Genomic DNA, 144179 nt, shown 5'->3' with positions numbered 1-144179 from the left:
CACTGTAACTTATTATCCAAGGTCACGCCCAGAAAAACTGTGGAAGTCTCTATTTTTAGTGATTCACCATTTATCATTATATTTTTCCCAATGTTCTTTACATTTGGTAAGATAAATTCGACACACTTTGTTTTTTTTGCAAGTTGTTAAGTAAGTTGTTAACTGTAAACCAGTGCGACACATGCGACATAACACGGTTTACTTCGTCAGAGTTATCTTTACTCCTATCAGGAGTAGCCCTAAGAATAAATAATAGATGAAAAAATGGATGAAAAGAAATTTCCAAACGCAACCTTTCCATCAGTGACGAAGAAGCAACATTTCAAGCAAACTGCCTAAAAAGTATAATTTTTCAAGTGGGTAACACCACGGAGCAAAACTAGTAGTCTGCATAAATGCAACATCAGCGTCATGAAGCCTGGCCTAATTCTTACAGATATTTTAGGTTTGATAAACGCAGTAACTCCGTAAAATTTGAGTGCGTCAGAGTTTGAAGACCTAAATGGAATTGTTTGTTCATTTGTTTATATTCTGTAGGTACTGGTTAATGTAAAAGTAGGCACAAAGACAAACTTGAACCATGAGAAATATGTTGCAGTTTAGCTAAACCAGAATCTTTTTTTGGGTCATGAAGTGTCATAATTAAGTAGCTGGTACTGATCAGAGGATAAGTGACTGTATGCACTTATAATTTCTGTGTTTTTCTAGAAAAATAACTTATTACATTATTTAAAATATTATGGACAGGTAGGTAGGACTTTTTGAGTTCTATGTATATCTTTTTTAGTTTATATGCGTCTTAAGCAATTCACATATCACTTGCTTAAATGGTGAAGAATAACATCGTGAGCAAGTGATATGTATGCATGCTTGAGAGTTCTTTATAGTGTTCGCAAAAGTGTGTTGAGTCCACCAATCCGTACTTGGCCAGCGTGGTGGACTACGGCCTTACCCCTTCTCATTATGGGGGTTAACCCGTGCCCTGTAGTGGGCTGGTAATGCGTTGACGATGATGATTATAATATCATTATAGGTATCCTGTGCTTAAAAGCATTGAATACAAGATACCGCTAGTAATTCTAATTAGTAGTTACTACTTTGGTTCATCAATCTTATAGTGACCTTAACTTATTTTGCGTAAGTAAAGTTGATAATTGGTATGCGTCCACTAATCTTCATTAGAATACTTGTAAAGACGATAAGTGTAAAGACGGTATTACCTATCTTGTTTTGCAATCGAGTTAAAAACGACGATATTATGTTATGAATAAAAATATGATGCAGTCATTTGTAAATAACAATTTAACAATGAGTCAATCGCTGCGGTAGGCAATGTTTAGTGACATAACAGTCCCTTTTATCCCCACTTCCTTCCCCATAACAGTCAGCTCCAGAACTGTTATAGTGTAAAAACCATTACAAGTGACGCAGTTGAATTTGTAAACAATACTAAAATAGTATAGTGACGTCAGTATTAATTGTATATTGTACTATAAAAGTGTGTGGAGCTAATGGTACTGCGGTGCTCTGTTTGGAAATAATAAGAACTATCACAACGTGATAATAAGCCAATGACGTCGGTTATCCCAATAAGCTCTGATAACGCAGGTACAATGAATTCAATCAAACACTTATTTAAATTATACATTTAATACATGCCCCTGCAAAAAATATCTCCACTATCATCGTCAAACAAAATAAATTTTCAAACAAAATCTTTAACTAATTAAAATAAATAAAACAAAAAAAAAGTTGCTCTTTTATAATTCTGTAAAAATAAGAAAGGTTTAATAATAAAGCAAATTAATTAATAGACAATTGGATCGTTTACATTTCTTGCACATATATTGCTAATATGATTATGTCTAAATACCTGTTTTATTTATTTATATAATGAATTAATTTGGAAAACGAAATCTACTTACTATAAGACTCATGACTCACGATAAGTTGATAACAACTTACAACTCAAACATTTATTCTCATAATTTGGTACCTATCAATAGTTTTGAAACATAGCTATTTTCTCACAATACAATATTGTAATGTGAAAAACTGATAAATTATAATTTGATGTACAGGAATTTAGTCAGGTCGTCTAAGAAGGATGGGATAGACGAAATTAAAATAACATTTACCCCCGCTTCTTGAAAATATTTTTATCTATTTTCGCAATCATCGTTTCTCTACTATTTGACGACAAATACCAAATAATTAGAATGGATGAAAAGCATGACCAACTGCGAATGACGAGGTCCTAAGTTTGATTCCCAGACTGGGCCTAAAATTATTTGGTAGGAAGGTACTGGGTTTTTTTTTTATGAAATGATGTTCTGTCTAATCTCGTGTTCCAAAAATTACATTATTGTTGAAGCCCGCCAATTCACACTGTCGTTTTGTGTCTGACCTATTAATCCCTTCCAATCCCAGAAGTGGGATATTAATAAGAATACGATGAATGACCATCGATATACGCTCTTATCACAAAACACTTCAGCCAATACCTTAGGCAATCCAAAGTCTTCTTTGCACAACTTTATTGTGGATGAGACAGTAGTAATAAATTATTTCCAATAATTATCTCCTACGTTATAACATATTATTATTAATTTATTATAAACAATACCTGTTTTACCTACACCTGTAATTTGTGTAGTCGGCATAACGTTCGAGTGTCATTAGGCCACTTTTAACATACCTACTTATGCTGGTTTAGCATAACAAATGATAGCATTACGTCTTAACTCATGGCAATGTGCATAGTGTGGGACTAGGAGACGGTTGCAGATTGTCATAGGTAAAACGAACAATACATTTTGTTTGCTGGTAAGTGGCACAGGTATGCAAGCTGACTCCAAGAGATTCGATCTTATATTCGAATACATTGTTTTTGACGGCACATTGGCGCAGTTAGCAGCGACCCTGCTTTCTGAGTCAAAGGCCGTGGGTTCGATTCCCACAACTGAAAAATGTTTGTGTGATGAGCATGAATGTTTTTCAGTGGGTGGGTGTTTGTATGTATATTCTAAGTATTTATGTATATTATTCATATAAATATTTTTCAGTCATCTTAGTACCAATAACTAAAGCTACGCTTACTTTGGGGGCGATATTATTACTTCAAATTTTAAGCTTCTTTTTCTTGTTGTAGTTTGTATATTGCATTCGTGCGGAAGAAAATAATTTAACATTTAAATGTTTTGTTATTATTTGAAAGCTTTTTTAAACTGTCAAGTTCGACCAATCGAATGAATCTTTGAAGTTTCTTGGAATCTAAATAAATTCTTGCACTCTTGGCCGAATTTTTATGGAAAATATGCATGAATGTATGATTTATTAGAAAGAAATGAAAACACATACAGTTTAATGAAAAACAAAATCTTCAGATTGTTTTACATAAATAAAAATATTTTTAATTCATAAATCCCCTGAAAAGAAAGCCCAATTGTGCGCCCAAAAAAATGCACACTAATTTTCCAATATTGTTATTGTTCTGTCCGTGAGCGAAATAATGCGGCCATATCATCAACTATATGGAATGTTTCTCTATTAGAGTGATATATTGGCGTGTAGGACTTCCTTCGTATTAAACGCAAGTGATTTATAAATTTCATAATTCATACAATGTTTACATGACAATTGTTTTTCTTTTATTACGAAAAATTTTCCATGACACAATTGGGGATGTCTATTTATGTATTTATTAATGGTTCTTTATTTTTATTCGGGGTTTACTAGCTATTTAATTTGGTTTCGGTGTGACTTGTCGGTGACTGTACGTGTATTAGCACGAATACAAGACTTAACTTTTTTACCATCAGCGACTTTTTTGTTACAGTTTTAATTATTCATTATGTTAATTTTTCCATATATTCGACAGATTAGATTAAAGGGGTATTCATTTTTGTATCAAATAGGAAAAAAGTAAATATTACCTCCTACCAGCTGGACATAGACTTAAAGTTCGGGTTCTTTATATTCGGCAGGGTTATGACGTATCTCGCGACCGGCTTGCGACAGGCGTAAATCTTACAATCACTGGTGCCAAACGTCACTTTTCCATACAATTAATAAACAAAAGTGTCGCGAGGTCCGTAGTCACCCTGCCGGTTGATTTTTCAGTGGTATTCATCTGCAATTACCTACACTCGCTGCCAAGCGTCACGCAAACTCCACCGAGCGACCTGTGCGAGTTTTGTGATGTCCCGTTCAATTGCAAACGGGTTGTAGCAATCGGTCGCAACGACCAATTATTCGTATGTAAACAACTCTTTTGAAGCGATGAAAAGCTGCGATTGGGGTGCAACCGATCGCTGCAACGGATCACCTAAGAATGGGGATATTTAATAATAAACAAAAAAATATACTACGACGATACATCTAGCCCCAAAGTTAGTAAGTTCAGATAAAGTTACGTGTACAAATTGATAAACATCAGTGAGTATGTTTAAAAAATATAATCACACAAATAAATAAATAAAATTAATAAAACAATAGGTTAGTATTATTTATTGCTACAAAGCAGTCAAGATCATAAATTTTTTATGACATTATGCCAACAAAAAATGTAGAACGAAACGTGCTATTATGTATGCAAGTAAAGGCTATGGTAATATTTTAATAACAGTTTACGTCTCGCCAACTATTACATACAACGGCTAAAATAAATCATGCCTCTACAAACATTTGCATAGAACGCAGTAACAAATTGATTCATACATCATACAACAGTTTAAGACTGTTCAAACATTTGTCATATTAAAAAAAAAATGTTTATGCTTGACTACAATATGTTTGATTTTGGGCTGTAAATAATCACAGCCAATTATTTTCAGCCCTTTCTGGCATTTATATGTTTACATTCAAACTAAGAACAAAGAATTAATTGTTCTTTGCTTTCAACCAAACCAAAAATTCACCTGCGATGTCATACATTTCACAATAATACCCTTGTGGTGGTTGATCGTGTCATGCGATATCCTCGTAAGAGTCGCCGTTGTATATTTTTTTTATTTTTTTTTACGTTGTGTTGTGAAAGACGAAAATTTCAATTGGTGTATTAAATTATTAGAAAAATTTAGAAAACCTGCCTGCGGCAGTTATTGTCCGACTATAAATTATTCCGTTATCAATTTAGTTTTATAAATAAGTTCGGATAAAACAAAAATTTGTGAAGTTAAATACTGAAATATCCATAAAGCAGGTTTAAGAGTGGATTATCTGCAAACTTTTATCAAAACTTAATAATTTATTTTCTTTCAAAATTCTTTTATTTCAAGTAAGCTTATACGAGTATATTACATGGGTTAACTATCTCTTTGAGTTCCAAAACTAATTATTAGGTGTGATTCCCAAGTCATTAGTTTTTGATATTAGAAAAACACTACAAGTGAATGTTGTAAACGTATCTCCGATTGGTAATTTGTTTACCAAACTTTGGTGAAAAATTAAAATAATTCTAAAATTGTAAATTGGGAGTTGGCGACCTCCGTAACTCAGCGAGCACGCTACGTCGCGTCGTCGGGTTTGTTTATGGAACGAACTACTATGAAACAGATAAGAACTACTAAGAAAAGATATGTTGTCGATCTACTATGAAACAGATAAGAACTGCTAAGAAGACTCAAACGAGTCAGAAAAAAACCTTTAAACTTAGGGATACAAGATTTTTTAAACTCCTATAGAAAACACTCATACCCTGCAGAAGACTGGTTGGTTTGTATTATTATGATGAACGATTAAAATTTGAATTACATAATATTAATGTAATAGCGATAATCTGAAATCAGAACCTTGCACTCCAAGGTCAAAACCTTACTGGAGATTCGCCAGACACATGAAATTGGAACAGTAATTGAAGTTCAGCTAGAGACAGATAAAATCGTTCAAATCTTTAAGTAATTACGTTTGTAGTTACACAGTTCTGCAGACACGAATACGTGCAATGTGGAAGTCTATTACCCTCCAAATATGATTGGAGCATATTTATATCAAGCTGCTCATATGGTGCATGATGGGCATTACTTTACGTACCAACTAATATATCTAGGATGCCTCTATTTGAAGTGTTACAGTAATTTAAAAAGTGGGTAAATAATTAAACTCTTGATAACTATAAATTCATATTGGCCAGATATTTCATTTAATTGATTAGGATTTTTACAAATACGCTTATAATTATTGTTTAATAAATAAATAGTTTCCAAGAAACAATTAAGATATTGAGTTGGTGGGTATTTTGATATAAATACGGGTGCATTTTCGATACACTTCAGTCCTACATGGACTCGAACGATGCAAAGATACCGGGGTGTCTTAGTCGTTATCAGAAGTCTATATTAAACGAGTGCGTGTAAAAAAGTCCTAGTCTCGTATAAAGGACTAGCCGTCCGCGTATAATTCACTTATACGCTGTGTCGAACTTTGTCATATATGATTTTAACGAAACTTTAACCGTTTACTCAGCGCACACAGCGGCAGTTTTCAAAAGGAGAAATCCCTGATTTTTGAAACATTCTTCCTTGGTGCTATACTCCTATTAGTCTTAACGCGATGGTATACGCCCCTAGCCTTCCTCTATAAATGGGCTATTCCACACTGAAAGAAATTTTGGATTTGATTTGATTTTTAGCTTTAAGTTAACGATTGTTATAGTGATAAAGACTGTGATCTATCATAACTTACTCCTCGAGGGGCTTGGATGTAAAGTAAAGGCCTTAATTCGAATGTGGATCCAACGAACCTCCCATACAGTGAGAGAAGAGACCTAAATCCAGCGTCATTGGCGACTGGTTAATTAGGATTATGATAGGCTTATTCGATTGGCTATAAGTATTTTTGCAGTATTAAAATAAACGTTTTCAATTATTTGAATCTTCAAACAATAATTGGTATGCTGTCAGTGTGTGCTATAAAAATAATATCTGGGAAGAATATTTTGCAAAAGTGGGTGAGACCTTTGATTTAGACCTATTTTACATTTATTTATTAGATTTGTTTTAGTTAGTTTGTTGTTGAGAATACGGAATCAAGTGTGTGTAAAACAATAATATTGGCGAAAATATACGTACCTGCATGTTACATTATATATTTTTGAACGTATAACACCTTTATTATACTTTGAGATTCTTACTCCAGATTTGTAGTGCAGATTGTTGATCAAAGATTTTAATGACAATTAATTTAAGAAGATATGGTCCCAGTTCTGATATACAGAACTCTTTAGTACTCCACAAAGACAATTGTGAAGAAAATTTCCTTATTTTTAGACCCGCCAATTTAGTTTAATTTAGAGATATGTATTAGAAACGGAACATACTCGTGTATAATTACGGTTGATTTGGATTCAAGTTATAAGTTTGTTGACAGTTAGATGCGTTTATAATCAACAAACGGTGCTAAGGATATCGATTTTCGTCACTTCGCGTATTCATATTTGCACTATATATCTCTGTGCGGAGAATAAAGGTAATTCATTTGATCAACAATTGGATAACTTTTTGATCAATCTTGAAAAATTAACTAATGAACATCCTAATGATATGTTCTTAATTTTAGGTGATTTTAACATGAGTTCCATTCGATGGAATGAAACTGAAGAGGGCCTTCAAGCTTATAATTTAAATGATAATAATTCAAGGAACTTTATTGATACATTAAGTTTATGTAACCTTAATCAATTTAACAATATTAAAAATAACTTCGGTCGCATATTGGACTTAGTCTTATCGAATGATTCAGTGACTGTTTTACATTGTGATGACCCTCTAGTACCTGAAGATCCATACCATAAGGCCCTTTGTATCAATTTACCGTTCTTTTCCATCCAGACACTTCCATTGTCATCTAGAACTATGTATGCATATAAAAGAGGTAACTTTTCTCAGATTAATGAAGCCTTATCGAATTATGACTGGGATACTCTATTGCATGTCGGGGATCTTGAATCTGTTGTCAAATCGTTCTATAAAATTTTGTATGAACTGCGAGATAGATTTGTTCCCTTAATCAAAAATAAAAGTAATAAATATCCATCCTGGTATAGTATTCCACTTATTAAAGCAATTAAAGAGAAATACAAACATTTAGTTAAATATCGTACGTTTAAAAACCTAGAAGACAGGCTTTCATTCAATATACTAAGAACCAGAGTCAAACTACTTGAAGATAACTGTTACTCATATTACATAAATTCACTTGAAGAGTCTCTCACGAAAGATTCTCAATTATTCTGGTCACATGTTAAGCGTAGTATTGCCAAACGTGCAACTAGCTTCTATCCTAAGTCTATGACTTATTCCCATTCTAAATCTGACACTGGAACAGGTATATGTGAACTCTTTTCATCATACTTTCATTCAACCTATCAACAAGTAACTTCTTCATCTTCGCATGTGCAGCCAGGAGATTCTATTACAACTGACATTTATACAATTGAATTCATTCCCCAAGTTATAGAAAAAGCCCTAAAATCTTTAAAACCTAATAAATCAGCTGGCCCAGATGAAATTCCTGCCATTTTTCTGATTAGTTGTGCGCATAGTTTATCAGTTCCCCTTTCTATTCTTTTTCAGAGGTCTATATCTGAAGGATATATGCCTTCTCTTTGGAAATCTGCTTATATTACCCCTATTCACAAGAATGGCCCAAGAAATATGGTAGAGAATTATCGCCCAATCTCTAAACTTTGCCTTGTGGCCAAAGTTTTAGAACGTATTGTATATAATCAATGCTATAATGTCCTAAAGTCACAATTTAGTCAGAACCAACATGGTTTCTTAAAGGGTAGATCTACGGTCACAAACTTGGCACTATTCTTAGATTTTCTTACTGATAAGTTAGATAGTCGTGACCAAGTTGATGCTGTATATACTGACTATAGCAAAGCTTTTGACAGGATTGACCACATCTTGCTTCTAAAAAAACTGGCCTCCCTTGGGATCAGAGGAGATTTGTTTCGCTGGTTTTCTTCTTATATTAATAACAGACTTCAAACAGTTGTGTTAAATGGTTTTAAATCAAATTGGATGGCAGTACCGTCGGGTGTGCCCCAAGGGTCCTTGTTGGGACCCTTTTTATTCACTATTTTTATTCATGATATCGATCTCTGCTTTATACATTCAAAATTTTTACTTTTTGCTGATGACTTGAAGGTATTTCGTACAGTCAATAATGTTAAAGATGCGGAACTATTACAAGCTGACTTGTTTAGATTAGATGATTACTGCATTGAAAATAAACTTGATCTTAATGTCTCTAAGTGTAACTCTATATCTTTTACTAGGAAAAGGGAACCTTTTCTCTATGACTACATTTTAAAACATCAAAACCTTAACAGAACTGATATTATAAGAGATCTCGGGGTACTCCTCGACACTAAACTAATTTTTGATTATCATATAGATGCTATTGTGACCAAAGCATTTAAAGCTTTAGGTTTTATTATACGTGTTAGTAAACCATTCAAAAAAATGAAAACCATCAAAATCCTCTACTGTTCACTGGTCCGTAGTCAACTAGAGTATGCTTGCCAAATATGGAATCCTGCGTATCACATTTATATCAATAAATTAGAAAGTATTCAAAAGAAATTTATTAGATTCCTTAAGCACAAATTTCACCTTCCTAAAACTTCCTACGAAATATCATGTTCGGATTTACACCTTGTACCCCTTCATACACGTAGAAACATTGCCGACGTTTGTCTCTTACTTAACATTGTTAGAGGGTCAATAGATAGTCCGGAATTACTTACTAAGTTAGATTTATTTGTACCCTCGCGATTACCTAGGCATAAAAAGATTCTGCACGTACCCTTAACTAAAACTAAGAATAGATTTAATTACTTTATAATCCGTGTCTCTCGCCTTCTTAATTCTGTTTACAATGACCCCGAAATTGACTTATTTTATGGTAATATGAATAGTGTACGTCGCAACTTAGTAGATAAACTGTTGCATGCTAGGTAAACTTAACACTTTGTTTTAGTTTGCTGCGTTTTTGCTGGGTTCTATCAGGTACCCTTGTTTATATAAGACTTATCTGTGGAAACCTGTTATTAGTTTTAAGTCAATCAATCTGTTAACTAGTTAGTATCTACAACTGTTGGTTTTCCAATTAAAGAAAAAATAAAAATAAAATAAAAATATATTTTAAAGAAAAATTGAGTGCTGATTTCGGAGAATTGGGAAGAAAATCTGAAAAGGCAGATTAGTGGCAGTAAATCGAGCGAGCTCTCTGATAACAGCGCTCTCCTGCCAAATTTCACTGCTTCGAATGACGTCTGATCGGTGTTTGTCTCCATCGTCGTAAACGCTCTTCAATACCGATAAATAATTGAATTCACATCGTCATTAACAGCCATCGCCATTACTGGGCAATATTTATGTTTTATATAAAATGTGCCGTGTGGCGGATCGGAACACAGTTGTTACCACCCCCTCTTCTCCGCGGGTATCGTACGAGACGACTAAGGGACGGACGAAACGCGCAGCAGCGCCCTCTGTGCTACTACTAACATCTATCTCGATCATCTGCGATCACCAATCCGTCTGCCCAGCTTCGTCTGGGTTATGACCTACCCTGAGAGTTGTGAAAGGCTCTTAGTCCAGCTTGGATATCTATAGGCTACTAGCAGTTGCCCGCGGCTTCGTTGATCTTTTTTTTAAATTGTCTTAAATCCATTTATAATTATTTGTTATAAGTAGATACTATTTTCCGGGATAAAAAGTAGCCAATGATACACGCCTTTGGAAAGGCACCAATTGGTTTAGTAGTTATTGCGTGAAAGAGTAATAAACATCCATGCATTCATCTCTACAAACTTTCGCTTTTATAATAATAGTCTGATGAGTTGGATTGTTTATGCATGAACTCGTAGTATGAAATCAAATCTTGCAATTTCATTTGAATCCATTGTTGTTTCAGCGTGATGCGCGGCCATGATACAGACGGACATAAACGAATAAGAAAAATTACAGTATTGGATTTAGAATGCCGTCAAAATTATTTTTTAAATATCTTCAATATACATAATTTGACCCGTTACCTACAGTTTTATGATAAGTATAGATTGATGAAGTTTATGTTACATTCAAATGTTTCAAAGAAAACCAACAAAACTTTTTTCTTCGGAACAACGACACGTCATTTTTGCCGGCACAAAATGTAGCAACGGAAACGGTGCAGTCAATCAGCATCAGAAGCTGTAAGCGCACTACATCAATAGAGCGTCCGCTATGACTCACCGTGTTTATATTCGATTATCGGCTATCATGTTTTAGTTCTACGCTGCATGTCTGATGGATCGCGTTGGCTTAGCCGTCGGAAACGGTAATATTGTGATGTGACTAATATAGAATAGACCGAAATAGTCGCTAAGTGCGTTATAGCCTGTACGTGATCCATCTATATTTCAATGCTTTCAATAAACTATCGATGACCAACGTAACTTGACCTCCCAATAGTAAGCAAGTCAATACCCCACTCGAGTTGTTAAAAGGAAGTTCACTCAATCATAAAGAATTTGAGTTTGATTCGGTTACTGGTGTTCGCTGTGAAAATAATCGCTACAGCCCGCCAACCCACATTGGAGATGCGTCGTGGGTCTATATTCTATAAACCATTCCATAAGTATATTAATCATAATCATTATCATACCCCGTATTACCGGTCCACTAAAGGGCACGGGCAGTGGCGTGCACTTCATACATGCACAAAAGCACTGCCTGCCCTAAAACTTATATATAATCGTATAAGAGGAGGATTTTTGCCGTCTTATGCTATTTTCCTGCTGTATGCTTACCCTGCTGAGAAACCCAGCACGCCACTGGGAACGGGTCTCCTCTATCTCTCAGACTGAAAGAGCTGCTTAGGCCGTAGGTACCTACGCGCACTAAATTTTCACTCCAATTCACTCTCCTTATCTTTTATCCCTTAAATGGAAATAACTGAATAAAACCAGGTAATAACTAAATTAATATAGAAAGGCAATTCAGTTATTTATATTTTCTAAATTTTCTCCAGTCTTGTCTGATGGAAGGCTTGGGCTTTGGCTATATAACACTCTACTGACAAAGAGGTGCCGTCATGCGATTGAAGAGATGATGTCGCGTGGGAACATTATTTTTTTTATGATTACAATCTTTAAATTTTTCTTTTTTATGAAAGATGAGATTGGAGTGACCTTCTTAAAAGCAACCTTGCAATACATCAATTGTGTAGTAACATAAAATTAGGGTTTGGACTTAATATAACAACCTGTCAGGGGGATCCCTGACCCACACTGAAAAACATTCATGTTCATCACACAAACATTTTCCACTTGTGGGAATCGAACCCAAAGCCTTGACACAGAAAACAGGGTCGCTGCCCACTGCAACAATCTGCCGTCTTGGTGGTTTACTTCAAAAATACAGACATACAGCACCTTCCTTTGTTTGAAGTGAGTAAAACGGGAATGATTAGAACACTATATATATCATATTACATTGATTTATTGCCGGCTTAATACATAATGTATCACATAGTTACAATCGTGCCAGTTATTATGGCAAGCAGGTGTATGATTTAATTGTGTTTTAGGTTTAAAACTACGCTTTCACAGCTAAAAATTATTTGAAGTGTTCTTCTGTCGAACTACTTCTAATTTTCTTTTTATTTAATTATATAAACCAATAAAGTTTCTATAGCTTTATAAACGATTGTATTACCTACAAAATGCTTAGGGATCAACTACCAAGCAAAAATGAAAAAAAAAAAAGAAAAAATAGCTTATCATAACAATTATTGTGCCCTCACCTTCTTTATTTATTACCTATTAATAAGAGTTACAAAAGCTCTGTACCCCTTTCTACGAAATAGTTTATAAATAGAAGGAGTGTAGAATGCTCTTTTTTTTTAATTATCTTCGTTAGTAAAAAACACACTACACACTAAAAGAGAACATATAAGCATAACATTTTAGGATTGTAATTTGCTTGGAAAAAACAGGCAAATTGACAGTGTAGCCTTGACGAAATCTGTGATTAAAAATGTATTGTAGTCCTTGACTGGAAGGTCGGGTTGTCATAAGGCTTGTGTGTGGATTTCATTCCATCGTCATTACTTCAACCGATTGTCGTCCAATGCTGCACATAGGTCTTCGGCAAGGCGTTCCAAAATCCACGAATCTGGGCCGCTTGTATCCAGCCCCCCCGACTCGTTTGATGTCTGTCCATCTGGTTGGGGGTCTGCGTTACCGGCGCGGAGTTGCCATTCCTACAACATGCGGCCTCAGTATCCATGGGATCTCCGAGCTATGTATCCCGTCCATTGCGACTTCAGCTATGTAGGTAACTCTAGTTTTTCTGATTTGATCACGAACGTGGATTGCATTATAAGCAGCGAACTATAAGGCGTATAAAACCGATCTCCAAGAGGCTTTTCTAGGTTTATCCTACGACACGAGGGCAGCGGGCGTGCACTACGGGTGGCTAATTGTCTTAGTGGGAGTAACAGCTCTATCCGGTTTGAGTGGCCGATACTAATTATGCAGTTCCGATTCTCTAAACTCACATTCAAATTGGGCAACGGCTTTACAATGTATCTTTGTCACTTAACGATATTAAAGTTCTGTATTTTCGTTAAGATCTCCGAATGGATTTAGTGTTTCCATCCTCTTTGGTCTTCGAAAAATCGTCAAAGAAATTGTAAATTACTCTTACATATATAATTACAAAAAATATAAGACGTCTAAAATATAACTGTTCACTTATTGCCCCTTTGAATAGATAGACTTACCCGTTGGGCTAAATTAGCGCCAGCTCTTGGGTCATACCTAATTAATTATTTTGGATATACAATTATTAGAAACCAGGGGCATTTTGAATTAAATAAAATTAATAACAGCAACAATTATTGTAACTACGATTCATTATTGACATTATAAGCATTTAACAATATACAACCACGTGTTATGAGAAAAAAATATAAGCAAAAGAGTAGGAGGACGTCTGTCGCCTCTGCACGCCGTCTGAGAAATCCCCCCCGAGACCGCTCTGACGCTAGTATTTATAACGCCACTGTATTGGCCCTATCGGTGAAGGTATTTTGTAACACAATAAATAACACATACCTGTTAATTACTTTACCACGAATATGTTTTTATTTCTTCAGAACCAAAGGCCAAAACGTTCATGGAAATTATGCAATAGTGCATTGATATATATTACTATCTGCAGTAGAGTATATATTCCAAATATTAGTAATGTACGAATATAACAATTATTGAAGTCGTAAGTTTTGAAACTCCAAAAGCGAAGGAAGTAATTAGTAGCTAACTTTAAAGCATAGCACCACAGAATGAAGAACACTCAGAAACCGTGTACACGACTAATTGTGTGAATTGAAGCATCAAAAACTAATCCACTTTAGTAGTGTTTCACGAACAAACGGTAAGTCACTTCATACAATTCAACACTTGACAGTAATAATTTTACCCCTAATGTTCTAAACGCTTACCAAGAAAATGGGAAAATGGGAAAAAGTTTTTGAGCTAGCATCATTACGCGGGTGTAAAGTGAGGTGTTTTCACTGTTCTTGGATACAGTGCACTGCACACAATAATGGCTGAATTATGTCAATGCATAGCAAATTAATAACACGTTTTGTCAGCATCGAATCTAATGTAACTGGATAGTTTTGGTCACACTTCGGGAATCAAGCACGAAGATGGTATCGTTATTAAACAATCGATCAGAAGTTTTTATAAGTGATAACAAAATAAAACATAGTTTTATCCTTATGATCCTTAATGCTGCGCAATCGGTCTGAAACACCCAGACACTCAAACCACGGCCTTGGACTCAGAAAGTAGGGTTGCTGCTCACGGACCCAATCGGCTGTCAAACCCTACCAAGTTAAGGTTTCTATGCCTTTATCACTTTTGATGTAAGTTTTATACTCCTTCGGTGGTAAAACTGCTAAAAAATTAATGAGTTTACCGTGAGGCGTGAAGGCGTGAAGACTTCGACATGATTATAAAACTTTTGGTTTAAGATGTGATAGAAAACCATTTTATTCTTGTCAGTCAACTGGTTGACATGATAACGAAGTCATTATTACAGTAACACGATGACAGCTCGTTAGCGGAAAATGAGGTAATTTTAATACATACAATAATAATGCTCTAGCTAAATTTAAAAGCAGCAAATAGCGTCGAGTACGTACTAATAGAACGTCTGTTCTACTATAGTTACAATAATGTAAATATATTTTCTCTGACTGTAGTCTAGGTAGTAGGTCTGGTGGGTTCTCAATAACCCCAACCTATGAGATCTGTGCCCAGCTGTGGGACTTCAATAGGCTGAGAGTGGATGATGAACTAAATAATCGTAGATTGTATCAAAATTTAGTATTTAAGCTCGGTAAAGAACGAAGTTCGGCCCATTGGCTTAAGGCCTTATGGCCTTATCCCGTACTCATACGGTAGGCGACCCGTCCCTGTAGTGGCGCCGGTAATATGATGATGATGACGATGATGATGATTTTTTTTGTTAGTAATTGACGGAAGAAGCAGATGAAAGACCCCTATAAGCAGAATAAAATACTCTCTGAGGCACTTGTCAGCAAAATATATATATTCTGCCCTATCCATTCTTAATATTAATAAATAGAAAAGTGCGTGTATCTGCCTTGGTAACATAAGTGCAGAATGGTAAGCACTGCGGAAAAATATCATCGTCCCAAAGAAAAGCAGAAATTCGCAACACCGAAGTCGCGAATGACTCGTTCAGAATATAACTTCTATGTGCTAGTAATACTTACTTTGATCCTACGACACGCCAATCAGTGTTGATGCTATTGAAAGTTGTACTTTAAGGCCAACGCACACCAGGCAGGGAATTTTGCAATAAGCAATGATGACGTCCTTTAAATAACATGGCATGCTGTCAAGTGCCGAGACATCCGGCGACATGCCGAGGGCTTAGTATAAACCCGCAGACGTCTTCATTATTTTGGTAGATAGAAAACGTTAGAAACTAGTGAACCCAGAAATAACTCTATCATTTTAAATTTTGTACCCTAAGTTACCAACCCAGATAAAGTCTTAGGAATTTTATCTCTGTTGACAATTAAGGAATGTAAAATAAGGGTTTCATCTTTATTTCGATGACAGCTTTTACGTTTTCAACTTAATTTCGTGTTACCGAGTAGGCTTTCAGGGACGGCAGCATGTACAACCCCGTTTTTACTGCACACTGCGCACCCCGCGCTCGTATAGGACTACAGCGCGCAAGGTTTCTCGCCCATTAGCATGCCGCCGCATGCATCCATTTGCTTCCCTTAGCATGCCATGTTTCATTGCGTCTTGTTGCATGTCATTTCATCCCGCTGCGGCATTCTCTAGCGCAACTTTAATTCGCCGAAGGTGCCTTAGATGCCTTAGGGTCGATCTCTTAACATTAGAGTCTGTATGATATTCCAGCGCAAAACCTTGGCAGGACATAGCATTTAATCGTGAATTTTTACGTTACAAGTGATACAATTTGATAACTTGTAACGTAAAAATTTAAGACAAAATTCTCTGTCCTGCCAACGTTTTGCGCTGGCCTTATTCGCCACTACAACCATACCTACTGTAGTTTTTTGCTCTATGAAGTCATACTTCGTAATAGTACAGTAAAAACCTTGATAAAAAATTCGTTTACAAATTGTATATTACTTTTTGAAATTATACTAATTAATATATCAAATATTAAAATTAATAACTCATCAGGTGCCGGACACCTTGGAGTTACAAGCGGTTTTTCCATGCGGAAAATGGCCCAGCATGAAAAAAATAACAATATGACCCTTCTTCAAAGGTATTTATTCACATCGCCAGATCGTAAAATGCTGTGACACATCCGTAACAAATTGTAATTAATTGTAACATTTTATAGCAATTTGCCATTAATTATTTATGACTTTACCAGTAATAGACATCCTATTTGTAGTTAATCTTTTATTAATTATTTATAACAGGTTATAATAAAACAATGATTGAAATTATTCACACCTATGATAAGTTAGGATACAACTAATATTGAAAGCTTTATAACTAATACAGGTATTGTGTCATCTTGCGGGTCCTCTGTTAATTTGTCTACTTTTTCTTTCTTTCGAAGCCGTGCTCCGCAAGTTGCTTGTTCGACCTGTCTTATGCAGCAGGGTGAGCTTTAAGTAGGTCCAGTGTTCGATTCCAGCCCGAATCAATTTATGATTTTATAATGCCCAAATGGACGTGGCTCTGGTGTGGTGAAAGGATGATTGTACCACTTCTACTGGCTAAGACATATTATTTTAACAATTATTTCAGCTCATTAGGCCACATATGAATACTCATATACTCCATTGATTTGTTATTTATTTATACTATTTATTTGTACTCCACAACATGTTAAGAAAATAAAAAAATACAAGAAGTAGGATACAAAGGGCGGCCTTATCGATAGGGAAACTAAAAATAAAACACACGAGTTGTAATGTTACCGTCGAAGTATTCAATAAACGACGTACCCACGCTATACCGTTCAGGTGCCTTCAAAGTAAATGTATTGCGAAATACTGGCCATGGAGACTGAAATTCCACTTTCTGTCAATAATAGTTATTATCAAGTTCAGAAGAATAAGACAGTACTATTGCCAGATGTCAATTGAGTGCTAGCAAATGTGCATAACACGAAGTTTAGCAAATCAATTTCCGGTAACAAATTGTATTTGACAAACAAGTTAAAACATAAATAGAGAAGGTAATTATGAAACCGAAAACAAAAATGGGCATGGTTCTAGAAGAACCAAATATGAGCGACACAACGATACTTGTCACCGTCGAGGATCTAATAAACAGGACTATGGGACCGCCAAATGTGAGTAAGCAATAAAAACTCGCTTTTTCTTGTAGTGCGTGCTACGAATATTGACAATGAGAACTGCCACCTTTAATTTTGGAGACAGCTCTAAATAATGTTTTGATGCTTCTTGGGTTGGTCTCCGCACCACATGATGAGAGCACATTTGTGATGAGATAAAAAAATCCTCTCCGTAAATAATTAAAGTATCGCTAAACGGAGCAACGATACTTTTCTGCGGTCGGCCTCCAAGGGTGCTTGCAACTTTTCGTACTCTGAAATTATGATATGTTTGCTTTATTTTAATTTCTCTCCAATTTCTTCTAATAAATTGTTGATAAAGTTTGATAGCTCATCAAACTTTATCAACAATTTCCATAAAAAATGTAACTCAAAGATTAATCAATTTGTAATATTCGTCAGGCAAACGTAGTCGATTTCAAGCTCGTGCAGATGATACTTGAGATTTTGGCAAAACAGCAGCGCATGTTGCAACAAAGAGTTGAAATAAGAGTTATCGAACTAGAAAAACAGCGTTCAAAAAAGAAAACTGCTCGAGATGTTTCCTCAGGAAGTTCATCTAAAATTCCACGTTTAAATCAATCTTTGAGGACAGTTGGACAAAAACACAAGAGTCAACAAAGACCTAAAAGTAAAGACGCAGAAAGAGATGTATTACGAGAGACATCCTTGGGTAAACAATTAAATGAACAAGAAGAAAATACATTAAAAAAAGAACAGAATAAAGAAATAAAACAGCAAAAGAAGACCCAAAAAGAAGAATATAGAATAGGAAAAGAAGTCATGAAAGCAAGAAAAGAGCTGGATAAGGTTGAGAAGCTTCAACAAAAAGGCCAAAAAGACAAAGAAAGATTAGAAAAAGCAGACAAGCCTAAGAATCTACAAAATATGGCGCATAAACAACATGTTACATTGGAAAAAGAAGAACTAGGAGATATATCCAAACATAATCAAGAAAGAAAACGTTATGAAAAAAGCCAAGTTAGTTGCACTTACGATATTCTATGTCGACATTTTTATCTAACCAAATCAAGACTTCGACTTCACTTTCTTGGGGTAGTCTTACATTTTTAAGTTATGTGCATTTTAAGCAATTCCAATATCACTTACTTCAACGGTGAAGGAATATATCGTGAGGAAACCTGCATGCCTAAGAGTTTTCCATAATGTTGTTAAAAAGTGTGTGGAGTCCACCAATACGCACTGGTTAAAAAGTGTGTGGAGTCCACCAATATGACAGACTAAGACCGTAGTCTTTCATGCTGGCTCAGTGCCCTTTTTCATTGTAGGAGGAGACCCGTGGCCGGTAGTGGCCGGTAGTGATACGATTATAATTATTTAAATTAATATAAAGAACTGTCATAAAAACATTTACTTCCTTACAGAAAGACAAAGCAGTCCTGAAGAAAATAGAGATAACGGGCATAGAGATAACGGGTTAATTTCTTTTTTTTATATTATTAACCAATGTGCTAATCGATATAATTTTTAAACGTTCATAGTTTTCTTTTCATAGATAACAGTTGTCATATGTCCAACGCTAACATGTAAGCAATATAAACGTATATATGCCTAATTCCAACAAAATAAGTTCAGGAATTTATCCTAACATATTTTAACACGTTTATTTTAATTATTTACATTAATTATAACAATGAAACAAAATAAACTCTTAATACTAAGAATAAGTGATCTAAAAGCTCAAAATCACTTTAACTGTTTAATATAAAAGTTTCGCTACCAATTTAGCAAAGCAATATGCACTGTGCGTGTATGTAATAGCTATCTAGGTATAAAATAGAGAACCTATAGGCATGACAATATTCTATACAAAATTATTACCATTGAGTACCTACTTAGATAATAAAATATACATACTTTGACCTATATACTTGATAGTAACTCTTAAGATATAGAGAAAATACAACTGCAAAAATAACAGTTTTTTTTTACTGCTATGACTACTAAATCGTATCTACCATATTCTAATACGCACTTGACGTTAATTTGTTTTCAGAAAAACGAATTGATAATGAAAAAATTCTTGTGGGTGAGTGCGTTACTTATTTTCAATTTTTTTTAAACTTCTTGCAGTATAATAATTGTCAAAGGAGGAAAAATACCGACATGTACCTTTTGACTGCGGTCATACTTAAATTTAAAACGTTCCAATAATAATATGATGTAACTGAATATAAATTTATTTATATAATATTTTTCAGTTGAGAAAGGACCGACTATCCGCCTTGGTAAGTAGCAGAATCAACCTACTAGCGTATGTATTACTCGTTCACCAAAACACACACGTTTTGAATTAATCTTATAATAAAAATGCTAACCCTTCCAAAGACGGATAGTATGGAAACTAAGCTTCACATTATTTTTTTCCTTTACCAATTAGCCCAGTCATATTGCGCCCAAACCCCTGATCGGTTTCCACTTCGCTTTAGCGTTCCATTACGACATCGTACTGGAACGCTAGATCGCTTTGCGGCACGTCTTTGTCGGTAGGGTGGTAACTAGCAACCAAACTAGACCAGAGAAAATTCAGAAATTATAAATTCTTCATTTGACCTTGGTGGGAATCGAACCCACTTAAACCACAGCACTTACCGCTGCACCAGAAAGGCCATCGAAAACAACGTCACCTCAACAACGCAACTTTTTAAAGTAAAATCACGTGTACAATCCAATTTTAAACTTAAGTTTTTCGATAAAATTTAGGCACATGCTTTAAGGTACGTAGAAGAAACGTGCAAATTTCTTTGAATATCTCTTTAAATGAACAGTTCTCGTTGCGATCGTAGTAATTGGGAAACGAAAGTTCATTGGGCACGTGTTTGTAAAAACAGTTTGTATTACCACTCCGTGATCGGTTGTAGGGTATTTTTAACACGTGTCTTGAGAAACAGTTTGCATTGCAAACAACGTGCCCCACGAAACCTTTTTACACAATCCAGGAATAACCTTTTTACAAACTCCAGGTTCCTTACAGTCGCACGAAATACTATAGTAACTCTTTTACGGTTAATTGTGTCAGAAAACTTTTTCTTATCTATGTAATATTATGGTACAATATGTGTGTAGTATTAAGATTTATGAGTAAGTAGTTTATTATAATTATTTTTTATATATATAGATATATAAATATTATATATATATTTTTAAACTTATATTGCTGCACCAACCCATTCCTTCGTCTTTCCTAACGTCAAAGGTTGTCTAGAAGAGAGGTGCCTTTTTACGCCCAATTTTCTATTCTAAATTTTTTCTGTATATATTGTTTACTTTGTTTTAAATGTGTGTGTGCAATAAAGTTTTCATCAAACAGACTTGCCTTAGGGTATTCTTAGTCACTTCTCGCTCTAACGTTTTGTTCACGTGAGCTATTCGCTTGTTGTTCGACAAACTACCCCGTTGTTACCGTTCGCTTCTCTATCTAACCAAGCTTATTCCACAACCATAAGCAGGCTTTAGGGTATTATTATTAAATCAAATAATAATAACACATATTTTTTAAAAACTCCAGTAAAAATTAGTCGTTGACTCCAAGATTTTTACAGGCTAACTATAAAGAGATGTCGTATTTTTTTTTCCAAATACCGGGTATGGTTGAAAATAACCTCAAAAAAGGGATCCATGGATGTTATCCCTTTTTCCGCCGCTGCCCTTTAAGTTCTTTAATTACTTTACTCAAGGGTTGTCTGGAAGAGATTAACTTTAGCAATAAGACCGACTTTGCATGCAAATGTGTGCAATAAAGTGTTTTATCTATCTATCTGTTACTTTAAAATGATTATTTTAACGCTTCAAAGTCGGATGCAGTGAGGATTGAGCTTTTTAGATTTGACTTTTCAAAACTCTGTTTTAGAGACACACCAATCGGCTGGTATTGACTTCGTAACGCGGTCGCAGTTTGATATCATGGAAGCAGCTGTAAAGCAACTGAGCAGTGTCGCCGTTTCGAAGCGAATCCTCCAGCCTGGAAATGAAAATCTTTTGAATGATATGATGAAAAACACAGCTTCCTTGCACAAAACTATGCAGACTCTTCAGGTGTAATCTGATATCACGCTATGGCGGTTCAAACTGCACACTATCGTTGCTATAAACAATTGGCACCACATTCACTTTTTACTGCACTTCATCCTTGCCGAAAACATGTAAATGTATTATTGTATAGAAGCTGTCCACGCGGACGCATCGCTCACTCAAGTAGGAGAGAGACCGATGTCGAACGCGGAGGCCGACTGTGCCTCTTTGTCGCTCGTTCCGCGCTATCGCTTGCACTTCAAGCCTTGAATGGAACGCCTCTGAGCGAGGTAACGCCGCATACTTCATGTTTTTTCATGCGTGCAGCCGGCTCCATCGAATTATAAGACGTCGTCACGTCAATAAATAACTCTTGAACCATCAAAGCAAGCATCGTGAAAAGACCTGCATGTCTGAGGGTAATCTATAATTGTCTCAAAGGCTAAACCCTTCTGATGGGGAGAACCATTCTAAAAGAAGACCCGTGCCCTGTAGTTGACTGGTAAAGAGTTGATAATGATGATGATGACAAATAGTTATTACAGATATCCGAAAGAATGAAATCAGCAGAAGACTATATTGCCAAGATCATAGAAATGCTGACGTTGCTTGCAGCGACCGGCGCTCTACCGGAACACATTGCTGGACAAGTGGAAACTTTATTACCACCTACGTATAAAGAGGTAAATTTCTTTAATGGTCGTAATTTTTTGCTTTGGGAGGATGCGGCTCCAAAACGCTTTCAAAGTCCCGATACCGGCGCATCCTCCGGAGGTGCTACAATGAAAATTGCAAAAGATTTGTGAAATAATTACGTTGATTTCCAGGCAAATAGATCTCAGCCATTGTTATATAGGAAACCAGTTGCCACTGACACTCAAGCACCCCGTGACCTAAAATTACAACCTTCTATGTCCCCTGAACAATTCCGGCCATTGGAAGAAGATAAATCAATTGCCACTGATGCTATAGCTTCACGGCCTCAAACAATGGAGCATCAGGCAACCCACGGCTTGAACTTGCAACCTTCTAAGTCTTCTGAACAGACCGTGATAGAACCTCAGCCATTGGTAGCAAAGAAATCAGAGGCTATCGATGCAAGGGCCTGTAAGCCTCAAGTAACGGAATCTCCAACTTCTCGCGACCTGAACTTGCAACCATCTTTATCTCCTGAAGAATCAATTGCACGACCAATAGTATTTTCTAAGATGTCCATGTTAACAAAAGACCCTTGCGTCACTGATAAGGAAATGAGGTTAGCATCCTATGATCAGGAGATAAATCTTTTATATAAATATATTTGGCGGTGATAATTTATCTTGGGCTATGTGAGGTGCTTTTATTTTTAACAGATAATCTCGTATTTGTACTAAGCAATAAAATGAGAACTGCTTTTTAAGTCTATCTAAGCTACGAATCACAAGGCCAAGGTTCGATTCCCAGTTTTGCGGTATTGGGCATTTCTGTTAAAAACTTTTAGTAGGAGTCAAGAAATTGGGCATCGAAGTGTTTAATCATCTGTTAAGATTATTACGACATATTTATATGTTATAACAATACTATGTATGGTTGTGGAATTCTGCTCTAAAATTACTTCTTCTATTAACGCTGATGATGATGATACAAACTTTATGTTGGATGAATAAATCAGACTGGTTTCCGCGCTCAAACGAACAAAACAAAAAACAAATCTTTAGCTTTTTTTAATATAGAATTCAAATGCTAAACACAAGTCAGTCTGATAGCTATTATATAGTTATATATAAATAGAGACAGAAAGTACAATCTTATTGCAAACTCGTTGTTAATGTTGTTTCAGAGATGCCTTGAAGGACCTAAAGGATGATATTATAAAAATACAAAACACTAATACAAATAAAATCTCATCCGTAATTGAGACAGTACAGAATATCGTCAAAGATGTAGGTAAGGTATTGAAAAGTTATGCATAAGTGCTACTAAAAAAGGTTGAAAGACTATTAATTATGTATGAAGTTTTTTACAAAAAAAAGAATATGTTATTCTTCATCATATTTCTTGGAAATTGACATTTGACATTCTTAAAATAAATATAACATCTTATACTTGCATTTATTTTTAAGGTAAAAGTTTGAATGTGGCACAGAATCTAGACAGTCGAATATCAGCTTTACATTCACTGGTAGAAGGTAACGCTGAGCAATTGAGTGGTTTAAGTTTTGAAATAGAGACTCGGGTAATATTACTTTTGGTCATTATAATCTTTAAACTTGCTTATTCTTATTCAGGCGCTTTAATTTCACTAGATACACATCTCAACTTCATATCAACACATTACCGGCCAACTACAGGATACAGGTTTCCTGCCACAATGAATAGAGTTTAAATAATGAGGAAAAACGTTTATTTTTTCATAATTTTATTAGTTGGAAATATACTTTAAGTAAAAATATAAAAATTGAGCATGTCCCACTTCTCAAAACTCAGGAATTATAAGCATAAAATATACAAAAAAAACATACGGATTTTTTACTAATAATATTATGGAGGAGGATAATATTATATTTCTCCTTCAATTCCCACTAGAAGCGGATACAAGATTTAAAATATAGAACCTTCTCCCGACTAATCCGAATTAATCCGACTCATCCTACACTAGTTTTTTTTTCTTTAGATTAAAAGCTTCGCAGATGTCATAGCAGAAATGAGCCAAACTATGGCAAGTGGACTTGTTAAATTAAAAAATGTGAACAACAGTGCTGAGACTGCAGGTACAGTAGCTCGGCCCAGGCCTTCACTCACGCGGTGTACTTAATATATCCCTTACCGATGGACTTAGGGATAAAAAGTACATGCAAACACTCAAATTTAAGTAAAAGCAAAAGCAAAAGTAAAAAGTAAATACTTTTGAATTGAAAAAATATGAAAAAAGATGTTGTTTCTTGTATATTTTTTGAGTAAAAAATATTTTTGGTATATGGATAGGTATATATAGGTACTTATAGGTATAGGTACTTTGACAATACACACATCGCCATCTAGCCCCAAAGTAAGCGTAGCTTGTGTTATGGGTACTAAGATAGCTGATGAATATTTTTATGAATGTAATACACATAAATACTTATATTATACATATAAACACCCAGACACTGAAAAACAATCATGTTCATCACACAAACATTTTCCAGTTGTGGGAATCGAACCCACGGCCTGGGACTCAGAAAGCAGGGTCGCTGCCCACTGCGCCAGTCGGCCGTCAAAGTTGTTTTTTCTTCCTTTCTTTTATCTTAGCAATAATAGCATGACCAAGCAGATGGCCATGGTTCGCATATAAAAGGAAATCATGGCCTATAAACGTGTAATATAGAAAAATAAAAAAATAGAAAATTGTTACTATTAAAACTCAGTACAATAATTCTTTGAAAGGAAAAGGGAACGGAACAATTGCCGTCCCAAAGCGGATCCTTAGGCTGTTACAATTATTATTATGACAAGTGTTACTGATAATAGGGCTTAACGTGCTTTCCGAGGCATGGAGCGAACATCGCCAAATTCCTATCTCCCGGCTTGTATTGTAAACTTCTAATCAGAACAGAAAACACCTTACTAAAATTATCCCACGTTTTTAAAAATACAGCCATATCAACACTAAAGGAGCAATGCGAAGAGATGGAGACCACGATAAGCACCGTACTCACTGGGTACAGAATTCTGACGGAAACGCTGACGCTTCTCAGGTCGGATATGCGAGTTAGTATTTCATTAAGATGCTAATTTTGATTCCGAAATGAAGTTTAAATAAAAATAACTTTACAGCAAAAGAAGATAGGTATGTTAGTTAAAAATTTATTAATATTTTCTCAACAGAAAAAAGAATGTTACCTCTGACAAAATTTTTCAGTGAGGCTTTTTTTATGGATAAAAGAAAAAATACAGTATAATATGTAGGGAGAATAATTGTATACTTCGGTTATATTCAATTATTTAATATGACCGGTGACTATATCTATAGGCCTCAAAAGAAGGCTCAGAGTCACTTAGCGGGCGATGGAGAGAGTTAGACTCGGAGTATCTCTACGCGATCAAATGAAAGAAATGAGGAGATCCGTAGTAGAACTCTAGTTATCGACATAGCTCAACGAGTCGCGAAACTGAAGTGGAAATGGGTGGGGCACATAGTTTGGAGAAAGGATGGACGTTGGAGTCCCAAGGTTCTGGAATGGCAGCCCCGCACTGGTAAGCGTTGGTCGTAACAGGTAGCCGCTGGATCCAAGCGGCACAAAACCTCGGAATTTGGAACTCCGTACAAAAGACCTATGTCCAGCCGTTGACGTCTATCGGTTGATAGGACGATGATGATGATGATCATGTATTATTTAAACTAAAATAACGCGCGTTTTAATTAGCTGCTCAAAACTAAATTACGCAAAAAATATTGTAGCGGTCTCCACATTACATAACTAGATGGCGCTACAAAAATCCTGCATCGCGCTAGCGAATGGAATTTTCGGACCTCGGTCCCCGAGCAAGATCACCCGCTCGGAGGAAGATCTTCCTATTGTTACGGTCGAGCGTATCACCATAGCTCCCGTACAAATATTATTTCAACTAGCTGATTAACGCATTTTTCTAAATACACACAGAGCCTTTTGGCATGTTCGAAAATGATGCAGGAAGAAAAGGTATACCGTGATGAACTTCTGGATGGACTAACGTCCAAGGTAAAATAATTTTCTAACGTCTTTGATTACACTTCATCATCACCGTCTTCACCATAAACCTTTCATCAACGTGGAGTTAAAAGCATCTCCAATATGGTACCTACCTACCTGTAAACAATCATCTCCGAACCCTTATACATAATATTAAATAATTTAACTCTCATAAAATAAATTAAATCCCCTTTTCACTCCCTCAGTGATGAATTATGAGGACTCCTTTCTTAGCACCTAACTTGCACTACCTTGATATTTTACAACTATGATATCACTTTAGTGTACACCAAAACACAATACAAAGTTTAACTATAATAATCTTCTTTAATAACTTTTATAACTTCTACTTCTTCAATTATAATTTATTTGGTAACCAGTGTGAAAAACGAACATACGAGTCGCCGAAATGAAATTTTGAAAATGTTTTTGTGTGTTCGTTTCGGTTTCGGTTAAAATTATAATCGAAATGGCGTATGATCGTCAAAAATGCAATAGCATTTTAATCGGAAAAAAAAAATTTGACAAAATTTCTCCGAAGCGCCACGTTATCTCTCTAAATTGTTGAAGATCTGAAATACAGCCCTTTGCCCATTTTTTCTAAGACAGTCCTATACCATAGTTCTTAAACGCAATACAACTACAGACGATACAAACTAATCGGTCGACCGCTAATCAATTTCTACACTGTATCATACAGGGTTCAAAGTCAAAGTCAAAAATATCTTTATTCAAGTAGGTGACACTTTAGATGCGTACATAAGAATTACACGGTAGTGAGATGATGGCGATAACCACATTCGTAAACTTAAAACTAAAGCTAAGAGGGTTCCAAACGCGTCCCGGTCTAAGAAGAAGCCCACAACAAACTCAGCCGGGTGTTTTTTTTTTTTTGTTATCACCATCTCACAATGTCATTTTAAATTATTAGAAGAGCAACCTGGTTAGAGCAATAATTTACACCCAAGCTTTTTTATCGTTTACGTAGTCCTTTATACTATAATAGGACTTTTCTATAAGCTTACGTTTAATACTCCAGCAGAACAATATTCCAGCAGAACTTTTAAAAGCTATGGGTCCTATTGGAGTCCAAACCTTAACACACATATGTGACACCATTTGGAGAACTGGGGTTTGGCCTGAAGATTGGACCGATTCTGTCTTTGTTCCATTACACAAAAAAGGATCCAAAAATAAATGCTCTAACTACAGAACAATTTCGTTGATATCTCATGCAAGCAAAATTATGTTGTACATTTTACATAATCGCCTTAAAAATTTCTTAGATAGGCAAATCCCAGAAGAACAGGCTGGGTTCGTGAAAGGCAAAGGTACAAGAGAGCAGATACTGAATATAAGACAAATCATTGAAAAGAGTCGTGAGTTTACCTGTCCTGTATTACTGTGTTTTATTGACTATACTAAAGCATTTGACTGTGTGCGATGGGAAAAGCTCTGGTCAATACTACTAGAAATGGGAGTACCTCAACACCTGGTCAGTCTAATTGCCAATCTTTATAACAATAATCATTCCTATGTGAGACTTGATGGCAGTTTATCTAAAGTGTTTAAGACCAAGAAAGGCGTGCGCCAAGGTTGCATATTATCACCCATGCTGTTCAACATTTACGGGGAGCATATTATGAGAAAATGCATGGAAAACTGGGATAAAGGGTTTCAAATTGGAGGGAAAAGAGTGGCAAACTTAAGGTATGCTGACGATACTGTACTTCTCGCAACTTCCTATGAAGATATGAGTATATTGCTCAAAAAATTGGAATCTGAAAGCGAAGATCTAGGACTTTCTATAAATCGAAGCAAAACCAAGCTCATGGTGGTAGATCGATCGAGTAAACTTTCCAATATTTGCAGCATTCAGAATATAGACACTGTAGAGACTTATACGTACCTGGGTTCCTTAATCTCTAGTGATGGCTCATGCGTTTCCGAAATAAAACGAAGAATAGCGATAGCTAAGGATGCGATGCTTAGGTTAACAAATATCTGGAAGAATCGTAGCATAACGAATAGAACCAAATTGCGACTGGTACAAGCACTAATCTTTCCTATTTTCCTATATGGCGTAGAAACTTGGACTGTTCGCGCTAGAGAAAGACAGCGAATTGATGCGTTCGAAATGTGGTGCTGGAGGCGAATGCTACGCATACCGTGGACTGCCAAGCGCACAAATGTATCAATTCTTTCACAACTCAAAATTAAAACACGTCTTTCTACCATTTGCCTTCAGCGCATCCTTAGTTATTTTGGACATATCACACGCCGCGGAAAGGAGAGCATTGAAAAGTTGATAGTGGTTGGAAATGTAGAAGGCAAACGTCCCCGTGGCAGATCTCCAACCCGGTGGTCAGATCAACTGAGAGAAACTGGTGCCCGTACCTTCTATAACGCAATACAAATGGCCAAAGACAGGACCCGATGGAGAGAGATCTTATATGACAAGATTACTCGCCATACCAGTGATCACGATCCTCAGTCATGAGGGAGCGACTAAAGAGAGAGAGAGACGTTTAATACAAACTTTGAACTTTTTAAGAAACATCTCCAAGATATCAATTGGTAGTTTATTGTAGAATTGTATGCAATTTCCTTTAAACGAATTATGAATTTTATGTAACCTAGTATATTGCACTGAAAGTTTATTCTTACTTCTAATGTTTAAATTATTGCAGTCACATTTTTGCTTAAATTTAGAAATGTTTTTATGAACGTACATTAAATTTTCAAATATGTACTGACTATACACTGTCATTATTTTAAAATCTTTAAATTTATCTCTCAATGACTCTCTCGGACCCATTTTGTAGATAGGACGGTTGCGAACCGCCTTTGTTTTGTATGTTGTAGCCTTTAGGCTGAGGCACACTACTATGTAAATATTTTGTATGTAATTAACGCATCAAAAGTGCCATCTATGTTCCTATTTTAATAAAGAAATATTTGACTTTGGTTTTGACTTTGACTTTTATGTCTTTTATATTTCGTTTCCTCACACTAGTATATTTTATGTTCTTAGATTAGTTTATTTTGTTAGTTAATTTAGTTAGATTTGGCACATCTAAACAAAATAAAAATTGACGATTTTATAGTTTGTTTAGACTATTACTTATTATTATTAAAATTTATATATATATGCGGTGACGCAAGATTCAATGGTGTCTTGATTCAGCCGTGGTTAAAACCTCCCACCAGAAGTCTTAGTACAAGTTTTCCTCGCCCGCAATTCAGGAGTCGTTTTCGAGTATTAAACTCTGTATCGTCAAAGTACAATGGACCTTACTTTAACGTGTTAGAGTCATAAATCCTGTACTTCCAATTTTTGTTTTACAAACCATCAGTCAAAAGCCCGAGCTGAAGAACTGTAGGAAAATTGAACTTTAACGAAACGCAAATAAGATAAATTTTACTCCGATTTTAAACTCCAGGATTGCGAGAGAGCAAATCTGGTACTAAGGCTACAGGAGAATGATGAATGCTTACAGGCTAACAGGTTACAACTGGCTGGAATACTGAAGGGGGTGGATTTTGAGGACGCCCGCGCTGACTTCGATCGACGCCTTGACCAGAGTCATGAGAGATTTAATCAAAGTGTTGCCATATGGGCGGTAAGATTTTGTATTACCTTAACGCGGTGAAGTACAATGGGTAAAGTGAAGATTCAGAAAAACAGACAATTCAGGACGTGTATAAAAGTCGCAAGTAGGCATAAACGATTGAGATTTTAAAATAATGTAGGAATTGGATAAAATACATGAAAGTTCCATATAGTTTCACTTCTACGGTCATTAAAGCACTATCCTAAGACACGTCTTAAAGAAGAATTATTCGATTATGTATTATTTGCTAGCGTATTTAGGTTAGAACACCGTCGTCCAAACGAATACTATCCTATTAGCGAAAAACGATATTAATATCTGTTTGTTTATTTGTTACCTATGTGCGATTCAACCGCTGCACCGATCTTGATGTCATTTTAGCACAAATATAGCTGGAAAAGTAAAGAAGGATGCCGAGGGATTTAAACAAGCGAAAAAAAAGCGGAAGATGCCGCGAGCATCAGCTAGTTTATATTAAAAAAAGGTGTAGCAAAAAAAGTGTGTAAAAAAAAAGGTTATTATTCAGACAGCATAACAACGTCAAGTTTATTTTTATAGATCCGATTTAGTTAACATGTTTTTATAGGCGGTTATGAATGACCTTAAAAATACAAAAAATAAGAAGGTGGATTTAGTGGATCTGCTAGCAGAGCGAGATGCTATGCAGCAACAGTTGCAGAACTTGGATAAGAAGATCAGGATTGTAACCGGCATGCTTGGAGACCCAAAGGTGACAAATGATACAAAGTGTAACGGAATTACGAAATACTGTTGAAGGGTGCATAGGTATAATTTATAAGGAATGATCCTGTAAAAATATGAAATCAAAAGAACCCTATTTATTTTTCCATACAAACGAATTCAAAACATTCTAAACGTTTACTTATGACAACGCTATTGAAGATAAAAGATCGTAACGTGCATAGTACCTCCGCTACGCGACGCGTACCTATTAAAGTGACAGGATTTACTCGATTTTACTTTTGCATGTGATGTTAGGGCTGTGTCAGTTATCTTTCCGTAAAAACTCTGGCAATGGTTTACCCGAAAACTATTAGCGTTTCGGTTTCACAGATAAGTCGCAGAAACAGTAAATAATGTACCTACCTCTGAAGCCTCTGAGGTATTATTTGGGTTTTCATTTACACGTTGTATAGTGAGATGATAATGGGCCCTATTCTTCGAAAAAATCTCTTAAGTAACAGAACTACAATTACGATATCATCTTAGACAGTCAAGGGCTAGTAGAATAAAAAAATATCCAAGATTTTAACCTTTGTAAGGTCAATCTTTTGTAAGGGTGTAAAGACAGTTTTTATGTCATACCGCTGTTTAAGGAGTCTTCCAATCTTATCTGTCACTCCCCTTACAAAAGGAAGATAGGCCATTCAAAATTCAAAATATTATCGTGGCATGTACCCGTTGATCTATGCTTAAGAAAAAATATCCGATATACCTCTTCATTGTTTCATACTTTAATTACTAGATCGCAATGACAGCCCGTAAGTCGGACGGTGCAACGTGCGGTACTTGTCACGAACCAGCGTGGATGGAGCCATATGACGTCACGAGCGGAGCACCGCCACGACTTCCGCCTTTACGGAAATCGCCTGTTGAAGTGCCAAAGGAACCTCACATCCCTGACTGGGTCAAAGCTGGACCGTCTGTACCTCGGTCAGTAAAGATTGTAATCGTAGATTTTGTTATCATTGTTATTAAATTTAACTCTTGTGGAATGTTTGAGCTTATCTAGTAGGCTAGTATCATTAGTGAGCAGCGAACCTGCTTTCCGAGACCGAGGCCGTGGGTTCGATTCCCACAACTGGACAATGTTTGTGTGACCAACATGATTATTTTTCAGTGTCTGGGTGTTTATCTGTATATTATAAGTTATTTTGATACGCATAACACAATGTACGCTTACTTTCAGGCGAGATGGTGATGTGTTTATTGTCGTCATCATCATCATCATCATCATATCAACCCATCACCGGCCCACTAGAGGGCATGAGTCTCCTATTACACTGAGAAGGGGTTAAGGCCCAGTGCGGATTGGTGGACTTCAGACACCTTTTGACAACAATATGGAGAACCCTCAGGTTTCCTCACGATGTTTTCCTTCACCGTCGAAGCAAGTTATTTTTTTAATTACTTAAAACACATAACTTAGAATATTTACAGGTGCGTGCTGGGACTCGAACTCGGCTCCCCGAAAGTGACGTCGAGTCACTGCGCTATCACAGCTTCAAAGCCTCTTGTGTCTGTAATTACACCGGCAACCACGCCCTTCAAACCGGAACACAGCATTGCGAAAATGCCGCTTAGCGGCAGAAGCATGGCGATAGTACCTACCTCCCCGGACGAGCTCTGTCGCAAAAAGCTCTACTTATATATCTCTTAACAGGCATATTTGCCACCGCTGGTGTGGTGGCTCTCACTCCATGGCAGCAAATTCTTCGAAGAGCATCCAGCTACACTTGCAGATGCAGGCGATTCCCACCAGGAAGTTCACCGATTACGGAGACGATGGCCGGGTACGTTGATTCGCGTGGCTAGTTACCATCCTACCGACAAAGACGTGCCGCTAAGCGACTCGGCGTTCCGATACGATGCTACGTAGAAACCGATTAGGGGTATGGGCTTAACATAACTGCCATACTTCCTAACTGGTTAGCCCGCTACCATCTTAGACTCCATCATCACTTACCACCAGGTGAGATTTCAGTCAAAGGTTAACTTTTAGTGTAATGAATAAAACAAATTGACTCAGTTAGGTCGTTTCACACCAGTAACAGCATGGCGGTAAAAAAAGCCGTGCGCCATATATTTCTATGGATTATAACGCATTCACAGACACACGATTTACGAACAGCACGTTATCTTACTTATATCTAACAATAATTGTAAAAGACCGCCTACCCTCATTGAAAATGTGTGGTGGACTTAAGCTTTAATTTCTACCAGATCCGGATTCGATCTCCGGCAGGAGCAATTTGAAATTTATAAGTATTGAATTTTCGGTTTTCTGGGATGGTGGAAGGCTACGGTCGTGGCTAGTTACAACCTTACCATCAAAGACGTTCCGCCAAGCTATGTAAGCGTTCCGGTACGATGCTCCGTAGAAATCGATTATCTCGATAATCGATATGGATTTAATATAAGAGCCATACCCCTGTACGCTCGACCGTAACAATAGGAAGATCTTCCTCCGAGCGGGTGATCGTGCTCGGGGACCGAGGTCCGAACATTCATTTCTGGAAGTTGTATATATAGGCATTCATCGTGAACACTTCGCTAGCGCGATGCAGGATTTTTGTGGCGCCATCTAGTTTTGTAATGTGGAGACCGCTACACCCCTAACAGGTTTGAACTTTAAATTCTTCGACTAGATCATTAATTACCACCATGTAAGATTGCAGTCTAGTCTAGGGTTAACTTGTAGTGGAACAAAAAAAAAAGGGGGATGTCCGAGCAGGTACAATTTACGCTCCGGACGATAATAATAATTTTTGTAATGATTTTGTTACAGCTGTATAAGTTTGAAGAGGAATTACAGCCATGCATTGAATGCAACGCGCTGGGTGGGGAGAAGACACAAGAACCTGTCCCTGAGTGCCAAAGACAGCGGCACAAAACCTGCCGAAACTGAGCGCGCTATAAAGTGCATTTGCCCCTAGATCATATAAAACCGCTTCGAAATAGCTTTTATCCTAGAGACGGAGATAAATAATAATCTGTATCCCGGTAAACTCTCGCCTACTTTAAGTATATAGCCTTTGTTACCGCGCATAGATAACAATTGTTTTTAAGTATTTATTGTTATAGCGGCAGCAGAGGTAAATCATCTGTGAACATTTCAACTGTCTAACTATCGGCGGCCGATTGGCGCAGTAGGCAACGACCCTGCTTCCTGAGTCCAAGGCCGTGGGTTCGATTCCCGCAACTGGAAAATGAAAAACACAAGCCACGCTTACTTTGCGGCTAGATGGCGATGGGTGTATTGTCGTATATTTATTATTATCTTTATTTTTATTCTTCTCGGTTCATGAGATACAGACTGGTGTAAGACGGACAGCGGAGTCTTAGTAATAGTGTTCCGTTTTACTCTTTGGGTACGAAACCTTAAAAACATAGCCTAATAGAACCGCTTAGTTCAAAGTAATAAACGTAAGCTTCAGTACAACTTAACCTTATTTATGTTGCTAAGTATTGTTACCTAAGAGAAGTACTCATTAAATCTTAGATCACACTCTCTGCCCGTTCTCGCCAATGACATCATAATAACGTTTTTTCTATACATCACAGTAATGTTACCACGTGCTTAATATCAAAGAGAGCACGTTTTTTACGGGCGGCCGAATGAAAAATGAAAACAAAAACACTTTAACAGGGCTGTCAATGGTTCGGAATTATAAAGTATGGTTATGTATATTCCAGTTGTCTTTTTGTTGTGTCGGATGACAAGTTTCTCATATTAAGGGTGTTCACAGCATCACCGAGGGGCTAGAGGGAAGCTCGCCAATAAATGATCCCCAGTTCTCAACGACATCAGTTGTATTCAATACTTACTGTACTCGAGGTATATTATAGATAAGCACCGAAGGATAACATAACATTAAACTGAATATATTTTATAAATATCAAAATCCTTACTCATATTATAAATGAGAAAGTTTCTTTGTTTGTCCTTTTTTTACGCCAAAATTTAGCTACCAACTCAACTCTATTTTTGACATATAGTTAAAAGAACGGAGTGTTACAAAGGATTATTTTAATTCCCAGGAAAACAATTTGTTTTGAAATAATCCTTTAACGGGGTTTGTAAAAAACCGTAATGATCGCGGACGAAGAACGCGGTTAACAGCTTATGGACATTAATAATCGAAGATTGTATGTTGTTACAATCTTCGATTATTTAGGTCTAATATCTTATGGAATTAATATTATTTCAGGAAGGTTAATACAGTAAGAACTTTATGCTGAAAATATTTTCCAAAAAAAAAACATTACTTACCGTGAATTTTTTTTTACTTTTATAAAATACACAACCATTTTCATCGCAAAATGAGTCTTATAGGTTGTTATTGAATATATGCGGTATATTATTACGAACTATTGTGACTAAGTTAAAATTGTGAAGTTTATTTAAAAGTACCGCATGTACTATAAAGTGGCAACCCTGCGTTAATAAAATAGATTCTCGAATGACAAATCTATATTATATTTCGCCACCGATCCTTGTGAAAAAACTAAATAGTGGGACTAAAGTAAAATAAAATTATTCGCTTTTAGATTAGTATAATTTACTGGATTTTATAAAAATAGATGTTCATAAAAAAGTATGTAGGCACTTAACCCGATTACTTTTTATGCCTTCATAAATAAATTAATGAACTAAATATGTTTAATTTTTTTTCAACTTAGCTATGGCACATAGGTTCATAACCTTTTATTACGTCACCTACTGAGGGTCAGCGCAAATCAACATTATCTAATATTACAAAAGCATAACATTTAACTTAATTCTGTTTTTTTTTTTTAATTTCATCATCATCATATCATTATTGAGAACTCTCAGGCATGCAGAACTCCTCACTGTTTTCCTTCACCGTTGAAGCAAGTAATATTTTTATTACTTAAAACGCACATAACATAGAAAAGTTAGAGGTGCGGGCTGGGATTCATACCTACTATACAGTTAAGCCGATGTCGTAACCATCACCTATAGCTAACACCGCTTTTGTCTAAAATCGAATGTGTCCAATATCTAATAAAGGATGGTACGTATTCCAACTCGCTGACTCGCTGCCACGAGATGCTTTTCGGGGCGTGGCACGTTCGCGCTCATCTCTTCAAAAAACACCCGGCTAAGTTTGTTGTGGGCTTCTTCTTAGATCAGGACGCGTTTGGAACCCTCGTAGCTTTAGTTTTAAGTTAACGAATGTGGTGATCGCCATCATCTCACTACCGTGTAATTCTTATGTACGCATCAAAAGTGCCACCTATGGGCCTACTTGAATAAAGATATTTTTGACTTTTGACTTTTGACTTTCTCTCTTGTGACAACCCTGTTGTAACGTATAGCAACCCTACTAGCCTCGAATGAATGATAAGTCCACATTATATTTTGCCACCGAACCATGTGAAAATACCATACTAATTAAATGCGACTAGAATAATTAATTGACCTTTTTATATGGAGCAATTATACAAAGCTTTTTTGCCGGTCTTCGATGACCTAATAATGGAAATATTTAGAAAAACATATACATAATATCATAATCAATATTTTAAATCTATGGTATAGGTACCAGTATCATTCATAACTTTTTTCCTCCAAACTGGTCTTCAATTCATTTATACTTCAACAACAGGGATAAGGTTGTAATAAAAGTGTACATGATCTCATTGTCGTTTATCTGTTATGTTATCTCTTCACGACAGCATTAGTCTCTACATACTTAATATTAAAACAGCGCAGACATGCGTCAACTCTGTCTGAAGACGGTCGCATAGTTAATATAGAGGGTCGGTACAACATGTAATCTGCAAACTTCACCGATTTCCTTTTTTATTTTAGTTATTAGATAGCAATTTAAAGTTGATAAGTAAGTTTAATACCTATTGTACAAAAAACTCATGATTTATATAGACATAGATGAACAGATAGACAGGTGCAGTGAAATTTTACCAAAGTAAACTCGAGAAGATTCAGATTAAGATCTATAATTCGTGCTTAAAGAGTTTAGGTAGGTACACACCAAAGTAGCGCGGCGACTTGCTGATTTGATGCGACCGAAAAAGTTTTTGGACTGGCACCAACACGTGACATTGTCAACCTACCCACCGCTGTCGGTGGGTAGGTCCACGCCTGGCAGTTTAAAGGGTTGGCGACTTTCGTGCTTAGGCTGCTTAGCCTTACCTGCGACTCTAAAAAATATATATTTCTCATTTTAACTTTGCCTGAGCAAAGTCAAAGTACACTCCATAGATATCAGCTTAAGACTACGCTGCGCTCGGTCTATTATGCATTATTTCTTTAGAAAAGCAAAATAATAGCTTTTTAGTCCCCATGTCTTTTCATTTTTTCACTAACTAACAGTTCTACTTATCCATTTTCGTACACTAATTATTACAATCATACTCCTATCCATCCTAATCCGTTTCTACGCTGCTTGATATACCACAACGCTTAATCGTTTGACCGCAAGTTTTTCGATAACCGGAGGTTGGCTTGGTCGTCCGGAAGGTATATTAAGGGTTCCCCGGGCGTCTTAAAAAGTCAACAAGAGGGACATGCCGTGGTGGTTTTTAGTTTTTCCCCTTTGGAGGGGAGAGTCACACATAAACTCCGTCCTGCCCAATGGTCGGAGGTAGCAATAAAGTCGTAATGGTCGGTAATTATAGCAGTAATGGACGCTATACCCAACCGAAGCCTCCAACCAATCGATCACTAAGACGTTAAAAGGCTCATGATTTTGGGTATCAAAACATAAAGTCTCAAGTCTGCGTTAACCTGGGCGGGGTACAAAGCCGATTGGTAGCAGCCCTTTGAAATCCAATTACAATTGAACGTTTGAAACTCAATCAAGAGTAACATTCAATCTGCTTACGTCATTCCGACAACTACCCATAATTGAGATCAAATTAATAGGGATCACTGAATAAGGGCGAATAAATAGTTGGTAAAGATTGTTAGGTCGTGGTTATAAGCACTTTGCGGAAGTTCATAATACACCTACAAAGGATAATAACAATAAACTGCGTCATTGGTCTGTGTTCAGCTATAAATGACGGAATATGTTCGGTTCTGGATCGGGCTAATTTGTATATTCCCGATCTGGAAATCCGGGTTTTTCCGTCCAAGAATCTGTACTGAACCCATATGGCCCAGAGAGCCCGTAAATCTGTTGGTCCTGGTTTTTATCACTAACAAGTAGTAGTTTTCAATATAAGAGACAGTCAAATAAATAAATTTACGGTGTCCGATAAAACAGGGTTGTACTTGTATCCACTCCATATTTTTAAGGTTTAAAATAGAGGTAAAAAGATTGTATGAAAGTTTTAAGTATATATATTTATATAAGGCTATATAAGGTTCTTAAATTTTAAATTCTTTGAGCACTGTTTTTTAAATGCTCGTATCGGTAAAATCAACTTATCATAGCATAACCTTCTAAATGCATTGAAGAAAGTAAAAATATTTATAAATAATAAAACACTTCATGCATTCTAATAATAAGAAAAAATAAATCAATTGCATAATAGCAGCCGAGTACCTATCTACCCATTTCTTAAATATTATAATATTCTATCATCATCATCACCACTACTTGGGCCACTGCTGGGCATAGGTTTTTGCAGAGCGATCCAGAATCCACGGTCCTGGGCTGAGTCCCAGCGACTAAAGCGCGTTTGATATCGTCTGTCCACCTCATTGGGGACTGACCTACGCTGCGTTTACCTGTGCGAGATCACCATTTTGCACCTTGGAGCCCTAACGTCCGTTGCTTCTCCGAGCTGTTTTACTACTAGAGACATGTCTTTACCGCGCTCCAGCGGCTCCCAGCAAGTCGTTTGGTATTGTAGTGTCGTGCTGTCGTTTTAGTACAAGCACTTCAACACCTGGATGTACTAGTCACTAGTGAGTTATTCTATTATACTTTTATGCTATACTTGTCGAGGAACTCACAGAATTGATCTCTAGCTCTCTAGAAAGTGGTGATAGCCCAGTGCCTACTTCACCAGTGACTTCGACTTCACTTTCGGGGGAGCTAATTTAAATCCGAGCAGGAACCTCTATCTTTTCTAAGATATGTGCGTTTCAAGCATTTAAAACATCACTTGCTTCAACGGTAAAAGAAAACTTCGTGAGAAAACCTACACACCTGAGAGTTCTCAATAATGTTTTCAAAGGTGTGTGAACTTTACCAATCCGCACTGGGCCAGCGTGGTCAACTAAGGCCTTAACCCCTTCTCATTGTGGGAGAAGACCCTGTAGTTAGCCGGTAACTGGTTAATATGATGCTGATGATAACACTAGTCAATGTTTCTTCACTAAACATCGGATTAGTTATCAAATTATAATGAAATGAAAAATAATTTAAATTTACTACACCCAACATATACACTAAGTAACAATCAGCCAACGAATAAAAAAACATTATAAGCGATCTTAAAAATGAAGTAAAGTATTCAATTGAAACATTTAACATGGGAGTCAAGAATAGCAATTGTAATGGTTTCAAAGTCCTACATAAGAATTAATACAGATACTGACTAACTTACAAACTATTTCATGACTCAGATAATTTTCAAGTACATTCTTGCGAAACCACCACATACTTATAATAAAACAGTAATTAGTTGGCAGACTAATTCAATTAAAATAAGCCTTTACATGTCGTTACACGCTTTTCATTTCATAACAATAATAAAACTTTCGTTGCTAGCGAGTTGCGAGTCCATAGCTACGAATTTCCATTCAATGCTTGCTCAACAAGATTTTGCAGACGTAAAAAAGTCAAAAAAAATATCTTTATTCAAGTAGGCCCACAGGTGGCACTTTTGATGCGTACATAAGAATTACACGGTAGTGAGATGATGGCGATAACCACATTCGTAAACTTAAAACTAAAGCTACGAGTTCCAAACGCGTCCCGGTCTAAGAAGAAGCCCACAACAAACTTAGCCGGGTGTTTTTTTTTTTTTTTTGTTATCGCCATCTCACAATGTAATTTTAAATTATTAGAAGAGCAACCTGGTTAGAGCAATAATTTACACCCAAGCTTTTTTATCGTTTACGTAGTCCTTTATACTATAATAGGACTTTTCTATAAGCTTACGTTTAATACAAACTTTGAACTTTTTAAGAGACATCTCCAAGATGTCAATTGGTAGTTTATTGTAGAATTGTATGCAATTTCCTTTAAACGAATTATGAATTTTATGTAACCTAGTATATTGCACTGTAAGTTTATTCTTACTTCTAATGTTTAAATTATTGCAGTCACATTTTTTCTTAAATTTAGAAATGTTTTTATGGACGTACATTAAATTTTCAAATATGTACTGACTATACACTGTCATTATTTTAAAATCTTTAAATTTATCTCTCAATGACTCTCTCGGACCCATTTTGTAGATAGAACGAACAGCCCTCTTCTGCAGCACGAAAATAGTGCTAATATCAGCAGCATTACCCCAAAGTAAAATTCCATATGTTATGATTGTTCTTGTTGTGCACTTTACATTTCGCATGCTTGATAGTAGAATATGGAGGAATGTTATATTATAATAAGACCCTTCTAGTTCATATTCAGCGAATAAAATTTCATTTCATTGATCCTGGAATATACCTAGTGCCATCTTCCCCGTTAAACGAGATAGAAATTTTGAAAGAAAGATTAAAGAGCAGAAAGCAGAGCAGACTTCTCTCAGAATGAGTAGGTATAGTATAGGTAGGTACTAATTATTGAATTACTTAAAAGCACATAACTCCGAAGTTAGAGGTATCTGGGATTGAACACGGTTGCCCTAAAAGGTAGACTGAAGTTTTAGCTACTAGGCTATCACTGATATGGCTACATGAACTGCCTCGTTATCTTTTAAATTAGAGGACGAAATTTTAAGCAAAGTCTTCACGGATTTCTCAAATCAATCAACCATAGCCTCAGAAAAGACAGTAGTGCTAACGTACCTGAGTTATTTTATTATCTATTAACACATCACACAATATACATCACAGGTCTTAGTTTAAAGTTTAGAATGAGGGTAGGCCGAAAACGATTAATGTAAAAAAAAACCTTTTGGTTACGTTCCAATAATTTATATAGCTCAGTATAGGTGGAACGAAGTACTTTCATATTCTTTCACTATACACGAACAGGCTGTTTTTTTTTAATTTTCTCATAATTTGTGTTTAACTATACTTGTGTTATAAAATATATATGTTGTTTAAGTGTGTACTTATGTAATATTTTTCTTTGTTAAAACTTCCCTAAGCTTTTTAGGAAGTTGGTTAATTAAGAAAGTTATTACGAAGAGCAATCGTATTTTACCATACAGATGGTTATACTTAGTAAGTTTTAGTTCGTCACATCTTCGTACTGAATAAGAATTTTGGACTTTTTGTTAGTTTACTGTAAAATAATAAGTACCAACATATAGACCAATTTTATAAGTATGGAAAGTTTGTATCTGCAATCAAAAAATGCACTTGAATGTGTTTTTTTCTTTCTTAACTTTTATTAACTTATTTTAACTAATGTTATTCAGTATAAGTTACTTAACCATATGATTAAACAAAACTCCCGTATCGTTAAGATAACTTATCTTAATAGTGAAAACTTTATTGGCTTTTGTAAGATCTATAATTAAGTTTATCCATTGTAACAATTTATTTATAGCTGTTTGTTTTCCAAATAAAATAAAAAAATATTCCTCTTTAACAATGATAAGCTTACACAAATCAATATGTAGCTATCCTATTGCTAACAATACCATTAATTATATTGCGTATCTACATACTCGCGTTATAAAGATGACCTATCATTTAAATCTTTCCATCCTATTGAGCGGTACGATCACACAGACCTACAGACAGGCAGTTTTTACTACGGGTGCATAGGTTAAAAAGCAAACCACGTAAATGAATTTTACATCATCTATCTAAACAGCTGAATATAAATCACGATGTTGCTTGTATTAATTACAAAGCCACAAATAAATAGCAATTAAATACCACAGCCGCAAGAATCATGCTAGACAATTATCATGAGGTCGCGTCACACACAATTACGGAGTAAATCATAATAAAGTCCTATATTTGTATACGCATACACTGTAAAGGTTGCCACTGACCTACCTATTGCAGCGCGATTAAACCCGCAAAGGAGCTACAGACTTTCCACACCTTTAAGAAAAATATTCAGAACAGTCAGGCATAAAGGTTGCCTCACGATACCTTTAACGTTAAGGCAAGTGATATCTTTAAGCGCATATAGCTCTGAAAAGTTAGCGTAATGGGTGTCTAATTGAGTGCAACCAAAAAAGTAACCAACGAAAGTAAACTAAACTGTAAACTTTTACCACCTTTTATTGGACCTGTGGATAGTTTATAACGTGTCTCCTATGCGAGAGAATGTCTATTTTCTATTCTCAAAGAAACCAGCGATTTCCGACAAGACAGTAAAAGTATTGGTTGGACAGATTTATATGTACCTAAGCGATAATCACGACATTATACTAAAAAGCAACCTAAAAATTACAAAACAAACTAAACATTGTAATTTTTAATGTCATTAGGTTCATCTATATCTATATGTATGCGTGTGAATGTGTGTGTGTAAATTATTGTTTTATTTTTAGCAAGGACCATGCCCATAACCTATTTGCTGCTGTCACAGTAATACGTAACCCAATCAAGCTAACCGTTGCAAATGCGTATCTCTTTATAAATTACATCTATGTATTATTATTTCTCAAAAAATATTGTCTTCAGGAAACAGTCGTGGAACAAGTATATCAGTATCATGAATTCAATTCAAATTCAATCATTTTAAGACTTTGTTGCCGATTTTCGCCGTGTTCGGCGTTTCCGATGCAGCCTAATGTGCGATAAGCTTATGGCAGTGACGATCTTATGAGTTTAAGTTACGAGCATATTCCCCACATTAGTCAGTGCAATAATCATGTCACGCGACAGTCTTTGAAGATGCCGACGTCTAAATAATTACGTCACCTTCAATCGCCCAGTTTTTGCTTTAAAGTTAAACCAGTAGTCCATGGTTGCGATGAGATGAAGCGAAACATCGCAATTTTAACGACGCGACGTTGACACTGTAGTTTAAGAATTATTTTCCCTATTTTTAGGTATGTGAAATAAAACTATCGTCACAGAAAAGTCACAGGATAGTAATAAAGAGATTTAATTTACTTTTGATGATGAGATGATATATCCACCTGAATTTTCTTACCTAAAATCAATAAAAATTAGAAGAACAATTATTGAGTTTAAATTATTTGGTAAATTTTGTAACCTTTTCGGAAATTAAATAAGTACCTATGTATTTTTAAGGTAGGCACATCTTAATTTATTACTAAGGTAGGTACTACTGATGCAATTTTTTACTTTAATAGGTAACTCTAATAGGTATTCAGTGACTAAAGTATGGTTTATAATATAATACTAGGAACTTATTGACTTCCATTGATCTTCAATTAATTACCGCTTTATGAATAAAATGTTACTTTTAAATATATATACCATAGATCCTCAAACTTTTATGTCCTGAAGACTATTGCCTATATTTTTGTTTTACTCTACAGTAGTTTTTATTTGGTTTTTCATAAAGTCAAAAGTTTTATAGGACGGAAATTATTGGAACAACATAGTAAGTATTATGTTTAATTTACGTTTACTCATAGATTTACAACACGTAATTTAAAGTCGGGCAAATCTTTTCAATGTCCCGACTCCAAAATACTTGCAAAAGTAATACCTACTGTATAAAAATAAAATTTTCTTGTTCACAAATAATAGTAGCGTAGCAGTTCAAGCCTTGCATTACTCCTTTTTTGCCACAATTATACTAACTAACTTAAATTGGTGTTAGATTTCAAGACCAAAGTTAAATAAATATTAAGGAAACCATCCATCAACATCATATCATCATCATATCAACCCATTATCGGCCCACTATAGGACTTGGATGAGAAGGGTTTAAGGCCGTAGTCCACCACGCTGGCCCGGTGTAGATTGGAAGACTGCACACACCTTTGAGAACATTATGGAGAACTCTCTGACAAATCTGGGGCGAGGAAATCGGTGTAAATATTTGTCTGAACACCCGAAAGGACCTATAAGGAAAGATTAAAAACTAGGTTGCTTTCAAATATGACGTACCGACCCTAAATTTTTGATTACTTTGTCACACCCCTTGCAGGCCAGTGCAGCTTTGACCCAGGCTTTCACATATGTAGATACCACTTTGGGAATCCATCGTTTATATACCTATGATATCGTGTACAGTGATTAATTACAACATCCACGTATTTCCCCCCGGTTAAATATCGTAAATCTGTATTGAATGATTAATTCCGGAAAACCACAAGGAAAAGCAAAATTTTGCTGTAACGTACTCTAATACTGAGTACTCGCGTGAAGAGTATCAATTAAGTTCTGACACTATCGCAACTGGGCCATACATGATACAATCAAACAATGCAATCCTTACTAATATTTGAAATGCGTGAGTATGTTTGTTTGTTTGTCCTTCCTTTCCTTTTCCCTAACTTAGAACTCATTTAACTTAATTTTTGGCAATCAAACTTTTTTATAATAATTATCTCTTTATTTCAGGCAAAGCCCGTATTAATACATTTAAAATAACAATATTAGAGAAAAGAAAAAAAAAATTAATAATATACAATATCGAATTAAAAATTAAAATTACAGTATAAATTGATTAAAAATGGCATCTCATAAATATAAAATTAAAAAAACAAAATAAAAAATAATATTTTTTTATTAAATTAGATATTTTATTTAATTGATCAAGATTTTTACCAATGCGCTAGTAATTATTATTTAATAAATAGTTTTCAAGAAATTACAATTATATTTGATAAAAAACCAATGTTCATGACATTGAGTTGGTGGGTATTTTGATATAAATACGACTGCATTATTGATACGCTTCAGTCCTGTAAGGACTCGATTGATACCAAGATACCTCTCGGTGTCTTAGTCGTTTTCACATACTTAGAGCTGATATTACGGAGAGAAGCTTAAAGCTAGGAAAACAACCGATTCCTACGGGGTCAGTCAAAAACGGTCATGAACGCGGGCGACAGCTAGTTCACAATATTGTAACTCAAAACACCAAGCATTCCGAAAACGATTTCGGTTTAGTACCCATATGAACATAACTGTGAATTGCGATCCTCCTAACATCTTATCAATCTTCTTACCGAAACGATTTCTCGAGACAGCTGTAAACGCAAAGTGCATTAAAATAAAATTAAACTTACAAGAATATAACCGTTAAACATTATGACGCTTTTTGTTTAAAATAATTTTGAATGATAAAAGTAAAATGACATGTTTTGACTTATTTTATGATCGCTCAAAGCTGCTGTACTAACCTTAAAAAAATTGGCAGCATATCCTCGATGGCTAGCATCATATCAACAACGTATGATGAGGTGCTATGTTTGATTTTTGAAGTTATACTTCTATTGGCGCGTTAGGGAAAAATAATGTGAGTAATTTTTTACGATGCGCGCGCACACCGACCCAAAAAACCGACACCCTGAAGTTAACTATAAGGTTTGACAGTGTAAACTTTCAATTGTCCAAGTCTGCGGGCGCATTCCGGTGATTCAATTTAAGAAATATATTTTTTGTGATATTTAAATAAACTTTATTTAACTAACTAAATAACTAACTGATAATGCGTTTTAATAAACCTTTCAATATATAAAATACCTATTTCTACAAACGTAGAATAAGGTGAAAGATGAAATTTTTGAAAAGATTTTTAATTTTAATCTTGTTACGCCAAAAAAATGTGTAACTTCTACACACGTTTTTGTTTTAATAGCAATAATTGAAATACCAATCTGATGGCCCACCTGATGGTAAGTGAAAAGCCATCGCCTATAAACACACAAAAAGCTCTAAAGTTCGATGCCCAAGCAAGGTCGATTATTGATTAATTTTAAATCTAGCGTTTTTCGACCATTTGTTTTCCATAAAAAGTAGGCAATAGTAGTAAGTAGCCTAAGTACTCTCCATCCTTTCAACTAACTTTGTTCCAATAATCAAGTTTATTGGTAGCTAAGTTAAGGAAGGACAAACAAACAAACAAACTTGCTTTTTTATAATATTATGTTTTCTGACGAGAGAAAGTATACCGATGACGGGTTTATATACGTACACTGATGATAGATACATTGAGAAGAAACCTGCAAGAATGTATAGCGAGTGCATTCAATTTCGTATCTCCGTCGTTTATCAATAAAGAAATGAATATATCCACAATTTGAATGCACATCTATTAAATTATAATCACCCATTAGCTTCACTGCAGTATCAGTTCAATTCTGATTCAAGGCCGAAATATTGCGATTTGCGTTTCTCCGATGCAAAGCGATACGTTAATATGACATCGCAGTATGGCTGTTAGGTATGACGGGAACTGTGATTTTAAAATACGCACTGTCGATTCACAAACGCACGTTTTTATCTCTCTCTCTTTTTCTCTTGTTGCGTTTTATTTCTCGTTCTGAGGCTCGTTATTCCCATTCTGTCTCGGCTCTGTTTTAGTTGATGGCACACCATATGTCGTGGCATTTTGCATCACTGTTCTGGGACTTGTTCCTCGTTTGTTTTGATTTTAAACGCTTATTTTTCCGGATTAAATCTGTCTCCAGTATGTATCCAATCTAACACTTAAACAAAACACGCCCCGGTTTCGCACGGATGCAATGTATATAAATTTGGTAATTAGAATTAGTTTTTCGTTTAAAGTCACGACCGCCACCCGTTCCCACTTTTCAAATCTCTGATATCCTATAAGATATTCATTTTAATGAAATGCTGTAACGGACAATTTTGATTCATATGATTTTACGTATTTCATTGGTTAAGGAAAACTGTATTGTTTAATTTAAATAGTTTTGTAAATAATCCAAATAGTTTTTGTAAAATGTAAAAGATAAAAATGGTTACTTAAATGTTTACCATTACTCTCTTTTTGTAGACCTTTTTAAGGTATACAATACTGTAGTACATTATTTGGTATATCTCGTGGGGTTCAGCCAAGGTTTGCTCTGTAAGCTCTATAAAATTTACTTGTTTACACACATTAGAAACCTCTAAAATTATGAGTGTTTCTCTCCTATATTATGCATGTGTTATACGTATAAACCTTCCTCTTAATTCTCTATATATTTAAAAACCGTATAAAATCCGTTGCGTTGTTTTAAGATCTAAGCATATACTTATTGGGACAGACAGCTGGACTTTGTTTAATACTATGTAGTGTAGAAAGTATATCAAAATCTTCTTGTTGGTCGTAATTCAAACCCGTAAAAACAGATCCTTTATTTCTTTTTCTTCTTAGTCGTAAGAGTCTTGACAGACAGGTCGTGGTCATCATCTGGGTGTTATGGCTCGCTTTACAATCCTTCGGCACTCTTCTCTAGCGGTTACTTTTCTTGCGCATTCATGTAGAGGAGCCTCGACTGCGGCCTTCACTTGGTCCGTCCATCTCATCGGTGATCTACAGCGTGCTCTGGTACCTTCTACTTTCCCTTGAGCCACAAGACGCTCAATGAACACGTCATTACGTCCGGACACGTGACCGAAGAAACTAAGAATTCGCGCTTGAACTGCAGAAGATAGGCGCTGTTTATTCTCCTCAAGCACCATCCAGATCCTTTATGTATAGGTAGAAAATTCTTTATGCATACCACTCCGTTGGGGGAAATGGAGTGGTTAAGTGGGACTTGCGCCCACTAAAAACTCTGTTTGTCCCTCGACGGACTTATACTTACTTAGAATAGAGTATGGGATGCACTTACGTATTCACCGCACTCTCGCCAGGGTTTAGACCCTGAAATGTATGGCGTAGTCAGCAGTCTACGCCGACTCCTCCACAACACAGATTCTTGCTGATTTTCCGGAATATAACCTAACTATACTTTATCTTTAGTTTTTTAACCGTGCATATTGGTTACAAAGAAACAAAGAGGCTCACTTTTGCATTTATAATATTATCGAGAATATGGGCGAGAAGTGATGGGCTATCCGCGTTTCAGGCGCACAGTGCGTACGTCCCTTTGAGTCCAAGTCATGTCCTCTTAATCAGTGTTTTAATGAAATGAGACAATAGTAATAGGTTTAAATGGATCCTCGTAAATATATTGTTTTACGAGCGGCGCCAACAGTATGTAGGCGCATTTTGTATGATATTATGTAAATAGAATGTCGTGTTCTTATTACGATACCGATTAGCTCTGTTTAATATAACCAATATTTTAAAGTCATAACGTTGTCAAAGGCGTTAGAACGCGACCTATCCGCACTTACGGCCAAACCCCTTCTCATTCTAAGTGGAGAGCCATGACCAGCAGGGAACAAATATTATATCAAAATTCAAAATTCATTTATTTCAAGTAGGCCTAATAAAAGCACTTTTGAAACGTCAAGTCTGTCTGTTTGTAGTCACTCTACCACCAGTTCGGAAGGCAGATTCTACCGAGAAGAAACCGGCAAGAAACTCAGCAGTTGCTCTTTTCCAACATCAACAATACATGTGAGAGATGAAGCGGAGCCGGACGCTTCAAAGCAATATCCCTCGATTTCATCCCCTGTCTAGGGATTTAATTAACGTGTCCGCCTGCTTAAGCACGGGAACATGGAATAGGACAAGTTTACTCCCTCTTATTATTACACATATATTATTTGAATATTATTTCCACCTGTTCGCCAATCCTCGGAGAGGCGATAAAGCTGTAGGGTAAGATAATTTTTTATCATTTCCATATAATTCAAAAATCGCTTGAAACATTTAAAAATGCGGTGAAAGCATATTATCTTGCACAATAATGACGACATTTATTGTACCTTGATTATGTTTATTTTTATTATCTATATGTTCATAAGTATTTATGTATGATTGAGTATGTATTAGTTTATTATTTTATATTTATTTATTATATTTTTCTTATTTGTGCAATTTTGTTTATGTACTTGTATTTAGCTATTTGAATGTACGTTTATAATAATTTTACACTACCTATCCGCTCTCTCTCATCTTGTCCTAATCCAAAGGTTGCCTGGCAGAGATCGCTACTAAGCGATAAGGCCGATTTGTATTCTACTTTTGTCTTTGTATTTCTATTGTTTTTTTTTTTCCTAACTTCATTGTGGTGTACAAATAAAGAGTTAAATAATAATAATAATAATTGTCTCCTGCCCATACCAGCCGCGCTGTAAAGACCGGTAAAATAGTTGATAATAGTGATAATGAATGTTTTAAATGCGAAAGTGTCCGTTTGTGTATAACGAGGTGGGATTTAATACCCGGCAGGAGCAATTAGGGAATTTATATATTCTGAATTTTCTGTGTTTGGTCTTGTGGGAGACAAAGACGTGCCGCTAAGCACTTTAGCGTTCCGGTACGATACAGCATAGAAAATTATTATAGATATGTGTTTAATTTAAGTGCCATAGGCTTTAATAGATTAGCCCGCTACCATCGCAGACTGCATCACCACTTACCCACCCCTCTAGATATAATATAATAGGTGGTTAGATCCTAGAGACGGGCTCAAAGTAAAAGATAACTTTTACGATTCTGGAAAATCGAATCGGAAAATCGGGAGTGGCAGTAGAGTTTTTTGTAATAGAGCTCGCCCGGGTAAGTATGGTGGTAACCATGGTTATTTTTGCGGCTTAGCAACATGGTTGCAAAGCTGTGTTCCGGTCTTGAGGGGCGTGGTTCCGGTCAATCTCCAGTGAGATTTTTGCGGCAGATATTATACCGTACAGTGCACAAGTGTGTGCGAAAACACATGCCCAATTCCCTCGCTCTCATAGTCAGATGGGACGGCAACTCCGACATACGGAAAAGAGATCAGGTTCAAGACCGTACAGGTACTAAATTCAATATATCAAGTAGGCCTAGTTTACAAGCACTTTAAAAACGTCAAGTCAGTATTTTTGTAATGACTCTACCACCGGTTCGGAATTCGGATACTAACCGAGAAGAGCCGGCAAGAAACTCAGCAGATTGCTCTTTTTCAAAATCATTTTATAGTTTAACAATCTTTAGAACTAAGAATTTCTTGATTTAAAACCCCTCATGATCTGCATGATCTAACATGCTCACCACTAAACCAACGCAGTTACTTGTTACTAGATAAGTCGGCACATGAAAAAAAACAAACATTTTTGTTATTCGGTTATTCATCCTGAGCAATTATTCTCAGTCAGCAGGTGTATACTAAGGTGTCTGGAGTCTGGAGTTAGGAAATTAGCGTATTTCTTCATACAGCTGTATTCCCCTACTTTATCCCTAGAGCAATCATTTTTTTTTCGTAGAACAAAGTCCAGTCATTTTTTTTTCTCGAACAGCTGAATATGTACCTAGTACTTAGAAAATCTAACTATTTAAAACTTAACTTACTCCCATTTTTCTATTATAGGTGGCCTGGCCGGCCTTTGACCATCCACCTGATAGACTGAAGATGAAGATAAAGGGATACCGGTTCTTAAATTAACCCTTTCACTTATGATTTGTTTTAAATATTTGCATCTACTATACAAATATTTAAAACAAATCATATTCACACCAATATTGTTAGTGAATATGATATTACGTAAGTATAAGGTGTCCATGACAACATATGGACAAATAAACTATTTGTAAATGATATTAATTGAAGGCAGATTGGCGCAGTCAAATGTTTCCTTAATGCCTTCTACTGCAGCAATGTGCCTTACAAAAAAAAATACAGCTGTTCCTCGATTTCACAAATAAAAAATCAAAAAAATAAGGATTATGATTTTGAAATAAAAGCGACAAAAATTATTAAGGTAATTATCCCATGATCAAACGGTTGTGCTATATCTAAAAAAATGAAATGCCTAAAAATATCCTTAGATATCCTTAAATATAAAAAGAGTGTTGTGTTACACAGTACTCTTTTTCAAATTCTCATTTTTTTTTTTCTACTAATTTATGATGCATTCCTGGAGTCGTCACGTTCATCATAACTCAATTTAATATTTTTTCTAAAAGTTTTTTTACCTGAATTTGATGATATGGATATAAATTGCAATTGAAAAAAAAAATAAAAACAACCAAAATACTCACTACTGGTCCAATGTAATATTTTTTAATTTATCCCGAAATGATAATGTATAAGTAAAAATAACGTACCAAATTCAAGTTTTTCTCAGAGATAATTTTGATATTTTTTTAAGTTCATTTTCTAATCTTCAACCTCATTTAGCAACTGAGCACCTTAATAGAGTTTTGCCTTGTCAATTCTGTAGTTCACAACGGCGTGGCGGCGGGCGCTCGGCGACGTCTAGCGTGCACATACCCATTTTCCTTCCGCATGTACACTTTAATGCTTCCTAGGCGCCAAGCTTCGTGGGTGAAGTGGCGCCCGTCGGCTGCATGCGAAATGTATACAAACTATTAGACGATAAACATCATTGTTTTCGCGTAAACCGTTTATTTGATTTGAGTGCTGAGCGTAGACGTTTATTGTTACGAACTAGCTCGTAGTCGCAAAACTAAAGTCTCATCATCTTATCAACCGATCCCATAATGAGAAGGGCTTAAGGCATTAGTACACGCGCTGGCCCTTGCGGAGTAATGGACTCCACACACTTTGATAATATCATGGAGAACTCTTAGGCATGCAGGATCCCTCGCGATGTTTTCCGTAAATGTTGAAGCAAGTGCTATTTTAATTGCTTATAACGCACATAACTTGGAAAATTTACAGGTTCGTGCTGGGATTTGAACTCAACCCCTCGAAAGAGAGGTCGGAGGTCTCACAACGGTCTATCACGCTACAGTACCTACTATAAGCTGGTCGCCATGAGGAGAAATTGTTTCTTATTGAAACGACTGCTCTTTATCAATTCTCATTTATTTCTACTCTACAATAAAAGTTAGTGAAACATCTTGTTTTCAAAATTCAAAATTATGTTCTCGATCCTTGGCACACACCTCTATATTTTCGGAGTTCACATAACACGTTTAAATTTCAGCAATCAAAATATCAATTGCTGCACTTAACGATGAAGGTAAGCATCGTGAAGAAACCTGCATGCCTAAAAGTTCTCCATAATGTTCTCAAAGGCGTGTGGAGTCCACCAATCCGCATTGGGCCAGCGTGTTGGACTACGGCCCGAACTCTTCTCATTCTTGGAGAACACCCGTGCGTTGTAGTTGGCTGGTGTTGGGTTGATTTTTATAACTCTTACAAAGCATATCCATAAGTTTTTTATAACTCGTACTAGAGGTTTTCTTCATTTTACATCACCTGCATACCCTGTGCATACCCTCTATGCACGCCACTGCACAAGATCTACCATTTCGACGGCCGACTGGCTCAATGGGTAGCGAACCTGGTCTGAGACCATAGCCGTGGGTTTGATTCCAACAACTGGAACATATTTGTGTGATGAACACGACTAGTTTTCAGTGTCTAAGTATTTATGTATATTATTCATAAAATTATTAATCAGTCATCTTAGTAGCCATCACACAAGATACGCTTACTTTGTGGCTAGATGGCGATGTGTGTATTGTCGTAGTACATTCATTTATTTATTTCGAAGACAATAAATTAAAATATTGTATTTTTTAATTTATATCTTTTACGGGAGTACTAGGTATTACTTTAAAAATAAAGTTATACCTAGTTTAAGAGATACAAACAAATTGTCATATAGCTAAACCATACGTGGCAGTTCAGCCGTAAGTAACAATGGGTAGTTCACGAAGATTGCGTTCCCGATGCAGTTCGCACGGCTTTCTCTATTTTTACCCTGACCGCAAATATCGTCTCCATTCGATTGGGAGAGTTTAATGCTAAAGGGAACACACACTATCGGCCACAATAATAAACGATATAACAACCTATAGCAGGTAAATGGTTCAGACCAATGACAAAGGACTTAAGACACTTTAAAAACGCAGTTAAATCTTGCGCAATAAGACGACTGTTATTTTTTCCAATAAAAAGTTAATATAGCTTATCATAATATATATAAGCTTATTATTTTAATTTTTATTTCAAAGTATATAGTTTAATTTTTGTTTATGTATTCGTATGTAGTTATTTTAATGAAGGTTTATCATAATTTTACACCATCTATTTGTTCTTGCTCTTGTAAGCGATAAGGCCGCCTTTTGTATTCTACTCCTGTCTTTGTGTTAATCTTTATTCGTCCTTTAGTTTCCTAATTTTGTGTTGGTATACAAAAAAGAGTTTAAATAAAAATAAACAAATAAGGAAGTAGCTAACAGTAGATCAGTTACTACAGAACTGCGAAAAAAGCATGCCTACCTAAGTATGGATATTAAAATGGCGAATTGCGCGGGCGCATCCCACTGTTGTATATTGATTTTATAAAACGTCATAGACTAAAGAACTATTAAATTTATTCTGCTCAGCAATGGAATATGCAATTTCAACGAAACACTTTAGTCAGTGATGACACTTTATGTACGTTGAGTAAAGGATATGTGGACCCTTTAAGGGCGAATTGGGATCATACTCAAGTTATATGACTATAGTGTCTTAGGGCAGTTTCTTAATATTATTTATGTATTCATTAAAAATATACTGAAATGGGTCTGAACTTGATTCAGGCGCATTTCAGTAATTGGACACTTAAAGGATGAGGAATATTATTAAAATTTAGCTTAATTTGCTATACTCGCCGCGAAAAGCACTCGAATCTGTATGGTGTAGTTAATGATTTCTTCAGTCTTTATACCCCAGATAAAACAGATCTTCGGCAATGTACCCTCTTAGTTACTAGGTTGTTCGTACGTTTTTCTCCTCTTGAGGATGCTCCGGTTTCGCTTCAAAACCTGGAGTGTCTTCAGGAGACGTTGACTTTTCAACGAATAATTGTTACGATGAAGAATTGTTGTTTCTATCAAATGTTTGAAGACTACGCGTTACAACTTTAGTGAGGGGGCAGGATATGTCTATATCTGTCATCTGCCACAACATTTAGCGTTCTAGTACAATAGCTTAGCTTTCTGTTGCATTACAGAAAACCCATACGCGCGAAATTGTACTAAACAGTTTGCGGTGTAGGTTCATGACGCATGGCCTATGCGTACAGGTAGGTATACATCTATACCAGTAAATAAATGGTGTCTGTTCGTGATTTCGATATAGCCGCCTTCAATTTTTTATTTCTTTATAGTGACGATTATCAAGGCCATAGCCTGATGGTAAACTATAAAAACAAAACCACAACTTCGCAGTGTATGCAACGAACACGTCTTGTAACTTTCCACCCCGTGTATTTCAACCTGAGGCGTCGGTGTTAAGTCTCATGTTCCTGTAATAACATCCAGAAACACGACCTTAGTAGAACTTAGTAGTACGGAACACAGCATTGCAACAACGCTGCTTAGGAATAGATATAAGCATGGTGGTATATATTACTTTCCCGGATGAGTTCGATCACGAAAAAAAAAAAATTGGGTGTACTTATGTACACGCTTCACAAGTTATACTTCTTTGGCGTCACAAGATTTCTTTTTTTCGCCTTATTCTACGTTTGTAGAAAAAAAGACACTAACAATAGAAACATTGTTTTATTATAACGTATTATCTAGTTAAATACTAAAACTATATTCATATTGCAGAAAAGAGCTACACGTGAATACCTCCGAGAAAAATATTAAGAAATAGGTCGTCTGCGAAAGGTGCAGAAGTAATTTGTGGAATTGAGTATACGCTTTTATAATATGATTCCTAAGGTAATTATGGACCTACCAGCGTTAAGTTTAAAGAATGTGTTAAAACACATTTATTACAGCGAGGTTATTATACAATTGATGAATTTCTTAATGACAAGGTTGCTTAGAAGCATCCGGCTCCGCTTTCATCTCTCACAAGATAAAAAAATGAATTTTAAAATGTAAATTGTAAATTGTTGATATTGGAAAAGAACAACTGCTGAGTTTCTTGCCGGCTTCTTCTCGGTAAAATCTGCCTTCTGAACCGGTGGTAGAGTCACTACACACAGACAGACTTGACGTTTCAAAAGTGCTTATATTAGGCCTACTTGAAATAAAAGAATTTTGAAATTTTTTTTGAATTTTAAATAAAGTTTATTTAAATATCACAAAAACATAATTTCTACATAATTAAAGGAATGGATATAATAATCATAATTAAATTTGGAATACTAAAGCACTCATTATCAGACAACTAGGTTTCACTCAACATTAAAATTTGAGATTTTTGTACAATTGAATCAATTAAATCACCGGAATGAGTCCGCAGACTCTGACAATTGAAAATGTACACTGTCAAACATAGCTAACTTCAGGGTGTCGGTTTTTTGTGAAGGTGAGCGCGCGCATCGTAAAAATTTACTCTCATAATTTTTCCCTAACGCGCCAAAAGTATAACTTAAAAAAAAGCTCTATACTACGTTAAAATCAATAAGTAGTAGGGAAATTAAATACCTTGCGTTTTATGAAGAATAACCCTTGAAGGTAAATCTGACTTATCTGAAATCTGTCGCGAACGACAACGCCGGCATCCGCTTGTCGAATAATACGCTCGTATGTATGCCAATACAAAACGTATTTCACACAACCTATTTATTATTGAGGCCTATTTCTAGACCACTGAGTCATGGGAAACCAATTTGTTTCTAGTGTTATTGGTTATTTGTAGTGCTGGGAAGAGATTTGGACCTAACCTTACCTAACCTTAACATTACAAACATATCCCCCGATTATGTCATCCCCCGATAAAATTAACATGTCCACCTTCCAAAGCACGACAACATGGAATAGGAGAAGTTTACCCTCATTACATTAGTTAGTCCATGAGAGTTGATAAAACAGTTGGTATTAAATTTGATCCTTTCCCCTTTGAGAAATATATCCACAACTGTCCCGTTCAAATTAACAAATCTATCAAATCAAGAACGTCGCGTAAGTTCGTACCTTCATACTTAGTATACCTATCTAATTATTAATAAAGAATGGTAAATTCTTCTTTGGTTCTGTCTACATCTAAAGATATTATTATAAAGGGGAAAGATTTTTTTTGGTTGTACCGAATCGTCTCCGAAACTACTGGACAGATTTAACAAATAGCAAGCTAAATTATCGGGAAAAAATAATAATTTTTAAAAAATTAAGATTATTATTATTTCCGTAACTTCGTCCGCGTATTTTTAATTATTTTTTTAATCCCACATTAGTGATTATTTACCCTAATGAATAATTTAGGTCGTTTCCATAACTCACGCATCTGCCAACAATGAGATCACGCCTCTCTGGCAGTTATGAATGGCGGGGTAATCCCACTCAGGTAGATGCGCCCGAATGAATAACTACATAAAACCTACTTACTTAAGGCTTTTCACAAACTTAGTGCTGGTAGAAATTTTTGTGATAGAACTCGCCTAGGGAAGTCATATCGCCATGCAATATGCCAAGCTGTATTGCTGTGTTCCGGTCTGATGGGCGTGGTTGCCGGTGTAATAGAAGCTCTGTGTAAGCTACATATTTATTGCGATGGAGAGAGCTTCGAGTATATCTACAAAATCAAATCTCAAATAAGAGCCGTTGAAGAACCAGAGCTATCGTAGCTCAAAGAATCGAAAAGCTAGAGTGGCAGTGGGCGGAGCACATCGGTCCCCAGGTATTGGAATGGCGACCTCGCACCGGTTAACGCAGCATTGGTATACCCCCACGAGGTAGACGGAGGACAACAAGAGAGTCGCTGAGGGCCGTTAGAACCAAGCGGTACAAGACCGTGGTATTTGGACGTCACCCGGACGTGAGTCTCATCTATGCCTCGGAGGCACGTGGACTAATTCCTAGTCCAACAAACCCAACAACAAAATCAAGGTTGCATAAAGTTGTTTCCCCTCCACTGAGCAGTTGAACTGCACTGAGCTGCCGGAGTTTGCCACCTGTGTTACAAAAACAAATACAACATTATCCTCACCATGTAAAATCATCATATAAACCTATTACCGGTCCACTACAAAGCACAGTATGAGAACGGGTTAAGACCGTACTCCACCAAGCTGGCCCAATGCGGATTGGTAGACTTCACACGCCTTTGAGAACATTATTTGGCTTCCTCACGATGTTTTCCTTCTCATGAAATTTAATTTATGAAGAAAGTTCACGCATACTCCAACATAAACAACACCGTTGAAATTATTATAATAATTGACCGAGCGAATGGATAATCATCTGTTGGTTCATGGAAAATCACCGCATAGCAGCAGAAATAAGCATGGTAGTAGAACTGCCCCGGACGAGCTCTATCCCAAAAAATTCTACTACGAACTTACTCCGAGACACGATAATCGACCTCCTGAAGTTGGAGTCTGCTGTACCTATAAGTGTGAAGCGCGGAGTATTTGTTAAACCCCTTTGTTCGCTGTACCTAATGAATAAATTAGGCTGTTTAACATAACAATCTACTCATCAGTCAACAATGAGGTCATATAATTATTGTCTTTCTGTCAACACGCGGTGTGAGTAAAACCCACGCCAAAAAAAATTGCAGCTGGACGATATTTTTTCAATGGATATACCATGCCCCACTGCCCAAAAGAAGTGTGGCACCTCCTTAATGTTTTCAGGTTTTATGTAAGACTTTAGCTCCACTTTCGGGCAGGGGAAACGCACCTCTTAACTTTCGGATTTACCTATATATGTTTTTAAATTACCTAAGCAATTAAATATCACTTGCTTTAACTGTGAAGCAAAACATCGTGAGTAAACATGCTTGACTGGGAGTTATACATCATATTTTTCTCAAGGGCGTGTTAAGTCTACATGGCCAGCGTAGTGGACTACGGCCTATATTCTTCTTATTCTGAGAGAGACTCGTGCCCTTTTGTGGGCCGTAATGGGATGATGATGATGATGATGTATGCACCTTTGTTCTAATGTACTTATGTACGGGAGTATCTTTATTTTACGATAACTTCTTAAAGCCTAAACAGATTTGGATGTATGAACAACCGTGACCTAAAATTTCAAACTTGAATAATTTTATTAAGAGCAAAATTGATCTTTAGATTTCCAAAAATCGGTGACCCGAATCCCGAAGAAACCAGAGTGAAGTTTCTATGCAAGGTGACGAAATGTATCTATTATTCATCTAACCGACCAACTACAGGGCACAAGTCTCCCCTAGAACGCAAAGGTCTTAGGCCGTTGTCTACCAGCCAAGCGCGGATTGGTAGACTTCACACACTTTTTGAGAACACATATTACTTTCTTACATTGCGTCATCATTTAACATTAAGCGAAATTACAATCGAGAGTGGAATAAAGAAATCGACTCGAATGGTGGAACTTAGTAAATCGGTAAAACAACGAGGCCGTTTCTCGCATTCCTACAACACAAATATGTATTTGACGCCATGCTACTTGCGTTTTGGGCTCGTGCAAATACGTGTAGACATAATAGTTTACACCGGCGCCACATATTGATTACATAGGAAACTGTTGGCCGGTCATGCATACCAAAAATGTGAATCTATTGTTATTAATACATATCCTAAAAGCCGTGATGCCCTAGTAGTTAGAAAGTTCGGATCCTCACAGATCGGCTTGCCAATCCAGCTGGTTAAGCCATTTTCAAATCTTTATCGTTTTGCTGTGCTGGACTTAGAGCCTCTCCCAAGGCCCTCCCCTTTATTGCCATGGCGTTTATTGCCAATAATCACCAAGCTAGGCAGACAAGTTGGTGATCACAGGAGATGTTAATAGTACCTACTTAGCACAGAGGACGCTCTCGCCCGTTCTTTGTTATATTCTCTTAGTCGCGGGTAGAGGAGGGTGGATGATACCTTTATCCTGCCAACATGGCTTCGCACGGATAGATTGCAATGTAGATACATTGTGTTATGGGGAATCTTGAACTTATTTATATAATACAATTTCGTAGTAAATTCTATCTTGTAAGGTTTAGCCAGCGTTTGCAATGCAAGCGCAAAAAAATACGTTTTTTACGACGTCACATTACAAATCTTTGAATTTCTTTTCTTTGAAACCATTTTTTTGTGGTAAAAACCAGTAACTTCTATATTAGTAATCGATGCGAATCACTGCCGCTCCAATCCATTTGAAATAGCACAGCAGTGATTTAAATACCTGCAGTCATCTTCTGGAGCCCCTAGCCCCCCGCGCTACAAAAGCGTATAAACCTTCCCCTTGAACAACTCTATCTATTGCTGAAAACTTCATTGAAGCGGTGAAAGCGCATTGGGTAGGAGCTCGGCTCCATTTTCCGGGGGCCCAGTTCGAATCCCAGCACGCACCTCTAACTTTCTAAGTTATGTGTGCTTTAAGTAATTAAAATATCACTTGCTTCAACGGTGAAGGAAAACATCGCGAGCATGCCTGAGAGATCTACATAATTTGCTCAAAGGTGTGTGGAGTCCACCAATCTGCACTGGACTGGCGTGGTGGACTACGGCCTTAGACATTTCTCATTGTGTGAGGAGACCCGTGCTCTGTAGAGGGCCGGTAACGTGTTTATGGTGATGATGAAGCGTACAAAAAGCGAGAGGGACTTCGTTTTATACTATGTAACTTTAACAACGGTCATTGGAGCGTTCGGAATAGCCCTAGTCCAAAATCCACTCAGTCACAACACGCCAACTGGCACTTGGATGCCTTTTTTTTTTTTTTGTTATAATATGTACCTAGTTATTATTCAAATTGGTATGGTAAATTGATATTCAGTGCGATGCGCGATAAGGCGCGGCGCCAGTTTGTGGCGCCAGTTGTCGTCGAGGTCTATAAAAACATCTTCGATTTCAATATGTCAAGGTTAGAATTAATAATAGGAACGTTGCATTCAAGCGCTATTTAGGGGCCACTCCAGTAAAAGAATCCTGTTATTCACAGAATTAATTAACACACGACTAATATTGAAGCATCTCTGATACGTACCGCTAGGATGTGGAACGCCGTCCCGGCAACTGTGTTTCCTGCCACGTATAATTTGAGTACCTAAAAGGCAAGAGTGAATAGGCTTTTTCTAGGCAAGCGTGCTCCAACCTAGACCTCATCGTTGCTTTCTTCGGGCATGATTGTCGTAAAGCCTATCGTTAAAAAAACAAAATCATCAAAACCTCTCAACATACGTAGTGTTTCTCGAACAGGCGGTTAGTTTAGCATGTGACAGTAATTATGTCACATCTCATGTTCAAAACGACTACCATAAAATGGCGAAAATGAGAAGTTTGTGAGCTAGCAACATTCCGCGGGTGTCGAGACGTGCGCGGGGCGTTTTCACTGTTTTTGGACACAATGCACTGCATGTACTAATGGCTGAATGAGGGTTCTTTAGTTTCTTAATACTATGCTGTTGTTCTTTTCCCAAAAAGTTTAATCGTAACGTCTCTACCTAATAACAGCAGATACTCACATCATAATCTTATATTCTTCTCTACTTCGTCCATTCCCGCCAATTTGCAAAGTAAAACTTAGCAAATTGGCGGGAATGTCTTGCTTGTGTTTTGCGCGAACTCGCTTTACCTATCGGCAGACATATCTAGTATTTCAGTTGACCTCAAATTTAGCTAGCCACTATGGAAAGGTGTCACCAAAAAACATGTTGCATTCTGACAGCTAAGTTTCGCTCTCTCACTCACTCCGATATCATTTAAGACTGCATCATGACTTAGCACCAGATTTGATTGCAGCCAAGGGCTAACTTTAGTGGAATACAAATTCAAGACTTAAAAACGCGTACGCACTAAGTATCTTAACTTGTAAAAGGTTTTAGAGCAAAGACGTAGGTCTTTGCTCTAAAACCTTCCAATGCGAGTTAGTGGGCTTCAAACGATTATCATCGCATTTTAGTGATAATAACAGAGGCTGACAGCTTAACAGGATTTCCGATGCAAGGGACTGGACCACCTAACTCCGTACAGAAAAACCCAATACGTAGGAATAAATATGGTAATCGTTACACCAAAAAAGCATTCCATCATCAGCCTCAACCTTTAACTGTCCCAATGAAGACTCAGGCCACCTGTCTCGAAGAAGAGGAAATTAGAGCTTTGACCCACCACGCTACTCCAAAACAGCCTAACGTGCTATCCAAGATACGGGAATGAAAAGCGTGAAATTTTGTAAACAGGAACTCAGGGCTTTTACTGAAAATTACCTGGCAGAAAAACTCAATACCTTACAATTAACATGAAGCTTCGCTTTAATACGCAAAAACCAGGAAAATCTGGTGAAATTTATAATTTCTTTTTATTTATCGCCGAACATGAACATCACCTCTATCCTATCTACAGTATCTGCTCCTCGATCGCTTTATGAACGTAAAATTTTATTGCATTGAAACTGCCACCGCACCGCGCCTCTTACACTTTTTATAGGATGCTTCTTAAAAACAATTTTTTCGTTTTTATTCAATGAATAGTAGACATTGGACATATTAACTGGGTCTTTGTAGGAAGACGAAAACAAACACGCCTTTGCCCGAGCCGGGAATCGAACCCAGGAACTCATGATTTGTAGGCGAACGAGACCCACCAGGCAGTCGCACTATTTAATAGGTGATATAATTAGTATAAAAAAAAACAACTTATAAAAATAATAAATTACAATAATCAGGTATTTACTCTCATTGAAAAATAGTTTCACAGTATTAAAGCTCCAAATATTGGAAAGTCGTTAGTGTTGCTTATTCTATACCTAAACCTATTCAATAGTCCACTCGCTACGATGACACCATTTATCCTACTTGTATGAACACTGCATATAGTCCGGTCGTGATTTCTCTTACAAATATCTCTGTTACGGCAGTTCTTTATTCTTAAAGTAATAGGTTTCTTTTTTAGAGTAAATTTCGTCGGCTCGAAAACAGCGTCTCTGTGTATACTGGTGTTAGTTTTTCTGTGTGATATGAGTCTAACTTTGGGCCGCCTCAACACAGGCCTGAGTGAGGAATAACCGAAGTCATCTTCCGAAGTCTTCTCTGAAACGTTTGTATCGCTTGGCGGTTTTCCTGAAACAAAATACAATAATGAAAATTTCTTATTAGAGAACAAAACCTTATTAATAATATAATAAATAAATAAATATACTACGACAATACACACATCGCCATCTAGCCCCAAAGTAAGCGTAGCTTGTGTTATGGCTACTAAGATGACTGATGAATATTTCTATGAATAATATACATAAATACTTAGAATATACATATAAACACCCAGACACTGAAAAACATTCATGATCATCACACAAACAGTTTTCAGTTGTGGGAATCGAACCCACGGCCTTGGGCTCAGAAAGCAGGGTCGCTGCAAACTGCGCCAGCACGCTTCTCTAATTTTAAGTTGTATGCGTTTTAAGCAATAGAAATATCACTTGCTTTAACGGCGAAGGAAAACATCGTGGTGAGGAAACCTGCTTGCCTGAGAGTTCTCCATAATATTGTCAAATGCGTGTGAAGTCCACCAATCCGTAAAAGAATACGAAACTTTACGGGCGTGCACCTGCCAAAATTATCATCCTATATTGGACAAAGTATAGTGACACTTATGACATTAAGCCGAAATTATGTGTTTCTGTTACATACATTCTCTTTGTTTTGTTTCTTTTTGAACTAAAACTTGTTTAGGCGCGACTAGGGAGTAACTCAGATTTTTTTCTGACGGAAGTAACGCTTACGTCAGACTTCTGTGTAGTTTCCGCTATTTAAAAATAATAATTTGGATTGGTCGTAAGTATATGTCATATACTCCACGCTTCTTGACTTATACGCCAGCTAGTGGCAAATATAATAATCAATTGTGAATAGCAAAGTGAATAAAAATTCAACAGTTTTAAACAATACTTTAAATGGCAAAGTTTTTTGAAAATCTCTAGATAAACTTGTTTATTTATTACTTTGGTAATAAATAAATTATTAATAAATTTTCTGACTATTGCGACATTCTTATAATATTCAATGACAAGGTTATATTGACATGTGCTGATCTAACCTTCAATTTCATTTATTTATAAAATATGAAAGTGATATTTATGAATTTTAAATAGAATATGAAATGGAATAGTGAATTAAATGAAATGGCGGAGTCAAAGGAACATTTCACTCTTTCACCAATAAATAATAATAGAAGTTTCCCTTCCTTACTTACTAAAGGTTACACGCACACACTTACTTTTTTTCACAAAACACATTCATTACGCGAAGCGAAACAATTCTTCGCTATGCTTATATCTGATTGATATATAGGTGACGTTCTCTTTTGTTTTTGTTTTTACGGAACACGTCGACACGTTTTTCTGCATAGTGGTAGTTTAGGGGCGAATGTATAAGACAGTTATATGAATCGCAGGTAACGGTTAGTATTTACTAAGCATTTTTTTTTTTCTATAAACTAACTACCAAAATTATTTTAAAGCGATAATTTAATGAAATAGTTAATATTAACCTTGAACAGGAAACAAAGTCCTCCTAGGTAGAACCGAGTCGCCCAAAATTTCATACATGCTATAATCTGTCATGACGTAGTCTTCTAAAAACGTAGTCGGTTCAGACCTTAGGAGACACGTTGACGCGTGTGGTAGTTTAGGGGCGAATGTATAAGACAGTTATATGAATCGCAGGTAACGGTTAGTATTTACTAAGCATTTTTTTTTTCTATAAACTAACTACCAAAATTATTTTAAAGCGATAATTTAATGAAATAGTTAATATTAACCTTGAACAGGAAACAAAGTCCTCCTAGGTAGAACCGAGTCGCCCAAAATTTCATACATGCTATAATCTGTCATGACGTAGTCTTCTAAAAACGTAGTCGGTTCAGACCTTAGGAGACACGTTGACGCGTGTGGTAGTTTAGGGGCGAATGTATAAGACAGTTATATGAATCGCAGGTAACGGTTAGTATTTACTAAGCATTTTTTTTTTTCTATAAACTAACTACCAAAATTATTTTAAAGCGATAATTTAATGAAATAGTTAATATTAACCTTGAACAGGAAACAAAGTCCTCCTAGGTAGAACCGAGTCGCCCAAAATTTCATACATGCTATAATCTGTCATGACGTAGTCTTCTAAAAACGTAGTCGGTTCAGACCTTAGGAGACACGTTGACGCGTGTGGTAGTTTAGGGGCGAATGTATAAGACAGTTATATGAATCGCAGGTAACGGTTAGTATTTACTAAGCATTTTTTTTTTCTATAAACTAACTACCAAAATTATTTTAAAGCGATAATTTAATGAAATAGTTAATATTAACCTTGAACAGGAAACAAAGTCCTCCTAGGTAGAACCGAGTCGCCCAAAATTTCATACATGCTATAATCTGTCATGACGTAGTCTTCTAAAAACGTAGTCGGTTCAGACCTTAGGAGACACGTTGACGCGTGTGGTAGTTTAGGGGCGAATGTATAAGACAGTTATATGAATCGCAGGTAACGGTTAGTATTTACTAAGTATTTTATTTTTCTATAAACTAACTACCAAAATTATTTTAAAGCCATAATTTAATGAAATAGTTAATATTAACCTTGAACAGGAAACAAAGTCCTCCTAGGTAGAACCGAGTCGCCCAAAATTTCATACATGCTATAATCTGTCATGACGTAGTCTTCTAAAAACGTAGTCGGTTCAGACCTTAGGAGACACGTTGACGCGTCCTGAAAACAAAAAATAAATTTACATAACATCGATAAAAAATCTTCAATCGTCCTACACGTGTACCCTTACTATAAAATATCACTATTAAAATAAAATAAATAAATAAATATACTACGGCAACACACACATCGCCATCTAGTCCCTAACTAAGCGTAGCTTGTGTTATGGATACTAAGATAACTGATAAATAATTTTTATGAATAATATACATAAATACTTATAATGTATAGATAAACACCCAGACACAAAACATTCATGTTTATCACACAAATATTGTCCAGTTGTGTGAATCGAACCCACGGCCTTGGACTCAGAAAGCAGGGTCGCTGCCCACTGCGCCAATCGGCCGTCAAACTATTATCAAGCCATTACATTATTGAAAGACCCAGCTTGCTGAGTCCAAGGTTGTGGGTGGGACCCAACTGGAAGTGTTTCTTTGTATATTATCAAAATTAAGCTTAATTTGCTATACTCCGCGAAAAGCAGGAGAATCTGTGTGGTGTAATTTATAATTTCTTCAATCCTTATACTCCACACCACACAGATCCTCGGCAATACACCCTCTACGCACGTTTCGCTCCGAAACCGGAGCATCATCAGGAGATGTTGACTTTACAATGATTAATTGTTAAGTCATTGTAAAGTCAACATCTCATTATAAATTACACCACACAGATTCTCCTGCTTTTCGCGGAGTATAGCAAATTAAGCTTAATTTTGATAATATATCATGGATTTCCGCAAAGTAACGCCTGCTTCTATACAATATACAATAGTGTTTCTTTGATAAATACTAATGTCTGGTGTTGACCAGTGTCTGGGTATTTATCTGTATATTTGACGACTTCCCTGGCGCAGTGGTTAGCGCTGTGAATTTTAAATAGGAGGTCCCGGGTTCGATTCCCGGCAGGGGCAATATGGAAATTTATATTTTGGTGCGATGTCGCGTAGAAACCTATTAGGGGTATGACTAACATGCTCCCTAACAAGTTAGCCCGCTGCCATTTTAGACTGCATCATCACTTACCACCAGGTGAGATTGCAGCCAAGTGCTAACTTGTAGAAGAATTAAAAAAATATATATATATAAGTTTTTATGTATAATATTCATTGGTCATCTTAGGCTTATCGCATGACATTCACAAAAAAGAAATTTTGTGAATGTCATGGTCACTTGTTATAGATGTACATATAAGGGAATGTGTTAAATATTGTACAAGTTTATTACTGTATATGATAAATATGTATATTGTTAGTGTCCGTAATAAATAAATAGATAAATAAATAAATCGCTTACTATTGGGACTAGGTGTTGTTTGTCTTAGTATTTTTTTTTTTATAATTTCTGTGGGTCAATAGTAGTAATAGAGAGTAAGTTATAGTAGTAGAGTTTTTTTGGACAGAGCTCGTCCAAAGATTGAAGATGTTATAAATTACTAGCTTTTAACCGCGGCTTCGCGCGTGTGATAATTTGAAAAACTTTGCCAGTAGGAATAGGATACCGATCATGGATACAGAACAGTGCACTATTTCATGACGCTTTTGTAAACAATGTTGTGTGTCTTTACATTTAACACTAAGATATGTTAAATTCGAGCTTTGGACACACGAGAACATGCCACGTATAGCTGCCCATGTGAGAAGCACGGGTTTTCCAAGTGTACCCCGGCTACCTGTAGCGTCTGGCCTTGTGTTATGTTGAGAGGTCCTTGTATTGTGAAGAAATTATAATAAATAAAATAAATATACTACGACAATACACACATCGCCATCCAGCCCCAAAGCAAGCGTAGCTTGTGTTATGGGTACTAAGATGACTGATGAATATTTTTATGAATAAATGCTTATAATATACAGATAAACACCCAGACACTGGAAAACACTTATGTTCATCACACAAACATTTTCCAGTTGTGGGAATCGAACCCACGGCCTTGGACTCAGAAAGCAGGGTCGCTGCCCACTGCGCCAGTCGGCCGTCAAATTATATTAACAGCAACATAGCAACATATTGACGTGATTTTTGGCATGGAGATAGTTTATGAGCTACATGGGCTACTTTTTATGCCAGAAAAATGCAAGCAAGCGAGCAAGCAAGCATGAAAGCCAGCAAGCAAGCAAGCAAGCAAGAAAGAAAGCAAGCGCGAGCGTGAGCGTATCTTCCCATAGGTACTGCTTTTTTCGTAATAAAAAGTAGCCGATGCCACTTTACAGCTCATAACTACTATCTCTATGCAAAAATTCACATCATTCCGATGTTGCGTGGTTGAAGGACAAAACGTAAGCGTATCTTCCCGCAAGAACGATAAAGCATCCACTCTCCGGCCCTTAAACTATCTCAAACAAGCGCGAGTGTGACTTTAGATTGTAAGCTTCAGTGGGGTGCCCATATAGATACACTACCAGGTAAACTAAGCTCGGCTGCCTACGCCGTCAGGAAAATTAGACAGATTACTGACGTAGAAACAGCAAGACTTGTTTACTTTGCGTACTTTCATAGGGTGATGTCTTACGAGATCTTATTATGGGGCAAAGCTGCAGATATTGAAACTATATTCAAATTGCAGAAAAGAGCTGTACGGTCAATATATATACTTAAATCACGTGAATCCCTCCGTGAAAAATTTAAAGAAATAAGTATACTTACGGTAGCCTCACAATATATTTAGAACAATATAGTATTTGTAAGACAATATATTAGTCTTTATAAACAAAAAGTGGATATTAACAGTCGACTTACAAGAAATGGTCATAAATTAGTGACATCTGCATATCGTCTGCGAAAGGTGCAGAAGTCATTTGTGGAATTGAGTATACGCTTTTGTAATATGATTCCTAAGGTAATGTTGGACTTACCAATGCATAAGTTTCAAGAATGTGTTAAAACACATTTATTACAGCGAGGTTATTATACAGTTGATGAATTTCTTAATGACAAGGTTGCTTGGAAGCATCCGGCTCCGCTTTCATCTCTCACAAGATAGAAAAATAATTTTAAAATGTAAAATGTAAATTGTTGATATTGGAAAAGAGCAACTGCTGAGTTTCTTGCCGGCTTTTCTCGGTAGAATCTGCCTTCTGAACCGGCGGTAGAGTCACTACACACAGACAGACTTGACGTTTCAAAAGTGCTTATATTAGGCCTACTTGAAATAAATGAATTTTGAAATTTGAATTGAGAAGTATTGATTAGTTTAAATAATAAAAATAAACAAAAAAAATAAACAAAATTAATAATAAATAATAATAATAAATATACTACGACAATACACACATCGACATCTAGCCCCAAAGTAAGCGTAGCTTGTGTTATGGGTACTAAGATGACTGATGAATATTTTTATGAATTATATATACATAAATACCTAGAAAATACATATAAACACCCAGACACTGAAAAACACTTAATGCTCATCACACAAACATTTTCCAGTTGTGGGAATCGAACCCACGGCCTTGGACTCAGAAAGCAGGGTCGCTGCCAACTGCGCCAGTCGGCCGTCAAAATTACACTCTCCCGATTGCTACTCTCACACAGTGGCACAGTATAAGGCAGTCAAATCTGACAGCAAATACCTTTAGAATACCGTTGTCGCTGGTACGTAAACGCTGTAGGAGAGAGGCTGCTTTGTTACGCATTATGGCAAAAAAGTCATTTGTTGCTGCGTCTGGGAACATTTCAGAGGCGCTACAGCGCCACGGCATCCTCAACAGCAATATAAAGGCGTTGTTATATTGAACACGATATAAGTCATCCACATAAGAAAATACAAGGTCGATATTAGATTGGCAAAAGCTCACCAGTATAGTCTGCCTCAACTCCGAAGCGTTCCCCCGTCGGGATGTATGGATATAGTCATCGATATAGTCCAGGCTATCTCCTAGGCACTCGACTATTGCGCATCGACCTAGTGCGGTCAAACAACGCATCATAGGTGGTGAGAGACGTTCTTTGGTGCCCTGAGATAGATAATCGAAGAGAATACCTTTACCTGCAAGAAAAATAACAAATATTAATACATTTTAAAGGGCTTGTTCATTATATCAGACCATTACCGTCTAGTCTTATCCCATAATAAATAAATAATAAATAAATATACTACGACACGATACTACGATAGAAGTCGTCCGTAGTGCTTTTCAAAGCATGAAAAAAGTGCTCACTAGCCACCGCCTAAACATCGCATTACGAAAACGCCTTCTAAATTGTTACGTATGGCCAATACTTCTTTACGGATGCGAATCCTGGACCATCAAAGAGGATCTCAGGAAACGTCTAGAAGCATTCGAGATGTGGGCCTATCGACGCATGCTGAATATCAGTTGGACTCTAAAGGTTACCAATGAGGAAGTCTTGCGACGATTTGGTTGTCAGCGCGAACTTTGGAAGACCGTCAAAAAGAAAAAAGTTGCCGTATATAGGGCATGTGCTTCGGCATGATAGATACAGGCTACTGCAACTGATAATGATGGGCAAAGTTGCTGGAAAGAGACGCATCGGTCGCAAGAGGAAGTCTTAGGGAGTGGACTGGGATCGCGAGTGCCGCCCAGCTGTTTAGCCTCGCGAGAGAAAAGGAAAATTATCGAAAACTGACGGCCAACCTTCACTAGTTTGAGAGGCACCTAAAGAAGAAGATACTACGACAATACACACATCGCCATCTAGCCCCAAAGTAAGCGTAGCTTGTGTTACGGTTACTAAGATGACTGATGAATATTTTTATGAATAATATACATCAATATTTATAATATACCAATAAACACCCAGACACTGAAAAACATTCATGTTCATCACACAAACATTTTTCCAGTAGTGGGAACCCACGGCCTTAGACCCAGAAAGCAGGGTCGCTGCCCACTGCGCCAATCGGCCGTCGACAATGAGAAGGGCTTAAGGCCGTAGTCCACCACGCTGGCCCAGTGCGGATTGGTACACACACCTTCGAGAGTTATCCAAACTCCCAGTAATGCAGGTTTACTCACCATGTTTTTCTTTCACCGTTAAATTGCCGTGGTCGCTAAACGCTATAAATTTCTCTTTTTCTAATGAGAAATTATTTTAATTCATTATTTTAATTACCTAAGTATGATTACAAGTATGAAGCGGTGATAGCTCATTGGGACGTATTAGCAATTCAAATATCATCTTCATCATTGGTCATATATCTGCTACAACGGTGTAGGAAAACACCTTGAAGAAACCTGCATTCTTGAGAGTTCTACATAATGTTCTCAAAATAAATAAATAAATAAATATACTACGACAATACACACATCGCCATCTAGCCCCAAAGTAAACGTAGCTTGTGTTATGGGTACTAAGATAGCTGATGAATATTTTTTTATGAATATAATACTAGCCTAGTCAATAGTCTAGTACTAGTCAATGAACAATTGGATTGTTTTTACAATTGCACATAGGTATTTTGCGATGTAAATGTACCTACCTAATAACCATAACCTATAAATATTATACATCTAAATAATTTGTGAAGTTTTTACAATTTTGTATTTTGTAGTTGCTATGTGTATGTACAATATGTAATGAAATAAATAAATATAAAATATATACATAAATATTTACAATATACAGATAAACACCCAGACACTGAAAAACATTCATGTTCATCACACAAACATTTTGCAGTTGTGGGAATCGAACCCACGACCTTGGACTCAGAAAGCAGGGTCGCTGCCCACTGCGCCACTCGGCCGTCGAAAAGAATGTGGAGTCCACCAATCCGCATTAGGCCAGCGTGTTGGACTACGGCCTTAACCTCTTCTCATTGTGGAAGGAGACTCGTGCCCTATAGTTGACCGGAAATGGGATGATATGATGATGATGATGATGAAGCCAAGTTTAAAAAAATAGAATAGGTAAGTTAGAATATTATTAATATACATACCAACAGTGATGAATTGTGGCCAGGTACGGGTTATCTTTGTTAAGAGAGCTACCATTTTCTCAGCTAACACACCATTACCTAATATATTCGAAACCATCACCGGAAAAAGCCTTTGAAACTGTAAAAATACATGCAAATAAATTAAATTAAATTGTTAAAACTAAATTCAAGTAATTTTTTCACTTTAATCTGACAACAGAAGTAAAACCGCCGTAGTAGAAAAGAGGGAGGCTTACACGAGTGCTATGCCCAGGGTTTCATTGAATATCGGCCATCGTAGGCCGCTGGATTCCCATCATTTTAAGGCTAGAACTTTGCTTTGGAAATTTATTTATTTAGCAAAAACATGAATTTAAACGCTTACCAGACATATGCTCACTGTACTACTTAAAAAAGCCTAACGCCTGCCTTAACTTACCTCTTAACCTATCTTTTTTTCTCACTGTTTTCCTTTATTAGCAAACGAGTTAAAAATATTAAGTAGGTAATCATTTATAGAATGGCTTACATTTTACATAAGAGACAAAGTGTCCGACGTTTCTTCATACATTAGTATATTGTGCAACTAGTGCGACAAGTTGTCGATTGCCCACGAAAGCGAAGTTGAACGCACGAGAGAAGCGAGTGCGGCCACTCGCTTGAGTGGGTAATCGATGTCGCACTTGTTGCACATACTATTTTGTATTACTCATGCGGGGAAAGTATCGCTCGCTGTTGCGGTTGAAAAAGAACCGTTTGCCCATTTTAAAATTTGAGTGCGACAAGAATAATTTGAGTGCGACAAGTAAACTTGTCGCACTCAAATTTTAAAACAAGATCTCACCCAAGAAACTATTCGTTCGTTGGTTAACTACTGAGAAAACTAATGTCAGCGTGCTTTACGTCCGAAAAAGCGCTCAGAATTTTTTTAATTTGCAAGTGCGTTACTTTTGATTTTGTGAAGCGACCTTTTTAAATGAAATAAATTAAATTATTTTGCGTGAGACGAAAAAAAAAATTGACGTTTTTTTTGCGCCACCTTAATATATATATATATATATATATATCTTCAACAAGTATTAAAATGCTATACCTGCTGTTGTATATTAGTGTCCAGGCTGCAAGGATTTGAGCATAACGCGTCGACCATGTCCAAAACGTTTGATTGTAACGGCCTCTTAGTTGGAACATTCAATGCGTTCAGGTTGTCATCGTTAAGCACCAGCACAACTAAATTGAAGAGATTCGGGATTATGGGCCCGATGCGAGTGTTCCGCGCCAGGTCATCCACTGCTACTTGCCTGATATTCTTCTTTAGGCTTAATATTGCTAGAAAAAATCAGAAAAAATAACGTAGTTAAAATATTTGTTGAAGTTATACTTCTTTTGGCGCGTTAGTGAAAAATGATGAGAGAAAATTTTTACTTATTTAATTTTTGAAAATTAAACCGTCAAAAAAACAGACACCCTGAAGTTAGCTATATCCAACATTTAAGTTTTAAAAAAAACGTTGTGACAGTGTACACTTCCAATTGTCAAAGTCTTCACACTTATTCCGATGATTGAATCGATTCAATTGCACAAAAATCTCATTAATGCTAAGCGAAACTTGGTTCTTCGATAATGATATATTTATTATAACATATCATTATCGAAGAACCAGTTTTATTATAACGCGTTATTCGCTAGATAACGCGTTATAATAAAACTTTCAATGTATTAAATACCTTTTTTCTATTGTTGGTGTCGTTTTTTGTTACAAACGTAGAATAAGGCGAAAGATACAACTTTTGAAAAGATTTTTATCTTGTTACGCCAAAGAAGTATAACTTCTGACGCGTGTACATAAGTACACGCACGTTTTTTTTTACAAAAGCAATGTAATGCGGTTCATCCTAAAGCTTTACGTATTATAAAACAAAGTCCCCCGCCGCGTCTGTCTGTCTGTCTGTCTGTCTGGGCGCAAAAACTGAAAAATCGATTTTCATACGGATTTCACTCATGAAAAGAGTGACTCATTGGGAAGGTTTTAGTGTATTTTATATTATATATTATGTCTATTTCTAATCTTCATTACTGAGTGATTTTAAATACCACTGAATTTAGTTAGTTTTATATAGTTCAAAAAACACATAAGACAATCAATGTGGAAAGTAATTATGTTTGCTTGTTTACCTTTTTCGAGACCGCGATTGATTTTTATCTGGCCTAGTAGTTACCCTGCACTAAGCAGGGTAGTGACAGATAATATCAAATGGTGTTTCCACCGCGTCATAGCATTGTCTTAAGATTTAAGCTAACTATATTACCTTACCTCTAGCTATTTTAGTAAAATAGACCTGTAAACTGGCACTGATGTTGTTATTATTTGTTAAGTTTTTATCATCAGTTATCCATTCTACTGAGACGGTCGGCAAAGTTGAGTATACATAACTCTGCGTTGTCATTGCATATTCCGCTACATTAATTACCGATTCCTGTAACAAAATATACTTTGAAACCTTTAAATAAAAAAGCAGAGGTAGTATTAAGGACTGCCGACTCTCTAAATAATGGAATTACAAAAATGGAATCAGTCCACATCCTAAGTCAAACAAGGGTGTGACATGATACAGACGAGAATATACAAATATACGTTAATGTCTCAGCCAACTATACTACGCTACGATGGTCTGGTGCAAAACTACAAAGACGAATCACAACTCAAAGAATGTTTAGGTCATCGGTGACGCGGCTCTAGAGAAGGAAAACAAATACTGGCATGTCAATTAACTATACCAAAGACAAAGGTTTATGTATTGTGATCACTATAATATTGCAATAATTGAGCATGGTTAACTGACTGTATTTCCACGCAGAAGTGCATGGATACCGGCTATTCTATCACCAGATGAAGCAGTAATTCAGTTTAATATCTCACAAAATAGTTAACAACAAAAACAGGACAAATATATTATATGAACATTACATATATTACAGGACCAATTTTATTACGGGAAAATATATATTTAGAAACCCAAAATAAAAGCAGGCAGCAGCTAGTTGTATCAGGGCACGGAAACCAAAATACATCTTGATTTGTAAGAATCAACACTCATCTATTTAAAAAGATGTATAATTTATACTATTTTTGGTCTTTGCCAGGCATTTGTTAAAGGGACTAAGCGCATCTTGCATAAATCGGTTAACTGAGGTTTATTAAATGTTATGAAATCCTTCGATAAATCAGAATTTCATTTTAGTTCGTTAATTTATTTAACAGGTAAACACAGAACATTGAAATAAGCTGGTTATCAACCAAAATTTTCAGGTAAATTAAAACCTGTTCCGAGTCCTCTGCGGTATTAAAAATAGAGCAATAGAAGAATAATTTAGTATTTTCTTACTATTTCACAGCATATTTTCTCATCACCAACAGGCGCATAAAGCGCTGCAGAGGCACCAACCACTGGACTCGTATCAGACAGAGTAAGCACTTTGTTCACATCCCATCCGTCCACACAAGACTTCTTCATCATCTCACTGTGTAATGCAATTGTCTGAAATTCAAAATAGGTATATTTAATATCTATCATTACATCAATAATTAGTTAAGGTGCACATTAACACATAGGTCTTGGTTATTATCACTTCTCATTCTTCACATCTCTTCTCATCCCTTATACATTCTTGACTTTGACACGTTTTTTTGTTAAATAAATATACTAAGACAGTACACACATAGGCATCTAGCCCCAAAATAAGTAGCTTGAGTTATGGGTACAAAGATGGCCGCTGAATATTTTCATGAATAATATACATATAAACACCCATACACTGTAAAACATTAATGTTCAGAACACAAACATCAACATTGTTATGTGGGGTGGGGACAACATGTCTTCTTCAGACTTTAAGACACGCTGCTGTTTTGGTTTTACCATAATATTAAAACTGTGAATCGGCTGCCTGCCTAACAACCTCCTAACTTAGGAATGTTAATATCAATAATATGTGATAGAATATGTAATTATTAAAGCTCATCAATCTAGATTGTCTATGACAATGAGTTGAAGTTGTTGTTTTCCTATCATAATCTTTCTCTTTACATGCTTCAACTATGGATGAATACAATGCCTTGAACTAGAGAAAACAGTCCAATATGATTGTGGAAAAGCTGTTAACATCCATCAACTATATCACCGCGGGAAGAATAGACAGTAAAGATTTGAGTAAGCAAAGCTGACTGCCGACCTTCGCTTGTGAAAGGAACCCTAAGAAGAATCAAATTTGGGTGTATAGGTTTAATATAACTGCAATAGGTTAGCCTGCTGACTGAGACTGCATCATAATTTACCACCTGGTAAGATTGCAGTCAACCTGAACCTGGTTGAAGAAGCCCACTGCAAACCTGAGATATGGCAGGTTTCAGCAAGTATAAAAGTTAAATACTTACACTAATGGTCTGTCTAAGTTTATAGCTGACATCCTCAGCAAGATTGGTAGCCGCTTCTGCATTAAGATCTGCTCCAACCTGCTCAGCCATGCACAGTATTGAGTCAGGTCCAACACCTGCAAATTTGCCCTGAGCTGGTGCTCCATCCTAAAATAATAATAATTATTATTATATATAAACAATTTTTGTAACCAACTGTGCCTGGCCATGCTTCACTGAATATTATGTAACATGGTTACATGATACACCCCATATATTATGGTTTAATACTGTGCAATTTCAAAAATTCTTTAGTCATGTAGGCCTATCACATGCATTTATGAGGCAGCATAATATATATTATATGTTTCCATTATTGTGAGGTGGTGGCCATAACAACATATCTTAAATTCTTTAAAACTAAAGCTAGGAGGGTTCCAAACGTACCCTGGTCTAAAAAGAGTGTGCAACAAATGATTATTTTGTGCTATCTCCACCTCTCAGTTAATTAATATATTAGCTATATATTAATGTTAGAGTTGTTATTTTAGAAGGTAATAAAAATTATTATAAATATTAACCTGTAGTTAAGGCAGGTGAAACTGCTGGGAAACAATTAATTAATGATAATTTATTAATGTAGTGGCCATAACAACATATCTCAAATTCTTTAAAACTAAAGCTAGGAGGGTTCCAAACGTACCCTGGTCTAAAAAGAGTGTACAACAAATGATTATTTTGAGTTATCACCACCTCTCAGTTAATTAATATATAGCTATCATGTTAGAGTTGTTATTTTAGAAGGTAATAAAAATTATTATAAATATTAACCTGTAGTTAAGGCAGGTGAAACTGCTGGGAAACAATTAATTAATGATAATTTATAAATAGGATTTTACATTAGGCTTTTAATTATTAGACGCCTAATGAAGGTTAAGGTGTACAATTTATTAAGGCTTGAGTGTCAATTTGTGTTGCGCTGTGATGAAACTTCTTCTATACATTTTTTCGCCTATTGGCACTGTCCAGCGGCAGGTGAGAGCATATTATGCTGTTTGTACAGGTTTTGAACTTTCGATAATAGTTGTGTAAGCTTGCTTACCGTGTTGGAGCAGAGCGGTGGGTCTTAGATCTAATTCTCTGTCTCCTGTATGTTATGGGGTATGCGCCCAGCTGTGGATCATTAGTGAGCTGATGATGAATAGGTATAGACTTACCTTTTCAACGAGTGGAGGTGTGTCACACTGGCTGGACCCTCCGGACTCGGACGCTACAGACTTGTTTCGGTCACGATCACGATTACTGTTCTGTTTCCTAGAGTGATTCTTTGATGATGACGATAAACTAGACATTTTTAAAACAACCCGACGTTACAGTGGATGACGGGGCATTATATTATAAAACTTTAAAATAACTTGATTATTGTAATAATTGATTTCTTACTATTTACATGGCGTTGTGTCGAAAGAATTCAAGATTTTCTAAAAAAAAACACGACGAGCTTTACGCTCAAGACGTTATATTTTTGACTTTGACAGATATCCTTGACAGCCGACAGTTAACTTCTAGACTTTTAGTCTTGCTATACTTTTTAGCCGTTGTTGAATCGATTATAATATTTAATCGTTATATATATAAAATAATTTAAATCGTTTTTATAGATTATTTCCACGAACGTATTTTATTACTTTTAGAGAGAAATCGGAAATAATTAAACACATTGAAAAGGTTAACTCTTTGAACTCAATAATATATGAGTATTAGTTAAGCTTTTAGCTCTGGGAGATACAAACAATATGCCAGTCCAAAGTATGGTTCAAAATCACTAAACAAATTGAATGATGATCGTTGTATACTTCATTCGGATAGTCATTTGGATAGGCTGAAAGCTAATATTATAATTAATAAAATAATATCCTGTGCGTTTAATCTACACACGGCAAAAGTGAAACAGCAAGAGCTATCATAAAATTAGAGATATGAATGTTTAAAAAATTTTTAGTTGATTTAATATAGTCCATAATTATTTATTTTTCAAGTTACATCCATGAAACTTTGATTTTAGGTTTTCGATTCAAACTGAAGAAACATATGTTTCACAAATTTTAAAATTTCCACCCCCAAAGACATTAAATAGGGGATGAAAATTTATATGACAGTTTCTGATTTTTAATAAAACTTGGTATATCAATATAGGCAAAAGTGACTGACTGAATTTAAACTGTTCTTACTTCTTTGTTTGGAGGAGATAAGCCTGTTGGTAGACTTTCTAACCTTCCAATTGAAATCGGCAACGGGGATATTCCGACATTTGATGTAATAATAACCATCCCGGCAAATTTGTGCTCAGTAGTAACTACAATTCAAGAGTTAAGTTTGAAAATTTATCCAAATATTGCTTATTTTCATAATAAGCCATACTTTAGCCAAAAAAAGACAAAGAAGAGAAGAGCTATTAATTATCCTGTCGAATTTTTGAATTCGTTGAAACCACCGGGTCTGCCATGGCTTATTCTTACTCCCATTATGTTTTTGAGAAATTTGAAATCACCTAAACTATGCAACGGGACCAGGCCGAAAGTCAAAACTTCGCATCTTATAATATTGGAAGCTACAATTATAACTAGGTGTGCGAAACGAAAAACTGCATTTTTAGCACGGATTCGCTAAATTGTGAACGATTTTCCGTTTGAATTCAAACGATTACAGTTTCTCCTCAAAGTATGTTTTGCAATGACTATACACAGAGAAAAATCTGCTTCTCACATGGGCAGGCCTACGTAGCTTGCTCACGCGTAAGTTCACTCAGTAGTTTAGTGTAGTTTTGGTGCCTACTGATAGATCAGTATAGAATATTGTCTATAAATAAATTTTATAGTTCATATTTTTCTATTAGCAGACAGACTTTTTTTTATTGACAATGGAACATAACGCGAGCGAAGTCGCGGGCAAAAACTAGTCAATAATAACCATCCAGCAACGTTCATTCAACCTCTATCGGTTAGGGACGCATTCTTTCGACACGCGACGGTCAAAATAAAGGGACTGAAAACGAGAGAAAAACTGATTTTCTCCCATACCCGTCTAATTTACTATTATTGATTAATCACTGAGGACAGAACAAACAGAACAGAACAAAACAGAACATAATTGTTTCCACTGCCTGACACAATTTCTATTGAATAATGTACCTATGTGTTTTGATTAAGCGTTGATGGTACATTGAGAATGTCTGTAGTTCTCATTGATTTTACATTGAATTTGGTTTGATTGAGCAATTCTATAGAATCTCATAATCCATGAAAACCTGATATCATACAATTTTTCTTTTTTCTTCATACCAAATGAAGAAAAAAGGAAAACTACCTAGTGGCGTGACAAGCTTCTAAGTAGTAGAGCGCCATGTTTCTGCACAAATCAAATCGCTGTTTAACACATCCGAATCAGATCTGACCGTTTGCTTCTCGTTATCAAATGGTTTTTTTCTTTTGTTTTCATTCAACATGCTTATTATATTTGCTAAAGTTGATTTGTGATACGAGTCGTATGTAGTTTATGTCTCACAAAATATTTTGTAAATATTTTACTTTTTTTGGACACAATGCACTTCAGGCGATAATGGCTGAATGAGGGTTATGTATGTCTTTTATTCTATGGAGGCATCGTACTTAATACTAAAACTAGCAACGGCCGAAGGTTCTCACTAGACAGACGGGAGGAAATATTGAATTATAAAGTTCGAGCCCGCAACCTCTCCTAATCAGACCACAACATACGAACTGCGTCGAGGAGGTCGACAAAATTGAAATAAGCGTCTTATGATCTTGATAGTTGATCGCGTCGACGATAAGAATAAGGCGAACGGATCGGGTAAATGTTAGTCTCGGCACAAACAGCCTCGCCAGTTTTCAGGGATTATAGCATTGTGTATCATTCCGCCAGCTTCTATCTAAATCAACATAGAACCAGTCGTTTTGTACCAGAGCAGACCGCGCATCAACACGTATCATGATAATGAAAGTTCGTAGCGTCTGCGACAAGGATATCTACGTGACTGTTACACATTGAATTGAACTTGGCCTTAGGTTCTTGTAGGAATTGCCTCGCCACGGGAGCGGGCATCGGGGCTACTAAAAGGCAGATTGTGCACAAGCTTCCTCAGCTCAAACAACCTGCATGACAACGCACTAACGGAGCTGGTCTTGACAAAACGTGCGGATCACTATAACCCTTCACCCTTTTTTAATACAGAACTACAAACTATTTACTTACACTCAGGTAATTGCCGAGCAAACAGTGGAATTTTTCAGGAAGTTTAATCTATTTAATAGTTTATTCTGCAAACACGATTAAACTCACTGTTACGTTGAAAACAAACATTGACCATTACGCAACGGGGCGGCGAACGTGAAGGCACATATCAGTGTAAATTTTTAGAGCATTTAGAACAAAATACTTAAAGAGCCTTCATTTGAATTAGTGTGTTATGTATAATTTAATCCGTGAGTTATGAATAACCTAACGAACGACTCGGAATATGAGAACAATTTGATGTTATGGACATTGTTTTTAAGAAAGGCAATGGGGAGCGATCCAGTTTGGCTGCAAGTAACTATTTCGACTATCCTTTTATCAATTTTCGTGGTTGGTCTCATCGGGAACCTTCTGACATGCATAGTTATCTACAACGATAGAAGCATGCACACGGCTACTAACTTCTACCTCTTCAACATGGCTGTATCAGACTCGGTAGTGTCCTTTGCCATCTTTCTGGAAGTGTATTTGTTTTTGGCTGAATCATACTTGTTTGGGAATATCGCTTGCAAAATCCATTTTTTCTTTGTTATATTCTTGTGGAATAATAGCACTTTGGTCATGACGGCGTTAGCAATAGAGCGGTATGTAGCGATTTGGTATCCGTTGATGCTAAAGTCTTCGCCTCCTTTGAAAAGAGTGATGAAGGTGATAACAATAATATGGATTATAGCAATCTTGGAGACGACTCCTGAAGTGTTGACGGTGGAGCTGATCAGAACAAACCACATGTCAGTATGTTTCACAGTACCCAGTCCGGCTGCTAGAGTTGTGAATGGAGTTTTGGCTCTGGTGACATTTGTAGTACCCTTGGGGATCATACTGTTTGTATACATAATGATAGCTTTAAAAGTAAACACAACTGAGAAATCGAATTCTAACAGAAAGATATTCAACCATAGAGATAACAGGAGCAAAGTCAATAAACTTACTGGTGAGTCTTTTTTAATTACGTACAAGAGTTTAATAAGAACAAGCTCGAGAGATAGATTTGAATGAATAGTAAAACTACGTGCAAATAGTTAACAGCATTATATTGAATGCTTCGCTTTTGTCCAGTTTTCTTTTTCAGAACACTCTTTACAATGGCAGATTGTAGGATGTTCTTGTGAGGTTATCCATGGATTGTTTATATATTACTTTAAACTGTACACACTACATAAAGAGCACTGTTTTCAAAGAGGAAACTTAATAATTCTACTAAAAAGTAAAGAAACTTAAGGCTCTCTTGCATTCCGATCGAAATAATTTTTTTTGAGACCAATTTGGGTCCACAAACATATTTTTTTCACTTTTTCGTTTTTGTTCAGTTAGAAAATATTATTTTTGTTGTAGTTCCCAAATAAATACTTTTTATATTCTTCTTTTCTATATTAGAATTCCAAACACAATAATTCGGATGAGCTGTGCGACGGTAAAACTAGTACGAGTTAAGCCATTAAATTACTAAAATCGCCCCATGGATCTTAAGAAAATTTTAGCTATTTCACATGAAAATCAATTACTTATTTAGCATACTTAGAATGATAATTATATTTAATACTCACTTTAATGTTTTCAGTAGCGATGACGCTTTCATTTCTAATCTGCTGGCTACCATTCTTTACTTTTCGCATACTCATTTTCTCTTTGGATATGCGGCAACTAATGCAATTGGATCAGGTATGTGATATCAGGTGTCTTATTTAATTTTTTTTTTAAATTTGTAATAGACTAGCGCTTGATGGAAAGTGCAGATATAGCCTAAGATGGGACGCGCTTGCCTAGAAGATGCCTTTTCACTTTTGTCTTAAAGATCGAAGAAGTCGTAAAAGATAGGAAACACAGAACCCGGGAGGGCGTTCGAATCCCAGCCATGCGTATAAGAAAGAGTTCCTTGCGTGCCCTGTTTAGTGTTTACCTGTTTATAGGCGGTAGTTTTCCACTTACCATCAGGCCATCTGCTTTGTCCACCAATATTGTTATTAATATAAAAAACCTGTCCAACTGGACTTGGGGAAGTTGAAAATAACTTTTTATCGATTTAAGTCGATGAGCTCAGTGGGCTCGCAAAAATTTAACTAAAACAAAATTTAATTTAGACAGCCGGTTGGCGCAGTTGGCTACCACTACTGGAAAGTGTTTGTGGGATGAACATGGATGTTTTTCAGTGTCTGGGTGCTGATGTGTACATTAAGTATTTATGTGTATTATATTTATAAAAATATGCATCAGCTATCTTAGTACCCATAACACAAGCATCGCTTACTTTGGGGATATATAAAGGAGTCGTGCTTTTTTTCCGGGATAATTTCCCAGTCCTATAAGCTCTCTCTGTAAATATTAAGACGAACCGTTATTTTCTTACATGTCTCTTTTATTATCATGGACATGAATACAAATAATACAATTATGTCATTTTACTTTATTACTACTAAGATAATTACAGCTTTAATTTAATTGTAATATTATTATTATGGCTTATGGTAACTGAAATATGAAATATAAATATAAATAAATAAATATACTACGACAATACACACATCGCCATCTAGCCCTAAAGTAAGCATGTGTTATGCGTACTAAGATGACTGAAGAATATTTTTATGAATAGGTAATATAAATAAAATACTTATAATATACATATAAACACCCAGACACTGAAAAACACTTATGTTTATCACACAAACATTTTCCCGTTGTGGGAATCGAACCCACGGCCTTGGACTCAGAAAGCAGGGTCGCTGCCCACTGCGCCAGTCGGCCGTCAAATATTGTTTACATTCCATAAAAACTCCGATTGAGATCTTGTTGTTAATGTTTGAGACTTTTTTTTAATCTTAATATATATAAATCTCCTGTCACGATGTTTGTCCGCGATGGACTCCTAAACTGCTTAACCGATTTAAAATTAAATTGGCACACCATGAGCAGTCTGGTCCAACTTAAGAGATAGGATAGCATAGATCTTTAATTATAGTCGCAATTTTATTTTATTGCAAATTATTTCTCTATAATTAATTTACAGTCACATGTTTTATATATATACTACTATACTCATTTAAGGCTTAGCGATACTGAATACTTTAAAAACAAAATCGAACGCAGACGAAGTCGCGGGTAAGAATATATAAAATTCAAATAATCTTTCAAAAATTCAACTAGCTTCAAAGATTTTTCTGATGCAGATCGGTTTTTTATCATTATTGCAACCGAGTAAAGAGGCATGAAGAGGGAGGAGGAAGAAAAAAATTAATAATATCGTCCAACTTCTGATTTGGAGATATATAAAGTGCAACAATCAAAATATTCATCCTATTTTCCATTTGGCATTGAGCCATACATAAGTCAGGAGAAAGAACAGAAAATCTATCGATGAAGTTACAATGTTAACAACATCATTAGTATTATGATATATGCTTACGTCTTCAGCCGTTTAAATTTTGCAATGCATTTGAAGTTCGAATAAACTCGAATCAACCGTGGTTGGGACAAGAAAAAGACGGCGCGTAACGAAAAAATGTGACGCGTAGCTGAAAAATGTTACACTAAATTTTTTTCCAACCCCGATAAAGAAGTTTCACTTAAAAAAAATTAAAACAATATTTTTATTTTCAGCTTTGGAGCATCGGCTACAAGACTGTGCTCATTAATAGTTGGTTCAGTATCGTCTTGAACCCGATACTTTTTAGCCTAATGTCCACTAAGTTCAGGAAAGCTCTCAAGGTATGTTATATTTAAGGAATCTGGGGTAAATATTTATATCATTATTTTATTAATGGCAGGCTATATATACATCTATTTTATTCTGTATTTTTGTGTAGCGTACAACAAAAGTACAAATACATTTATTTCCAAATGAACTGAAATATACCCAAGTCGTAAGAGTTACGAAACACAGAACTCGGGAGGGCATTCAAGTCCCAGCCATGCGTAAAAGAAAGAGTTCCTTGCATATTATATTAAGTCAATTCGTCGTCAACTTCAGTATGTTCTTCACAAACTAATTTTTTCCTGTTTTCCGTAATTCCAATGTAACGCGGAACTTAACTTAAGCCATGTAGCCAATGACCTCTATTCTATAGTATATTAGAGGTCAGTGGATTTAAAAATCTAAAGATAATTCAATAACAATAAAAAAGTAGTTATGCAGTGTTTTGCCACACTCCAACTGACATCTCCTTTCAGATGTCAGAACATGATACACTCATGATAACAACTTATTCCGACTTTACGCTTCCTTTACAAATCAATCCTTTAAACGCTGTAATAATAAACGTGGCATAACGTCGGAATAGTTATGCAGTGTTTGGTCATACTACAATTGACATCACCTTACAAATGTCAGGGCGTGGAAAAACACAGCATAATAATTCCGATCTTATCCAACTTCCATTATTTAGACAAACAGTCTTAATCCAACGAATACAAAATCTAATAATATTATATTATGTAATTTCAGATGTTATGCAATAGAAAAATCCTTATCCAGCATGAAATAACGGCAGTGTAACTAGTCAGACGTTGAAATAAGAAGCCTTTATATTAAATGTATGCTGATGACGTAGCAATTCTAATAACAGCATTAACGTTGGATGACCTTGAAAATAAATTAAACAGAACGGCTGAACTTACTTTTAAATGGTTTCTGACAAATGGTCTAGCCCTCAACATCACAAAGACACAGTTTATGCAATTTAATCTAGCCGGTCGGAAGCGTCGGTGCCTGTCTGTTTCCATTCAAGCCCAAAAAGTTGAGCAGGTCGATAAAGCTACTTTTTTGGGCTTCCAGATAGATCAAGGCTTAAAATGGAATTTGCATATCGACAAATTATGTGGCAAAATTTCTACAGCTTGTTTCGCTCTAAAGCGCGTTACACATACTTTGTCAGCAGAGGCAACGTATGCTTGCTACTTTGCTTCTGTTCAAAGCCTTCTTCAGTATGGAATTGATTTGTGGGGACGCGGTGCCGATTGGGAACGCGTCTTTAAATTGCAGAAGCGGGCAGTCAGGATACTTGCTCACGTATCGCAAGACACCCCAGCTCGACCCTACTTTATTAAACTAGGTATTTTAACGCTGCCTTGCCTACTCATTTATAATGTAGCAGTATACGTAGAGCAGCACAGAAACGAGTTTGACAAAAGGAGTCATTGTTACTTACGATACCCTCATAGACTTCTATCCAAATATCACAGCCTTAAAAAAGCTACAAAGACTGTAGCAGGCATGGGCCCAGAAGTTTTCAATAGGATACCAGGTAGCATAAGAGATGCACCAAATAATAATTTAGGAAAAAACTGAAGACTTGGCTTGTCGAGAAGGCTTTCTACAGTTATAATGAATTCTTGGATGGTAAAATATTGTGAAGATTGACTTTACTTATTTGTTATTATAGAATAATATTATAATGAATTTATAAAATTACAATATACATTTGCATGAGACAATTTATTATTGAATAATTACTTTGTGACGTATAATATTAATATTTATGAATAAATGACTATTGACTATTGACTATTGACTAAATAATACGCAGATTGCGTGCAAATGAAATGAGAAGTATGAAATATGCATTGAATAGACGAGAAAGAAATCAATGTTTTTTTTTTTATAATAAGTAAGTATAAACAGCGCGAATGAAGACAAGATTTCAATAAGGCGGCCAATATCGTGCTATCTCCTTCGAATAATATTGTGGGAATGAAGTAGCAGTAAATCGGCCATCTTATATGAATCTATTCTTTAATTCCTCGTGGCTATTATGTATTACTACTAACATTGCAATCGCTGGCTAAACCTAACGAGATATATTAAATCAATGTACAACGTTATTGTACATAAAAAGGTGAATGTAAAACTTCGAAATGTATGTTTCATTTAAAACCAAATTATTAGCTTCAAACCATTGTATTACTTTTGCGAGAGAGTTGTTTAATTCGTCATCGTGTATTAGCTACACGTCTTATAATTTTAAACATTAGTGATGTATCATCAGCAAACAATACTATTCCGCGATTGTCTTTAGCAAGGTAAGGAAGGTCATTAATATAAATAAGGAATTAAAAAGTTCCTAATATAGAACCCTGAGGAACACCATTTTTCACAACTAACCCATTAGAACGCTTCCCATTAACGTCTACAATTTGAACCCTGTTGTGCAAGTAGTAACTGATCAAGTTGTGAGCTTCACTGTAGTGGTGTAGTTTTCTGACTAACATTTCATGTACAAAACAATCAAACGTTACTCCTCCCAGGCTTCAAATATATTTTGTATTAGCTCAACACCAGCGTCGGTAGTTGAGCGACCCCGTTGAAAAACCAAATTGCCTAATCTTATTTATGAAAATAGGAAAAGGTCCGTGTTGGCAGCGGTCGGCGGGCACGGCGTGTGCTTAGCGATCGCTATTGGTACTCTCCAGCGAGTAAAATAAAAATAGTACGTAAAGATACCTTTAAGGATAGACTAATTATAATCAAAATATTATTTATCACTCCGAACTGCCCCACATTAGTATCTAGATCCGCGCAAAGCTGGGCGGGTCACTAGTAGACTCATAATTTAAAGAGTTTGATATACCCGACTCGCACTAGAAAAATGATTTACACACTAAAAATATCAACCCTCTACCTTCAATTAGCTTTACCAATCAATTAACCTATCAATAACTTTAATACGAAAATTTAAGTTGATCAATCAACTAGAGTTTGGCCCTAGAGTTAGTTGATTTTTGGCACAGGTCGTGAAGGAAAGGCAAACAAAGAACACTTTCACATTATAGTATTAGTAAGGATTAGAAAGGTTCACAAATTCCGAATTAGTTCTCATATCTTGTAGATTTTAATTATTTTCTGTAATGTTCGTCTAAATACTAACTAACTACCGCAAGAAATTGCTTCAATTACAAGCTTTTTAACCGAACTTTTGCCTTAACTCGATCTGCGATGGAAGCGTACATATATTGGCTGATTACGAGTACGTAGCACCAGAGCAGTTTTGTATTGTATGTCAGATGGCTTTGTGACGGCTTCTAAACGAAATCTTCGTATCAAACTGGATACCAGTGTCTTCATTTCAAGCATCGCAAACTTTTGACCTGAAATATAGATTTTTTTTAAGATAAGCCGTTAATTCGTTCTTTGATGATATGTTTCCTTCCGGCTCTGATCATGAAATACGCAGCCATCAATATCTATTTAACTAGCGCACACTGTATTAAATCTGTAAATGAAATATCTGGTCTCCTTTTTATTAACGTAGTCTAACGTTGTAGTAACCCAGATTTTGGTCCCCTTCTGACATTTGAAAGATGCAGTCAGTTAAAGTGTGACAAAACACTGCTTGACTATGCTGACCTTACTTCTCATTTATTAACAAGGGAGTTAGAGTAGACAATAATTATTGGCGTTCAGTCTTTTGAGGTATTAAATTTTAGTTTCAAAAGTTACCCATAACTTTGCAAGACTTAAATTAAATAAATAAATATACTACGACAATACACACATCGCCATCTAACCCCAAAGTAAGCGTAGCTTGTGTTATGAGTACTAAGATGACTGATGAATATTTTTATGAATAATATACATAAATACTTAGAATATACAGATAAACACCCAGACACTGAAAAACATTCATGCTCATCACACTAACATTTTTCAGTAGTGGGAATCGAACCCACGGCCTTGGGCTCAGAAAGCAGGGTCGCTGCAAACTGCGCCAATCGTCCGTCACTTAATACAAACATAATAATATCTATCCACAAGTTAAATGGATAACAGATAGTTCACACATATTTAAGGTTGACTCCATTTTTTTTTCGAGATACTAAATACTTTTTTCTACAGTGATATAGGAAATGAATACTATAACGTTGGAAATCAAAGTATTATTTTATGCGTTGTCGTCGCTGGTATCTTATCAGAATCAGCTAAAAAATTACCAATGCAGTTCCTAGGTCCCGCGCTGAAGGGTATAAAAGCGTATCGATGTCGGTTAATGCAGTTTTCTGGACGGAATCTCTCGGGTATAAAACGTTCCGGTTCAGGATAGAGGTCCGCGCGACGATGTAAATCATATATGAATATGTGGTAGTTTGTGTTTGCCGGAACTGTGTAGCCGCCTGGAAAAGAAATTTCCCGTAAAGTACTGAATACCTGACTTGGCAAGCTTTGGCCAAGGCTAATTACCACCGATTAAATCGTACTGGTACAATGCCTACAAACAACCAGATGTGTCAACAATATCTTTATTGCTATGGTCACAATGAAAACCTCCTTTTACACTCATCTTTCACAGTTCGTTATGAAACAAAATCTGTGAGAGTATTTCACTATTTTGTAGTGAGTTTCAAAATCCATGGTCCTAGGCGGCTTGTTTCAATTGACTTCCAGTGACTCGTTTGATATCGTTGGTCCCCTAAATTGCACTAAGGCTATGAGAACTTACTTAGATTCAATTCTTCAGTAACAAATCGTGATATAAATGGCACGCTTGGATATAATCGTAAGGATTCCTTGATACAACATTCGAGATATGACATTTCACTTAGATCTTGCATACTGGCCGGGCGTTGAGAGCTTTTAAAAATAGTTTGCATTTCATCATATAATTTTTCCTACAAAAAAAAACAGTATCAATATAATGAGTACCTTGTTTTCCCCTTTTCTTATTTTATATCTGCGGTTTAGTTTTGGAGCGTTTAGAACTTCGGCTTGGATTTCAGGGAGCCCAGTTTGAATCCCAGCGCACTTCTATCTTTTCAAAGAGTTATGCGCGTTCTAAGGGATTAAAATATCCCCTGCTTCTATGGAGAAGGAAAACATCGTGTGGAAACCTGCATGCCTGAGAGTTCTACTTAATGTTCTCAAAGGCACGGTGAGTGCACCACTGGGCCAGCATGGTGGACTTCAGCCTGAACGTTTCTCATTAGGAGTGGACTTCTCAGTGGGAGGAGACCCGTGCCCAAATCATTCAAATCAAATATTTTATTTCATAGTAGGTACCTAACCGTCCACTTTCTGAATATCATACAAATCTGCAATTTTTTCATAATAACAGGAGAACAACAAACAAATAATAGCAAAGACAACAACCGGTTCAACCATTTGTAAATTAAGTTTTAAAAACAAAACATTGTTGCGATGTTACAAACAAACAAAATCACTTTTGTGTCCCGATTAGTTTTCGTAAAAGTTATGTAAAGCTTCGTTTAAAGATTTGTATAAAATCTGACAGTGTTTCTGCTGCACGCAAAATATCTATAACTAATATAAACGGTCTTAAATTATTGCTATATTTTTTACATTTTCCCCCGTAAAAAAAGAGTGATTTGCTGTAAGATCTGTCAATTAAGTTTAATTCAGAGATTTGTACGCAAAAAATTTGCATTAGGTATCTAACTTTTTCAAAACATTCCCAAAAAAATATTTACAAAACCCTCATAATTAGCCTGTCTTCATGTGTGAAGAAGTCAAATGACTTCTCCGACCGTGCCGACCCCATACTATTAAATACTACGTGGTATAGGGGGCAAGAATAAGAAGATTATTTTAATGATATTAATACAGTTAAAAACAAAATCAATAGATATTTACAAACTTACTTGTACTGCTGGCTCATTAGCAATTGCCATTATCAGGAACGATAAAGCCATAGCCGTTGTGTCATGGCCCTGAAAAAAAAAAGCAAAACATAGCTTATTTACCATAAACAGCAACATTATGTTTTTAACCACAAAAAAGGAATCCGCTATCAATTCGCGGAGTGAATATTATTTTTATTTGTATATGTAATTATATAGTATGAAGTGACGATAGCCTAGTGGTTAGGACTGCAGCTTCTCTTTCGGGGGGCCGAGTTCAAATCCACCTGTAACTTTTCTTAGTTATGTGCGTTTTAATCAATTAAAATATCACTTGATTCAACGGTAATGGATAACATCGTGAGGAAACCTGCATTCTTGAGAGTTCAAGTTATTGTTATCAAAAGAGTGTGGAGTCCACCAATTTGCTTTGGGCCAACGTCGTGGACTACGCCCTTAATCCTTCTCATTGTTGGAGGAAACACAAACCCTAAATTGATGATGATGACGATGATGTGTTTATATCGATTTCTTGGCCGTTGTACCTAAATATAGAATGTTTTATTTCGAATCTACTTATCATATCTTATGTTGTGAATAATAAAACTTCAAAAACAATGGTTACCTCAAACATAAATGTATCGACCTCTTCTCTAATCCCTTCGACATTAATGTTACCTAATTTTTCATTTTCAATTAGCAAGTCCAGCATTGCTAGTCTTCCTTTCTTGCCTAGATTTTCACCATCTCCCAGTTGATTCGACTTAATATCCTTCAAAAATTGTTTTCTTTCCATGATTATTTTATTGGTAAATGTATGCAAGTCCGACAACGCTGCTTTTTGAATACGTCCAATTGATGACAATTTGAAGAAGACTTCAAAATGTAGCCAGATTCTACATAATCTTTTTACAACTGACTCTCCGACTATATCTATAGCTTTAAAATATTTCTCCATAACAGATTCGATTCCTTCGTTCATTGAGGTTCCCATAGCCGTTTCTGTAAATACAAATATTTTGCTTTAGTCTAGAGTTATTTTTGTGAGTTTCCTGAATAAAAATTATTTTCGAACCTTCTGTAATCTCACTTTTCTACTACTATATACGTTGATAGTAGGTAATAACTAAATTTGTCAACTTCAAACTTAGGCTATAAAGGTTTCGTTCGCGAATTGCTATAAGAAGAACTACAAGGTATTATTTTTGTTAAAAAATCAAAGTCCAAGATATTTCTTATGAGATAGCAATTTTATGAGCAAAGAAAACTCACCACACATAACACGGAGAGTTGTAGAGCTTATCAAGGGCAGTATATCGGTTTGTGCATTGCCGACCTCCGCCTCTACTTTTTTCATAAACTCTTCAGCTTGTTCAGTGAATGTAATCGAAAATTTCTTTAAAATATTGAAGTGGAAAGTTGGCGTTAACAACTTACGTCGCTGGTGCCATTTAATTCCTGCAATATTACAAAGTGATTCACATAAAGGATCATCAAACACCAATAGTCTATAACAGTCTCCCAACGCAAGGGTTTGTCTATAACCACCATGCTGGGCAGACGAGTTGATTATGACAGTAGATGTTAGAAGTAGGAGATAAAGGATACGATAGGATAATTAAACTCTCCTAGTTGTACCCCCTAATTCAGAATTCTGAAAAATTAACATGCTGCACAAATGTTTTAGGTAACAAATAACTTTTCAACTTTAATTTTATCGATTTTACCTACCGTTACTTGTTAATAGACCTTCGCCCAGCCAAGGTTTAAGAAATTGATACACTCCCTCTTTATAGTTGTAACGAACCGATGACAATATTTTCTGAAATATAAATGCAAATCCATTTAAAACAACAACCCTAAACTTTATTACCTATAAATGTGGTGCAGTGCGGTAAAAATACTAGTAGATACATAATAAGTACATCTAATTTTATTCACCAGAAGTTCTTGAAAGTCCTTGACATAAATTTTCAAAAACGTTAGCGAAACAAACCCTCCCTGTTTTACGCCAATCGAAATCTTTAAACATTTTACATTTGTCTGGATGCTGCGACAGTTTGTAACGAACCAATTAACTATTAGTAAAATTAAATATTAGTGTTTTTTTTTTACTACAAGTTAGACCTTGATTGCAATCTCATCTGGTTATAAGTGATGTATTCTAAGATGGTAGCAGGTTAACCTGTTAGGTCGAATGGCAGTTCTATTAAGCCCATGCCTACCCCTAATCAGTTACTACGCAACATCGTACCAGAACGCTATAATGGTAACTATCCATGGCGGAAACCTCCCATCAGACCAGACCAGAGATACATCAGAAATTATAAATTCCCATATGGCCAGGACTCGAACCAGAGACCTCTAACTTAAAACCACATGGGATGGAACCACTAAAATTTAAATTAAAAATAAGAAGTAACGATTAGTTTTAATTATAAATAATGAATACTTACCTCAATATCTTCGGGATTATATAAACCCACGGCTCTAGCATTGAAAGCATGCAATTGATGTAGACCACCAAAATTTTTGTACACTATCCGTAGAAATAAAAATAGTTCATCTAAAAAAAGAAAAAAAAAATATATATATACTAGCGCATCCCAGCGCCATCTGTCGGGCTGATTTGTGATTCTGAGCCATTCAGGGTGCCACCCAAATGCATACCAAAAAATTAATTCAGATCGGTCCAGCCGTTTAGGAGGAGTTCAGTGACATACACACGCACACAAGAAATATATATATAAAGATATATTAGCATTATATTATATATATATATATATATATATATATATATATATATATATATATATATTGAGAAGATATATATTGAGAAACTCGTAACAATAAATAAAAAAATTAATAAATATACCTACTATGACATCATTCAAGAGTAATTAGCTATTAGTTATATTTATAGTTTACGTAACGATAGCAAAAAAAACGTTAGGTCACCATTCCATCACCGATGTGCGATGTAGCTGAGCTCAAAGCTAGGCTACGAAACAATGAGACCTCATTAGCGAATCCCTAGTTAAAATACAAAGTTCCAATCTGTAGAACCAGTGGCGTGCAGTGGGTATCTTACCAGGGTATGCATACAGTAGAAAAATTGCATAAAACAGCAAAATCATGTCCCTATACGAGCTATATATAAATTTTAGGGTAAGCAGTGCTTTTGCGCATGTATGAAGTGCACGCCACTGTGTAGAACGTATCCCTTTATACAAAAAACATTGCTCCATTGAACTCGATTCCACCAGTCCTTAGCTAAAAGCATCATCAGCATCACATCAACCCATTATCGGCCCACTACAGCCTCTACAGGGCACGGGTCTCCTCCCACAATGAGAAGGGGTTAAGGCCGTAGTCCACCACGCTGGCCCAGTGTGGATTGGTGTGGACACACCTTTGAGAACATTATGTAGATCTCTCACGCATGCAGGTTTCCTTACGATGCTTTCCTTCACCGTTGAAGCAAGTGATATATTAATTACTTAAAACGTATATAACTTAGAAAAGTTAGAGGTGCGTGCTTGGATTCGAACTCGCCCCCCCCCCTAAAGTGAAGTCGAGCTTCTACCCAATGCGCACAGCTTAAAGCTAATAAATAGTATTAAATAGTTTAGCTAAAGATGGGATAAGAAAATAAACGTTCCGTATTGGATGATAACATTTCCATCCTCAGCTACACAGTTTAACACATGTCTTGGCTCTTGTGAAAAAGCAGCCTTAAGGCTAATTTATTTTACTAACGCTACTCCATTGCGGGATGCAGGACTTTAAAGAAGACACTTAATCAAATTTATCAAATTCAATAAATCCTTATACTCGTACATGTGGGCCTACCACCAGTGGCGTGCACAGGGTTTTTGACCAGGTTTATGCATAAAGAAGGAAAATGGCATAAAATGGAAATATCCTTATGAGTTATACAAATATTTTTGGGTAGTCAGTGCTTTTGTGCATGTATGAAGTGCACGCCACTGCCTATCACTGCCACATGAAGTGATCATACATAATTTCTTCCAATAATGTAACGTGATGGTAATAGCATTATATACATTTTTTTTGGTCTTAATTGACGGACCAAGCACATTTGCTTGGTCCACTTGATGGAAAGTGGATAACCATCGCCTGTAAACAGAGCAACACTTCGCAGGGCATGTAAGGAACACGTCCTGCAACGTACTACAATTATCGGCCCGACCCGGGACTCAAACCCTAGATCAAGGCATCAGTTGACAAACATGCTAATCAATAGAACCATCGAGGTAGTCAACAAATATCTTTGAAATAGTCTCACGTTGGAATATTAATTTAATGTTAGACTTTTGGTAAGATTATTTTTACTGCGTCGCATCGCCTGCTCGCGCTATAGCTTCGCTACACAGCCTTCCTGAACTTGACTTTCAAATGCATAAAGGATTTTTAAAATCCGATTAGTTTCAGGTAATAATGCGTTGAAACAAACAAACAAAAATCCAAAGTCTTAGGCGTTATTAAAAGTTGTACAATTATATAGATGTGTTTAGAGTTTTGGGCTTTAAACAATATGTTTAATTATTACAGTTCACTATATACCTAAGTACATGAATGATACTAAAATAATAACTTCTCTACTTACGGTTACGCACGTTACGTTATGCAGTTGGACCCCAAAACTTCAAGAAGAAAATAAGATAGGTTAGCCTTTCGACCTACTTCATCATTCTCAACCTCAAGTTTTTTTTTTTGTTTTTTAATATATAGACAAGTGCTTGACTGCAATCACACCTGATGGTAAGTGATGATGCAGCCTAAGATGAAGCGCGCTTGCCTAGAAGATGCTTATTCACTCTTGATTTGAAGGTACCCAGATTATAGGTATCGAAGACGGAAGATGGGAGGGCATTCCAGGCCTTTAAGGTGCGAATCAGAAAGGAAGAACCACTAATGGCGCAGGCCACCTCTCACCCACCAAGCTGCTCCGATGTGGTTTCGCGGACTTTAAAGATTATTGTCACTATTATATAACTGATAACAAACCGAGACCGGTGGCTTAACGTGCGCTCCGGGGCTCTGAGGTGGACTACGCCAATTTCTTAAATCCCAGGTACTGCTGCAAATTTCTTTAGCGATAAACTCAATAAATGTTACTGGAACCGAACTCAGAATCTCTTGATACTCTCTACACTTACCTAAAGGCAACAAAAAATGAAATGAATTTCCAATAAAAGGCCATCTTTTTGGCCCTGGTATCTTGCTCAGAAGTCTTCCGGTTTTCCGGTACCGATCGTACAAAAGTAATAACACTATTATCGAAAGGAAAATAAATGCTAGAACTGGAAACATTATTTTCCTGTTAGCTTTAAGACGTTAAACGTTTAACTGATACTAATAACAATTGCTTTGTATTGCTATTATATACGATTCGTATTTATATCTCGATTTGTTTGTATGCCACTCTGCGTTTTAGGGACGATATATTCCTTCAACATTTGCAGCCGACGTCGGCGTTATTGTACTCGAATGTCGGAAGATTAGATAAATACAGTAGGTGCAAATACAGTACTGCAGGCCAGTAGTTTTCAGGATATTGGTAACATTAAAATAAGATTTTTATAATTTTTTTATTAGTGTTATTATTTACACTTGGAAATTTTTTACATGCATTTTAAATTTAAAAAATTAAAACACGATGGTTCTTACATGTAGTTTTCTCCAGCTGTAGCACATATCTAAAACATATCAGTAGTAGTAGAGCTTTTTGTCACAGATCTCGCCCGGGGAAGTACCTACTACCGACTCGCCCTGGGAAGTCGGCCGATTGGCGCAGTGGGCAGCGACCCTGCTTTCTGAATCCAAGACCGTGGGTTCGATTCCCACAACTGGAAAATGATTGTTTGATGAACATGAATGTTTTTAAGTGTGGGTGTTTATCTGTATATTTAAAGAATTTATATGTATTATTAATAAAAATATTCATCAGCTATCTTAGTACCCATAACACAAGCTACGCTTACTTTGGGGCTAGATGGCGTTGTGTGTATTGTCGTAGTATATTTATTTATTTATTTATATTTATTTATCAACATACCCATACTGCGCTTTCTTTGGGGTTAGATGGCGTGATACACACTGTCGTAGTATATTTATTTTTTTATATCATGATATGATGAAAACTACCGCCATCCTTAGCTTATTATTGGTATTTGATGGGGATGTTGGCCGATGTCATTACAGGCGTATGAGGCTAAAAACCAAAGCCTCAGATTGATGGACACAGTTCGGTATTTTGTAGTACGTGTAACTTGCGTGCTCTGCGAAGTGTTGTTCTGTTCATAGGCTACGGCTTTTCACTAACCATCAGGCTCTGCTGGGGCTTCAATTATAACACTATTAAAGCAAAACGAAATTTCGAAGCTTCATAGGCACATAATCCTCTAAATTCATCGGAATTATTGAGATCTAAGATGATACATAAGAAAAAGCATAGTTACAGGACATACTGGGAAAACGGTAAAATGTTAGTAGTGACACCTTAGTTTAATATTTAGACCATAATCTACTGGTATTAAAATGGCGGCTTTCCTCAAGGTCAAAGGAGAAGTCAAAGGGTAATTAGTAATTAATTACTGTGTTCCGTTCGAACAGAGGTTGGCTTAAATCGATTATAAAGAATGATATTAGGAACAAAAATCATTAACCGGCATTATTATGTGAGCTTTGACTGGGTTAATTAACCGTTCGTTTTCGATTTCGCACTTAGCAGCACGGTAGGGAGCGAGCGGGCCTTGTGGTGGGCGGGCATTCTTACCTTTGCCTAACCCCGTGTACTGTGTTGGTTGGCTTAAATCGATTATATAGAATGATATTAGGAACAAAAATCATTAACCGGCTTTATCATGTGAGCGTTGGCTGAGTTGGTTGACCGCTTGTTTTCAATTTGGCGCTTAGCAGCGCGACGGGGAGCGAGCGGGCTGACCCCATGTACCCTATGTTTTGATATAGCGTACCAAACTCGATTTGCTTTAATCAAGCCGGTTTAACCTGAATTAATTAACCAGCGGTTATTCTTAAACCGATTTCAAGCCCTGACTACTAATATCTATTCACAGTAGTCTCTATATACATGATAACCCTTTGTCCTGTGTATGATGGATGCAAACTTTGCTCTATATTTTATCTGTGATTGAACGGGACGTCTCCTAGTTTAGTTGGGTGAAATTGCACTTCATCATCTGATAGAGCCCAATTACTGCTGATTTAAGACACATAATTACATTAAATACACTATCAATAAATGACGCTGGACAGGTCAGCTATCTGCCTATTTAGTATTATATTTTATTGCTTGATATCGGACGTCGGGAATCTAACTGGACACTGGATCGTTTGGCAAGCTATCTGGTGTAGTAAGCGCTATCTTATATTATGTAGGAAACCTGGGTTTGAATCCTACTATAGCTATATTTATATATACTAGCTGGTGCCCGCGACTTCGTCTGCGTTTGATTTTGTTTTTTTATGTGGCATTTAATTTAGTTGTAGTTCTAAAAAAAATTAAGAATTCAGTATTGCTAAGCCTTAAATGAGGGGTTCGCTGCTGTCCGCTGAGGAGTTCTGTCCTCTATCTCCAACCACATTCATCAGATCTTCACAAAGTTTGGGCAAAATTAAACAATTATTATAACCTCTATCGTACAAAAATATTTATTTAAATCGGTTATAATTTGTCGGAGTTATGGTGTAAGATCGTCAAACACTTTCATCTCCTCTCCCAAAGGAACCGCGCTTAATGTCGGGATAAAAAGTATCCTATATTACTTCAAGCACTTCCAAGAATGTTTACAAAGGTTCATGAGGATCGGTTAAGTAGTTTTTGCGTGAAAGCGTAACAAACTAACTTACATTGACATTTATAATATTAGTAGGGATAGGGATATATAGCTAAGTATTTATAATTTTTATCTTTTCTGATTTGGTCTGACGGTTACGACTCTACTAACCACGACGTGCGGTTAAGCGATTTAGCGTTCGGATTCGATGCCGTGTACAAATCTTATAAAGGATATAGGTATACTTTAACTGATTTATCGGGATACTTTGCTACCATCTTAGATTGCATCACATACCATCAGATGATATTGAAGAGAAGGGCCAACTTGTAGTGGTATAAAAAAAGTACTTAATAGAAAATACCAGGTCAGAATACAGTAAGACTTATTTTTCAAAATTACAATTCGATTATTATAGTAAGTCATTTCACTTATTAATAACTAGCTGTTGCCCGCAACTTCGTCCGCGTTTAATTTTGTTTCCGCGTTAAAGCATGCCGTAGGTACAGTTTATTTTAGAGAAGTGTGACAACGATAACTGGAGTCAGTAAAGGAATAGGACCCACTTTGGAGAATTTAGTGTTCGGTTTCAGCTTTCATTACTAACACCGAATAAATAATAACCGCTTCTTAGTAGGATTGTAACTCTAACACATATTTTTTTTTATGAATGTCTTTACAATTCATTGCTGGTGTGTATTATGAATAAATAAATAAACAGCTACACTTCATAAAGAAATACCCTCCAAAATTCATGACTCTAGGAACAGCAGTATGTTGGCTGTGCATTGATTTTTACGTCGTATTTCATTCAAAATTCAAAATTCATTTATTTCAAGTAGGCCTAATATAAGCACTTTCGAAACGTCAAGTCTGTCTGTTTGATTCCTTATTTAACCCCTTAAGGATGTAGAGTTTCCAAAAACTGGGACTTTTAATATTTATGCTTAAGATAACTTATAAGCTTTATTAACCATCTTGGATTTTCTAAATATCATTTCTTAGTGCGCGGTTACGTAATAACGGAAACCTACTGACCAAATTCCAAGTTTCTAACCCTAGCGGTATTACCTATTGCTTCAAAAAATAATTATTGTATAATTAGTTTTTAAAAGACAATGTGAGATGGTGATAAAAAAAATAACAACCGGCTAAGTTTGTTGTGGGCTTCTTCTTAGACCAGGGCGCGTTTGGAACCCTCGTAGCTTTAGTTTTAAGTTGACGAATTTGTTTATCGCCATCAACTCACTCCTATGTCATATTTTACATGTAATGTACGCATAAAAAGTGCCATCTATGTGCCTATTTGAATAAAGAAATATATGACTTTGACTTTATATATATATATATATATATATATAATATTTATAATAATTTCTTTCATCTTTAGATTAAATTACGAAAAACTATCGCCCTTAAACAGAGCAACACTTCGCAGAGCATGGGGCCCTAAAAAGTTTGTACCCGTGGCCCTGTCTCCAATATCCGGAGGCGCAGATGTTAAGCCTCATGTGCCAGTAATTAAAATACTACGACAAAAAAAATGCTGCTTGGCGGCAGAATTAATGCTTCTACACAGCTACAGCACTACTACAGCAGGGCTAATACGGGCAGGAGATGAAAATTATATCCCCCGATTATATCCCCTAAGGGATAAGAAAGGCATTTTTGAATTACTTAGAAATGTGCAATAAGTATATATTATTAAATATTTTATTAGAATAGCGTTAAGTTTTATTAACATCTTCCGTCAAAGCGTACAGTTGGGAACTTCAATGGCGCTGCAACTTCTTGCATAAGTGGTGCGATGATGTCACGCGCCCATCTGACAAAGCTGTCATCATTATCACGAGAGTGGAACTGTAAAAAAAAAAAGTCCAGTCAGTTGACGCGAAACTCTAGTCCGAAGTAACACAAGTGGAAATCGCATACCTACTGATGAATATTACTTATGTATGAGAAGAAATTGCATGCCTACTGATGTATATTACTTATCATCATCATCATCACTTCAACCTATTGAAGTCAGCTGGACATAGGTCTTTTGTAGGGAGTGCAAAAATCCACGGTCCTAGGCCGCTTGTTTCCAGCGGCTTATAACCTTGGAACCCTAGCGTCCATCGGTTCTCCGAGCTATGTGCCCGCCTATTTCCACTTCAGTTTTGACACTCGGTGCGATATGTCGGTAACTCTGGTTCATCTCCTCATTTCTGATTTAATCATGTAGAAATACTCCCAACATAGCTATCTCCATCGCCCGCTGAGTGACTTTTAGTAAGATAAATAAGATGCCGATATTAAGCGACCACGTTTCAGATCCGTCAGTCATCACTGCCACCTCGCACTGTTCGAAGACTTTGATCTTTATATTACTTATATATAAGAAGAAATCGCAAATCTACTGATGCATATTGTCGATATTTTTTGCATAGAAATATTTTATGAACTTAACTACGAGTATGTATTGTGTTACTTTATACAACATTGGCTATGTTTGATGACCGGTGGTGACAATTTTGGGATTTATAAAACCCAAATTCTCTGGTCTGGTGGGAAGCTTTTAGGCCGTGGCTAGTTACCACCCTACCGACAAATAGGTGCCGCGACGTTACACTTTTCATCCCGGAAATACGAAAATTAGTTTGTTGACTTACACTGTTTTCGCGTAGCAAAATTCGCATTGAAATGGTTAGTACGGAATTAAAGATACAGAACATGCAAAAAGAATAGATCGACGAAACGGCTCGCAATGCTAATTAAGTATAATTGTTATAATTAGCAGATAATCAACATTCTCTTTATGGTGAATAGAACTAATGACTATAATTATTGACATAAAATTATACCATATTAATATCACAATATCATCCAGCATAATTTTATTAGCTATTCAACAAATAATAATAGCTCAGTAATTTAGTCTGCGCATTTGTCTAACAAACAATCGCGTTTGTGTATTAATTACTGGTGAGTATAGGAATAATAAGTTAACGATAAAACTGCTTGGAAGCAGGCTCAGCTCTCATCTCTCACAAGATAGAAAATGTATTATAAATTTTTTTTTTCATTGTAAACTGTAAAATGATGTTGAAAAAGAGCAATCTGCTGAGTTTCTTGTTGGCTCTTTTCGGTGGAATCTGCCTTCCGAACCGATGCTCACTACAAACAGACTAACATGACGTTTCAAAAGTGCTTATAAACTACTACTACTACGGGCCTACTTGAAATAAATGAATTTTGATTTTTTTTTAGTAAAATTTGTCGGCAGGGAATGTCAGAAATTCAAAATTTGGGAATTTATAATTTCAGACTGAGGCCGTGTTCGGCCGTGATTCGGCCGTGGCTGACAAAGACCAGATTTTTATCGTTTCGGTATACTTATGCCACGTAGTAATCGATTATGGGGTTTAATATAACTGGCCATTTGGTTTGGTTTGTTCGTTAAAGTCTTAGACTGCATCATCAATTTACAATAAGGTAAGAGACAATCAAGAGCTAACTTGTAGTTAAATAAAAAAAAAGGTCTTACTCCTCTAGAAAGCATTTCTGTTATGTTGTTGGCTGGTTTATAAACCATACGACGGTTATTAGACGTCGTTGTCACAGCATTCGCTGTTGTTGTCAGCTCGTTGGTATTGGAATTCCATGAGATCTAAAATATTATAACGTCATCATTATCGTCATTATCACCGTCACCATTTATTTTCATTACCAACCAGCTGCCTGCAGGGCAAGGGTCTCCTGTCAGAACAAGAACTAAGGCCGTTGTTTACCACACTGACCAAGTGCGAATTGCTGCACTTCATACGCCTTCATGAAAATTATGCGAATTCTCAGGCATGTTTCATCACAATTTTCCATCGCCGCTAGAGCATGTGATATTTAATGGCTTAAATTACAGATAACTCAAGTAGGTATTGATTTGTGCTCGGTCGCCTCGAAAAAGGCCTGAAATCCCAACTAGGCTAGTCTTTATCACAATAAAGATCAATATTAGCCTGCAAACGTACCAATGATGGCCACAGTTATATAGTCAAAAGCTAATTCATTTCAGTTCATTAAAAACAACAATGGTGCATCACAGCAAGCAATACTTTCCCACTTACAAGGTAAGGACGGTCTTTAATATAAGGAACAGAAAAGGCCCTAAACTAAACCCCTTGGGACACCGATTATGTCAACTGACCCATTAGACCCCTTGCCATTAACATCTACCTTTTGAATTATATCTGTCTAAGCTGTTGGTTGTGCTTTTAAAATGAATAAATCACCAAAAATACCGTTGTATTTGAATAGAAACATAATGCATACCAACCAATGTCACAAAGGAGACCAGAAGATGAGAATATTCTCCAGTAAAACGGTGCGTTCCAGAGTCGTCTAGATTGGCAGTAACGTCGAAACCAAGAGTGAGCTCCCTTAAATTGACCTGGCCTCGTATGTTTTGAACAGTTGTTTGTGTTCCATTGACTGTAGTTGTACCAAATATGGGTACTATATTGGTAAGATCAATTTTCTCAATGGATACAACAAAGCTGTTGGTATAATTGACGGTGCCTGTTGCGTGCCATTTGTACAATAGTTCACTGTGAAACCATTAAACGGTATATTTACTTTGACTCTTTTATTATCTCTTATATTATCATTATCTTCAGCCTATGAATGTCTGTGTGATGAGCATGAATGTTTTTCAGTGTCTGGGTGTTTATATGTATATTCTTAGTATTTATGTATGTTATTCATAAAAAAATATTCATCAGTCATCTTAGTACCCATAACAGAAGCTACGCTTACTGTGGGGTTAGATGGCGATGTGTGTATTGTCGTAGTATATTTATATATATATTTTTTTTATATGAATATCTAACAACGGGATTAGATTCACAACTACCTTGTTGGTGTTATGCTTAGGATATTCTATTGTGGATCCTGAGGCCCTAGATTTGATTTCTGGGTGGAGCTAAACATATATAAATTTTGTGCTAAAAAAACCCGGACTAAATACTACAGCCCAGCCAACTATTTAGACAAATTACTCATCAGAATCCGATCGTCAATTGACTCACACAATGCAGAGAAATATGTTTCCAACACCCGCCTGGTATATTTTCGGTACAGATTTAAAGAATGTGTATAGCAACTTCAACAATGGTGATCCACGCTTTTATAAAGATGTAATAAATTCTAGTACAGAGAGTTAAAGAGAGTATATGTTTCTGTCTGACTTCTGTATTTGATAACAAATAAATTATGGACTAGATTTTTAGGCTCAACTCACACTGGCGCAGAGTCGAAGCGACGCGACGCGTCATATTTCTCCGCCTAAAGCATATTCACCTTTATTGTTCTACTATTTAAGTACAAATTTGTGCTATGTAAATATGGAAGCGCGCGTCGACGCGCGTTGACGCGCGCATTCGCGCTCCGACGCTCGGCTGGAGTCGAGCGGATTCGCGAGTCGCCGCGCGTACTCAGGCGCAGTGACGCGTCAGACGCCGACCACAACGGACGGACGACAGTGCTGAACTACGACGACAATGGACGAAGATGAAAAATTAATTTATTTAGTACAGAAGTATGATTGTCTGTTTAACGTCAAGGCGAAAACCTACAGTGATAAAAATTGTAGGAAAAATGCCTGGCAAAAAGTAAGCGGTGAAATGCAAATTTCTGGTAAGTACTATATAATTATTATTACATTTAGGTACAGACGACAGCACGTCAAACGTAACAGTTTGACCTTGAGCTCGTATTTATTCCGTTCGTGCTAATGGCGGCTTTCGTAGTGCAAGTGTTACACTTGACGTGCTGTTGTCTGTACAAAACACACACAGTTATATTTACGTAACATTATGATCACTTCTTTAACATCGTCTGATCATTTCAGTTTGCCATGGTACTGCCCCATGCTCGGATATAAAATAAGATTTGAATGTCTCTCTGATCACCATGGCATTTGTCATAGTATGGTAATCGACTGACCGTATATCTTGTAATATACTATCACTTGGCAATTCCAAGTTTTCGAGTTCGTCATTTTCTCTTACGTAATTATGCAAACATGTGCATGCAAGAATCATAGAATCAAGATGCATTGGTTGCATTTTTATTTTTTTTTGAAAAACCTCAAATTTTTGTGTCAGAATTCCGAAAGCACTTTCTACTAAGCGCCTTGCTCGGCTTAAGCGATAATTAAAAATTTTCTTATCATGATTGTCAGACACCTGATTTCCAGGATATGGTCTCATGATGTGTTCGGACAAGGGAAATGCTTCGTCTCCTACAAAAACAAGTGGCATTTCCTCTATCATACCTGGCAACCTTTTATTAGGCGGTATACCAATCGTATTATTTTGTAATCGTTGTCCAAATTTAGAATTGTTTAATATGCCACTATCGCTGTTACGTCCATATGCTCCGATGTCAACAATAATGAATTTGTACTTTGCGTCAACAACAGCTAACAAGACAGTACTAAAATATTTTTTGTAATTGAAGTACAAACTGCCGCTATTCCAGGGAGCTCTTATATTGACGTGTTTACCGTCAATTGCCCCTATACAATTAGGAAAATTCCATATGGTTCTGAACTCCTCCTCTATTTTAGTCCATAATTCTTGTGTTGGCTTCGGCATGACAATTGGCTGTAAATGTTTCCATATTGCTGCGGAAACTTCATGTACAATTGTTAAAACAGTGCTGTATCCAACTCGATAACTTTGAGCTAAGGCTTGAAAGCTAATTGCTGTAGTCATAAATCTGTAACAATTAAAAAATACACATATAATAATACATTTTATTGAATTAAAATAAGAGTTACAATTGTTTTGTGTTACGATAATTGTTTTGTGTTCCTAAAAATTATTTTGTGTTCCTTTTTCAGAGGCAGAGTGTCAAAAGCGGTGGAAAAGAATTCGAGATTGTTACAAGAAAGCAATTAGGCTAAGACAGTTTAAGAGTGGTTCTGCTAGATCAAATGATAAGCCAATAAGATTTGAAAAAGAATTGGAGTTTTTAAAACCATACTTGCAGAACAAACCACAGACGTCTAACTTAGAGAGCTCCGAAGAAAATGACGTAAACACTGATACCGACACAAACTTGTCCGTTGCGTCGCCATCTCGACCCGAATCACAATTATCCAGTCATTCCGATACTACTCGAAAGAAGTCACAACCACTATCACAAATGTTATTCGCACAATATTTGGAAAATAAGAAAACAGAAGAAGATCCAACGGACACTTTTTTTCTCTCTATGTCCAAAACGGTTAAACGGATGCCAATACAAATGCAAGTGCTACTGAAACGACAGATATTGCTTTTAGTAACTGACGCGGAAATAAAAGTTGCTTCGAATGAAATGTGCACCTTTCAACCTGAAACAACTAATATCAACTCAACGCAAGCAAATACTTCTTCATCCATCGGCTATACAACAGAACTACGAACCGAATCAGAAAGTCTTCAGCTACAATCTAATTCCACTAACTGTATTTCTAATTCCAACACTTATAAAATGCAGCCAAATACCGGGTATTATACAACACAGCTACCAACCATTTATACTCCTTCTAACACATACTCAATGCAGTCAAAAACGTCATCCAGTAGCAACAGCATAATCCCTAATCAGTTCGAAAATAGCACTTCTTCGAGATATCGTGTGGAAGATCGTATGGAAGATCTCGACCTGCCACCTTCACCATACATACCATTGCCGATTGGGACGACGACGCGGCAACAAAGGGATGGTGATAATGACTACAGTTAATGACGTTATGTATGACTGATTTAATGCCATGATTTACGGTATAAGGGACGGTTCTCCAAAAAATTATAAATACTTATTTTTTGTCATACCTACGCCTGTACTTTCCGGAAATAATGTGATGTAGATTTTAGCTTAAAATTATGTGATAGGTAGATATGCATGGTATCAGTTTTCGAAGAACTGTCCTTGTGTACTTAATAATGCGCGTAAAATTAAAGATAAATAAATCTATGTAAATTAAAATAAATGCTTTTGACTCTTCCTAATCAATTTACATTTTTTATTTTTATTTTAATGCTTTAGAATAGAATAGAATGGAAATCTAAGCTAGCTTAAAAATGTACTTACCTCAAGCATATTGATATCCGCTCTTCAACGGAAATAGGTATTCTTAAATTTGTTTCTTGCTTTTGGATGTGAGGCCTCAAAATATTTACCAAATTTTCAAACTTATCTAAACCCATTTTATAATAATCATAAAAATATCTTGGGTGCAGACTTAAATCATTACTACAGAGTGTTCTGAATTCGCCAAGTATATGTCTTTTCTTCCATAACTCGTGAACCCAAAATTTTCGTTTTATTTTTCTATCCTCAGCTGCTGATGTAAATTCACTTTCTTCCTCTTCAGCTTCTGATATTAGAGCAATCATGATAAGATCGATATCAACCATTATAATACTGTCGAGCGAGCACCATTCACGAATGTTCGAAAGTCTCTGAACTGGTTCCGTCACTACGCGCCGTCGCGCACAATCGCGCGTCGCCTCGCGAAGACGCGCGTCGCCTCGCGAAGGCGCGCGTCACCGTGCAAAACATGACGCGTCGCGTCGCTTCGACTCTGCGCCAGTGTGAGTTGAGCCTAAGGTGCTGGAAATAGGCGTCCGGTTTCTTTTAATTTCGGGGCAAAACAAAACTTCATCGTGGACAAAGTCACGGACAACGGCTAGTATAATATAAAGAATACTTCATTGCACAAATATCTATTAGGTTGGTGAGAACGTCAGAAAATTTACCAAACACATTTCTGCATTAAAGAAACAAAATAACTCTAGACTTAATTATGAATTAGCTATCGCCGCGAATAAAACGGCAGTTCAGAAAATAAAGAGAGTTGTTTGAAGAGTAGAATATTTCCTTCTCTTCTACACCGTACTCGTCATAAGGTTTGGAAGGGAAGTAGTAAAATTCTAAACACTTAGAGCGCTAAGCGACTTTCATATAACTTGTAGAGGTGTAAGTTAAAATAAGGGCACCAAATAGCATCTCCATTTTACTTCCAATCCCTTAACACGATAACTTATCAACAGTTAATGTGATAACTTACTCGACCCTTTGACCTCTGTTATTCACTTTCATATTACACCATCTATAGTCTCTTTCTATATGAGTGAATACTTCTTGCATAATCTTCGTGTAATATGCACTGTAGCCCACCAAGCATGCTCTGGAATCTGAAGAATGGTGACACTTATCATAATTTTGATTATTTATATACGAGTTTTCGAGGATGCGAACGACTTTAATAATTACCAATTTTGTTTAAATAATAGTATGTTAATCAAACAAACCGGGAATTAAACCCATATTTTGTTCCCAGGTTGGGCCAGAAACTGTAACGTATCGGTTAAAAATCCCAGTAAAAGACTTTAGTTTGAAAATTGGCAGTGGCAAAATAATCGTTAAAGTCCACCATAAACTATGTAAAGCTAGAAGCTATTCTGAATATCTGTTCAGTAAATTAAATAGCATTTTTAATCACTTGGTTAACACGCGATGGTAAACAAAGAAAGAAAGATGATGATGATTGCCAAAGATAAACCTATCACACGATTACAAAAAAATTACATTTGATACTTACTCCATGTTTGACACTGCACAGAAATCACAAAAATCAAAACAATGCTTCCTAATACTTTAATCATCATATTAACTAGGATTATTAAACATTGTTAGCAAAAAGAATGAAAACTGTGTGGTTATTCCGATTTTGAGACAGGTAGATATGGTATCATAATGCAATTAATAATTAATACCATAATCAATTGAGTTAGATCCTTCGAGATATTAAGCTTTGATTATAACAATTATTAATAATTAACGATAACAAAAACTTCATGCAAAACATCAACGTAACAAACTTGGAAAGTAAAACCCTACTTCTCTTTGAATACCACCTAAAAAAAATAGTAAATACCTATTTTATAAAATTTTAAAATCCTATATAGGTTGGTAAGGAATCTCCACAACAAGACACTAAACTGAATATGATTTATCATATAATTTTTATTAGTGTTTTACCTACACTTGGAGGAATTATCAATGTTATAAATTTAAAATGCATGTAAGAATTTTCGGAACCGACAGGATTTGAACCTGCGACTCTGGCAATCGCGGCCTGAGCGCTTTATCCAATTAAGTTACGGCTCTCATGTCAGTCTTATAGCAACTAGTAGGAAACGTTGCAGTTTCGATCAACTTTTTCAAAGGTCCATATTACAATGAGACACGTTTGAAACAAGAGATGACACATTGCTTTTTAATATTTTTTATTAGTGTTTTTACCTGCATTTGTATGATAATGGGTTGATCGCGGTGGTTATGGTGGCGATCCAGTTAGGTAGATCCAATCTCGTGAGAGAGGTGAACCGCCGAATCCAACTCGGATGGGCAGCGTTCAGGAACATCGTGACTTATTTTGAATCAAAATCTCTTACTGCCTGAAGAACAAAGTCTTCGAACAGTGAGTGTTATCAGAGATAACTTACGGATCTGAAACGTGTTCGCTTACTATGGGCCTCTTAAGAACGCTCAGAGTTACTCAGCGGGTGGCGGAGAAAGCTATGCTTGGACTATCTCTACGCGATCAAATCAGAAATGAGGAGATCTGTAGAAGAACTAGAGTTACCGGCATAGCTCAGCGAGTCGTGAAGCTGAGGTGGCAATGGGTGGGGCACATAGCTCGAAGAACCAATGGACGCTGGGATCCTAAGTTGCTGGAATGGCAACTCCGCACCGGTAAATGCAGCGTTGCTCGGCCCCAACGAGATGGACAAACGACATCAAGCGAGCCACTGGAAGCCGCTGGAAACCAGCAACCCAGACCCGTGGATTTTGGAACTACAAAATACCTATGTCCAGCAGAGGACGACAATCGGCTGACGTGATGATGATGATGATGATTATGAATGTCCATGAATGAATAGTTCATGATAACATACGACGCTACAGTGGAACTCAACACATAAAACTCCTACCTTTTCGTAATCAGGACAAAGGAAACAAATCAATGTAGCAGTATTAGATATTTATTTAACGTAAAAATAACGAGTGTAAGTTAGAATATAAATAATGATTTTGTGTTAATTAGAATATAATTCATGTAATACATAATACATAATATTATGCTGGACAATCGTAACAAATTCTTGGAAATTCTATTTCTTTAGTCGCCAATTCAAGAGTTATTGGTCTAAAAATGTCTGTTGCCCAACTTGCTACACTAATAGCTGTACTATTCCAGTCAAACTGAAAAAAAAGTTTGTGTTAATTTTACATCTGGGAGTCTGTTTTTTGGAATCGATGTGTTAACGAGTTATGTGAGTTGGATTCCCGCAATCCAATTTTTTGTCGCCTGCATCAATAGTAAATATCTCCACTGTATAACTGTCGATTGCAGTTAACAAAGAGCACTCTGCCTTTCTGATTTCTGAACCTAAATTTGGTATCAGAATCAAAAAGTTACAGACTTTGTACCAAAAATATCAATTTAATATGGTACTACTATGAAACAGTGTTTAAAATTTAAGTCACATATTAACCACGAAGTTAACTGTCCACGTCATGGATATTACGCGAATAGTTAATATTCCAAAGCTACATAGAATCAAGACCCAGAAGAGCCACTGGGAAGTGGAAACATACATATAGGAAAATGTACGAATTGGCATTGGAGTGGATAACAATGTCTACAAACTTACTAAAACCGTGAAAACTTTTGTGACATCATTTTCCGGAATAAATTGTATACGATTCGTTGTCCTTATTGGTCCACCGATGATATCTACTTTTATAACATCCGTAAATAAGTTTTTAGTTATCTGTAATAAAGATATCCTTTAAATCACAAAGTCAATCAAAAAATATTTATTTGTATACATAAATTGATAGGCTATGCTCATTATAAACTACAAACACAATTCCTGTGTCTGTGATATGAATCACTTGCATAAAGTCATAGAAAAATTTTGGCAAAAGGAAACGGACGCACAAAATATTTAATTTTCAAACGCTAAACACAACGTAAAGCCAAAGCCAAATGAACCCATTTGCATGCTTTGGGATTTAACTTGCGGTCCAGTGTAAAAAAAAGCGTCTACAAAAAGCGCTCGTTTAAGCAATAGTCATGTTATTTGTCGCACAAGATTGAATGGTTTCAATGAAATAACAGATATTGGATAGAAGCAGGCGTTACTTTGCGGAAATCCATGATATATTATCAAAATTAAGCTTAATTTGCTATACTCCGCGAAAAGCAAGAGAATCTATGTGGTGTAATTTATAATTTCTTCAATCCTTATACTCCACACCAAACAGATCTTCGGCAATATGGGTATATTGCGTATACGCGTTGTATCTACGCACGTTTCGCTCCGAAACCGGAGCATGCTCAGGAGATGTTGACTTTCCAATGAATAATTGTTACTTAACAATTATTATTACAATGAATAATTGTTAAGTAACAATTATTCATTGTAAAGGAGATGTTGACTTTACAATGAAAAATTTTTACTTTACACCACACAGATTCTCCTGCTTTTCGCGGAGTATAGCAAATTAAGCTTAATTTTGATAATACAAATAACAGATTATAAATGAAGCGAAAGTTTCTTACCGTAAACCGAAACTGTATTTCTGGATAAACGATCAATCCTGTAGAGTGACTTATTTTCTCATTCATTTTAGTTATAACATCAAATCCCATAGCAACGTTCATCATCCTCACAGTTGATCGAACTTCAACGTTCGACATGTTATTAGACGTTAGCCATACTTGTTGTATTGTGTTTTTTATGATATCTATCTTTTGTATTGACACTACAAACCCATCTTTTAAATCGATCGTGGCATATATCGGTTTATTCAAAACCTGCTCGCTGCAAACATTTCAGAAATTAGCCAACTAACCCGGACCTCGGAGAGTTAAACAGTTCCGGTTATCAAATTTATCTCACTCATACTCATCATCAGCCTATGAACTGGCGGCTCTGTACAGGCCTCGTAGATGAGTGGGTTTTAGAGCATGTATGCAAACTGCTGCTCCAGTGCAGGACGGCGAGCTCCATAGATTATGGGGACATACAAATAAACAAGCTATCTGGTGCAAGCTGTAAAAGGGACACTTTGGTACAGAGAATTCTTTCGTATGGTCAACAATAAATGAATGTCTGAAAAAGCGAATAAACTTCATTCATTTATTTTTTTAAAAGCCTTACACCACTTCGTGATAGGTCGTTAAGATGTAAACCAACACAAGGCTGGAAATTTCAGTATTCTGTCTATCTTCTGGAAGGTGAGGTGAACAGTTTAGGTTGACAAGAAAACCCTTAGGTAGGTACAATATCATTTTTAAAACGGTCCCCTCTTACTAACAAGATGATCAGTAAAGCTCCAAGTAGGTTTAACATAAAGCTGGTGGGTAAAATAAATACTTAAGCTTATATATTTACTGTGCTGAATCTAAGTTTGATGCCCGGTATTCCCTTCTCACTTTTAGGAGTTTGCTGCAATAACGTCTTTTAAGGATGAAGAAAAGACACCGACTAGTGGAGCCTAAACTCTTCTCATTCTGGGAGACCAGTGCCTTGTGGTGGGATGGCAATGGGTTGGTAATGAGGTTGACGATGATGTCTAATCGTATCAAAACTTTAAGTTTCAAATCTGACACTCATCCGTGCACGTAATAATTAGAAGTTACCCATCATCCTCCTTCGTGTTTTCTTCAAGCTACCTACCCGACATTGGCGAAGTAAAATGTGCCGTGCAGGCATAACAAACAGCCATTAACCCAAAGAAGAAGAAGAAGATAATTAGTAGTTTCTCTTCACGTAACGAGATATCTCAATACACTTAAATAAGTTTGACTGTTAAATGTCTTCATACCTAACATTAAAACGCATTTCATTTATTTTCAAATTGCACCAACATCTTTGCTCGACCTTCGACATCGTCTTCTGTATGATAGATGTAGCGTAGCTGGTGTGGTCTATTAACCGTACATTTCTTACTGAAATAAATAACAAAGTACACACTATTATTATAATTGTGAATGTCTATCTGTTTGTTTCTTTGTTTGTTACATGAGTATGGCACAACCACTGACTTGGCATTGATAAAATTCAGTACATATAATGCTTGCATCCTTATAATTGACATAACATGATAAATTTTACCCTGGAATAGCACGAGGGTAACTTCTCCAGGTGATATACGAATAAATGATTTGGGTAATGTAACACAGGGTAGTTGCGTCGCCAGTTCCTTTCTTTTGGCTTGAACTTGGCTGACATGCCATGCCATGGGTCATAAAAATATTCCTTGTAGCTAGAACGCACGGATTTATTTATAAATTGTTCGTAATAAAATTTGGTTTACAGGTTTAGCTTGCATCCTGGAGACAGGCATAAGATACACGCATAAAATGACAAACATCAGCCCGTGTGTTATAGTTGAGGTTTAATCTCGTTGACTAGACTTGAAATTACATCCTGTATTCCCTTCCATTTATTGTAATAATACGTTTACATACACATTATCAAATTAAAGTAAATCTGCGTACCTGATGCTAGTGATACTATAAAATATACATCACTGATAAGTATGAAACACCACCATACTTCTCTCATCTTGAAGTTCACGACGTAAATATTAATAAACGACAAACATATTTAAATTGCCCAGAGACAGTTTATAAGTTGTTAAAATAAAATAAAGTGATAATGGTAATAACAATAATAGCAGAGCTGACTATTATCTTTTAGACAAACCATGATAACAAAGTCTGATTGAAATTAAAGATTTTTATTTATTATCTCTAAAGATAACTTTAATGTGTGCAGCTGTGAGAATTTAAAAAAAAAATGCAAGTAAATAATAAGCTCTGAAACTATCTCTTATTACAATGTGAGTTTCATTCACATAAAGAAAACAAAATTTAAACACAAGTAGTAAATAAATATCTTTATTGTACATTTTAATCACAAGAGTATTAAAATAATTATAAATTAATTACAATATTTGTCCAGCTGAAGCTATTCCATTGCATGTATATAATTCATCAATACCATTCCGCCAATAATAATTGACATAAAGAATAAATTTACAATGGAATCTTATTATTATTATTTTATATTTTATGTTTAGTAACCGATAAATAATAATTTATTTAATTAAATACAATTTTAAATTATCATTCTCATACTTTACCAGATTCAACTAATTCTTTTATTTTAAACTTTTGTATTTTACCAGACACAGTTTTAGGGAAATCATCCATGATTTTGAGCATTCTTGGAATTTTATAACGAGCAAGTTTTCCCTTACAGTGGTTTGTTAACTCTTGTATCGTGAAAGCAGTTCCCTCGTGGAGTCTGACTACTGCACAGAGTTCTTCCCCTAATCTCTCATCTGATACTCCAATAACCTACGATGTATATAAATAAATTACAATAGTGTTATAGATTTTGTATTAGACAATCACTAATATTATTGAATTTCATTTTCAACACTTATCTGAACATACTACGACTAGTAACTACGATTTTTAAGCATAGAACAGAGATTTACAAGCATAGAAAAGGCATTCGGGCTTAACAATATTTCGTATTTACGTTATAAAATGCACCTATATTTACTTAGTTATCATAATTTTTGAGTAGCTTAAAATCATAACGAAAGATGAATGGTTCTAATTTAAAGGAGAATAATTGCGTCATACATCATTTTGGCGTAACTTTAACTCATCGCACTAATCAGAAACTCTGAAAAACTAAATAAACTCTGAAATAATTCTTCCCAATTTTTCAAAATTTTTCATTGATGATCCACTCCTATAAATCCCCCAATAAATGGACTATCCAATACATAAAGATTGATTCCAATTCGAACCAGTAGTTCGCGATTAGCGCGGTTATTCGAACAAACTTTAGTTTTATAATATTAGTATAGATTACCTGACTATCGATTACATCTGGATGTGTGTTTATGAGATCTTCAATTTCTTTAGGTGCAATGTTCTCACCTCCACGGATTATGATATCCTTCAGACGACCAACAATTTTTCCATATCCAGCTTCAGATAAAGTAAATTTGTCACTGTGGATGAAAACAAGAATGAAAAAATATTGCCGCACTGTATCTACGTACTCGTAATAAGAATGATATTTAAAAATTTAATCAAAATTAGCTTTTTTGAATCTCCTAAATCCAAAGTAGGAACTCAATTCGCCCTGTACATTTTGCTACACTATTACTCGATGAATTGTTTTTTATGATTATTTTTTGTGTTTGTCATACTTAAGATGTGGTCTAATTTAAAATTTATTGAGATTAACTAAGCGCTTTTTTGTTATTTTAGAATCCGCTTAGAAAAAATATCAATTTTTTTTTGGACCATCTCAAGGTTTTCCGCAATGGAATAAATCAGGCAAATCTTTCCAGAAATTTGTATAAGTACTTAAAAATAAACAGAAGTCGGTAATAAATATCGCAAAATTAAAATTCAGCTGTAAAGCGTTTGAAATAAACGTAAGATGTGGCGAGTGGTTCCTAGAATCCCATAAATTCGGGCGTTTGACGACTTTTCTACCCATCAAAAGCCGTGGTCAGTGAAATGTTGTGAGAATGTTTTTAGAAACATAAACCAAACAGGTGGTCTGACCAACATGATCTTCCACTGAACGATTTGATGTTTTATTTAAAAAACATTATAACGTTTATAGTAAAGTTTATTTCCAGTCGGTAAATTGGTTTTTTATATTTTGACCGGAGTAAATAATGATGATGTATACACATTACACCTATAACTGATTATTGTACTGGGACTAGACAGAATTTGTAATTCTAACCCAAAATTATAATTTTCTTATGAATGTTGTTACAATTAATTGCTGGTGTGCAGTGGCGTGCATATAGATTATGACCAGGGTAGGCATAAAGCCGGAAGATGGCTCAAAATTTAAAGAACCTCTTACTACTAGAGTTATATAAAGGAATTAGGGTAGGCAGTTCTTTTACGACGCTTTTTAATATTTCATCAATATGGGAAATTTAAGTCAAAGGATGGCCAACTCGAACCGGAGAACGCAACGTTGGTAGACCCCTGACATGGTGGAGAGATGACATCAAACGAGACGTAGGCAGCCGCTGGGCCTTAGCGACACAAGACCGTGGTATTTGGAACTCTCTACAAAAGACCTATGTCCAACAGAGGACGTACATTGGTTGATATGATAGGGACAATTATGGTTTGAATATTTTGTCTTTAAAGGTACACTACCGATATTTCTACAACTACCCTGGCGCAGTGTGAAAGCTGTGGTCTCATAAGTGGGAAGTCCCGGATTCGTTCGCAATTAATAAGCTAACTGAGCTTACCATTGCACCAAGGAGGTTGTCGAAAGTAAGAAACAAAAATTATCATCATATCAAGTTAAATACTTCGGATCTTAGTGAGTTATTAACCTTACCCAGTATGCAGCCAACCGTCATCTCTTAAAGTCTGCTTGGTTTTCACCGGATCGTCCCAATAGCCGATCATGGTATTGTATCCTCTGACCATCAGTTCCCCGGCAGTTCCGAATGGTACGATGTTTCCTTTATCATCAATTACCTGAAAAACGAAATTCTATTGCAAGTTCGACTTATTAATTATTTCGTAGGCAAGATTTCATTTATTTTAATGGATTTGAAAAAATCTTTACAAATTTTTTTCGTATACTTTTGTGTAGGAGCTTCTGCAATTCGTAGACAATTTCAGCAGAAAAAAGCCGAATCAGAAAAATATTTTACAGATAAGAAATATACTGACTCATATAGTACATACAAGATAAAAATATAATACTATGCCAGTAAAAGTGTCGTTTATGCAAGTTAAGAACGTCTTGGATGCATGTCATAAGTGTATTTTATACAAGTTTAGTACGTTTCGTATACAGGAAGCAAGTGTCGTTTATGCAAGTTAAGAATGTCTTGTATGCATGTCACAAGTGTCTTTAATACAAGTTTAGTACGTTTTGTACAGGGGAAGCAAGTGTCGTTTATGCAAGTTTAGAACGTCTCTTATAAAGAAAGCTAGTGTCGTTTATGCGAGTTAAGAACGTCTTGTATGTATGTCACAAGCGGTTTTTATACAAGTTTACTACGTCTCATATACAAAAAACAAGTGTCGTTTCTACAAGTTTAGTACATATTGTATACAGGAAGCAAGGATAGGTTAAACATGTTACGTACGTATCGTACACAGGAAGCAAGTGTCTTGTGTGCACGATTAGTAAGTCTCTTTACAAGCCACATGTGTATTTTATGCATGTTTAGTACGTCTCGTATAGAAAAAGCAACTGTCGTTTATGCAAGTTAAGAACGTCTTGGATGCATGTCACAAGTGTGTTTCAAACAAGTTTAGTACGTTACGTATATAGGAAGCAAGTGTCGTTTATGCAAGTTTAGTACATCTCGTATACACGAAACTAGTGTCGTTTATACAAATTTAGTATATATTAAAATAGGAAGCAAGTGTTGTTATGCACGTTTATAACGTATTGTATACACGAAGCAAGTGTCGTTTATGTTAGTTTAGTTCGTCTCGTATACAGGCCACAAGTTTATTAAATGAAAGTTTAGTTCGGTCGTTAACAGAAAGCAAGTGTCTTTTATGCAAGTTTAGTACATCTAGTATATAGGAAGCAAGTGTCGTTCACGCATGTTTAGTTCCGTCTTATAAAGGCCACACAAGTTTATTTTTTTGGAATGTTTAGTACGTCTCGTATGCAGAAAGCTAGTGTTGTTCATGCCAGTTTAGTGCGTCTCACAAACAGCAAGTAAGTATCATTTATGAAAGTTAAGAACGTCTTGTAAGCATGTCGCAAGTGTCTTTTATGCAAGTTTAATACGTTTCGTATACAGGAAGCAAGTGTCGTTTATGCAAGTTTAGTACATATCGTAAACAGATAGCAAGTGCCGTTTATGTAATTATAGTATTTTATGCCATTTTAGTAATCACTTATTGGGGTTTAACAGTGGCGTGCAAAGTTTTTTGCCCAAAGTTTACATAAAGAAAGAAGAACTTTTTTGTGTGATAAATAATTCACTTTAAAACATATCCCTTAATTAAATAGGGAAACTAGTAGCTTTGTATACTATACAGTACTATACTATCTGACTCTTGCTGAATGTGGTTCAATAAAACAGTAACGACGCACAGTGGGACAAAAACGGTCAGACAGTCACACGGCACAGTGGGGCAAAAGGTCTTAGTTTAATGGATTCAGTGAGGAATTCAATTTTAAAAAAATCTGTATGAGAATCTGTATTTAGTTGCGCTATTTGTATTTCCATTCAACTGTTAAACTGCTGTAAGACTGTTGGTAATATATTCTATGCAAAATAGTTTCAATGTGTAAGGAACATATCTGCTAGGCTTTCTGCGACAGCTGTTTTTGTACCTTAACTTCGCAATGGTCGGTTGTGTAACCAACCGTCTCTGCGACAACCTCCACGCTGTCTTCTGGCAGTGATTGAAACACACAAGCTGTAGTTTCTGACAATCCATACAGAGCCTATAACATAGAAAACACCACATATATAAAATAAAAAACACACTAGAGAATTTTCTAGAGAATGGGATAGCAATAAATTTAATCGTCTCAAAAAGGAGGTAATCAATTCGGATTGCAAGGTTTTTTTGTTAGAAAGGCTTTTATTCCGCAAGGATCCTTTAAATGTTATATAGATCTGATGCTGAGTTTTAGAGACAGCGAACGAAACTCCAAAAGAAATGACAGCTAATCAACCGCGTAATCAGCCGAAATCAGCAAGGATGGAATATAACATACACATAGCAATATTGACTAAGTTTGACTATGGCATGGACAGACTGTTTCAAGACGATTTAATTTCTGAGCTTTTGTTTTAAGGAGGACCAAAGAGGTTCTCCTTTCGGTTTTTTAGGTTTGTTAGTTCACTCAGAACTCCATCGTTTATAAACTTATTTGGCAAAACCTGTGAAATTTCATTAAAATCGGTTCAATAGTTACTTTCACAATCCATGTAAATACAATTCTGTACTTTTATATCCATTGCTTTTACCTTAAAGATTAATATATTGCATAACTTAGGTGCATTACTGTTGTTCACTGCTAGATTAACTATAATAACTATTTTCTCTATTTGTTTTCTTCGCCATTGGTTGCCAGGAAGAAATCGCTATGAAGCGATAATAAGGCCGCGAAATTGTATACGTTTTTTGTTATACTTTTCTTTTTTTATGTACCTTTTGTGGTGTTTAATAAAAGTATATTCATTTATTTATTCATTCATTAATAAACTAAACTTTTATACCAAATTGTATACGTTGTTTGTTAAACTTTTCTTTTTTTATGTACTTTTTGTGGTGTGCATTAAAAGTATATTCATTCATTCATTCATTCTTTAATAAACTAAACTTATATACCAAATTGTATACGTTTTTTGTTATACTTTTCTTTATATATGTACTTTTTGTGGTGTGCAATGATAGTATATTCATTGATTCATACTTTTGGGATATATTTTAATTTTTAGTACCTTGACAGACTCCACCTTCAGCTGTGCATTGATTTGCCGGATTAACTGCGGACTGCAAGGAGCACCCGCTGCGAGAGCTACGCGTAAATTTATAGGCAGTTCGCCCTTCCGCTTCACGTATTGTAGCATATCCAGATACATAGTCGGAGTTCCCGTTATAATTGAGCATCTATTGGATAGAAGCAGGCGTTACTTTGCGGAAATCCATGATATCCACTTTTACTTTACAGTAAATAAATATATAAATAAATATAGTGAGTTATGCGTACTAAGATAGCTGATGGATATTTTGTTATGAATATAATACACATAAATACTTATAATATACAGATAAACACCCAGACACCGAAAAACATTCGTGTTCATCACACAAAAAATTTACAGTTGTGGGATTCAAACCCACGACCTTGGACTCAGAAACCAGGGTGGCTGCCCACTGCGTTACTCGGCCGTCGAATAAAATTGAAATAATTGTTAAGACACCAAGTCGCCATAAAAACTTCATTATGAAAATAGAGCTTAATTTTCTATACTCCCCAAGAGAATCTGAATAATTGTTAAGTGACTTAACACTTATTCATTGTAAAGTCAACATCTCCTGAGGATGATCCGGTTACGGAGCGAAAATTGCGTACATTGCCAAAGATCTGTTTTGTGTGGAGTATAAGGATTGAAGAAATTATAAGTTACACAATATGTATTCTCCTGCTTATCGCGGAGTATAGCAAATTAAGCTTAATTTTCATGATAAATTGAGCATCTGTAAGATATCTCTTCATTGAAAGTTGTAGATCTCTCCGATCGGCCTATTGACCGCTTGGAGATGAAGACGATGCCCGCACGCGAAAAAATATTGCCAGTAGGATCAGTGGCTCAATGGTTGTGATGATCAAATAATTTAACTATCTGAATATTACGTACACACCTCCTAGGCACCTTAATTGGACCAGTAATTCCTCAGATCATAGCGTTCAAGTAAACAACCGAACAAACAAAGTCTTCAGATTTATAGAGTCTCGAGTGTTTAAGTGTCGTAAATGTAAAAATTTTAAAAAAGAACGGCTCCAAATATGAACTTTTTGAAAGTGACATTTAGATTTCTTCGTCGGTTGACAGGTTAACTAGCGGTCCCTCGCGACTTGGCCCGCGTATAAGTCAACCTTAAAAGATTGAACCTTTATAGATTGCTGCCACGGACTTTTTTTTTAACTTTAAAGGGGAACTACTTGTCTTCGTTTAAGCGGCGCACGAAAGCTCTCAAAAGGAAACTAAAACCCCGATTTTGAAACATTCTTCATTGGCTCCCTGCTCCTATTGGTCCTAGCGTGATTATATATAGCCTACTAGCTGTTGCCCGCGACTTCTAGTAGGCTAAGCCTTAAATGAGTATAGTAAAATATATATATCTATATATATACATATAACATGTGACTGTCAATTAATTAAAGACAAATAATTTGCAATAAAATAAAATTGAGACTATAATTAAAGATCTAAGCTATCCTATCTCTTAAGTTGGACCAGACTGCTCACGGTGTGCCAATTTAATTTAAAATCGGTTAAGTAGTTTAGGAGTCCATCGCGGACAAACATCGTGACAGGAGATTTATATATATTAAGATAGCATTTCTCGATAAATGAACTATCCAGCACTGAAATAATTTTTCAAATCGGACCAGTGGTTCTCGAGATCATCGCGTTCAAGTAAACAAATAAACAAACAAAAAAATCTCTTTAGCTTTATATATTGGTTTAAGATAGAATAGAAAAACTTTATTGCAACACAACACAATAGGAAAAACACAAGGTAAACAGTATTATAAGAATAAAAGATATAAGATAATTTTTTGCATAGCTGTAAAGAAACTGTATCACCTATTATTAATACTAACTTATTAGAGGTATTAGCTCACTTTTCAGCACATAATGCGTCAACATTTGCTGCAATGTTGTACGTAGGTGACGCTAATACAACTGTGGCTCCGTGTCGCAAACTAGACAAAAGTGTCACTATAGCCCCTAGCGCGTGGAACAATGGCACCTGCAAATAAAAATACTAGGGTTAAGAACGAGGTCTTATCGATCATGCTGAGAAACTCACAAAAAGATGTCCCAATTTTGAGATTGTCAAAATCAAATATTAACGTTTGAATAGTTATAATATAATAACTGGCACGACGATGGTTTTTTGAAATCTGACTCTGGTGATTTAGACCCTGTGACAAGGGTGTATGGATTCAAATCATGGGCACTACAAGAGCGCTGTTTTTAGACACGTCAAGCTGAGTCGTTTCAACGGAAAGACATGCCAAAATCGCTCACGGAATTCCAGTCGTAAAAAAGACAGAATAATTTTAATTAAAATCTGTTGGTTACACCCATCTGCGATAAAACACAGGAGTAGAAAAATACCGAATAAAAGATAGATGTAGGATGTGGATGTGCCTATAAAGTCAAAAGTTGTGAATAAGTGCATAAGTTGATTGAAAAGAGGAAAATTTGTTATATTATTGTAGGTATAAATATAAATAAATATACTACGACAGTACACACATCGCCATCTAGCCTCAAAGTAAACATAGCTTGTGTTATGAGTACTTACGACTTTGTTAAATTTTTTTTTTTTTTTTTTTTATATTTATAGACGAGCGCTTGACTGCAATCACACCTGATGGTAAGCGATGATGCAGCCTAAGGTGGAGCGCGCTTGCCTAGAAGATGCCTATTCACTCTTGATTTGAAGGTACTAATGTTGTAAGAACTGGGGAAAATGGAAGCAGGAAGAGCATTCCAGATCCTAGCGGTGCGAATTAGGAACGAAGATGCGAAGCGCTTCGTACGCGTCCGCGGTATATCGACCACGTAGGGATGCAGATCCTTCCGGTGCCTCGCGGTTCGATGGTAAAAAGGCGAGGGGGGAACTAGATCAAATAGTTCTTGAGCACACTCTCCGAAATATATCCTATAGAATACCGAAAGGCAGGCAACCTTGCGACGATGTTCCAAACTCTTAAGTTTTTTATTGGCTAGGTCACCGATGAGCCTTCTAGCACGGCGATCAACCGAATCCAGGGCATCAAGCTGATACTTGGCAGAGCCATCCCATAAATGGGAACAGTACTCCATGCACGATCGAACTTGAGCTTGGTACAAGGTAAGAAGCTGTTCAGGCGTGAAGTACCGCTTGACCTTATTGAGGATGCCAAGTTTCTTGCCAGCTGTTTTTGCCCTGGATTCGATGTATTGTCCAAAGTTGATGAGTCCAAATACTAAAAAGCAAGAAATAAATATTTTCTAAAACATTTTTAAGTCGCTCTAACTTTAAAATGTTTAAGAAAATATTAAAGAAAATATCAAGTAAATGTAGAAAGTTACTATGTATAGATCGTATACTTCGTATTCCTTTTTAAATAAGGAAGTATCAGGTTGAAAGGAGAGTAATTAAGGCTATTTTTAATCCCATGAAAACAAGCCTTTTCCACGGGATTTGTAAAATACCGTTATAAACGTGAACTAAGAACGCGGACTGCTAGTGTTTTAACATATTTAAATCTTACCTGTATACATACAACCGGGTGTCCTTCGTTAAAACTGTTACGAATTCCAGAAAAGTATACATTGTTCACAACACCTATGTGCGAGTCGAGACCAGCTTTTGGTTCACCTAATTTAAAAAAAAAAAGTAAAATGATAACATCGCATAACATTGTGGAATCCAAAATTAACTTATAATTTTCTGAAAAAATAATCAGGCTTGGGAATACTTTTACTTTAACGACAAGGCTGCTTGGAAGCAGGCCACTCCGCTCTCATCCCACAAAACACTTTAAAATGATGTTGGAAAAGGGTAATCTGCTGAGTTTCTTGCCGGCTCTTCTCAGTGGAATCTGCATTCCGAACCGGTGGTAGAGTCATTACAAACAGACTGACTTGACGTTTTAAAAGTGCTTATAAATTAGGCCTACTTGAAATAAATGTATTTTGAATTTTTTTGAATTTATGGATATTCAGAGGAGCACCTACCAGTTGTGCCCGAAGTCAATAGAATCAGGGACCCATCTTCAGGTGTTATTTCACTTCCATACTTTGTTATGTCAGCATTGTTTTTGTGATTACTTATCAGGGTACCAATTGAGCAAACGCCACTGTAAATTGTAAGAAAATCTTAAGAACTTTTATGGTCATAAAGTTATTCGTAAATCGACTATTATCTCTCGAGTGGTTGTGAATAAAAACGTCTCATAAGTAAATTTATTGATTAGTTTCCTATTTTCTCCACCTTGCGTTCAATCTGTTGAGAATCACCATCATCATCAACATATCAACCGATAGACGTCCACTTCTGGACATAGATCTTTCGTAGGGAGTTCGAAATTCCACGGTTTTCTGCCGCTCGGATCCAGCGGCTACCTGCGGCTCGCTGAAAGTCGTCTGTCCACCTCGTTGGGGGTCGACCAACGCTGCGCTTACCAGTCCAACTTCGCAACTCGTTGAGCTTTGTCGGTAACTCTGGTTCTTCTACGGATTTCCACATTTCTGATTTGATCAGGTAGAGATACTCAGAGCATAGCTCTCTTAACCGCCCGCTGAGTGATTTTGGGCCTTTTTTTGAGGATAGTTTAAATTAATAAATATTACGTTATCTGCACTTGCAAAGACTTAATTGAAAAAGGTACATAATATTTTGAAGCGTTGATGGTTACCTAGTGAGTAGGACTTCGGCTTCACTTTCAGGGCGCCGAAGGCAAATCCTAGCACGCACGTCTAAACTTTCTAAGTTATTTATTCATTTATACTCTTTATTTGCACACAAAAAAAACACAGAAGAAGAATTAAAAAAAACACAGAAAGAAGCATCAATCAAAAGGCTTATCGCTTCGTTTCGATCTCTACCAGGCAACCTTAGGATAAGGAAAACAAAAGGATAACAGACTGGAGGTTGTGCATATTGAAAAAAATACATATTAATAACTACATACTAATACTTATGTTCATTTTAAGCAATTAAAATATCACTTGCTTTAACGCTAAAGGAAAACATCGTGAGAAAACCTGCAAGCCTGAGATTTCGCCATAATGTTCTCAAAAGCGTATGAAGTCCACCAATCCGCACTTGGCCAGTGTGGTACTGCCTAAAGCCTTGTCATTGTAGGAGGAGACCCGTGCACTGTAGAGACCCTGTAAAAGGTTAATATGATGATGATGATGATGATGAAATATTTTAAGAACAACCTTTCAATCAAGATTTGTATAAAAAAGATCCTAGAATATGTACTTATGTTCTAACTACTAACCTGAATTTTTCCTTTCCACCATTAATGACCGAGGTGAGGTTTGGAAAATCCTTGGACTTTAAAAATCCTTCTTTTGACGTTCGCAACTCTGGGATAAGTGTGCTCAGCATGCCGTAGTAATCTCTGTTGTTGAGGGTGTCGCCTATCATTAGACCTTTTAACTTTGTCTTGTTAATACAAAAGCGTAGTTCTGCTTTCTCATACACCGGGTTGACTAGAACCTAATAAACATTTATTACATAAGTATTTATTATTAACTGTCTACTAGCTGTTGCCTACGACTTCGTCCGCGTTTGTTTTTTTTTCCAATCAGGTTTTTAAGTTTTCTAAAATAACAGTAGCTTAAGTTACTCATTACATCAGCTACCTGCCAATAAAAGTCCTGTCAAAAACGGTACTTAGTTTTTTTTATGTCGTGACTATAAACGAGTCGTATTGGCCATATTTCTGACTAAATCTTTATCCAAAAAAAATTTCGACAGAAAAAAATGTCAAAGAATAAAGGGAAATAAAAATATTATTGACATAAGCTGGGATTACTGACTATTTTTGTAATGCTTTATTTTAATAAGCCAACTAAGAATAGCACAAAAAAAGTGCTTGGAACGTTGCAGTTCTGAAATTGAAACCGATCATTTGGGTAATTTTAAATAATAGTTACCGATATAAGACCAGCTCGAGCGGCTCCTACGCAACCGACAACCCAACCAATGCAATTATGTGTCCAAAGTCCGAGACGATCCCCCTTTTGGAAACCTTGTGCTCTCAGTGCGCATCCCAAGGAGTCTGCCTGAAAAAAACCGATAACAAGTATCCAATGCCAACAGCCTATTTAACCATACTATCAGACCAAGAAAGATTTAGTGCATATATGTGTTTAGGTGATCATAAATTGAAGTGTATTGCTTATTTCTTAATTATTTATTTATTTAATACACTTAATTGTATACCTAAACATAATAAAAGTTTAAGAAGAATAAAATTACAAATATTCTTCTTCTTAGTCGTTTCATTCTTGATAGACTGGTCGTGGTCGTCATCTGGGTTTTGTGGCTCGCTTGACAATACTTCGCCACTCTTCTTTAACGGTTGCCTTTCTTGCGCATTCATGTAGAGGAGCCTCGATTGTGGCCTTTACTTGGTCCGTCCATCTCATCGGTGTTCTACCGCGTGCTGAATACAAATATTAGGCAGGTACAATAGGCGGCCATATCACTAACAAGCGATCTCTACCAGGCATAGGCTATCAGGGGAAAATAGCCGGCAAAAGACCATTTGGCCAAAGAAGAACATCGTGCCTAAAAAATTTACGCCAATGGTTCGGGAAAAGTTCCCGTTCTTTGTCCCGTGCAGCTGCGTCCAAAGTCCAGATTGCCTTAATGGTTGCCAACCTCCAATAGGAGATATGATTATCCTTTAGTGGGTCCATCTTCCTTATTTATGAAATATCTGATAAAATTCTCACACAAACTTTCTTCCGCTATTCTATACAATATACCTCAACAGAGCGCGTCGGCTATCAATGCGAAGAAAAAATTAATCGGAATGATAGATTTATAATTAATAATATTTCAACATCATCAGCCATTGTGCGTCCACTGCTGAACATAGGCCTCTTTCAAGCAGCGCCAACTAATACTCTGGTTATAATAATATTAACGTAATTTAATATTTTATTTGACTTCTTACTAATTCAGAACTTTCATATAAAAGGTCATTCCCTGTTTAATTTAATATAACCCAGTTTAAGGGGTGTAATTTAGCCTTACGCAACGAGAAAAGATTTTTTAAATCCTACTGGTTTGAGCGCCTACCAGAGACTAGCGCGTACAAAATGACAAACTAACAATGGAAGCAAACTGTTAAGTTTATTATTAGATAGTATAGATAAATAAGTACTTTTATTCTAATCATAATGATCAAATAGGAAACACACACATTACATTTCGTCACATGATAAAATAAACTACACGCTTTTAACTATTTTATTTGCATTCGTAGCAAGTTATTCACATTTAATAGTTTACATACACTTATTTTTGGCACATTTATCATGGAAATAAAGATAATTAGTATCTTTATAATAAACAAACAGTTTATAACCACAAATGTCACTGACTTGTTATGTTTAATTATAAACATATCAGCAATTGAGTAATCGAGGTTACACATGGATGCACAAGAAAAGCAACCGTTAGGGGGAGAGTTGCCCTGTCAGATATCATTTAAGGTATGAACACGGTATGATAAGGTATAAGGTACAAACAGTTATGAACACGGTGATTTTATATGCATAACCAGTGGGCCCGGCAGACGCTGCCCTGCCTGGTAAAGCTGACCAGCGGTTTACCACGACTTAGATGACAAACACACGAACAGAAGAATTATATAAGTATATTACTAGCTGTTGCCCGCGACTTCGTACGCGTTTGTTTTGGTTTTAAAGCATAAGTTGTATATTGTTGTAAAAAAAAATCGAGAGCAGTTTTTCAACTAAGTGTATCTCTAAATGTAACTGTTTTTTAAGGTGTAGCCCTTAAAATTTATAAACTCACTATAACCTCTACTATAAATGTCCGATTGGAATGAGTAAAAAAATATTTTACAGCTATATTATGGTACGAGTATTTATCCCTCGGTCATGAAGCTATTATTTATTTTGCTGCGGTAGTAATGTTACTAATTTTTGTCTCTACTTGCGGTCTAATAAAATTATAGATTTTGCGATTTAACTGTCAGATAGATATTCCCTAGTAGACTATTTATTTTGGGTAATAATGAGTACTTTAATCACGTCGAACATTATTTATATGCATCTTCAATAGTTTTCTCAGCGCACGCCGAGAAATGAATTACAAAATAAAATTTTGCTACTTGGGGTTATATTATTGCAATTTTCTTAAGGATCACCATTTTTTTAAATGACGTATAGCCTATATTACTTCGTGTTTAGAGTGACGCAATGAGCAGCGACCCTGCCTTCTGAGTTCAAGGTCGTAGGTTCCATTCCCACAACTGGAAAATGTTTGTGTGATAAACATGAATGTTTTTCAGTTTCTGGGTGTTTATCTGTATATAATAAGTATTAATGTATATTTTTCATATAAATATTCATCAGTCATCTTAGTACCCATATCACAAGCTACGCTTACTTTGGGGCTAGATGGTGATGTGTGTATTGTCGTAGTATATTTATTTATTTATGCGTCTGTATAATATTAGTATAGATTGTTGTTTATAGTACTTTGTTTTTTATAGTTTAAACGTTCCCTAGACTCCCACGAATATTTCCAGATCTAAATTAGCCATATCGGTCTAGCCGTTCTTGAGTTTTAGTGTTATTTTATGCATAACATACATTTTATGCATTGATACCCTCTGAGCTTTATCACTGAGATAAAACGCAATAAAATGAAGTATAACGTTTTGTTATAATATGCACTTTCGTTACAAATGATGACAACGATAATAAAATAAAACAGTGTAGATTATTCGACCCGAACTAAGATTTATACACATAGAGAAAGAGAGTACAATTTGGTGGCCTTATTGCAACATAGCAATTTCTTCCAGCAACTAAAGGCTTAAAAGGAAAAACATAGAAAAAAGGTAGATGGTGCAATAAATAAGATATAAACATCACAAATATATACTTAAATACTAACTTCGTCTGCGTTTGATTTTGTTTTTTGATGTGACATTAAATTTAGTTGTAGATCTAAAAAACTTTTAAGCGATACTGAATAGTATCGCTAAGCCTTAAATGAGGGAATTGCTGCTGTCCGCTGACGAGTTCTGTCCTCTATCTCCAACCACAGTTTGGGCAAAATTAAACAGATATTATAACCTCTATAGTACAAAAATAATTATTTAAATTTGTTATAATTTGTCAGAGTTATGGTGTAAAATCGTCAAACACTAATCCCCTCTTCCAAAGGAACCAAGCTTAATGTCGGGCTGAAAAATCCTATATTACTTCTAACACTTCCAATAATATGTGTACAAAGTTTCATGAGGATCGGTTAAGTAGTTTTTGCGTGAAAGCGTAACAAACAAACTTACATTGACATTTATAATATTAGTAGGGATAGGGATAGGGATAATTTAAAACTATAATATAATATATATATCACATATAAATACAAGTAACATATATCTAGAATAGAAACATACATTAAATACTACTCCTGTAGTGGGCCGTTATTGGGTTGATGATAACGACGATGATGATGACATATTATAGAATGTATACTTCGAACCCTTTTACATTTTATATTAAACCCCACTTGAGTAAACCTCGTAACCCTACATTAAAACATACAGGGTTACGAACTTAACTTTAACATTAATAGGTATGTAGGTAACCACTTATAGTGAAAGTCAAAAATATCTTTATTCAAGTAGGCCCATAGGTGGCACTTTTGATGCGTACATGAGAATTACACGGTAGTGAGATGATGGCGATAACCAAAGCTACGAGGGTTCCAAAAGCGTCCTGGTCTAAGAAGAAGCCCACAACAAACTTAGCCGGGTGTTTTTTTTTCTTCACCATCTCACATTTGTCATTTAAAATTACTAGAAAAGCAACCTGGTTAGAGCAATAATTCACACCCAAGCTTTTTTATCGATTACCTAGTCCTTTAATACTATAATAGGACTTTTCTATAAGCTTGCGTTTAATACAAACTGAACTTTTTAATAAACATCTCCAAGATGTCAATGGGTATAGTATCGCCATATCCAGCTGTGATAAACTTCTACAATTAGGAAAGGAAACCTTATGTGGAGAACAGATTTCTAAAATACTGAAATTATATACCTGATTTAGCAGTTCTTCATAAGTAATAGTCAAGTCCTCGTGAACAGAGCGCACGGCAACTCTCCCAGGGTATTTATGCGCAGTTTCAGCTATCACATCGCCCAAAGTCGCAACGGTTAGGGGTTCGGTTCCCGGGTTGTGAAAATAGCTGCCATTTTCTGTCCGCATTTGACGAGCTAATCTGGCAACATTAATGAAAAAAGTTAACGATGTAGCAGATTCGGTTGTAGGTATTCTATTGTAATGTTCAAAAAAAAAACCAAAGGTTCAACACTTCCTATCTTATATTAATAGGTACTGTATGTAATACTGTGGTATTGTTTAAACTTAGTATTTTTTTTTTCCTTTTCTCTTTTTTGTATTAGTTTAGCTAGTTTTGTTCTTTATGATATATTGTCAGCATTTAATATTTGTTTATACATAATTTAAGTATTTGTTTTTTTTTAGTAATTCATTCTTAAATGTATGTTTTTGTTCGCTGCACTAGATCCGGCTAGTTTATGTCACAGCTTGATGGATCTTACAGCTCATACTCTCACGTCTCTCTTCTTAATCGTTTTTTCTCTTTCTAACTGACATTCTAGTTTTCTATTCGCAAGTTGTGGCAGTCTCTAAGTGAGTCTACAATATAACGTTAATATGATTTTTTTAATTTTTGTTTAGTTTTATAAGAGTTATTGTAACCTGTTGATTGACCATTTAATAAATATAACGGAGGCCGAAGTGGCACCTCATTATCGTGGGCGAGTTCTTCTTCTTGATCCGATTGCATAATTGTGGGTACTCGGGCAAATAAACGCGAGAAGCTAATCACATGATTTATTGCACCCAATATTTCCACTTCGAATAATAATTAACACACTGTAGTTCACACATATGTCACTTTTAAACACTTTGTAAATAACTAGGTAAATAGCACTATGTAGCGAACGATGGGTTTGGCGCGGCGGTGTGACTCCACTAAGCCTCAACAACAACTATCCACCGGGCACCAGCCCTACTCTAAACGAATCGTCAACCCCCGCCACACCAACCCCACCCAGGTTTGAATGTCAAACTCAACCGAACGATTGACCTCAAATGTCCAAGTCAATTGAGTGATTAATTTGAATGTCGAAGTCAATTGAGCGATTAAATAAACTAAAACAAACAATACCTGAGTTCGCACATAGACGGCGCTTCACAATTTTGTGTAGTACAACTATTTTATAACAGATGGCGTTCTAAATAATAATCACTTTAATTTTAATCTCAAACAAATAAATAAATAAATGTTCCTAAGATTTGGAAAAATCTTGCTTCTTTTGAAACGGTATTGTTTTTGAGCGGTCCCATTTTCATCAGGTCAAAATATTGGAGAGACGTAGGAAAATTTTCAAACTTAGCCACTAAAAAGCGTGAAAAAACGGAACTGTACACAAAGAGTATCTATACTTACTAATTTTTACATTTTACTTAAAAATGTTGTAGATATAGTTTATTTCTTGCGATTTAGTTGTTTAAGGACCCTTACGTGCGTTACGAGTATAAAAACGCACTACTACCTACGCAAGGTCCTCACTCACATACCTATACAGGTACTTTGTTCGTTGATACTTTATTATATAATTTTTACGTATTATTTTTTTCTATATTTGTCATTTCATTATTGTCTTGGAAGTGGCAATTTCGGTAAAAGAGTTTTTATAGACTAAGGATCTGATGATGATAGGAGTTAGGTCAGTTAGGAACATTTAGGAATACTTATTAAGTAAAATAAAGTATTTTGGCAAGAAATATGATGTAATGACGGCCGACTGGCGCAGTGGGCAGCGACCCTGCTTTCTGAGTCCAAGGCCGTGGGTTCGATTCCCACAACTGGAAAATGTTTGTGTGATGAGCATTAAGTGTTTTGCAGTGTCTGGGTGTTTATATGTATTTTCTAAGTATTTATGTATATATAATTCATAAAAATATTTATCAGTCATCTTATTACCCATAACACAAGCTACGCTTACTTTGGGGCTAGGTGGCGATGTGTGTATTGTCGTAGTATATTTATTTATTTATTTATTTAATCTTATTATGATTATAATTATATAAAATAAGTTTTAGGTTGCGCGTATTCGTTTTGCTGCTGTTTAATTTTCGGAAGTGTGTGCAAACGTGCTGCGATAACCACCTGAGGGGTTGCTACGGCGTCATCGGGGGAGGCGGGCGAGAGCGAACTATTTTCGGATGGACACTTGCCGATAATCACCTGAGGGATTGCTACGGCGCGGCGTTGCCGGGGCCGGGGGCAACGATAGCAAACTTATAGGCCGCCGCATTATATAGAGGCTGGAAAAAATCTCCATAGCGTGATCTACAATCGTCGAAGCTATTACGAGCGCCATCTAGTTTCAACTCGGGATTATATTAGCGCTGTGGCTGATGGTACTAAGTACGAGTTTATTTTGCAAATAACTATTATAGAAAAAGTAGAATAGGATAGATAACAAAACAAACGATAATACAAAATATATGCGCAAAGACGGTCTTATCGCTTGAAGCGATCTTCTGACCTTTGGCTGAAGAAACATATTACATAAAATATTATACACTTATCACTTGAAATTTTAAAAACGAATTAAGTAGTGTCACAAATTTGAAATGATATAATATTATCAACGAATATTTTTGTGACATTATAATATGCCTTACTCATTAACCAAATTCAATCAATCTTAATTTTTTTTTTCTCTACATAATAAATAATTCATGTACAGGATGTGCGTGGAGCACCCACATCAGTGGACATTGGATGGAAATCTGGACTTTCTGAATTCATTATAAGAATCCAGTTATACAAACAGAGTGTATGAGCCCTTGGGCTAGTTTAAAACAGATACCTAAAGGGTATCCATGTCAAAAATTGTTTATATTATTTATCGGATCCGACTATTGATAGCTTAATTTATGTCTCAACTTGCCTTATAGGTTTGCGTTAGGAACTTTAGTAGCGCGATCTAAAATGATACGCGATAATAAAGCGCCACCTATTGGTGGTTTACGGTTATTTAACTACTACCGTAAAATTATGTATTTGTGTAGATTTTTTACATATATCGCCGAATGCCGAAATATTAAAATGATTAGTTTATTAATGTTATGACTACTTATTGACTTTCTCTCAAACTAAATCGTCTTAAAGTCACTCTCTCGTGGAAGCGTGGAATTGAAGCAACTTTGTCGCGGTAACTACCTACCTATAGAGAATTAAATTCGCAAAAAAAAGTTTATGACTACTCGCTTTGTTCCTGATTATAAATTAAGAGCACACACACACACACAAAAAGTTTGTATCGGAAAGAGCGAGAACTCCAAATTCAGGTTGTTTCAAACTCAAATGGAGGTTTTAGCTTTTTGTTCTGTAATGAAATTGAAATAACAAATACATATTTTAATTTTTTTTTTTGGTTATTTTAGTGAAAAAAATGATTTGATTGTGTCTTTAAAATATTATATTATATATTGTATTTATAATAAAAATATAACTGCATCCGATTCCCCGCAGTCGCCCATAAAATCAGTAGGTTCCTACTCCAAGGCCACCATCTCAAGGTTATAGACGTCACAAGGTTACTGCCAGGAAAATTGTGGCTAGAAGCTAGAAGCGAAGCATGGTTTGCCTGATATTCTCGGAGCCATTGAGTGCACCCATGTTGATATATTTCCCTCACCATTCCCAAGTGGGGTGCAATACAAAAATAGGAAAGGGAGATCCACGGTAGATGTTCAACTGGAAAAGACAAATTATTTAGATCTAGAGTTTATCAAAAACTTAAACAATCAAGTAAGATAATAATTTTAAAATATGTTTTACAGATTGTGGTGTGTGTCCATGACCAATTCATATTTAATAACTCTAAAGTAAAATATGAAATGATACAGCTGTATGAAAGTAGAATCGGACAGTACTACTACATCTTAGGTATGTTTTAAATAAAATGTGCAAACTTTCAAAACTTTACTTATTGTGAAAAACATTGCCATTTACTAGTATAAAATGGAAACAATGCAAATCAAAAAAAGTTACACACCTATATCATTATATTATACTCCTCATAATTACCTAGAAATTACATGCCTAGGATTCTGCTGCATATGTTGTATACAACTAGTCTGGTCCTGTCTAGTCTGGTAAATTATTTATATGAATATACAAAAAAACAATGTCTCATTATAATAAAATTGTTTATTTGAGGAATTAGTACAAAAACTTGGCAGTAGATACACATGGAAATTGTATTTAGTAATGAAATATAAGAAAATACAAAAAAAATGTCTGATAAATTATTTAGCATGGGCATCATCACGTCCAAATTACAGTGTAGGATTGTGCATATATTTCTATTCAACATTTTATTAAAATCTTGGAGAAAATCTGGAAAAGCAAAATAAGTAGGAATTAATTAACATGTTTAAATAACAAAGTAGAATTTTTATTGGGTACTCAGGCTATGCTCTAGAGCTTTGAATGATGACTCCGGATTTAGAAGCTGCACCAAATAGTTCTGCAGAGAAGTACACAAACTGGCACTGCCAAGTAAGAAACTGTGTGGAAAAGGCCAATGGGTACCTCAAAGACACATTTTGCAGCTTGGGGATTGACTGGGTGCTTCATTACAGTCCCGAAAAAGCATCTCAACTTATATATGCCTGTGCAACACATTATAATATTATGCATCATTATAGGCATGTATTGTAAATATATACTTTAAATAATATTTAAGTTCCCATAAATTATTATTATTGGGCAAATTAATGTTTGGTAATATTATAAAATTATATCTTATAATAATGGTTCCTTATTAATCATTGATCCTGCATTTTCACATACAATTTGCCCTACTAATTTGGGTCAACAGTATTGAGCATAATATAATAATATAATTTGTTTATTTCAGAACTCTAATGGAGCAAATGACAGTAAATTTTGTAAATACGAGCAAAGAACGACATCAGACATCAAATATGGATCAAACAAGATTGTTAAAAGTTGCTCGACAAAAAAGAGAGATTTATAAATACAAATTTTAATTAATAAAATTTCTAAATTAACCTTTTCATCCTTTTTAATTTATTTTTGTGTGATGAATGAGCATTCTGCATTCTTCCATCTATACTCTGGAAAATAAATAAATTTTTCACTTGGTTGACTTTACAGCAACATGTATACTATGTATATGTTGCCCGTGGTGCTGCGTCCCTGAGCTGTTGCAGATTTTTTAATGTCCTTCCACCTCTGCAAATAAAAGAAAAATTATGCAAGACTTGTTTGATGCCAACAACACTAATAAATAATTTAAATTTTTTGCACTTGCTTACTTTACCGCAAAATTGACTTAACTGTTTCCGCTGATTGACCGTCCTGTCTGGCCCATGCTCCTTCAGTAATGACTAAGATTTTCCACTGGGAGTCTGCCCTTTTGGCTTCTAAGAGTCCTGTGAATTCCCCAGTGGCAAGGTGGTTGTAGGTCGGCATGAAATCTACCAACATTTGCAACTGTATTTTATTACCTCTTGATCTGAATAAACACATATTTGTCAACTAATGGGCCATAGAAAAAGGCAAGCGCAACTTTAAAATGTAAACAGAAGGATTTGATCTTGATGATTAACGTCTCTGTTTACTTTAACTGTAAAACATTCATTCATTAGGTACGCTTCTAAATCAATAGGTAGTCACTTTTTCAAACATTTTATAATAGAAGACTTACTTTTTAGCACTCATTTTAGAGGTAGAGGTAAGGAGAGTCATCTTATATGGGAGAAAAGTTGAAAAAGTGTCCAGTTTTTGCGCTAAATAACAGTTCAAAAATCCTCCACAATGGCGCTGGTGGATACACAGAGTATGGTATGAATGTAGCAATCGTAGATGAATTGAAGTATGCAGAGTTAAAAAATGTAATGTCATTATCGACTAAAGTAGTTAATTATTGAGAATTTCAACAACTTACGTTGTACAAAATATTGTGGTAAATATAACCTTACTTCCTTGTATCTCCATACTTCCTTGTTTATTTTTCAAGCCTACTCTAACAAAATTTATATTTGGCGCTTCTTTTAAGAGTTACCCTGATGCAAATGTGGCGCCATCCTAATTTAATACATTTTGACGACACTTTTTCATATACACAGATGACTCTCCTTACCTCTACCCTCCATAGTTTTAACCCACTTTGAAAAATCCAGAATAAATAATATAAACAAACAGCCGCAGACGAGGAACATTTATAGATAAAAAAAACCATAAAAAACTTAGACAACTAAAACAAAACTGAAAACGAAAAATTTATTTGTCAAAACCATGAGCACAGATTAGAATAATTACTTTGTGACATTTACCGGGGATACGTCTTTCCCCTATTATATCCACCGTGGATATATTGTCCACCCGTGTGCCCATGCTCGGGGGGTGGATATAAATGCGTGAGGGGATAAACGTTATATCCTTTCCCCGTGGAGAAAATGTCCCCCGCCCATGCTAGCCCTGCAGGGGTCCCCAACTTTTTGTCTTATAGACCACTTGCCTTGTTTTACGGCTTTGGAATTTGGATAGACTCCTTGCAAAAATAGAACTTTTACATACTCTTCAATTTGAACTGTGTGTTAGACAGCATATATACCTAGTGAGACTTCGAATCATTAAAAAACTCTAACGGCAGTATTTTTATAAAACATCTTACTAATATTATAAATGCGTAAGTGTCCTTTGTTTGTTCGTTTGCCCTTGCTTACAACGCCCTGCCCAAGAAAAGAAGAGAGGAGATAGTTGAAAGGACGGAGAGTAACGTAGTCTTCTTTTTATCCCTGAAACGCACGGGATTTACGGGATTTTTTACCTAAACTATAATTTACATAAATAAAATGTAACATTTTGATGTATCGATTCCGTTGTGAACTTCTCAGGTCAAGCACGCGTAAGGCATTTTAGTATACTGTTATTACCTACCAAGATACTTTCAGCATCTTTCTCGAATAATACCTAGTACATGCAATGGAGTCCTAAGTTTCTTTTTTTTTAGTTTAAGATGAAATGAAAAAAAAATACTGCACACCCCTTACTTTTTTTTTGACCAATGAAGCAAAAGTAATTGAAATAGTCTTACGATTTAAAATTGGAGATATGGAGGATACCTACACCAATTAAAACTTTATTGGACACGTAAGTGTAACTATAATAAAGTTTTGATCGCTCAAAATACCTATGTAGGGTACATATATATAATCTCATTTTTGATATTATAGCAAGCTAATGACCATTTATTATTTTGTTTTAGTGTAGAGGGCTGGTATTATTATTGACCGGATTGGCTTAATATCTAGATAGGCAAGGTGATGTATTTCACGACAGGCTTGCGACGGGCGTAAACCCTGCGATCTTTGCTGTGAATCGTACTTTTGTATTTTTGAAGTAAACCTTCTTTAGGCGCGACTAGTGCTAGTGGCAAATATCATAATCAATTAGGATTATTTATTTCCAATATTTTCAAACGGATCAATTGTGTTTTATGAAAATTAAGCTTAATTTGCTATACTCCGCGAACAACAGGAGAATCTGTATGGTGTAATTTATAACTTCTTCAATCCTTATATTCCACACCAAACACCAAACAACACTTCGGCAATTCCCTCTACGCACGTTTCGCTCCGAAACCAGAGCATCTTCAGGAGATATTGACTTTACAATGAATAATTGGTAACAATTATACATGTTGACTTTACATGTATATAAACACATATATACATGTATTTTTTTTCTAAATACGCAAAAGGGACTTTTCAGCACAGCAAAATATCCTACTGCATGTTGCTCTAGCGCATTCTTTGCATTATCAATAGGCACAGCAAAATACTTTGCTTGCGGCTCTTGTGCATTTTTCGCATTATCGATATAGCAAAATACTTTGCATAATATTGCTCTTGTATGGTACATCATTCGCATTTCATGACAGCAAAACACATTGCGTGCGGTGTGACTCTGAATACTGATGTATTATTTGCATTAAGTACCTACCAGTGCAGCAAAGTTCTTTGCGTGTGCCTTTCACAGCTCTAGTGCGGATCAAATGACTTCTGCGGCAGATCGCAATCACTTCACATCAACTTCTTAGCAAGCGAACATTTTTTTGAGACCCGCAGGGTGATTAGGTATGTCACAACAGGCTTGATGCGTAAATCTCGCGATCTTTTTCGTCAAACGTCACTTTTGCATTCAATCAAAAACAAAATTGACGTTTGACAGCAAAGATTGCAAGATGTCCTCCTGTCGCAAGCCTGTCGTAAGATACGTAATCACCCTGCAAACTAGTTATCATTATCATCAACCGATCGAAGACTACTGCTGTGTTTTTAACAGTCCCCAATCGTGGGCAGCTTTTTTCCAGCGGCTTCCAGTGACTCGTTTGAAGTTGCCTATCCATCCTGATAGAGGTCTCGATTCCAGCACCTTTATACTTCGACGTCCATCTTTTCTCCGGGCTATAATATACGCCTATTGCCTATTCTGCTCGATACTCGTTTAGCTACGTCTCCTCATTGCAGATTTCATCTCAATTATTCTAAGACTTCTTACGAGGTCAATAGTAAGTGAAGTTTCAAGTTTCAAGTATAAATAATACAGCAAAATCAATAATTGAATGGCTTGGCCCAATTAACCTACAAATATTAATCGAACAAAATTTAATCAATTGAGATATTATGACAAAATACAATGGGCTTGTTTACAAATTTAAAGATACTAGAAATATTTCTTGAGTGAACTCTCTTATAACTAGGTAGGTAATATTCTTATATTAATAGCTATCAAATAATCAACAAGTCCACATCATAACGTGATAGTGGTTTTATCATAAGGTAATAGCATTTAATATAGATAAATACTACGTTAATAGTAAAGAGACATCGGCATACCTACCTATTAGTTTTTTATTACTGTAATAAAGTTTTAAGTATTGTGTCAAGTCATAAAACTGTTAAAAGTTTATAATATTTTATGTGACATTGGTGGGATCATCGATAAATAAAGTAATATAATATGTCTATTGATGGTTCATTAATATTTTGACTTCGAATTGATGACAATACAGCGCAATTTTTAGGAATCATATTTATTTTTAATTTCAATGAGTCTGATGAACAGTTACGTCTGAGTGGCCGAAGTAACTGATTAGGGGTATAGCCTTAATATAAATGCTACACCCCAATAGGTTAGCATTTTAGACTCATGGTCTAACTAAACTAAAAAAACTTAGTAGCAATATTAAATTTAGTGTTTAAAAAGCAGTCTTCATAGGGTGCCATGCCGATAATCACAATAATGCAATTTTTTCTTGACAATGAATGTTCTGTTTACTTCTGTCGAATTTCCCCAAATAATCAGTCCATATACAGATAGGCTGTCTTATGTACGCTGCACATGCAAATCAATTGATTCTATTACATTCAATATTAACTTTACTTTGCCACGAGCAATATTGTCTACTTCTAATCCTTAAAATCTGAATACTTCATTTATCCTTTTTCATTTATCACATATCCTTCAAGGCTAATATTTAGTTCTACATGTATTTTGTCATAATATTTCAAATGATTAAATTTTGTTCGATTAATATTTATTTGTAGGTTAACTTGGCCAAGCCATTAAATTATTGATTTTGCTGTATTATTTATACTTATTGGATTCAAATTCGTCTATCTTACTATTATAACAAGTCAAAAGAATACAAATGTCATCAGCAAAAAGAGTCGTACAATTATTTGTAGTGGCAGGTAAGTCATTTATATAAAAAGAGACACCTAAGTTTTTTTTAGAAAGCTCTTTTATCCTTAGGTAAGCCTGAAATAGTAGTATTGTACATCAAGCCAGAAACAAGCCAAAACGCGCTTACGTAAAAACTATATACTTACTACAATAATATTAAGATTTAAGTACCTATAACCCTTATAAAGATATGTTATATACAAATAAAGTCAAAAATAAATTTGAATGTGATTTTCAAGCGTCGTTTTTAGGCATAGAATATTTTAGTTCTTATAAAAGAGTCAGTTGCGTATCAAGCTAATTTATCAATTGTGTCATTATGTTTGGCCCTTTACAGCATGTCATATGATCGCATAGCTTGCGGTACGTATTGGAGGGGCTTACGTCCTTTACTTAGATATCCATATTACGTTTTGACTCATAGTTAACAGCTAAGTTAACAGCTAGTTTGTTATAAATACGCTACAATTACATATTTTAGGATGAAATTAAAAAGTAAGTTTCAATCGTAATTTTTAGGCATAGAATATACTCGTAAGCCCTTATGAATTGAAAATCTTACATTAATAAACCTTGCCCTTTATAGCGTGTGTTTTGGTCACATAACTAAGAGATAACTTAATATTTCTTAAGGGGGTTTACTGTAAAACATTACGTTGCGACGCATAGTTAACGCGGATGAAATCACGGGGAATAGTCTTATAAATAGCCCAAAATATTTGTGTACGATATACGAGTATGTGTACCTACACAATATTTTTGGTCGAAATAAAAAAAAAAAAATATTTTCCTTTGTCATTTTCAAGCATAGAATATTAGTCCTTATAAAAAAAACAGTCAATTTCTTACTAAGACAATATCATGTAATTAAACCCTTACTTCTAAAGGATGTCATTCGGTTGCATAGCAAGAGACACTATCTTCGAATTACGGGACGTACGAGAAAGGTTAACGTACTTAACTAAGATATCCTCGTGGCCAAGATAACATTACGTTACGGGGAAGAAGAAGCTAATGTCTTAAAAATAAGCCACAATTTGGTACATAATATTTTAGGTCGCAGTTAAAAAACAAATAGATTTTAATTCGTCATTTTTAAGCAAAAAATATAAAAAGAATTAATAATATAATATAATTTGATATTTTTTTATTTTCTTGAACTTTTAACTTAAACTGAACTAAGACTAATTTACTGTTACCTATAATTTCTAAAACAATTTATTTTTAAACAAAGTAAAGTAAATATAATTATGGATATATACCTACTTGTATATAAAACCAAATGCGTACTTCACATCTTATATTGGTGAGTATGTAATAAATGTATGTAAATAGTTTCTTATTAAGACAATTAACTAAATAAAACTTTGCCCTGTACAGCATGTCATTGGATTGCATAGGTAGATTCTAATCTATGCGATCAAATAAAAGTACGTTAGGTATGGAAGGGTTTTACGTCCTTAACTTTGATATTCCTAGGGCATGATAACAATACGTTACGCGTCAATGATACATTACTGCATAACTTGTATAGATAACCTTTTCACTGCATTGCTTGTAAGGTTAAAACTTCAGCACTGAACTTACGCACCTCATTCCACAAGATTTTCGTAATGCTTTACTCAATAAGCCAGTTTTATTAAACATGTTTTTACTTAACATTTTGTCTTTCACTTGAACATGTATTCCTGCGATTACCTCAACGCGTTGACTGACAACGACCGACATAAATAAACAGCATGTAATTATTGTTATCAACTAACCGTCCGCGACTTCGTCCACGCATTTATTTGTTTTTTCCAAGAACTTTTGTTGACTTCCTGCCTGGCTCAGCGCTGGTTTTAAATGGGCGGTCCCAGGTTCTATCTTAGGTAGGGGCAATTTGTGAATTAATAATTTTAGTTTTTTTTATGGTAGCCGATTGGAGCAATGGGCTTATAAAATGTTTGTGTGATGAACATGAATGTTTTTCGGTGTCTGGGTGTTTATCTGTAAATTATAAGTATTTATGCATATTATTCACAAATATTCATCAGTTACTAAGTACCCATAACACAAGTTACTCTTACTTTGGGGTTGGAAGCAGATGCGTGTATTGTCGTAATATATATATATTTATTTATTTATTATTCTCTGTCTGGGCTGGTCATAAAGACGTGCCGCGCTAAGCTATTTAGCGCTCCAGTAAGATGTCGTGTGAAACTGATTAGTGTTATGGGTTTTAATAAAACTGCCATACCCCTAAAAGGTTATATATAGGTTTAAGTAATGAAATATTTATTTTATGGGTATATGTATGTATGCTATTTTATGTACCTGTTTTTATCTTCGCTATTGGTTGCCTGGAAGAAATCGCGATAAGGCCGCCAAATTGTATATGTTGTTTTGTTATACTTTTGTTTTTTTTTCTATTTACTTTTTGTAATGTACGATAAAAGTATATTCATTCATTTATTCAAGGTTAGCCCTTTACCATCTAACACTACATCGTGACTTACCAGTAGGTGAGATTACAGTCGGGGGCATAATTTTTGTGAAACAAAAAAAATGTTAGCGAAATTTAGCCGATCAAAAGCCTATCAAAATAACATGCTCATTGCCAGACAAACTTTTGATATAATTCTGGTTGATTGCGTTATATCTTCCGAATATATTAATATCTTACTTAAAAACAGCAATTATGATACCTATACTTACGTCACGTATGTCACGTTTATTTACAAAGGCCCCTGAATGCAGCTGCAATACGTGTCAACGGCCTTAAACGGTTGCTATCACGTGTTATCACTGCCACCTTGGTCAAGTATGCAAAGCTATGGAAGAATTCTCAATACCAGCCTGGACTTTTGAAATTACCGTAAACCATCCTCATATATTTCTGACTTACAAACACAGGCATATACACACACGACCACACACACGCACATACGTACGCACACGCACGCACGCCTTTACACTGCCAAACACAGTCGTATGTGTCGTTTAAACTTTTTTTTTTTATACACACACTATTCTTGGGAATCAATTCTAACTAAGCAGCAATGCGAGTGCATTTGCAGCTATAAAAAGTAGCTGCAAGTCTTGCTTGGATTCATTATAATATCGTCTACCGCCAAACAGGTTTCGTTGCCATCTTGTTATTGGTTCGTAAATAAGGGTTTATTTGTGCATTTCTTTGAATTTCAAGGAAACCAATCCACCGATCAGTTTGAGGTCCTGTCAAATCAATTTATTTTTAAAGATTTGCCCTAAGAACATAATATTCATTGGTCATAGGAATTTCCCCTGTGTTTGCCAAAACCATTGATTTAATATGTTACTATCGTAACTGTAGGATCACTGGCAATCACTATATTTTATCACTTTTTTACATATCATATTCTCGAGAATACTACCACTAGTGTGGGACATTAATTTTATGATAAAAATTACACGCATACAAAAGTGCATACATATTTATAGTATCGTAGATAACTGCATTGCATATCTCTTTTCCGGACTGCGCAGGGCAAATAAATAATAACGCTGACCTTGTTACGCTACTGTGTACCTACATAAATATACAAAATAATTCATCACCAATAAACAAGGTGGTGTCAAATCCCGTGCTTGCAGAGAACGTTAAGCAGTCTGTCTCGGTTATAATCACTAGCTTGTGATAATAGCGGCTAAGTCCCACCAACTCGTATTGGGGCGGCGTGCTGGGTAAACAAATCCCCCTCTCCTATGAGAGACACCCAGCTGTAGGACTTTAATAGTTTGAGGGTGTGAGGATAAATACAAAGGTTTAGATATATTTAGATAAGATACAAAGATTGGAAATAACTTTGTTGCACATACTACCTTGCATCCTGGACATGAGATTTAATCCAAAATTTAATCCAAGAAAGAATCCCACGAAGTTCTTAAACGCGGCCGCGGGATTTTATAATCTTTAATACCTAGTACCTACGTAGTAGTTCAGTGACAGAGCTCGTCCAGGGAAGTACTATCGCCATTCCTATTTCTGTCGCCAGCAGCTATGCATGGTCAGCAGCAGTGCTATGGTCAGGTTTGTAGGGCCTAATAAACATGTTTACCGGTATGCGGCCGCAGTGCTAACGGTTAAGTATCTATAATACCGTATATTATATAATACCATATGTCGTATATTATACCGTATAAACTTCTGGAGTGAGCTCGGCTGCCTGGAGTGAACCAGCGGGGAGCTGGACGTTCGTACGTACAACGGAACGTTCCGGCCGACCAAGTACGGAGACAAGCCCAGGGAAAGAAGAAAAAGATACCGTATATTATACGTAAGTAAGGCATCGGCTTTCCTAAATATTCATTTATTTAAACTCTTTATTTGTTAACGCAGTTAGGAAAATAAAAAACGAATAGAGAGAAACACAAAGACTGGAGTAGAATACAAAAGGCGGCCTTATCGCTTAGAAGCGACCTCTGCTTGGCAACCGTAGGATTTGGCCAACATGAGCGAGAACAAATAGGTGGTGAAAAACATTGGATAGAAGCAGGCGTTACTTTGCAGAATTCCATGATATATTTTGAAAATTACGCTTAATTTGCCATACTTTGCTATACTCCGCGAAAAGCAGTAGAATCTGTATTGGGCAATTAATAAATCCTTCAATCTTTATACTTCACACCAAACAGATCTTCGGCAATTTACCCTCTACGCACGATTCAATCTTAAACCGGAGCATTCTCAGGAGATGTTGATTTTACAATGAATAATTGTTAAGACTGAGCATCCTGAGTGTACGCTTGATTGCTTTATGTTGATTGGTAATCATTACGTATGCTCCTTCTTTTTACATTTAGAAAATATTCTTGTATTTCGTCCAATGTTATGGGCAAGATCTACCAAACCGCTCTTTAATTGCTTCGCCTCCACCTACGTCCTAAAGCGCCTGCTAAGTGCGATGGCGAACACGAGCGGTCAATCAACCCAATCAACACAAGAAAAGTTCCACGCTGTACGGTGATAGCCTAGTGGCTAAGTCAAACGCTCAAGGAGATGTTCACTTAACAATTATTAATTGTAAAGTCAACATCTCCTGAAAATGCTCCGGTTTAAGAGCGAAACGTGCATAGGCGATGTACAAGTCTCATTAAGTTTCGTGGAGACCGTTTTCGAGCGACACGCACCACCAACTTTTCGGAGTTATGTGGGTTTTCAATTTAAGCAATTACAGGTTAAAGAATCATTTATTTCTCTTAAAAAATAATTTTACATATTCGCTTACAGAGAAATCATATTGCTCTAATATTATTTGATTGCAATCATATTAAACTTATTATTAGATATACATATAAAAATATTAAAAATCTACCATCAGAATCTCCTATATCCGAAGTCGTTGCCATAGTGTAACTATATGCGGTATAACAATTGAGATTGTATGCGATTTTTTAGTTTGCATATAAAAAATTGTAAACGACTTCGCATTTCTCACTTCTGTGGGTAATTGGTTGTAGAATAATTTAATAATTTAAATATCACTGGCTTTAAACGGTGAAGGATAACATCGTAAGAAAACCAGCATGCCAGAGAGTTCTCCATGATCTCAACGGTGTGTGAAGTCACTTGGCCAGCGGGCAGCGTGGTATTACGGCCTAAACCCTTCTCAATCTGAGAAGAGACCCTGTAATGGGCCGGTAATGATGATAAATACCTAAAACTCTAACACACTTGAGTCATACACATAGTGGTGTTTGTGAGTCAGGTCATTCGACCTTGCTAGGAGCAAGCGGTTGACTTTGAAACACAATCGCCTCGAGCACATTACAACAACCAATCGGAATCCCACATTAAAATTCTTCGCAACATTTGAAGAGAAAAAAAGCAACTTGTGCTTTTTCGAAAAAGTATTTAACGGCCGTATCCAGAATGCAAGCTATCTTCAATAGTCTAGAACCGTCTTCTGCTGGGCTAACGGGCTCTCCCAATGGCGCAGGTGGTGGTCAGCACCACGCGTGGCAAACGGGCTCGTAGTCGATGGTAGTCATAGCAACTAGCTCAAAGGACGCTACTGCTGTTGCATTTCCTTATAGTACGAGATCCCGCTGCAAAATCACTACGTTCATTAAGTAGTGAGTCAAACAAACATTTTTACATACTTTTATGAATAGGAGAATACACTGATAACACCGCAGTCAGTCAAAAGTGGCCGCAAGTAATTTTAATTAAATTAATGTTAATTAATATTCAAAAAAAAATTTCGTTCACCTCTCTTTGAAATAAAATATCATCCACATCATAATAATGCATGTAAAGAATTCTAAAATCCATAGGTGCCGTTGCATACTCGGCCGCAACAACCTCGTTCTCAGCCGGCGGCTCAAACAATAGTAGGAACGACTTTACATTTACTCCAAAATTATAATTATGTACCTAATGAATATTAATAAATAAATAATATCAACAGCGTTGTGTATAACGAGCTCCAAAACGTGGTTATAATATAATAATAACTCAGCTGCACTGTTGAGAACCCTATCTGTCGACGCATGCGCAATGGCTTTAAATACTCACACAGCTGGCATTCGCCATCCTTATCTAACAAGTGGCGTTGCGCGCTAACTCTCTCTCATTTTATCTCGGATATCTCGCGTTTTTAACAGATGGCACTCCTAATTTGCGGCTATTTTTTCACAGGCAGAAATATATCATAATATTAGAAAAAAAATTAGCTTTAATTTGATATAAAGAACATCCGTGTAAGTCATAAACGTATAAATATATCAAAATATTACCTTCTTACACCTGGCTGCGAGGTATATAGATTTTAAAATTCTTTACATGCATTGTTATGATGTGGATGATATTTTATTTCAAAGAGAGGTGAACGAAATTTTTTTTTGAATATTAATTAACATTAATTTAATTAAAATTACTTGCGGCCACTTTTGACTGGCTGCGGTGTTATCAGTGTATTCTCCTATTCATAAAAGTATGTAAAAATGTTTGTTTGACTCACTACTTAAT

The 144179-nt window shown here is 35.9% G+C and overlaps 8 protein-coding genes across 14 annotated transcripts; 2 read left to right on the top strand and 6 right to left on the bottom strand.

The window, feature by feature from the left end:
• Positions 1-61611: 61611 nt before the first annotated feature.
• LOC120627604 lies at positions 61612-76492 on the bottom strand. Its single transcript, XM_039895618.1, has 9 exons — positions 76192-76492; positions 74996-75142; positions 73947-74099; positions 72875-73037; positions 71654-71889; positions 70582-70699; positions 68477-68667; positions 64545-64674; positions 61612-62031 (listed from the first exon to the last, which is right to left on the bottom strand). Exons 1-9 carry the CDS (start codon positions 76324-76326, stop codon positions 61664-61666), a joined length of 1641 nt encoding a protein of 546 aa, XP_039751552.1. The 5' UTR covers positions 76327-76492; the 3' UTR covers positions 61612-61663.
• Positions 76493-79483: 2991 nt separating this feature from the next.
• On the top strand, positions 79484-83794 carry LOC120627384 (neuropeptides capa receptor-like). The gene is made up of 4 exons (XM_039895378.1): positions 79484-80222; positions 80850-80950; positions 82886-82993; positions 83730-83794. The coding sequence occupies exons 1-4, from the start codon at positions 79484-79486 to the stop codon at positions 83778-83780; spliced, it is 999 nt and encodes a 332-aa protein (XP_039751312.1). The 3' UTR covers positions 83781-83794.
• A 2197-nt stretch (positions 83795-85991) lies between these two features.
• Positions 85992-94206, bottom strand: LOC120627289 (cytochrome P450 4C1-like). The gene is made up of 9 exons (XM_039895233.1): positions 94036-94206; positions 91309-91418; positions 90584-90674; positions 90125-90310; positions 89478-89854; positions 88874-88942; positions 87718-87886; positions 87212-87391; positions 85992-86368 (listed from the first exon to the last, which is right to left on the bottom strand). The coding sequence occupies exons 1-9, from the start codon at positions 94187-94189 to the stop codon at positions 86202-86204; spliced, it is 1503 nt and encodes a 500-aa protein (XP_039751167.1). The 5' UTR covers positions 94190-94206; the 3' UTR covers positions 85992-86201.
• A 4151-nt stretch (positions 94207-98357) lies between these two features.
• On the bottom strand, positions 98358-106130 carry LOC120627383. Its single transcript, XM_039895377.1, has 5 exons — positions 105982-106130; positions 105776-105902; positions 100991-101261; positions 100205-100327; positions 98358-98535 (listed from the first exon to the last, which is right to left on the bottom strand). Exons 2-5 carry the CDS (start codon positions 105853-105855, stop codon positions 98413-98415), a joined length of 597 nt encoding a protein of 198 aa, XP_039751311.1. The 5' UTR covers positions 105856-105902; positions 105982-106130; the 3' UTR covers positions 98358-98412.
• On the top strand, positions 102192-104701 carry LOC120627323. Its single transcript, XM_039895299.1, has 2 exons — positions 102192-102348; positions 103559-104701. Exons 1-2 carry the CDS (start codon positions 102213-102215, stop codon positions 104446-104448), a joined length of 1026 nt encoding a protein of 341 aa, XP_039751233.1. The 5' UTR covers positions 102192-102212; the 3' UTR covers positions 104449-104701.
• Positions 102342-105156, bottom strand: LOC120627322 (protein ALP1-like). The gene is made up of 2 exons (XM_039895298.1): positions 104797-105156; positions 102342-103434 (listed from the first exon to the last, which is right to left on the bottom strand). Exons 1-2 carry the CDS (start codon positions 105120-105122, stop codon positions 102540-102542), a joined length of 1221 nt encoding a protein of 406 aa, XP_039751232.1. The 5' UTR covers positions 105123-105156; the 3' UTR covers positions 102342-102539.
• Positions 106131-107842: 1712 nt separating the features above from the next.
• Positions 107843-109616, bottom strand: LOC120627324. Its single transcript, XM_039895301.1, has 3 exons — positions 109343-109616; positions 108429-108548; positions 107843-107976 (listed from the first exon to the last, which is right to left on the bottom strand). Exons 1-3 carry the CDS (start codon positions 109478-109480, stop codon positions 107851-107853), a joined length of 384 nt encoding a protein of 127 aa, XP_039751235.1. The 5' UTR covers positions 109481-109616; the 3' UTR covers positions 107843-107850.
• A 2244-nt stretch (positions 109617-111860) lies between these two features.
• LOC120627363 (medium-chain acyl-CoA ligase ACSF2, mitochondrial) lies at positions 111861-138850 on the bottom strand. Of its 7 annotated transcripts, none has more exons than XM_039895348.1 (12): positions 138780-138850; positions 127402-127582; positions 123244-123372; positions 122583-122803; positions 121312-121433; positions 120846-120952; positions 119202-119329; positions 117289-117457; positions 116169-116282; positions 114195-114337; positions 112680-112821; positions 111861-112150 (listed from the first exon to the last, which is right to left on the bottom strand). In XM_039895348.1, exons 1-12 carry the CDS (start codon positions 138848-138850, stop codon positions 111923-111925), a joined length of 1755 nt encoding a protein of 584 aa, XP_039751282.1. In that variant the 3' UTR covers positions 111861-111922. The 7 variants fall into 7 exon arrangements, with proteins under 7 accessions (XP_039751282.1, XP_039751285.1, XP_039751283.1 ...); XM_039895351.1 differs by lacking the exon at positions 138780-138850 and adding an exon at positions 135443-135620 and having other exon boundaries at positions 111923-112150; XM_039895349.1 differs by lacking the exon at positions 138780-138850 and adding an exon at positions 128098-128513 and having other exon boundaries at positions 111923-112150; positions 127402-127577.
• Positions 138851-144179: the final 5329 nt, after the last annotated feature.

This window comes from Pararge aegeria, chromosome 11 (assembly GCF_905163445.1).
Source record: "Pararge aegeria chromosome 11, ilParAegt1.1, whole genome shotgun sequence".
Taxonomy (NCBI): Eukaryota; Metazoa; Arthropoda; class Insecta; order Lepidoptera; family Nymphalidae; genus Pararge; species Pararge aegeria.
This window is presented reverse-complemented; position numbering and strand designations above follow the sequence as displayed.

Bases quoted from the DNA above. Each gene is read 5' to 3' on its own strand.
- LOC120627604 (XM_039895618.1), bottom strand. From the start codon at position 76,326: ATGTCTAGTTTATCGTCATCATCAAAGAATCACTCTAGGAAACAGAAC. The intron at 75,143-76,191 runs GTAAGTCTATAC...TTATTATTTTAG, and splicing joins CACCTCCACTCGTTGAAAAG to GATGGAGCACCAGCTCAGGG. The intron at 74,100-74,995 runs GTAAGTATTTAA...TTTGAATTTCAG, and splicing joins AACTTAGACAGACCATTAGT to ACAATTGCATTACACAGTGA.
- LOC120627384 (XM_039895378.1), top strand. From the start codon at position 79,484: ATGAATAACCTAACGAACGACTCGGAATATGAGAACAATTTGATGTTA. The intron at 80,951-82,885 runs GTATGTGATATC...TTTTATTTTCAG, and splicing joins AACTAATGCAATTGGATCAG to CTTTGGAGCATCGGCTACAA. The intron at 82,994-83,729 runs GTATGTTATATT...ATGTAATTTCAG, and splicing joins AGTTCAGGAAAGCTCTCAAG to ATGTTATGCAATAGAAAAAT.
- LOC120627289 (XM_039895233.1), bottom strand. From the start codon at position 94,189: ATGTTTCCAGTTCTAGCATTTATTTTCCTTTCGATAATAGTGTTATTA. The intron at 88,943-89,477 runs GTAACCATTGTT...TTTTTTTTTCAG, and splicing joins TCGATACATTTATGTTTGAG to GGCCATGACACAACGGCTAT. The intron at 87,392-87,717 runs GTAAGTTCTCAT...TTTCTTTTCCAG, and splicing joins TACTGAAGAATTGAATCTAA to GCGGCTACACAGTTCCGGCA.
- LOC120627323 (XM_039895299.1), top strand. From the start codon at position 102,213: ATGGACGAAGATGAAAAATTAATTTATTTAGTACAGAAGTATGATTGT. The intron at 102,349-103,558 runs GTAAGTACTATA...TTCCTTTTTCAG, and splicing joins CGGTGAAATGCAAATTTCTG to AGGCAGAGTGTCAAAAGCGG.
- LOC120627322 (XM_039895298.1), bottom strand. From the start codon at position 105,122: ATGGTTGATATCGATCTTATCATGATTGCTCTAATATCAGAAGCTGAA. The intron at 103,435-104,796 runs GTAAGTACATTT...TAATTGTTACAG, and splicing joins CGGATATCAATATGCTTGAG to ATTTATGACTACAGCAATTA.
- LOC120627383 (XM_039895377.1), bottom strand. From the start codon at position 105,855: ATGCAAGAAGTATTCACTCATATAGAAAGAGACTATAGATGGTGTAAT. The intron at 101,262-105,775 runs GTAAGTTATCAC...ATGGTTTCACAG, and splicing joins AACAGAGGTCAAAGGGTCGA to TGAACTATTGTACAAATGGC. The intron at 98,536-100,204 runs GTAAGACCTTTT...TTTTTTTTACAG, and splicing joins CAGAAATGCTTTCTAGAGGA to TTCCACTCTCGTGATAATGA.
- LOC120627324 (XM_039895301.1), bottom strand. From the start codon at position 109,480: ATGTCGAACGTTGAAGTTCGATCAACTGTGAGGATGATGAACGTTGCT. The intron at 108,549-109,342 runs GTAAGAAACTTT...TCTTTATTACAG, and splicing joins AAATACAGTTTCGGTTTACG to ATAACTAAAAACTTATTTAC. The intron at 107,977-108,428 runs GTAAGTTTGTAG...CTTTTTTTTCAG, and splicing joins CAAAAGTTTTCACGGTTTTA to TTTGACTGGAATAGTACAGC.
- LOC120627363 (XM_039895348.1), bottom strand. From the start codon at position 138,850: ATGTTAAGTAAAAACATGTTTAATAAAACTGGCTTATTGAGTAAAGCA. The intron at 123,373-127,401 runs GTATATAATTTC...GGTTTTTTTCAG, and splicing joins ATGAAGAACTGCTAAATCAG to GCAGACTCCTTGGGATGCGC. The intron at 119,330-120,845 runs GTAAGATTTAAA...TTTTATTTGCAG, and splicing joins ACCCGGTTGTATGTATACAG to GTGCCATTGTTCCACGCGCT.